The sequence below is a fragment of the Dermacentor variabilis genome, chromosome 8 (assembly GCF_050947875.1).
Source record: "Dermacentor variabilis isolate Ectoservices chromosome 8, ASM5094787v1, whole genome shotgun sequence".
Lineage (NCBI taxonomy): Eukaryota > Metazoa > Arthropoda > Arachnida > Ixodida > Ixodidae > Dermacentor > Dermacentor variabilis.
The window spans coordinates 96,181,037-96,297,163 of record NC_134575.1 but is presented as its reverse complement, the minus strand read 5'-3'; the positions used below and the strand labels follow the sequence as shown (position 1 = coordinate 96,297,163).

General features: G+C 48.7%; 1 protein-coding gene across 1 annotated transcript; it reads right to left on the bottom strand.

The window, feature by feature from the left end:
* Positions 1-3,872: 3,872 nt before the first annotated feature.
* Positions 3,873-77,156, bottom strand: LOC142591495 (uncharacterized). Its single transcript, XM_075703823.1, has 10 exons — positions 77,080-77,156; positions 70,586-70,666; positions 68,927-68,941; positions 68,150-68,179; positions 66,503-66,550; positions 63,317-63,346; positions 57,894-58,061; positions 31,210-31,420; positions 29,139-29,292; positions 3,873-4,043 (listed from the first exon to the last, which is right to left on the bottom strand). The coding sequence occupies exons 1-10, from the start codon at positions 77,081-77,083 to the stop codon at positions 3,873-3,875; spliced, it is 912 nt and encodes a 303-aa protein (XP_075559938.1). The 5' UTR covers positions 77,084-77,156.
* Positions 77,157-116,127: the final 38,971 nt, after the last annotated feature.

The window sequence follows — 116,127 nt, the reverse complement described above, 5'->3', positions numbered from 1 at the left end:
GCAACTTCAGTCCTACTTTCTCACAATGTCTCCTTCCCGTACAATATCGTTTCTGTTGGGGACAATCAGACATGTCTTCCCATCCTAAATTTCGGACAGTGCCCACAAGTACTTCCTCGACGCATGTCTCTGGCCACGTTGTCACCGACGTACGAGTGCCACAATTCCGCTCTATCTGTTGCGCCGTCTTCGACCAATGCTCATTCTGCGCCTTCCGCATCAGCCCCGACCGACGACTTTACAAAGATGATTGCACCAGACCTCTCAACCCAACAAGCCGCAGAGCTCCGTGGCCTCCTCGAGTCCTACTCCGACATTTTCGATCTGAAAGATCGCCCTTTGTGTCAAACTACGGTCGTGAAGCATCGTATAAATACCGGCAATGCAGCACCTGTTCGCCCGACACCCAACCGGGTGTCGCCTTCTGAGCGACAAGTTATCCGGAGCGAGGTTGACAAGATGCTTGCCAAAGGGATTATTGAACACACTTCCAGCCCGTGGGCGTTCCCTGTTGTTCTCGTCAAAAAGAAAGATAACAGCTGGCGATTCTGCGTTCACTATCGTCATCTAAACACGATCACTAAGAAAGATGTATATCCACTTCCCCGCATTGACGATGCTCTGGATTGTCTCCACGGTGCCACTTATTTTTCATCTATAGACCTTCGCTCTGGATATTGGCAGATTGCCGTGGATGAAATGGACCGTGAAACGACCGCATTCGCCACACCAGACGGCCTATATCAGTTCTGGGTAATGCCTTTTGGCTTGTGCAATGCCCCGGCGACCTTTGAACGGATGATGGATATGCTCTTACGTGGTTTGAAATGGTGCATCGGTTTGTGCTATTTGGATGACATCATCGTATTCTCTTCAACTTTTGCGACGCATCTTGAAAGACTTTCATCTATTCTTTCTGTTTTTCGCACCGCTGGCTTACAGCTCAACTCGTCCAAGTGCCACTTCGGTCACCGCCAAATGACCATGCTCGGACACCTCGTCGATTCGTCAGGCATTCACCCCGACACCGGTAAAGTTCATGCTGTGCAGAATTTCCCCGTACCAACTTGTGCCAAAGATGTTCGCAGCTTTATGGGCCTTTGCTCGTACTTCCGCAGGTTTGTGGAAAATTTCGCCCATGTTGCCCATCCCCTGACTGACCTCCTGAAGAAAGACGTTCCTTTCTGTTGGGGCTCTGAACAGGCGCCTGCTTTCTCGCAGCTCATCACGCTGCTCACCACACCTGTTCGCGCTCATTTTGACGCCTCCGCTCCGACAGAAATCCGCACTGATGCCAGTCGCTACGGCATCGGCGCGGTTTCAGCTCAACGCCAATGTGGTCACGACCGCGTTATCGCCTACGCCAGCCGCCTCCTCTCTCCCACAGGGCGCAATTACTCGATTACTGAGCGTGGGTGTCTCGCCCTCATTTGGGCGGTGGGCAAGTTCGGACCCTACATATATGGTCGACCATTTACAGTTACAACCGACCACCACGCCCTTTGTTGCCTTTCCTCCCTCAAGGATCCCACCGGACGCCTCGGTCGCTGGGCCCTACTGCTACAGCAATAGACATACACTGTGGTCTACAAGTCGGGTCGTCTAAATCAGGACGCCGACTGCCTGTCTCGTCATCCTGTCGATGTACCGGACGGTTTAGTGAATGTCGCACCGATCTGCCTTCTTTCGCTATCTGCCTTGCAAGACATTGGCGCTGAACAACAACGCAAAGAGTCGTTACGCCCCATTATCGAACGCCTGCTCTCTGATCCGTCTGACCCATCCCTTCACATGTTCGTACTGCAAACTGGCATCCTGTATCGCCGCAACAGGCACCCCGACGGGCCCGAGCTCCTAACCGTCATTCCGTCTCATCTGTGACAGATTGTACTGCAGCAACTGCACGACGTTCCCACCGCTAGACACCTTGGCGTCACGCGGACCTATGACCGAATTCGGCCACGGTTTTTCTGGCCCCGCCTCAATCGCTCCGTCCGGCGCTATGTTGCCTCGTGTGAGTCGTGTCAACGCCGGAAAAGGCCAGCTGTGCCTCCCGTCGGACTGCTGCAGCCTTTGGATATACCGGCCGACCCTTTTTTTCGCGTTGGCGTTGATTTTCTCGGACCATTCCCTATATCAAATGACGTAAATAGGTGTATTGCCGCCGCTACGGACTATACAACTCGCTATGTCATTACTAGAGCCCTACCGAGCAGCTGTGCCACAGACGTCGCTGATTTCTTGCTTCACGATGTTATCTTGCACCACGGTGCACCTCGTCAACTTCTCACCGATCGTGGCAGATACTTTCTTGCCAAAGTCATAGACGACCTACTTCGATCATGTGCTACTAAACACAAACTTACTACCGCTTACCATCCTCAAACTAACGGTCTTACCGAACGCCTGAACCGCACATTAACTGACATGTTAGCAATGTATGGTTCCTCCGATCATCGCGACTGGGACATTGCTCTACCATTTGTCACGTTCGCCTACAATTCCTCGCGCCACGACAGAGCTGGATATTCACCCTTCTATCTCCTCTTCGGCCGTGAGCCGAATTTGCCTTTCGAGACTCTCCTTTCGACCACACTCGGCTCGCCGACAGAGTACACTCGGGATGTCATAGCCACAGCGACCCAAGCACGCCAGATTGCCCGCATTCGTCTTTCTGCTTCACAGACACGCCAGAAGTGCCGTTACGACCAGCGCCATCACGAAGTGCACTACGAACCAGGTGCTCTTGTGCTAGTTTGGTATCCAACTCGGCGTGTTGGTCTTTCGGAGAAATTCCTCTCGCGGTACTATGGCCCTTACCGCATCCTTCGCCAGGTGACCCCTGTCACACATAAAGTGTCTCCGCTGGATGCCACGGTGCCTTCACCTCTCTCTGCCATCATCCAGGTCAGCCGCCTCAAACCCTGCCTTTCGCAGACCGATGAGCCGCACCAATAAGGTGGTCTTTCCGACGGGGGTGATGTCACAGTCGGTAATGTGGGAAGAGGAGGACGATGATGGTGGCCTTGGAGACGACGAAGAAGAGTTTACCACTATCGCTGCTCTACGATTGTTGGCTCAGCCACTAAAAGTCATCTGTAAATAGACGCACTCTTCTTCCTTCCCGTAACAATATTCTGACACTGGAACGAACAACTCTACCGAAAGTGTGCTTCATTTGCCCTTTACCACCTGAGAGGTGATGGTATGTGTCACTTTCTTGACTAAAACGCTATATCAGGGAGTGCTGCCGCACTTTGGTACTGTTTAGGCGAAGTTTTTTTAATGCATGTCCAGTGATATTCGATACAAGTTTTAGTCAAATCGGTGGTTCCTAGAATAAACCTAAAATAAAGTCAGTAGGGTTTCGCAACGGAACACTTCTTAATTTCATCAAAAACCGTAATGACACCTAGTAGAGCGCTGAAACAGACAAGGGACGATTAACAAGGACCTACGCAAGCGCTGTTGCTGCCCAAATTATTCGTCCCTTGCCTGGTTTCAGCGCTGTGGCCGCTCTGCCTATGGATGACTAACATCTTGTTGCAACATGTGTAATCAGGTGGAGCAAATAGTAGTTGAATTTTAATCCAGAATCTATCTTGTACACGGAGAGTAAGAAAGATCAAAGAAAGAACAACACACACTGAAATTGAGAAAAATAGGCAAATAAAAACGCGTTTGAACGTAATATTACAACAACCGCAAAATTCATTAACCCTGTACGCATGTGACAACAGGAACTGTTATAAGCTGTTTTTAAATATTTGAACTAAATTATTACGAAACATATTAACAAAAACTAGTTATAAGGACAAGAGTTCAACTATTAGACTAAAAGTTAGAAAATCTGTTATCCGTTCACTGAAACTTCAGTCTCGACATGTCGCAGATGGTTTAGAAATGTAACGGTAAACGACTTGCTTGGATCTGTCGAGGTTCTGATAAAGGAGCGGTTCATCGAAGAGTGCGCCGACGACAGTGTAGAACGCTGGAGTGGGCATGTTCGACGGTACTTGAGAGTTGACGTGCTCGCGGATATCCTGCAGAAAAAAATTTAAAAATTCGGAAAATAAAGGCGCGTACGTAGCAGCACTCATAATTTCAAATCCCAGTAGAAAGAGAAGCGAGAATAAGTTATATAAACCAAACAAAGCAAAAGACATTGTCTCGATCGTTTCTACCGGCTTTGTTCAAGGTGGTCCCTAACAATTCTGCGCCGACGTTTTACTAGTTCATGCGTAGGAGTTTGCTTCTAGGAGAAAATTTATCAGTTTTTAGGAATTCTTAGGGATACCCAGGAAAAAATTTCATAAAGTAAATTGCATAAAATTGTGACAAAGATAGATGCTTGTCGATGCAGATGTGACGTCAACGCAAGCATGCTTTATCCCTCATCGATTTTCGTTGAAGGCTTTCATATGTGTCGGCGGCGGTACGATTTAGGTCGGAGCGATACCGATCTAGAATATCGGCTATCTATACTAGAACATCTGCTATCGCCGTTTGCTATCTTTGGCACATCGCTCTCTTGCTGTCTCTTAACCATGCGCCTAACACTTTTCGTTCCATCGTCCTTAAGTTGTTGTCGAGGCTCTTTGTTAACCTCTATGTTTCTGCCCAATACGCATACCCAGGAATACTGGACATGCGTTTAGCTTCTCTTTTCGCCACCACGTGGCGTATAGACCTTAAAGATTTCAAATTCGCGCCGTGACGTATGCCATGACGCACAACTAAAGAAAACATAATAAAAAGAAGCACACCCTGACAGTGTTGCTTCAGCTCGGTACTTGGAAAGGAGCGCGCTTATGTATCAGCCTTATCGTGAAGACAACCTGCTACTTGCTCGACTTGCAATGAATCGACGATTTTGCTAGACACCTTGCCAGACAGCTCGTAGGCATTCCGGGTAAGATGTCTGGTCGAGGTAACGGCTCCCGCAAAGCTTCCGTTGGGTTTCCTTTCTTCATTGTTTTTCCTTATTATCTGTTTACCACTGCGGCCACGGGCTTCCGTATAGTCAGCGTTATTTTTCTTGTGTTTTCTAAGAACCGGTGTGATTCAATAACAGGAAGCTTTAACTCGGGCCCTTCTTCGATGCCGGCTGCTCAAATACATGTAAAACGCATAAATGATTTTATGAGGAAATCGCTCAACCGATCTGAATGAGAATTGTTGCATTCGAGAGAGAACGTTAGATCACAGTGATCGCTGCAATAATAATTTTCATTTAGGCCATTGCATTATTGACAAGAATTATCGAAAATCGACAAATCTGAAAAAGAATAGAAGTACGAAGTTTACAAATCCGTTAGTTCGGATAAAAACTGATATCGCATCCGTCTAAACTGCATTAAAAAATAAATTTGGGGTTTTACGTGACAAAACCACTTCATGATTATGAGGCACGCCCTAGTGGAGGACTCCGGAAATTTCGACCACCTGGCGTTCTTTAACGTGCACCTAAATTTAAGCACACGGGTGTTTTCGGATTTCACCCCTATCGAAATGCGGCCGCCATGGCCGGCATTCGATCCGCGACCTCGTGCTCAGCAGCCCAACACCATAGCCACTGAGCAGTTTAGAACCACGGCGGGCTCTAAACTGCATCCCTTGGAGCATCTCAGTCGGACAAATTCGATGTATGAATTCATAACTTATGTGAAGTTGTTACAATATGCCTGTAAAGATTTTGCGAATACCATATTCAGGAGTTAGTGGAGTATTTCAGGGTGGCATACGATATATCACTTTTGTCCGCATTAAATGAAATATTAGGTGCAGCTTACAGAATTCCGATATCATTTTTAGTTGCTGAGGTACAGAGTCGTATACTTCGAGTATTGTTTCTTGAAATTTCGCATTTTTTAGAACTAAAGAAAAGTGGCAGCTAAATAAAACTTTGCTTTCTGAAATCTCATTTTAACTGCTTCTTTCAAGTTCAACATAACTCATGAATTGTGGTGCAGCGGTTGTAAGAAGAAAGGATTGCTGATTTCCCATTGTTAGGGTTAGCGTCTGACACCACGTGGCGAGCGTTCATTCACCCTACCTTCTCTCCGGAATCGTCGATGAGAGGATCGACCTCTCCTGCCCGTGCTTGGTATTGCAGGAGGAGGGGCCTTCTCTCCGTGCCTGTCACGTGTCCTTCGACGGAAGCAAGATCCCGCCCACATTTGTAGAGAGCCTATTTAAGGGGATCCGATATGTACTTTTGATATACTTCTTACTTGAGACTTCATACTTGAAACTTCATACTTGATACTTCATACTTCATGCTTTTCTTATTTTCTTTCAACTACCTTTGAATAAACCGTGCAAGTTTCGCACTAGCACATCGTCTCGCCCCTGCTTGGTCGCCATGATCTACCGGATGCCTGCAGCCCGCCGACAACGCCACGCTACCCCATAAGTAATGTCGGTCGAGCTTCGATAGGCAGGCGTCGCTACTTCTCGGCAGCAGTACGGTACGCTACCCTGGAGTACGCAACACCATGTAGGAGCTAAAGCTTCCCGTTAAGTTAGGCTTAGAATAGTATTTTTGCTGAGAGAAGAAGCAAGACGGGTAGCGTATATACATTATGGCGGCCGCAGCCCAATGGGGGCGAAATGCGAAGACACACGTGTACTTGGATCTAGGTGTACGTTAACGAAACTCAGGTGGTCGAAATTTTCCGCATTCGCCCACTACGCCGTGCCTCATAATCAGATCTTGGTCTTGACACGCAAAACCTCGTAATTTATTTTTTTGACTTACAGAATGTACAGTAATTTAGAGTAATTGACAAAGCCAACCCTACAGCAGGCTAGTCATTAAAGCGTTCACTTCTTCAGACCTAAGCTCGTGCTCATCTTCCTCAGCTTTGTGCAGGGCTGCGCAACATATTTAGACTTGGCGCGGAAGCGCCGTCCCACTGCTTTTTAGACAGAAAAGGGCTGGTAGCATTTTAGGTGGCTGACCTGAACGACGTGATAGGAAGTGGATGGAGCAAGTAATAGGTGCGACCGGAGACAAATCGTAGCTTACGTTGATTACCTGACAGAGGACCCGGTAAGGGCCGGAGTAGCGGGATATCAGTTTTTCCGAGAGGCCGGAACAGCGGGTGGGAGATCGCAGCGGGACAAGATCCCCGGGAATATAATTGGCGTCCCGGTGACTACTGTCACATATGCTTTTACGCTTGCTCCGAGAAGCACAAAGGCGACGGTGCGCGACTTGGCGTGTTTCTTGGGCTCGAGCAATGACATCGCTTGTATACTGAGACACGGACTCTTGAGGGGTAAGCAGTATAGTATTAAAAAGCAATACTGGATCTCGGCCACACAACAAATAAAATGGTGAGTAACGTGCAGTGTCGTGGCGCGATGAATTGTGCGCAAATATGACAAACGGGAGAGCAGTATCCCAGTCACGATGGTCATCAGAAACATACATGACGAGCACGTCTGTTATTGTTCGATTAAGCCGCTCCGCAAGACTGTTTGTCTGCGGATGGCATACATTAGTAAAGTTGTGCTTGGTAGAATAAGAACGAAGGAAGTCACCCACAACTGTAAAGAGGAAGGAGCGATCCCTGTCGGTAAGAAGTAGACGAGGAGGGCCGTGGTGAATAATGATGTGCAACAGGAAGCACGCTACGCCTGTTGGAAGGGCTCTGGTGAACGCGAACCAAGTTGTATAATCTGTTTCGACGGCCATCCACTTGTTGCATCAGTCAAATGTGGGGAAAGGCGCCAAGAGATCTACACCAGCGCGATAGAAGGGTTCGGTAGGAACGCCAAGAGGTAGGAGTAAACAAGCAGTGAGCACAGATGGCTTCTTCTGGCGTTGTCATAACTCACGTTCGCTCAGATAATTCCGCTCAGCTGGAGAAAGCAGACGCTGGCGTAGGCAATGACGCGGTCGTGACGCCGTTGACGTTGACAAAAAAAGGCACCGATTCTATGACCACTGGCATCAGTGCGGACTTCTCTTGGAGCAGTCTGGTCGAAGTGCGCAAGAAGGAATTGAGATGTAAGCAGAGAGACAAGTTTCGAAAAGGCAGTTGCTTGTTCAGATCTCCAAGAAAATGAAGCGTCTGCCTTCAGCAAGAGTAGAAGGTGGGTGACCTCCGCAAAATTGTGCATGAAGCGGCTGGGGTACGAGAGCAGGCCCACGAAGCTCCGGACATCTTTCGCACATGTTGGCACGGGAAACTTCTGTACGGCAAAAGCTTTTCCACGGTCTGGGCGCACACCAGATGAATGAACAAGATGACCGCGGATAGTAATTTACCGGCGTCCGAAGTGACATTGAGGTGAATTGAGTTGAAGGCCAGCATTGGGAAAAGCAGAAAGAACGGGCGAGCGGCACTCCGGGTGCGTGGCAAATGTAGAAGCAAAAACGACGGCGTCATCTAAGTAATAAAAACATATGAACCTCTTGAGGTTATGAAGGAGTGTGTCCATCATGCATTCACAACTATATGGAGCATTACATAAGCCGAGTGGTATAAATTTGAACTTGTATAGGTCATCGGGTGTTATAAAGGCGGTTTTCTCTCCGTCCATGTCGTCGACGCAGTCCGCCAGTAACTGGAACCAAGGTCGATGGAAGTACTTCGCATCATGGAGGTAGTCGAGGGCATCATCAAGGCGTGGTAGAGGGCAAACGTCTTTATTGGCGATCTTGTTGAGGTGCCGGTAATCTACGCTGAAGCACCAGCTGGCGTCCTTTTTAACTAGAACGACAGGGGACGCCCAAGGACTGGATGATCGTTCAACGATTCATCGAGAGAGAATCTTCAAGACCTCTGTTTGAATGCCTTGTTCGTGCAAAGAACGACGGTATGGTCGTCTGTGAGTAGGGTGTGCGTCACCCATGTCAGTATGGTTTGTCGTGAGAGAGGTCTGGCCTAAAGGGCGACCCAGGTCAGAAATGTGGCTGAACGCGGATAGGAGCTGGCATAAGTAGTTGGCGTGGTGAGGCGGAATTCCGGAGCAATAATGTTTCTGAGCTGAGGAAGGACAGCCGGCAAAGAAGAGTCAACGGGAGTCGACGTAATGTAAGCGGGTGAGGCTGAAAACAGGCAAACTTGGGAAGAAGACAGCGTACCTAAGGCTATGCCTTGTGGTAGGACGTGGTCACTGATTGCGAAGTTGACTAGCTGAAGGCTGGTAGAGTTGTTGCTGATACTGAGGATGGTTTGCGGAAGAGCAACGTGATGAGAAAGGAGGACTTCCGCGAGATGAGACACAACACCATCAGGCACAGATGAATCTGTATAAAGCAGGACGCTGGTCAGGGCTTGTGGGGCCAGTCGAATGTGCTCAGCGAAGCAGAGCCTGCTGGGAACTTCCTCGGGAGGGTCAAGACAAAGTAAATAAAGGGGAACTCCAGCGGAGCAGTGGATAAGGGCGGAGTGAACGGATAGGAAGTCAAGGCCTAGAATAACATCATGGGGACACTCTTAAATAACAGTAAACAAAACTGATGTTTGGCGGCCAAAGACACCAACACGAGCGGCACACATTCCTATTGTGGCCAGTGTTCTTCCGCAAGCGACTCGCACAAGACAGGGCGCCGTACGTGTCAGGACGTAAGGGAGCTGTCTACGAAGCTGGTCGCTCATCACATAGATGTGCGCACCTATAACAAGCAGAGAAGCGAGAAGGACACCATCTACGTCACATCAAGTAAATTCCTTTCCGTCGGTAAGGTCAGTAGAGCAATCGCAATCCCGGTCGTTCTAGCAGCGTAACCTCTCAAGCTGCACCCGTCAGTTTCACGTAGCACTCTGCACGCAGCTCTCGAGAGGCAGCAGGGAGGGAGAGGGAGTGTATATGCGTGTGCACGTCTTGATCGTGCATGCGCGCGTATATGAGTTTGTGTGTTTGCCCGCGCTTGTGCCTCCGTGTTTGAATCTGCGTGCGCACGAGCGCATTCATGCGTCTGCGAGCCTACGCGCATTTGTGTATGCATGCATCTCCGTGTGCGTGCGTGCGTGCGCACAATTATCTTTGTGTGCACATGCGTGGGCGCGTGTAAATGTGCGTGGAGGCGAAGATTCCAGTAACCTGTGCGTCTCTATGCTTGAGAGAGAGAGTGTGGTGAATATTTGTTTGTGTGTAAAGGTGTATGTGTGAAGCTAGCATATCCTTACTTGCACCTACTCTCGGATGCAAATGAACTGTCGACGCTAAAATTCTGGGATTTTTACGTGTCAAAATCACAATCTGATTATGAGGCGCACCGTAATGGGAGACTCCGGAATAATTTCGACCATCTGGGGCTCTTGCACCTAAATCGAAGTCCACGGCTGTTTTCGCATTCCGCCCCTAACGGAATGCGGCCGCCGTGGCCAGGATTTGATCCCGCGACCTCCTGCTTAGCAGCCCACCACCACAGACACTAAGCAGGCGCGGAGCGGATATAGAGTTTACATGAATCTTATATATATATATATATGCACAGCGACAAGAACGAATCATCATCATCATCAGCCTGGTTACGTCCACTGCAGGGCAAAGGCCTCTCCCATACTTCTCCAACAACCCCGGTCATGTACTAATTGTGGCCATGCCGTCCCTGCAAACTTCTTAATCTCATCCGTCCACCTAACTTTCTGCCGCCCCCTGCTACCCTTCCCTTCCCTTGGGATCCAGTCCGTAACCCTTAATGACCATCGGTTATCTTCCCTCCTCATTACATGTCCTGCCCATGCCCATTTCTTTTTCTTGATTTCAACTAAGATGTCATTAACTCGCGTTTGTTCCCTCACCCAATCTGCTCTTTTCTTATCCCTTAACGTTACACCTATCATTCTTCTTTCCATAGCTCGTTGTGTCGTCCTCAATTTGAGTAGAACCCTTTTCGTAAGCCTCCAGGTTTCTGCCCCGTAGGTGAGTACTGGTAAGACACAGCTATTATATACTTTTCTCTTGAGGGATAACGGCAACCTGCTGTTCATGATTTGGGAATGCCTGCCAAACGCACTCCAGCCCATTCTTATTCTTCTGATTATTTCATTCTCATGATCCGGATCCGCCGTCACTACCTGCCCTAAGTAGATGTATTCCCTTACGACTTCCAGTGCCTCGCTGCCCATTGTAAATTGCTGTTCTCTCCCGAGACTGTTAAGCATTACTTTAGTTTTCTGCATATTAATTTTTAGACCGACTCTTCTGCTTTGCCTCTCCAGGTCAGTGAGCATGCATTGCAATTGGTCCCCTGAGTTACTAAGCAAGGCAATATCATCAGCGAATCGCAAGTTACTAAGGTATTCTCCATTAACTTTTATCCCCAATTCTTCCCAATCCAGGTCTCTGAATACCTCCTGTAAACACGCTGTGAATAGCATTGGAGATATCGTATCTCCCTGCCTGACGCCTTTCTTTATTGAGATTTTGTTGCTTGCTTTATGGAGGACTACGGTGGCTGTGGAGTCGCTATAGATATCTTCCAGTATTTTTACATATGGCTCATCTACACCCTGATTCCGTAATGCCTCCATGACTGCTGAGGTTTCGACTGAATCAAACGCTTTCTCGTAATCAATGAAAGCTATATATAAGGGTTGGTTATATTCTGCACATTTCTCTGTCACTTGATTGATAGTGTGAATATGGTCTATTGTTGAGTAGCCTTTACGGAATCCTGCCTGGTCCTTTGGTTGACAGAAGTCTAAGGTGTTCCTGATTCTATTTGCAATTACCTTAGTAAATACTTTGTAGGCAACGGACAGTAAGCTGATCGGTCTATAATTTTTTAAGTCTTTGGCGTCCCCTTTCTTATGGATTAGGATTATGTTAGCGTTCTTCCAAGATTCCGGTACGCTCGAGGTTATGAGGCATTGCGTATACAGGGTGGCCAGTTTCTCTAGAACAATCTGTCCACCATCCTTCAACAAATCTGCTGTTACCTGATCCTCCCCAGCTGCCTTCCCCCTTTGCATATCTCCTAAGGCTTTCTTTACTTCTTCCGGTGTTACCTTCGGGATTTCGAATTCCTCTAGACTATTGGCAGCACCATTCGTTCTAGACTATCTAGAACGAATGGTGCTGCCTTTATACCATTATCACTTTCTGAAAGCGAAACCGACGCAAACAGAAAAAAAAAATATGAGGAGCCATTCCACTCTGTGAAGATGGATGACCAGCTAAGCTCATCAGACAGGATTAGACAAGGGGTCATGTATTTATTTTCACCATTTGGTAATGGTAGTGACGATAGCCTAGTGATTACTGTGATATATACGGGTTGGCCCGGTTACAACCTTAGACAGAATCTTGGCCAAAGTAAAATCTATAGACGGCCGTTGTTACTTGATTGAGTTACTTCGATTGGTCTGGCACTTCAAACCAAATTCTTCTTGCACAAACTCAGTGAACCATTTCTTTTCTGGTTTTGAAATGCCCACATTGAAGTTTCCAATGGTGATCACAAGGGTAGTGTCATTGCGGCTAACCAATGCAAAGTGCGTGGTCATGAACCGCCGTCACACTCCGTGTGACTTCGGCGTGCGCCGAAGGATGTAGCACTGCCCCCGCGGCGCGCCACAGCGGTGTAGGATGGCCTAGACTAATTGATGGACAAGCGTTTGCGCGCCTCTTGGAAGGAAAGGTTCAGTTTTACTTTCATTTAGATGATTTGTTTTTCTTTTTTTCATGATGGGCAAGAACGAGAGTATGCGGGGTGATCCCCTTCACAATTAGCGCAACGTGTGGTAGAAGTGCAAGTGTCGGACGAGTGCTCGTTTGATGCACAATTTGCACAAGTAGTGCGCCCTCGGCAGCTTTGCGAACCGTGCCCGAACCGCTGACACTTGAAGCATCGGCGTGGGTTAGGAATGCCTTACACACAGTTTGAAGTATCCTGTTTCTATTGAGTCTGGTAAGTTGCTAGTTCCAAAAGTGATGATTATATGTCTGGTTGGTATTTCTTTGTCATCTCGCCTTATTTTTATCCTTTGTGCCTTGACGACGTTCTGTTCTTGCCATCCTTCTAGTAATTCACTTTCGTTCAGTTCGAGAAGGTCATCTTCCGAGATGACACCGCGCACTGTGTTCATCGACCTGTGTGGTCCTACAGAAACGGGAATGTCCCCAAATGCTACGAGTTTTGAGAGTTTCTCATATTGTGGCATGGTCGCGAACTTCGAGTAGAAGATCCTCACTTCCCATCTTCGTTACTTTATAACCTCGGCCTTTTGCTTCAGTGATAGATTTGGTTACAAGAAATGGTGATATCATTAGGACTGTCTTCGTCTCGTGCTGACTGTGGACAACGTGGTATTTAGGAAAGGACACTTTCGGTTGCATACAAAAGTTGAATTGTTCATCGGTGCGCCCCCTCTTCAGGGAGCGATCAGGTAATAGGGGAAAAGCTTCTGCCATAAAAAATAGCAAAATTCGGCGGCGATGGTGGCCACCCACCACCGAGCCAAACAAGGGGACGCTACAAGATTGGAAGCCTGCAGACGCCAGCCATGCATCGCCACTATAACCTAATATAAAATACCCAAGGTTGGATAACTACACCAGGTTAACCCTTGCCGCCCAGAATACGGAAGTGAGGAGAAGTGAAGACAGGAAACATGAAAAAGGCTAGAGAGAAAGAAGAAGATCGAAGAGGGGGACAGGAAAAGGCGACTGCCGATTTCCTCCAGGTGGGTCAGTCTGGAGGTGCCGTCTATGCGAAGCAGAGGCCGAAGAGGTGTGTTGCCTCCGCCGGGGAGCCTCAAAGGTCCAAACACCCAGCATCGGCTCAACCCCCAGGATCCCCCTTTCCCCAGACACGGCTAAGCCACGCACGGCTACACGCGGGAGGTGCCAACCCTCGTGTGCTCGGGTACGTGGTGTCGCAACACACCAAACGCCTGCTGACGCAGACGCCCCTGCGGGGTAACGTGGTTCACCAGCGAAGCTCTTTAGCACACGACTCGGAGGCGACACATAATTTTGAACAAAAGGTACAAACTCATTAATTCTCTTGATGGGTCATCATTATTTCACTCGCAACTGCAATCACATTCTTTGAGAAAGTCAAATCGATGCACGTACGCCGCTGGGTGGCCGGTTGGGCCGGATCAGTGAGGCATCATAAGGGATGGGTCTGCAACACGGAACGCGTAAACCGCTCCCTTTTCGGTAGGCACACATACACAGTGGTATCGCCGACAACGACAAGAGAGGTGGTGTCATAGCAGCAGATTCACGCAAAGTGAGTAGCCATGAAACTTACGGGACTATGAGTCATTGCATTTTCTGCTTGCTTACTGGGGTTTGAGCGATTGCTCACGCGGATATGAGCCGTTGATGATTACATTTTTCAACATGCTGTTTTGTATGTTGTATGCGTGATTAGAAAGAATTTAGGCACTGTTCGTTTCACTTTGCTGAGTGCTGTTGGCCTGTCTTACTGGGCTGAGGCATCGCATATTTTGCTTGATCGGGAGTTTTCATGCTGCTATACAATTTTCTCATTGACACTTTTCATCAAATTATAATATTTAAGAAGTTGAGAAATTCATGAAGGCTAATTATCTAATTCAGCCGCATAAAAATTATATGAGTATCTCCAAGCGATGGCAAACAACATTACCTTGAGTCTGTTCAGCTACGTTGTCACGATCATCATCATAAGTCTGGTTACGCCCACTGCAGGGCAAAGGCCTCTCCCATACTTCTCCAACTACCACGGTCATGTACTAATCGTGGCCATGTCATCCCTGCAAACTTCTTAATCTCATCCGCCCAACTAACTTTCTGCCGCCCTCTGCTACGCTTCCCTTTCCTTGGAATCCATTCCGTAACTCTTAATGACCATCGGTTATCTTCCCTCCTCATTACGTGTCCTGCCCATGCCCATTTCTTTTTCTTGATTTCAACTAAGATATCATTAACTCGCGTTTGTTCCCTCACCCAATCTGCTCTTTTCTTATCCCTTAACTTTACACCTATCATTCTTCTTTCCATAGCTCGTTGCGTCGTCCTCAATTTAAGTAGAACCCTTTTCGTAAGCCTCCAGGTTTCTGCCTCATACGTGAGTGCTGGTAAGACACAGCTGTTATAAACTTTTCTCTTGAGGGATAATGGCAACCTGCTGTTCATGATCTGAGAATGCCTGCCAAACGCACCCCAGCCCATTCTTATTCTTCTGATTATTTCAGTCTCATGATCCGGATCCGTAGTAACTACCTGTCCTAAGCACATGACTGTATTCCATTACCACTTCTAGTGCCTCGCTACCTATCGTAAACTGCTGTTTTCTTCCGAGACTGTTAAACATTAGTTTAGTTTTCTGCAGATTAATTTTTAGACCCACTCTTCGGCTTTGCCTCTCCAGGTCAGTGAGCATGCATTGCAGTTGGTCCCCTGAGTTCCTAAGCAAGGCAATATCATCAGCGAATCGCAAGTTACTAAGGTATTCTCCATTAACTCTTATCCCCAATTCTTCCCAATGCAGGTCTCTGAATACCTCCTGTAAACACGCGGTGAATAGCATTGGAGAGATCATATCTCCCTGCCTGACGCCTTTATTTATTGAGATTTTGTTGCTTTCTTTATGGAGGACTGTGGTGGCTGTGGAGCGCCGCTATAGATATCTTTCAGTATTTTTACATACGGCTTGTCTACACCCTGATTTCGCAATGCCTCCATGACTGCTGAGGTTTCGACTGAATCAAACGCTTTTTCGTAATCAATGAAAGCTACGTCGTATTTGCATATCTTTAATGTCGGGCTCAAGTTACGTGGCACACCCTGTATATACGCATAGGTATATACATTGTTTCACTATGCGTATGACTTGCTGTTGAATTGACACCATGTAATTATTCGTCCTTTCATTAAAGATCATATTTCCCGATTTCTCTGTGCTAAACTAAAGGCCTAGGTTTATCGCTGCGTTGCCACAAATATTACCAAGTGTGTATATCACATGCATTGTGTGCTAGTGGCAGAATGTCGCCATCATACATCAGTCCGGAGACCATCTATTGCGCATGCAAGATAAATCAGACCCTAATTCACTGTTATCCAGTCACCTCCCCCTCCCCCGACGACAGTGCCATTTTGAAGTGATCGCGCATCCCGACAAGCTTAGCGATCGAGGCCGGTTTTCTCGCCTCCCAGTTCTATCCACCCTCAAGCAGTGACTTGGGCGTCGCGCCGCTAAGCCCAAGGCTGTGGGGTGGAATGCCAGCCGAGGCGGCCACATTTCCAGGGCGACCAAATCCAACTAAGTGTAGCGTGCCGCGCATTGTGTGGAAGTTGAAAGAAGGTCGAGGTGGTCAAAATTAATCGGGAGCCCGCCACTACGGCGTGCCTCATAATTATATCGTCGTTTTTGCTGGTAAAACCGAAAAATTTATTATAATTCACCTTAGGCCATCAATCTATTTGCAGCAAAGCCCTCATCCTAAATGTTCGATATTTTCCGTCCCAACCCAGATCTAATCGGGTCCGCACTGCCCCATCTGTTACGAATTACGGAAAAAAATTAACCAATGCTTTCCGCCAGACAGTTGTCATTAAGGTAAATAGCACTATTTGCCTACACTTCAGCCATTAGAGCCTGCCTGCCTGCCTGCCTGCCTGCCTGCCTGCCTGCCTGCCTGCCTGCCTGCCTGCCTGCCTGCCTGCCTGCCTGCCTGCCTGCCTGCCTGCCTGCCTGCCTGCCTGCCTGCCTGCCTGCCTGCCTGCCTGCCTGCCTGCCTGCCTGCCTGCCTGCCTGCCTGCCTGCCTGCCTGCCTGCCTGCCTGCCTGCCTGCCTGCCTGCCTGCCTGCCTGCCTGCCTGCCTGCCTGCCTGCCTGCCTGCCTGCCTGCCTGCCTGCCTGCCTGCCTGCCTGCCTGCCTGCCTGCCTGCCTGCCTGCCTGCCTGCCTGCCTGCCTGCCTGCCTGCCTGCCTGCCTGCCTGCCTGCCTGCCTGCCTGCCTGCCTGCCTGCCTGCCTGCCTGCCTGCCTGCCTGCCTGCCTGCCTGCCTGCCTGCCTGCCTGCCTGCCTGCCTGCCTGCCTGCCTGCCTGCCTGCCTGCCTGCCTGCCTGCCTGCCTGCCTGCCTGCCTGCCTGCCTGCCTGCCTGCCTGCCTGCCTGCCTGCCTGCCTGCCTGCCTGCCTGCCTGCCTGCCTGCCTGCCTGCCTGCCTGCCTGCCTGCCTGCCTGCCTGCCTGCCTGCCTGCCTGCCTGCCTGCCTGCCTGCCTGCCTGCCTGCCTGCCTGCCTGCCTGCCTGCCTGCCTGCCTGCCTGCCTGCCTGCCTGCCTGCCTGCCTGCCTGCCTGCCTGCCTGCCTGCCTGCCTGCCTGCCTGCCTGCCTGCCTGCCTGCCTGCCTGCCTGCCTGCCTGCCTGCCTGCCTGCCTGCCTGCCTGCCTGCCTGCCTGCCTGCCTGCCTGCCTGCCTGCCTGCCTGCCTGCCTGCCTGCCTGCCTGCCTGCCTGCCTGCCTGCCTGCCTGCCTGCCTGCCTGCCTGCCTGCCTGCCTGCCTGCCTGCCTGCCTGCCTGCCTGCCTGCCTGCCTGCCTGCCTGCCTGCCTGCCTGCCTGCCTGCCTGCCTGCCTGCCTGCCTGCCTGCCTGCCTGCCTGCCTGCCTGCCTGCCTGCCTGCCTGCCTGCCTGCCTGCCTGCCTGCCTGCCTGCCTGCCTGCCTGCCTGCCTGCCTGCCTGCCTGCCTGCCTGCCTGCCTGCCTGCCTGCCTGCCTGCCTGCCTGCCTGCCTGCCTGCCTGCCTGCCTGCCTGCCTGCCTGCCTGCCTGCCTGCCTGCCTGCCTGCCTGCCTGCCTGCCTGCCTGCCTGCCTGCCTGCCTGCCTGCCTGCCTGCCTGCCTGCCTGCCTGCCTGCCTGCCTGCCTGCCTGCCTGCCTGCCTGCCTGCCTGCCTGCCTGCCTGCCTGCCTGCCTGCCTGCCTGCCTGCCTGCCTGCCTGCCTGCCTGCCTGCCTGCCTGCCTGCCTGCCTGCCTGCCTGCCTGCCTGCCTGCCTGCCTGCCTGCCTGCCTGCCTGCCTGCCTGCCTGCCTGCCTGCCTGCCTGCCTGCCTGCCTGCCTGCCTGCCTGCCTGCCTGCCTGCCTGCCTGCCTGCCTGCCTGCCTGCCTGCCTGCCTGCCTGCCTGCCTGCCTGCCTGCCTGCCTGCCTGCCTGCCTGCCTGCCTGCCTGCCTGCCTGCCTGCCTGCCTGCCTGCCTGCCTGCCTGCCTGCCTGCCTGCCTGCCTGCCTGCCTGCCTGCCTGCCTGCCTGCCTGCCTGCCTGCCTGCCTGCCTGCCTGCCTGCCTGCCTGCCTGCCTGCCTGCCTGCCTGCCTGCCTGCCTGCCTGCCTGCCTGCCTGCCTGCCTGCCTGCCTGCCTGCCTGCCTGCCTGCCTGCCTGCCTGCCTGCCTGCCTGCCTGCCTGCCTGCCTGCCTGCCTGCCTGCCTGCCTGCCTGCCTGCCTGCCTGCCTGCCTGCCTGCCTGCCTGCCTGCCTGCCTGCCTGCCTGCCTGCCTGCCTGCCTGCCTGCCTGCCTGCCTGCCTGCCTGCCTGCCTGCCTGCCTGCCTGCCTGCCTGCCTGCCTGCCTGCCTGCCTGCCTGCCTGCCTGCCTGCCTGCCTGCCTGCCTGCCTGCCTGCCTGCCTGCCTGCCTGCCTGCCTGCCTGCCTGCCTGCCTGCCTGCCTGCCTGCCTGCCTGCCTGCCTGCCTGCCTGCCTGCCTGCCTGCCTGCCTGCCTGCCTGCCTGCCTGCCTGCCTGCCTGCCTGCCTGCCTGCCTGCCTGCCTGCCTGCCTGCCTGCCTGCCTGCCTGCCTGCCTGCCTGCCTGCCTGCCTGCCTGCCTGCCTGCCTGCCTGCCTGCCTGCCTGCCTGCCTGCCTGCCTGCCTGCCTGCCTGCCTGCCTGCCTGCCTGCCTGCCTGCCTGCCTGCCTGCCTGCCTGCCTGCCTGCCTGCCTGCCTGCCTGCCTGCCTGCCTGCCTGCCTGCCTGCCTGCCTGCCTGCCTGCCTGCCTGCCTGCCTGCCTGCCTGCCTGCCTGCCTGCCTGCCTGCCTGCCTGCCTGCCTGCCTGCCTGCCTGCCTGCCTGCCTGCCTGCCTGCCTGCCTGCCTGCCTGCCTGCCTGCCTGCCTGCCTGCCTGCCTGCCTGCCTGCCTGCCTGCCTGCCTGCCTGCCTGCCTGCCTGCCTGCCTGCCTGCCTGCCTGCCTGCCTGCCTGCCTGCCTGCCTGCCTGCCTGCCTGCCTGCCTGCCTGCCTGCCTGCCTGCCTGCCTGCCTGCCTGCCTGCCTGCCTGCCTGCCTGCCTGCCTGCCTGCCTGCCTGCCTGCCTGCCTGCCTGCCTGCCTGCCTGCCTGCCTGCCTGCCTGCCTGCCTGCCTGCCTGCCTGCCTGCCTGCCTGCCTGCCTGCCTGCCTGCCTGCCTGCCTGCCTGCCTGCCTGCCTGCCTGCCTGCCTGCCTGCCTGCCTGCCTGCCTGCCTGCCTGCCTGCCTGCCTGCCTGCCTGCCTGCCTGCCTGCCTGCCTGCCTGCCTGCCTGCCTGCCTGCCTGCCTGCCTGCCTGCCTGCCTGCCTGCCTGCCTGCCTGCCTGCCTGCCTGCCTGCCTGCCTGCCTGCCTGCCTGCCTGCCTGCCTGCCTGCCTGCCTGCCTGCCTGCCTGCCTGCCTGCCTGCCTGCCTGCCTGCCTGCCTGCCTGCCTGCCTGCCTGCCTGCCTGCCTGCCTGCCTGCCTGCCTGCCTGCCTGCCTGCCTGCCTGCCTGCCTGCCTGCCTGCCTGCCTGCCTGCCTGCCTGCCTGCCTGCCTGCCTGCCTGCCTGCCTGCCTGCCTGCCTGCCTGCCTGCCTGCCTGCCTGCCTGCCTGCCTGCCTGCCTGCCTGCCTGCCTGCCTGCCTGCCTGCCTGCCTGCCTGCCTGCCTGCCTGCCTGCCTGCCTGCCTGCCTGCCTGCCTGCCTGCCTGCCTGCCTGCCTGCCTGCCTGCCTGCCTGCCTGCCTGCCTGCCTGCCTGCCTGCCTGCCTGCCTGCCTGCCTGCCTGCCTGCCTGCCTGCCTGCCTGCCTGCCTGCCTGCCTGCCTGCCTGCCTGCCTGCCTGCCTGCCTGCCTGCCTGCCTGCCTGCCTGCCTGCCTGCCTGCCTGCCTGCCTGCCTGCCTGCCTGCCTGCCTGCCTGCCTGCCTGCCTGCCTGCCTGCCTGCCTGCCTGCCTGCCTGCCTGCCTGCCTGCCTGCCTGCCTGCCTGCCTGCCTGCCTGCCTGCCTGCCTGCCTGCCTGCCTGCCTGCCTGCCTGCCTGCCTGCCTGCCTGCCTGCCTGCCTGCCTGCCTGCCTGCCTGCCTGCCTGCCTGCCTGCCTGCCTGCCTGCCTGCCTGCCTGCCTGCCTGCCTGCCTGCCTGCCTGCCTGCCTGCCTGCCTGCCTGCCTGCCTGCCTGCCTGCCTGCCTGCCTGCCTGCCTGCCTGCCTGCCTGCCTGCCTGCCTGCCTGCCTGCCTGCCTGCCTGCCTGCCTGCCTGCCTGCCTGCCTGCCTGCCTGCCTGCCTGCCTGCCTGCCTGCCTGCCTGCCTGCCTGCCTGCCTGCCTGCCTGCCTGCCTGCCTGCCTGCCTGCCTGCCTGCCTGCCTGCCTGCCTGCCTGCCTGCCTGCCTGCCTGCCTGCCTGCCTGCCTGCCTGCCTGCCTGCCTGCCTGCCTGCCTGCCTGCCTGCCTGCCTGCCTGCCTGCCTGCCTGCCTGCCTGCCTGCCTGCCTGCCTGCCTGCCTGCCTGCCTGCCTGCCTGCCTGCCTGCCTGCCTGCCTGCCTGCCTGCCTGCCTGCCTGCCTGCCTGCCTGCCTGCCTGCCTGCCTGCCTGCCTGCCTGCCTGCCTGCCTGCCTGCCTGCCTGCCTGCCTGCCTGCCTGCCTGCCTGCCTGCCTGCCTGCCTGCCTGCCTGCCTGCCTGCCTGCCTGCCTGCCTGCCTGCCTGCCTGCCTGCCTGCCTGCCTGCCTGCCTGCCTGCCTGCCTGCCTGCCTGCCTGCCTGCCTGCCTGCCTGCCTGCCTGCCTGCCTGCCTGCCTGCCTGCCTGCCTGCCTGCCTGCCTGCCTGCCTGCCTGCCTGCCTGCCTGCCTGCCTGCCTGCCTGCCTGCCTGCCTGCCTGCCTGCCTGCCTGCCTGCCTGCCTGCCTGCCTGCCTGCCTGCCTGCCTGCCTGCCTGCCTGCCTGCCTGCCTGCCTGCCTGCCTGCCTGCCTGCCTGCCTGCCTGCCTGCCTGCCTGCCTGCCTGCCTGCCTGCCTGCCTGCCTGCCTGCCTGCCTGCCTGCCTGCCTGCCTGCCTGCCTGCCTGCCTGCCTGCCTGCCTGCCTGCCTGCCTGCCTGCCTGCCTGCCTGCCTGCCTGCCTGCCTGCCTGCCTGCCTGCCTGCCTGCCTGCCTGCCTGCCTGCCTGCCTGCCTGCCTGCCTGCCTGCCTGCCTGCCTGCCTGCCTGCCTGCCTGCCTGCCTGCCTGCCTGCCTGCCTGCCTGCCTGCCTGCCTGCCTGCCTGCCTGCCTGCCTGCCTGCCTGCCTGCCTGCCTGCCTGCCTGCCTGCCTGCCTGCCTGCCTGCCTGCCTGCCTGCCTGCCTGCCTGCCTGCCTGCCTGCCTGCCTGCCTGCCTGCCTGCCTGCCTGCCTGCCTGCCTGCCTGCCTGCCTGCCTGCCTGCCTGCCTGCCTGCCTGCCTGCCTGCCTGCCTGCCTGCCTGCCTGCCTGCCTGCCTGCCTGCCTGCCTGCCTGCCTGCCTGCCTGCCTGCCTGCCTGCCTGCCTGCCTGCCTGCCTGCCTGCCTGCCTGCCTGCCTGCCTGCCTGCCTGCCTGCCTGCCTGCCTGCCTGCCTGCCTGCCTGCCTGCCTGCCTGCCTGCCTGCCTGCCTGCCTGCCTGCCTGCCTGCCTGCCTGCCTGCCTGCCTGCCTGCCTGCCTGCCTGCCTGCCTGCCTGCCTGCCTGCCTGCCTGCCTGCCTGCCTGCCTGCCTGCCTGCCTGCCTGCCTGCCTGCCTGCCTGCCTGCCTGCCTGCCTGCCTGCCTGCCTGCCTGCCTGCCTGCCTGCCTGCCTGCCTGCCTGCCTGCCTGCCTGCCTGCCTGCCTGCCTGCCTGCCTGCCTGCCTGCCTGCCTGCCTGCCTGCCTGCCTGCCTGCCTGCCTGCCTGCCTGCCTGCCTGCCTGCCTGCCTGCCTGCCTGCCTGCCTGCCTGCCTGCCTGCCTGCCTGCCTGCCTGCCTGCCTGCCTGCCTGCCTGCCTGCCTGCCTGCCTGCCTGCCTGCCTGCCTGCCTGCCTGCCTGCCTGCCTGCCTGCCTGCCTGCCTGCCTGCCTGCCTGCCTGCCTGCCTGCCTGCCTGCCTGCCTGCCTGCCTGCCTGCCTGCCAGTCAGTCAGTCAGTCAGTCAGTCAGTCAGTCAGTCAGTCAGTCAGTCAGTCAGTCAGTCAGTCAGTCAGTCAGTCAGTCAGTCAGTCAGTCATGTTACGCTCTGTCATGTTACGCCGACCCAGTGGCGGAAGCAGTCTACCTGTTTAGGCTGCTAGGTATGTGCTCCTTGCATTCCTGATGACGCCAGGAAACCAAGCCTGATGCCACGAATGCTCAGAAACCTATTAGGGACAGCAAATAATGCTCCCGCACACCTTCTGTGATGTGTACCGTGGAGCTGAGGCGTTTCTTGTACAACGTAGCAGAACACAACGTAAAGACAGAGATGGACGGTTGGGTGCATGTGTTCTAAGTTGATAAACTTGAATTGCGTTAAGAAAACCTCTCCGAGCATTCGCACCTGCTTTATTAGGTGCCTGCACTATTAGTATACAAGTGGTCTTTTTACCGGCTCGAAATTTTAAGAAATAGATCAATGTAAATCTTCCTGACATTATTGTTATCATTCGAGTGTTCAGATGGAAACCTCCAGATACGGAGCAAGTTGAGTAGTGTGCGTAATTCACGAAGGTATGTTAATTATCTTTTAAATAATTAATTTTGGGTGGCTAAAGCAAATGAGTAGTTTGGAGCCTGTCTTCGACATTGTGTAGTTGAGCGAATATATGCTTATTAAACATGCTCCTGTAAGAGCTAAGAACAAATATTTTACAATTAACCGCTCCCTGTAAGCTTAACTGACGCGGACAAAGATCGTGGGTAACATCGACCTGACCGCTTCCAGCCTTTCGAGACATTGTCATGAATGGCACGGTTCCGTGAGCATGTTCCTTGCGATCAGACGACTGTCGATATTTGTTCACTTTGTTTTTCCGAAGGCAAGCCGTTTAAAGTTGAAATGTCAATGTAGCAACGAACGTGCGCTGCCGAAAGCTTGCTTTGTCACAGGAATTATACACGATTGAATGATAGTCCAGATTTAGCGCGTCATTGCCAGTGGCGTAGCTAGGTTGTCTGGCACCCGGGGCCCATAGGTCTTCTGTCACCCCCCCCCCCCCCCCGCCCGGCTGTAGTCGAGGAAGGCGAGGATATCGACAATTTCCAGGTTTCAGCACCAGTACAGCCGTCTTCGATACCGCGCAAGTCCCCTGGATCCCCCTCTCCTTCGCTTTCTTTCCCAGAGATCGCGAATGCAGCAGGTATTGGCGGCGAGGAGTTAGGCAGTCGCCATCTATCGGAAGCGCCTCGCTGGCATAGTATGAAGGATCACGCGGCGCGCTTCTTATAGGTTTTGCTTTCAGCGCTCACTGAAAACACCACGCGCGAGCTCTCCCGGACATTTCTGTAAGTACTTTCGAAGCGAGAGAAGGTTTTTACTGTCTAAATTATAATCTTGGGCTAACTGAAAGCACCGAATGGTTTACAGACGCTATCTCTTTACCGAATACGTACAGTGAACGCCACTGTGCGCGGTCGCCGCGATGGAGTCTCCCGAACCGGCTTCTTGCGTGAAAGGTAGGCAAACGCTGAGAGCAAACTATGTGAAATATGTTCTTATAGTGTTTGTATAACTAAATTGAGCATAATAGAATGAAGCCTCAATGCAGCGATCGCACAGCTTCGCAGCGACCGACTGCGCGTCTGCATGCTTGTCCGCGCACTGTTTCGCTTTCTCCGCGCGCGCGTTTTCGCACCGTGCCATGAGCTTTAGGCCGCAGAATATGAGCATTTGACAGTATACAAGCAAGCATTGTTGCGTCGGCGCTATCAGAGCTGTTCAAAGATTATTTCATAGTAGAGACTTCGACGCCTACGGGGACTGTGATGTGCCGTCGCGACGATTCAATCTTTATTTTTTTCTAAATTCTTGGACGTTTCAATATTATTTCTCGAGTTGCATCGCACTATACGTTTATCGGCGTTCTCAGCGTGCGATTTTCCCGGTGCTGCTTTTTTTGTAATCCAGTGCATTATTTCACAACACAAACACGACCATATGCCATGCTTTATTTTATGTCGCTCCCTTTCCACTCCAGCAAACTTGCCAGTATCTATAGCATCCATAAGTTCGTAGACCAAACCTTCATGACGTTAGTCGGGCAGCGGACTCGGGAGAGCATCTCAGTGCGCGTTTTTCGAACATCGCAGACCCGGTGTGGTACCAGAAATCTTCCTCGCGTCTGTGCTTGCTGCACACCCGAGTTGTAGCCGATGACTGTTTGCCGGTTTTATGTTTCGCGAGCCAAGCTTCCGACAGCTTCTTGTCCTGCGGCTACGTGTGAATAAGGCTGACACCGTGCTCCGTCGCGTGCGTCCGGCACCGAGCAGTAGCCTACCATGTTGCACTTCTTCAAAGGCAACCACTACATATTGTTGTGCTTTCTATCGTTGTAAAGGAGACACTCGAAGCGGGAAAATCTCGCCACTAAATGAGGGCTGCGGCGTACGAGGGAACTTAAGCTCTCGTTTCCGGCTCGCTTCGGCGCTCCCGAAGCAGCCGACGCGGCCGCTATGTCCACGTGATCCCTAATAGCACGTCACGCCGACGGTGTCGCCAGCTTTTCCAGTGGTGCAGCTCGAGGCCAGTGCACGCTGTTTTTTCTATGTCAAATAACACAGGGTGCTGCACTGATAACTTGTGATAAGCACATGTGCACATATTCTGTCAGACTGTAAGGCTTGGCAACCAATACAAATGCGGCATCGTGGCAAATACGGCTCACGTCACAAATAAAAAAAATATTTTTATGAAGTTTTAATTACCAGTTTTAGCGGCAACATTGCATTTGCAAAATTGAAGGCCGACATTCATATCTTGCCCAGCAAAAACTTCACAAAAATCGTCGTAGGTACTATGGCCCGCAGTATTCTGGCTGTGGGAAGCCCTGAACGAAAACGAAAATTAAATTGTGTCTCAATGACGCTGATCTCCCCAGCATATTACAAAAACGGAAAACGCCATCTGCCTCCCTGTTGTGCGGGCGCCAATGCTATGACAATTACGAGTTCTCTTTATTCTGATCAATAAAGCCTTGTTTTTATTTGCTGCTATGCGGACAAACGTGATTATCCGAGCTGCGGTTCCACCAAAAGATTGGGAAACGAATAGAGCACGCTTCGCGTCGATTCTTGGCGTCACCATGAAGCCCGTGCCAGCGAAACATGTTCGTCTGCACTCGCAATGGAGAGGGTTGAGGGATCAACGCCACTGGTCCACTATTTCATATTTCTTTCGCTACTGCCACACTGGGCGCCACCCGCTGTGCCAAAGTACTGTAGGTCGTAGCACCCAAAACGATTTTGTTTAAGAAATTTTTGTTGAGGTAATAATATGACTTTGAGTCCTCAATTCTTGGAATTGAAGTGCTTCCTCTAAAACTACTAATTAAGGAATTATTAAGGATATGGTTATTACCTATCTGCCATATTTTTCGCGCTACTGAGTTCCTAGTAATCACAAAGACACATATAACTTGATAGAGTATCGGGAAATATCCTTACAAAATTCACGTTTTTATTTTTGTAAAATTCTGTGCACCTGACACAGACACTGTACTTGTGACATGAAGTCAAACAACAACAACAGTTTTCTGAAACTTTCGAGGGTAGGAAGGAAAGCGTGAAAGATAACGGCAGGTTTCGCAGCGGCTTCTCGGAGCGAGCGCGAGAGGGGAAGTAAAAGGCAAGTTGAACATCGCGGCGCCCGCGACTATATACGGCCTGTCGAGTCATACGCTGCCAAACTCTTCGGCCGCACCGAGTTTGAAGACGATCCAGAGAATACCATGCGCGACGTTTGACGGCCGCACTTATGCAACGTCGCTCTCAACGAACGCTTCGTCGTAAACGCGAGCGCCGGGCGCGCTGGTTGAACGCCCTCTTTCTACTGCCCTTCTTCGTCTTCGCTGCGCGTTCTGAACGGAAGAGGGACCCAAGAGCCTCAACGCCTTATAACGCCTCACTGTATGTTTAGCGACGCCTGCTCCCAGCATCAACGCACGGCACGAGCGCACCCCACATGAAACGTTCCGCTAGGGCGAGTAGTTTAGCGACCATTTTGCGAATTAAATTTTTTAGCTCGCACATTCGTGCAATTATTTCGTGGAGTGTTGATAGAGCTGCAGCCGACAATTCTGCGGCTCAACGCGTCGGGTACATGAGCTCGGGCTACTGGATACTGGAGCATTTTTTGCCATTTGTGCCCAGTCCAGCCGGCAGAAAGAGGGGTGTCTTCAGGCGTATGACACCCCCCCCCCCCGACTGGCCCCTTGCACCCGGGGCCCACGGGCCCCCGGCCCCCCCTGTTGCTACGCCACTGGTCATTGCCCTCAAGTCATTGCGCTGCCACCGACGGAAGCAAGATAACGAAGTTGAACTGCTTGGCACCTTCTTACGCGGCCGTGCCAGCCAAGGGCGGCAATACTGACGTCACAGGCGCTTTTCTTTCCCTCGGTTTGGCTTTAAGAAATAAATAATACTGCAAATGCAGTGTCATTCGTTCTTCTCTCGAGGATTTAAACACGAGTTTTAAGTCTCCACATCGCGTGTGTTTCCAACAGTAGGTGTAAGCAGGAAAATGTTCGCTCACACCCGAAAACACGCAAACACCCTCGCACGCACACACACGCACCCTCTCTCCCTCGCACGAGCACACACTCTCTTCCTCACAAGCACTCACACGCTCTCTCCATCGCACGCACAGACGTCCATGCGCACACAAACACGCACACTTTTGTCCGCAGGCATGCATCCTGAAACACGAACACGCACGGTCACACACGTGCACATTCACACGCCGCCATGCATGTGCCGCAAGCACGCAAGCACAATGCACTAACACGCAGATGCAGGCATGCACACACGCCGCGAACGCTCACACACGCATACACACACTCGCTTGCAAGCATATGCAAATACGGAGGCACTAGCACGCGCACACACCGTACCCTCGCAAGCCTCTCCCTCGCCCATCCACACTCTCTCCCTCGCGCACGCCCACACACACCCACACACACACACACACACACACACACACACACACACACACACACACACACACACACACACACACACACATTCTGTCTCCCCCGCACACGCACGTACTCTCTCTCCATCCGTCATACGTCATACACACGCACGCACACTATACGCACGTACAGGCATCCATGCGCACGCAAACACGCACACATTTGTTCGCAATCGTGCATGCTGAAATTCGAGAACACACGTTGGCACGCGTACACGTTCACACGCGCCCACGCATGCACCGCAAGCGCGCGCACACGCGCACGCACACGCAGGCACGCACACACGCCACGAACGCTCACACACGCATACACGCACTCCCGCGCATGCAAACGCAAATACGGAGGCACACGCCCGCACACTCATACACAGAGCGCACACGCGCATACACCCACACCCAGGCACGCTCCAAACATGCGCACGCATAACCACTCTGTACCATCTCGCCTGCTTCTCAAAAACCTGCGCGTGCGAACAGGCTGCATAACACACCCTCTACCATTAGCTTCCCAATGCCAACTGTAATAAATCGCTTTACGGTACAAATTTGGCGCTTCTTCAAGTCAATGTGCCATCTGGCGGGAGGGGGCAAAACTATTCCCTCCTGTCGTGGGACTTCACCGCCTCTGTCTGACCTGCTTTGACAGCTTTAACGCACCACCAATGTTCCGACTAAGTGCCAAACTGCATATGTTGTTAGAGGGGGCTACCCTCTTGTTGCCGTCAGCTGAAACTTTTTGACCCTCGGCCGATATTCTGAAATATAATTAAAAAAAAAAAACATTTCCCATTGAGTTACACTTGTGCGGTGCTGTGAAGTTCCGAAGGAGAATGTCCAGAATTCGTGGGCATGTTAGCACTAGTAGAATGCAATGATTGCACACTTTTCTTTTAAACGAGAGTAGTAAGCTCCAAGTAAGGATTTGGTAATGCCTGCTCCAACCTATTGTTGTTCTTCTGTAAATCTGCAAAAGGACCGCTTTTACGGCAACAAGTGTTAAAGAAGCGCACAAACGACATATTACGTTAAACTTCAGTATTAAATTGCGCTTCCGAAATACCAGAAACAGGTCCCTCTCACGGTGAGAGGACGCTTGATCGAGCCAGAAAAGAAGCCAAACAGCAATGCGGGTGGCAGCGGCATATCGACGTTCGTCTGCCAGTTCGACCCGACGTCACGGATTTTCAAGACATCCGCTTATATGATGGCAGTGAACTGTCTGTAGACAAGGATTGTTCACGTAGCATGTTAAAGAAGCCAGGTGGCCAAATGAGCATGTCTTTAAACATCTTCCTTTTTTTCCAAATTTGTGTGCCATATTCAAGAGAAATACTATTGGTTCTTATAGCCCCCTGTTACCAATCCTTTGCCATGAAAAAAATGCTGTATAGCTTTTTTATCGAGCTAAACACAGTTATTGTTATTTAGTACACCTAGCTAGCCTCTTCAATCGCACGCACTGACAGCAAACCGCTATGTGATATTGCGTTCTTGGCCTGACGCAAACATTGCAGCCTCGAGTATTGTAAGGCAACTCTTGCCTTTCTACTAGCCAGTGGACTCGACAAACGGCTGTAGATATACCGCAACTTATTGGACTTGTAGTTACGCACCTCTTTTTTGTTTCTTTCTTTTTATTTGGTCGCGACCACTCATCGCTTTTGCTTTCCGTCACTCTTCCACAGTGCAGTGGAGAACGCCAGTGAAAGCAAGCTATAGCTGAGGCCGACATCTCCGCCTTTCTCTAAGTAAATCGCTCCCTCTATTTCTGTACTAACACAGAGGGTCTTCGTAGATTCTGTTGCTGTCTTCGTCGCTACGGTTGCTGATAGTTTTGCATGGCGCACCTGTAGAATCCTGAGGCATTCGAAGAACTTGGGCGATGAGATGTACCGGCGGTACAGGCTGAGCATGCCGAAATGGGACACCCCTCGCCTACGCAGGTTGTCTACAGCGGCGTTTAGGTTACCGCTGAGGGCATCGGAGAACAGCGTGTCCTTACTGTAAGAACAAGGGTAGGGAGTGACGATGCAAGCGTGGTGCAAATTGTGCGTGAAAGATACTCTCGCAGCCGTTGAATTAAACGGAGACTAAAGCCAAATATTAAGTCAAGACGAAGTGATGGGTTAATGCTCGAGGACGTCTAAGGACGTCTAATTATCGCGAACAAAGTTTTGGTAATTGCGAAATCGAGGTAAATGCAGGGCACGGTTTGCGACTAACCCGTGACATTCATTGACGTGTCCGATGGCGTAGACACGCCTTACTATAATTCTGTGACTAGCACTCAGCCTCTCGTAATAAACAAATCCTTCCATTGCATTATAAGACGGAAGAAAATGCTACTTGATCAGCTCTATTCGATGTTTAAAAGAAAGAACTCACTGACAATACCATTGACAACGGCGCGGCCGGTGGTAAGGTTTGCTTTTTCGCTCAAGTAAAACTCTTGCTTGGGCTAGTTGGTTCATGCTTGAAATAGTAATGGCAAGGCGCACAAGACCAGGACAAAAGAACACAAACGACAGGACCGGCGCCGGTCCTGTGGTTTGTGTTCTTCTTGAGTCCTGGTCTTCTGCGCCTTGCATTCTTTACTAATTCAAGTTTTTCGCTCGCCCCTCTGCGCCACTCGGGCTTTCGCATTTCAGTAGTTAAGTTATCGCGTAGTGATGCGTTGGATCTACTGGCTCGCGAAACTGACACAAACTGCAAGCAGCAGGAATTCCACGCGCATGTGATGTCGCAGGATATCCGAACAGTTCAGGCCACTTGACCGAAAGCAGCTGCAGGGGCGAATACAACGTTCTGATTTGGCTCGGTTTTTCCAAGGCCACGCAGTTGCATTTCGCGAAGAAAACTAGCGCCGTCTGTCGGGCGCCGTTCCACTCAACGACGGCAGCAAGTAGAGGGCGGTGATGGCGCGTGCGACGTAACCATTTCTCCGCTCGTAGGCAGGCGACTTGAACTGCACTAAAGGTATGTGGACTCTTTAAACGTGATTTTATCTAAAACATAGGCATTTCATGGCACGAAACAAGCGCTGTGAGGTTTCTGCAATAGTAATTTAACATTCCCCGTTGACATATTTGCCTTTAGTGTCCCTTTACATGCGCAACCGCAATGAAATTTCGCTCTAGCAAAATTGGTTATACTGCATGAGTAATACATAATATCGAATCAGTATTAACAATGCTACTTCTAATCTTCTGATTATCTTAATAGCAGCATTTAAAAAGCACTTTAGCAGTAGACGCGTGAACTTGGTCGTTGGTCGTTCTAGCGCAAGTTCCAACGCACAGCCGCCCAGATAATCCGCGCACCGCGAGCGCTGTATCTTGAAACCGACCTGCGACTGGTACAGAGTCTGAGTTCGCGTTGATGCGAGACGCAGCACGAAAGCGAATTCGCTCACTGCTGCTGCCGCGCTTCCTCGCTCCAGCGTTGTGACAGCGAGTTTCCGCGGTCGTCGAGTGAGATGTGTTCATGCTTGCTCGTGCGCGCGTCACACCATGCTTGTCAATTTAGTTAGTGTGTCTATGCTTACAAGTTTAAACGGCCGATAAAACCACCATCATTACTTCGTAGATCTGTCCACTAATTTTCTATAGCAATCCATGCTTCACCTTTCGAGCGAAACTGCGACTTTCTTGCACTATTAAAAACGGCTGTTTTTGCGAGCTTATCGCAACGCATGTCCTCGTATTTCAAGCTTGATACATTAACGATACTTATTAAACCTTCTTTCGTGAACTCTGACATATATTCAGTTCGAAAGCGCCGTAAACAGCAAGGATTAGAATTTCAGAGGAAGCAGAATTGGAAATCTCGGCACTCAGTCAGATATGGAGTCGCTTGCTCTTCACGGTATGCTGAACAAGTAACACACATCGATTGCTTGGTGCGTCTGCTGACACTCACACTGGAGAGAAGGAGGCGCCTACGCCCGTCATGCGCATGCTCTTGCTGAGCCTCAGGAAGTGGTCCAGGCCTGAGTCGCTCCAGCCGGTCGGGTTGTTCTTCAGATAGAACGACTCGTAGAAGATGAAGTCGCACAGCCCATCGCCCGGAATGCTGCTGACATTCGTGAACTTTACGCTGACGGTGCAGATCAGCGGGCTCCGGAGCCAACCTGCACAAGTGTCGAGGTGTATAAAACAATGTTCTATCGTATCTGGCAGCCTCGTTGCCATTAGCTAGCATGCTAGGGTTTATTAGCTGCATGCCTGCTCTCTCAAGTTCACATGTCACATGACGCCATCGGGCAAATACCGATGTTCACTATCCACACGCTATGGCCCAGAGTGGTGCTCGCTAACACTCCCAGGGCTAGATCTGGTACACATAGATGCCCAAGATAGAGGACGGTGTATCCGACAAGGTAACTGGAGCATGCCTGCGCACCCTAAATGCGCAGATACTCTCGTCGCACGGTCCCACGCCTACATAATCAAATGCTTGAATAAAGCAATCTTTCGTCTTGTTCTGAGCATCATGCTGTTGCGTCGTCCTTGCTAGTTACATGGTGTCAGAAGTGGCCGCCGCGGACCGAAGCGCAGAAGTAACTGCACGGAATTGACCTACTTCAGATGCCGGAGCCTTTGCATCTGTCGGGCAACCTATCGGGAAATTGGTAGCCCTTCAAGCAAAGGTTCGAGCTGTATCTGCAAGCAACGGCAGTAGAGAAGGTCCCGACAAGTGATGCTTCAAAAGCTGCACTCTTGCTGAGCTTCGCAGGAGACGAAGCGCTCGACATCTTCCACAATTTCCAGTACGAACCCGGTGAAAACAAGGAAAGCTACGGAACTGTGGTGCAGAAGTTCGACGCTTACTTCTCCGAGGTGAGCAACGCAATTCATGAAAGATATCTATTTGGTACAAGGAGCCAGGTGGAGAAGGAACCTTTTGAGAAATTTGTGCGCGACTTAAAGAAACAGCCAACCCAGTGCAATTTTGGGGATCAGCACGATTCACTGTTTAGATACCAAATTGTGTTTGGTACGAGCAACCCAAAGCTTCGTGAAAGAATGCTCGCAGAGAGAGACTTAACCCTACTAAACGGTGAAGAATTGTGCAAGGCAGCAGAATCGGCGGCACTAAGGAGCCAGCTTTGGAATACGTCGGAAGACTGCGTTGACTACATTTCAAGTCGCACAGTGTCAACGAAAACACAGCAGCAACGCGATCAAAAGCAGTGTCGCGATAATCATGAGTACTGCTGCAGGAAATGCAAGAGTAAACATAGGCCTAAAGAGTGGCCAGCGTTCGGTAAGATATGTCATTGTTGCCGCAAGTTCCACCACTTTTGCAAATTGTTGCCGGAAGTCGAACGCCGTCAGTGAACTCGGTAAAGTCGACGAGAATGACTTTGAGATTCTTGAAATAAGCTCCGAAAATGGTCACAGGAAGGACTGGACAGTTAAAGCACATGTAAGTTGCCGTGAAGTTACGTTCAAGGTGGACATAGGTTCGCAGGCAAGCTTGCTACCATTTTCAACATACCGTAAGCTTCGAGCCAAAGAAGCATTACAACCTACCTGCTCAGTGCTGCGAGCATATAATGAGGGTGTAATTTCAAGCTACGCGGCAACGTCGCAGAAAGTGTCAGTTGGATCCACCGAGATTAGCATGAAATTTTTCGTCGTAAAGAATGGGCGTCAAGGCATCCTAGGAATCGATGCCAGTGAGGCGCTCGGATTGCTTCAACGCTCGGTGGATACTGTGAATGCCTCCCCTGAGTATGAACTTTTGAAAGATTTGAGGCACGTCTTCCAAGGGTTGGGCTGCTTGAAGAGACTCCGTACAACATGGTCCTGGAACCAGGCGCTGTTCCGGTCGTTCAGGCGGCCCGTAGCTTTCCATTTACAGCAACCTCTGGAAAAAGAGCTCTAGCGAATGACACGTGCGGCAATCATCGTCAGAAAATGGGAGCCCACAGACTGGGTAAGCCCTCTGGTCTTAGTACAGAAAGAAGACGGTGCTCTAAGGGATATGGACCTCAGAAGAGTAAACATGAATGTCAACAAGCAACACTTCCCATCACGGAGGCGCGAGGACATGGTAGCACGACTAACAGGAGCTACCTGTTTTAGCTGTCCGGATTCAAACGCCAGATTCCATCAGGTGCCCCTGGACGAGAAAACGTACAAGATCTGTACTTTCGCATCACCTTTCGGCAGATACCGCTTCTTAACGCTACCCTTTTGTATGTCGTCCGCACCTGAGGTGTTTCAGCAGACGCTTAGCTAGATATTTGACGTTTTAACTGGCGTGCTTACTTTTTTTACCTGGCGCAGCTATCTTTTCAGGGTCTGGTAGTATGCCGTCTTTGTCGACCAGAAAGCCTACCCCCGCAGGGGCGTCTGCGTAAGCAGGCGTTTGGTGTGTTGCGACACCACGTACCCGAGCACACGAGGGTTGGACCCTCCCGCGTCTAACCGTGCGCGGCCTAGCCGTGTCCGGGGAAAGGGGGATCCTGGAGGCTGAGTCGATGCCGGGTGTTCGGACCTTTAAGGCCCCCCGGCGGAGGCAACACACCTCTTTGGCCTCTGCTTCACGTAGACGGCACCCCCGGACTGACCCACCCGGGGGAAATCGGTAGTTGCCTTTTCCTGTCTCTCTCTCCCTATTATCTTCGTCTTTCCCTCACTTTCCACCTTTCCTGTCTTCTTCTGGTTTCCTCTTACTTCCAATTTTTCCAGGCAGCAAGGGTTAACCTTGTGTGGATAGCCAACCTTGGTTATTTCATATTTGGTTATAGTGGTAATGTACAGCTGGCGTTTGCAGGCCGTGTTTCACAGGTCCTGCAGCGTCCCCTTGTAGGACTCCACGGTGGGTGGCTGGCGTTACTGCCGAAATCTTACATATCTTATGGCTAACTCCTTCCCCCCACTCCCTGATCGCCCTCAGAAAAGAGGGCGCACCGATGAAATATTCAAATTTTTTGGTCGGGAAAAAGAATCTTTCCCTCGTTTCCACGTCATCCATTCTGAAAAACCAGCTAAACCAGTGCGAATAATTTCCCCATTCCTTGTATCCAAGTCCCTTACCGAAGTTTTTGGCCCAGGCTATAAGGCGTCGAGGATGGCTAGGGGTGACCTCCTCTTGGAGCTCCGCGATCACAAACAATTTGAAAAACTGCCTAAACTAGTATCATTTGGGGAGACCCAAATCGTAGTAACCCCGCACCGTACGATGAATACCACCCGCGGCGTTGTCTCGGACGATGATTTGCTGGAGCTCTCTGAGGCTGAACTCTTGGAGGGCTTCCCCCGCAGGGGCGTCTGCGCAAGCAGGCGTTTGGTGTGTTGCGACACCACGTACCCGAGCACACGAGGGTTGGACCCTCCCGCGTCTAACCGTGCGCGGCTTAGCCGTGTCCGGGGAAAAGGGGATCCTGGGGGCTGAGCCAATGCCGGGTGTTTGGACCTTTACGGCCCCCCGGTGGCGGCAACACACCTCTTTGGCCTCCGCTTCACGTAGACGGCACCTCCGGACTGACCCTCCCGGGGGAAATCGGCAGTCACCTTTTCCTGTCCTCTTCCTCCACACACTTTTTCTTTACCCTCTTCTTTCACACCTGTCCTGTCTTCTTGTATCTTCTATTCACTTCAATTTTTCGTAGGTGGCAAGGGTTAACCTTGTGGGGCTAACCTACCTTGGTTACGTCGTATTAGGTTATAGCCTCGATGTACAGCTGGCGTGTGCAGGACTTGTTCGCATGTTCCTGTCGCGTCCCCTCGTTGGGCTCCATGGTGGGCGGCTGGCACCGTGGCTGAACAATACAATTTTTTCCTATGGCTCCTCCTTTCCCCCAAAATGATCGCCCCTCTTCTAAAAGAGGGCGGACCGAAGCAAGTGAATTTTTCCAGAAAAGAAAAGTTACCTTCCCAAAATACCATGTTATACACAGTGAAGTAAAAGAAAAGCCAGCAAGAATTTTGTCCCCATTCACAGTATCAGAGTCCTTGACAGAAGCCCTCGGCTCTGGCTACAAGCTGTCAAAAATGTCTAGTGGCGATTTGCTGCTCGAACTTCGAGACAATGTGCAATACACCAAACTTTCAAACCTTGCGTGCATTGGGGACATCCCTGTCTCCGTTACATCCCACCGATCCCTCAACACTGTCCGCGGTGTAATATCAGAAATCGACTTCGTACACTTAACAGAAAAAGAAATGCTTGAAGGGCTCACCGACCAAGATGTTATAGACGTTCACCGGATAAAAATCCGGAAGGACAACAAGGAAATCGACACGAAACACCTAATCCTCACCTTCAACAGCAACACACTCCCTGAACAAATAGAAGTCGGCTACTTAAAGATAAGTGTAAGGCCCTACATTCCCAACCCCCGCCGATGTTTCAATTGTCAGAGGTTCGGCCACGGCTCACAGAGTTGCCGGGGCCGCAAAACTTGCGCAAAATGTGCTTCGAAAGAACATGCTACAGAAAACTGTAACGCTGCAGCGTGCTGCGTAAACTGCGAAGGAGAACATGCCGCGTACTCCAGGGCGTGTCCGTCCTGGAAAAAAGAAAAAGAAATCATCACGCTGAAAACAAAAGAAAACATTTCATTCAAAGAAGCCAGAAGGCGCATCGCACTAACAAACACATTCTCCTTCAATGGAAGAAATAACTTTGCCGATGTGGTGCGACGGGGCGTAGCGCCACACCAACCTTCGGCGGCTGCTGAGGCAACGGTTACCGGGCCTTCAGCGGAGCCACCCACGCCCCAGGCAGAGACAGTGCAAGCTGCCCTGCCACCTACTAATCAGGGCCCGCCGGCCCTCAAGTCGGCCGCCCAAGAGGTTTCTTCCCAACGGGAGAGGCCTAAAACACACACACCCGCGGTGTCGCGGAGCTCCAGCGCCTCAGGAGAGGCCATGGAGACAACTTCCAATCCGCCCCCGCAACCGCGGAGGCAGAACTCATTCGACAGAAAGAAAAAAGAAAGAACCCCAATAACAGGTCCTCAAACACGAGGAACCTAATCATTTATAGCCACACCCCTACAAAATAATTAAACATGGCGTTCCTGGTACATTGGAATTGTCGTGGACTTATAAAAAACTATAGCGACATAAAAGATATCCTAAACACTTTTTCTCCCGTGGCTTTATGTTTACAAGAAACGAACTTAGGACCACAACATAAGAACATTTTCAAAAACTACAAAGTATTTCGTTGTGACAGAGAGCAAGCGAGTAGGCTCTCTGGAGGTGTCGCGATTATAGTCCAAAATGGTGCTGCTACTCACGAAATCAGACTTCAGACGAAATATGAAGCTGCAGCAGTGACCGTCCTTGATTTTAAAACAATTACCATATGTACTGTGTATCTGGAACCACATCTAAATGTTACACTTCATGATTTAGAAGCACTTTTTAAACAACTACCAGAGCCATATTTAGTAGTAGGGGATTTTAATGCACACTCGTCTTTTTGGGGGAGTGACCAAACAGACACTAGAGGCCGTATGCTAGAAGATTTTATTTTATCAAATAACGTCTGCCTGCTCAATACAGGAAAACACACATATTGCTCTCCGAGCTCAGGAAAAATGAGCTGCTTAGATTTATCTTTTAGTTCTCCATCACTTTTTACAGATTTTAAATGGGATGTTGTTGACAACCCCTACGGAAGTGATCACCTTCCTGTAACAATTAACCTATCATCCCCACCAGAAATCATCCCAAGCAAACCACGTCGTTGGAAGCTGCACTTAGCAAACTGGGCACTGTTCCAAGAACAGGCGAGCCTGGAAAAAGTTTTCTCAACTAATCTAAATGTCGACGATCAAAACAAATTGTTCACAACCTGTATTATTAACGCCGCGCGGCTAGCTATTCCTCAGTCCTCAGGAATGGTTCGACATAATCATAAAATCTGGTATACGCAAGAATGTAGGGAAGCAAAAAAGAAACAAAACAAAGCCTGGGGCATCTTCCGTAGATACCCAACCCATGATAATCTTGTAAATTTTAAAAAGGCGAAAGCCAACGCACGCCGCATCCGTCGAGATGCTGAGAAAACTTCCTGGAAGAACTACATATCATCTATTAACAGCTCAACCACATCCAAAAAAATGTGGGAACAAGTACATAAATTAAATGGCAGTTTCTCCCCTTTCACAATCCCGTTTCTAACAGCTCCTGGCACACAAACAAGTATAGAGGAACAGGCAGACGTACTAGGGGAACATTTTTCTAATGTTTCAAGTTCCTCACACTACACTCGATCGTTCCTGAAGCACAAACATACAACTGAAAAACAAAAACTTCCTACAAGTGGCTGTACAAATGAGCCCTATAATGCATTAATAACATTTCACGAAATCCAAAAAGTACTGTCCGCAGGTAAACAGACGGCACCCGGCCCTGATGAAATACATTATGAAATGCTGGCTCACCTCTCAGACGCTGCTGTGAATGCACTTTTACAATTCTTCAACAAAATATGGGTATCGGGGAAAATACCGGAGGCTTGGAAAAAAGCCGTGATTGTACCATTCCTGAAACCTGCAAAACCACCAACCACCCCTAGTAGTTATAGGCCTATAGCCCTCACAAGTTGCCTGGCAAAATCATTCGAAAGTATCCTGAACGTTAGGCTGACGTTCACTCTTCAGTCACGTGAACTCCTTGACATCCACCAGTGCGGATTTAAAAAAACGTGTTCAACGACTGATCATCTCGTTCGCCTAGAAAATACAGTGCGAGAAGCATTCGTACACAAGCAACACTGTTTAGCAGTCTTTTTCGATATTGATAAGGCTTACGATACCGCCTGGAGGTTTGGCATTCTTCGCGACCTAGCAGAACTTGGTATTCGTGGTAGGATGCTGAACTGCTTGAAAGATTTCATCTCCGACCGTTCATTTCATGTACGCCTTGGTGCAACTCTGTCGAAGAAATTCGTCCAGGAGAATGGAGTGCCGCAGGGCTGTATTTTAAGTACGACACTTTTCATAGTGAAAATGAACTCCATAGCAAAAATCATTCCTAGATCCGTTATGTATTCTGTATATGTCGATGACCTTCAAATAGCATGCACATCCTGCAGCTTACCAACCTGCGAAAGACAGATACAACTTACATTGAATAAACTCGCTATTTGGGCAGACAAAAATGGGTTTAAATTTTCACCCCAAAAAACAGTTGCTGTCCTCTTCTCGCTCAAAAGAGGCGTACAGGTTGACCCCACCCTACATCTAAATGAAACCGTACTCCCAGTAAAGAATGAACAAAAATTTCTAGGTGTAACTTTCGATAAAAAGCTCACATTCTTACCACACATAACCACTCTCAAAAAGAAAGCTTCCCAGTCACTAAATATACTCAAAGTACTGTCATATAAACATTGGGGATCTGATAGAACATGCCTTCTACACATTTACCGTTACTTAGTACGTTCCTCCTTAGATTATGGCAGCATAGTGTATGGTTCAGCAAGACCGACATACCTTAAAAAATTAGACCCAGTACATAACTCAGGCTTGCGTATTTCATGCGGTGCATACCGAACGTCCCCTATAACTAGCCTTTACGTAGAAACAAACGAACCTCCACTAGAAACTAGAAGAGCCGCTCTAACCTGTGCATATATCCTTAAGGTACAATCTCTACCAAAACACATTTGCTATCCCCTTGTAACAAAATGCCTTTCACGAGTAATTTTCAACAACAAACCACAAACTACAAGACCACTGCTCCTGCGATATGAAGAGATATGTCGGAATCTTGGCATAGTAGACACATTACCTGGCATTACCCACAGACAAAATCCACTACCCCCATGGTTCATCTTTCCCACGGTTTCCGATCTCACTTTAACACAGTTCCGGAAAGCACAAACTCCGCCACAACACATAATTCAGGAATTCCTTGCACTAGAAGAAAAATACAGCAGCTTCACAGACTTTTATACTGATGGTTCGAAAACGAATGAACATGTTGGAAGCGCAGTTATACAAGGGAACTGGGAAGAAACGGTAAGACTTCCGCAGTGCACATCCATTTTCACTGCTGAATGTTACGCCATTTCTATAGCCATAGACAAAATAATAAAGGAGAACCTCGCAAATAGCATCATATACACAGACTCCCTAAGTGCACTCACAGCTCTTCATGCAAGAAATGCAGTCACACCATTATTAGGAGACATTATACACAATTTAATAAAAGCCACCACACAAGGAGTGAACATTAAATTATGCTGGGTTCCGAGCCACGTCGGAATTAGTGGCAATGAGAGAGCAGATGCATGCGCGGCACAAGCCCGGCACAAAGAAATCACAAAAGTAAAGATACCTCCTAACGACTGCATGAAGTTAATACATTATAAACTAAGAAAGAAATGGCAGTCTGCTTGGAACAATGAAGTAAACAACAAATTACACCTGTTAAAACCCGTGTTAGGGGAATGGAAATCTTGCACACACCAGGAACGTTTCAAAGAAGTGATTCTGTGCCGTCTTCGCATAGGACACACACACCTAACACACAACTTCATTCTAACAAAGCAAGACAAACCCCAATGTGAACTATGTGGAGATGAACTAACAGTAAACCATATCCTATTTTCATGCAGAAAACTTGAACCACTGAGGAAGGCGTTTTTTACCATATTTTACAAAGAACACATCCCTTTTCACCCAGCTTTGATTTTAGGAGAAGAAGCGCTTATTGATATATCATGTGTTTTTAGATTTTTAAAAGAAGCAGGAGTTCTCGTAAAACTTTAAAACTTCGCAGAGTGCTTAACTACATATTACAGAACACCTCATCCACCTTCTCATCCCTGAGAAGAAGGCCGAGGTCTTTAGTTAAATTGTTGGGACTCTCCGGGCTCTTGCCAAGACAAGGACTCATTGAGGTGTCCCAATTTTTAAAAAAGAATCTATACCTAGTGTTTGGCGCATGATAGCCTAAGCTGCTTATGTGCCACTAACCCCAACTCAACTCAACTCAACTCTTGGAGGGCTTCAGTGAACAGAATCTTATAAATGTCAAAAGAATCAAGATGAGGCGAGATGGTAAAGAAATCGCGACCAAACAGTTAATACTCACCTTCAATTCAAGTGTCCTGCCCGAGTCAATCGAGGCCGGGTACATCAAGCTCCGAGTAAGACCCTATGTGCCAAATCCCCTGAGATGTTTCAAATGCCAACGTTTTGGCCACAGCTCGCAGAGCTGCCGAGGCCGCCAAACATGTGCAAAATGCAGTGCCCATGAACACACGTCTGAAGCTTGCGCGAACTCTTTGCATTGTGTAAACTGTGATGGAGAGCACGCCGCGTACTCGCGGTCGTGCCCATCTTGGAAAAAAGAAAAAGAAATTGTCACGATCAAAGTGAAAGAAAATATATCATTCAAGGAGGCACGTAGGCGGGTGGCATACCTGCCTAAGAACACATTTGCCGAAGTGGCGCGTCAGGGGGCAGCGCCACAACGGCCTCCGGCGGATGTCCGACCCACACCCAGTGAGGCGGCAGTGACGCCATCCGCCCCCTCGGCGACTGCAGCTAACGCTGCTACGCCAACACAGCAGTCGGGGCCAACGACCCCGAAGGTGGGCGCAGCCGAGGCTACCCCAACCTCCCCGGCCCCATCCAGCGCTGGCAACAGCCGGCGCAGCCAGATCCCTCAGGGAGCCCCATCGACCACCGGGCTGGTGGGCGCAGGGGTCTTGCCTTCTGAGGCAGGACCCTCACAGAAAACTTCTCGCTCGCAAGGGCATGTGTCCGGCGCCTCGCAAGAGGCAATGGACACTTCACCTGTCCTCACGGCGCGCCAAGCGCCTAAGGAGCGGCGAGGCTCCCTCTAACGCTCCAGAAAGGGCAAAACCCCGATTACAGGGCCTCGAAAGAGCTCTGTAATCTAAGGCATAATTTCCATTTCCGTACACACAGCACTTATTACATTAAATATGAATACACAAATTATTCAATGGAACATCAGAGGACTCCTTAGAAACCTTGATGACTTGCAAGAACTCATCCACAAACATAATCCAAAGGTGCTGTGTTTACAGGAAACACACCTAAAATCGAAACGCACAAACTTCCTCCGAACGTGTGTTACGTTTCGCAAAGATCGCGATGATGTCGTCTCATCATCCGGTGGTGTTGCGATTCTCACTCATAAAAGCATAGCCTGTCAGCGTGTACAGCTACGAACGGCCCTTGAAGCAGTGGCGGTTCGAATTGTTTTGCTAAACAAACTTATCACTATTTGCTCGATTTATATACCCCCACACTACAAACTAAGCAAACATGAATTTCAGTCCTTCATAGATGAATTGACAGAACCTTACGTTGTACTTGGGGATTTCAATGCGCACAACAGCCTGTGGGGCGACTCTCGAATAGATGCGCGAGGTCGTCTTGTTGAACAGCTCCTCTTCTCTTCTGGTGCATGCCTGCTGAATAAGAAGGCACCCACATATTATTCTCTCGCCAACAGAACATTTTCATCAATTGACCTCAGCCTAGTTTCCCCGTCTATACTGCCTGAACTCGAATGGGAAGTTATGAACAATCCTTACGGGAGCGACCACTTCCCCATACTGATAAAAACATCTAAAGAAAACGAATATCCTCCACAAGCTCCTAGGTGGAAGATAGACACAGCCGACTGGCAGAAATTTCGAACTCTCTCTTGCATCTCATGGGCTGACCTGTCTTCCTTTAGAAATTGATGCTGCTGTGGATTATCTTACAGCATTCATAATAGATGCCGCATCAAAATGCATATCCGAAGTAAGTGGTTTGGAATGCAAACCACGTGTACCGTGGTGGAACAGCGAATGTCGGACCGCCCGTAAGAATGAGAACAAGGCGTGGGGGTTGCTGCGAGCTTCTCCCACCGCTGAGAATCTTGTCAACTTTAAAAAAATAAAATCCCAAGGTAGGAGAACCCGCCGGCAGGCCAGAAGAGAAAGCTGGCACATGTTTTTAGCGAGTATTAACTCGTTCAGAGATGAGGCCAAAGCCTGGAACAGGGTTAATAGGATTAGAGGGCGGCAAACATATTCACTCCCTCTAGTAAATACACAGGGCGATACATTGAAAGATCAGGCCGACTCACTTGGGGAGCACTTTGAGAGTATATCAAGCTCAAATCATTATTCGCAATCCTTCCTAAAATAGAAACAAATAGACGAATGCAAGCCACTCATCAATAAATGCCGACAGAATGAACCGCACAATTGCCCTTTTAGTGCTGCCGAGTTGAAAGCTGCCTTGAGCGCATGCAAGAGCTCTCCACCGGAATCCGATAGAATCATGTATGAAATGCTCAAAAACTTACATAATGACACGCAAGTAACACTACTTAAACTTTTCAACACTATCTGGGGCGCAGGGTACCTTCCAACGGCCCGGAAAGAAGCCATTGTGGTCCCTGTTTTGAAACAAGGGAAAGACCCGGCCTTCTTCAGTGGCATGTTACCGCCCGATAGCCCTCACAAGCTGCATGTGTAAGGTATTTGAAAAATGATAAATCGGCGACTCATCCATTTCCTTGAACAAAACAAAATGCTTGATCCCTCTCAGTGTGGCTTCCGAGAAGGGCGCTGCACAACCGACCATCTTGTACGTATTGAAGGACATATTCGTGACGCGTTTGTACACAAACAGTTCTTCTTATCGATATTCCTCGTTATGGAGAAGGCGTACAATACGATCTGGCGCTACGGAATCTTGAGAGATTTGTCAGAAATGGGCATTTATGGTAATATGCTAAACGTAATAAAAAGCTACTTGTCCAATCGTACCTTCCGGGTGAAAGTAGGCAATGTGCTGTCACGTCCTTTTGCACAAGAAATCGGTGTACCCCAGGGTGGCGTGCTCAGTTGCACACTCTTTATTGTTAAGATGACAACACTTCGTGCTTCCTTACCACCGGCCATTTTGTATTCCGTCTATGTGGACGACATTCAAATGGGTTTCAAATCCTGTAACCTCGCAGTGTGCGAGAGACAGGTACAGCATGGTTTGAACAAGGTGTCAGGGTGGGCAGAGAAAAATGGATTCAAAATCAATCTTCATAAGAGTTCTTGTGTTTTGTTTACAAGGAAGAGAGGCCTGGTTCCGGATCCCTGCTTAGAAGTGTGTGGACAACAGATACCTGTAAACAAAGAACACAAATTTCTAGGTGTCATACTTGACTACAGACTCACTTTCGTCCCCCACATTAAACATCTTAAAGAAAAATGTCTGAAAACAATGAACATAATGAAACTTCTGTCCCAGACTACGTGGGGTAGTGACAGGAAGTGTTTAATGTTTATATAAAAGCCTCATTCGATCGCGACTAGACTATGGTGCCGTGATTTATCACTCTGCCGCCCCGAGCGCACTAAAGATGCTAGACCCAGTGCACCATCTAGGAATCCGACTGGCCACTGGCGCTTTCAGAACAAGTCCCATACAAAGTTTAGATGTAGAATCAAATGAGTGGTCACTTCATCTGCAGAGAACATACATCAGCCACACATATTTTCTGAAAGTCCACTCAAATCCTCAACATCCCTGTTTTAATACCATTAATGACATGACATATGCTACACTCTTTCGCAATCGTCCCTCCGTAAGACAGCCTTTCTCGCTGCGTGTGAGGGAGCTTAGTGAAGAAATGCACGTTCCACTCCTCGAGCTTCGCCTAATGCATCCAGCCAAGCTGCTACCTCCTTGGGAGTGGCAGCTCATACAATGTGATATATCTTTCGTGGAAGTCACAAAGCATGCTCCAGAGATTGAAATCCTAATGCATTTCCGGGAACTTCAGCACAAATACCCCTGCACGGAGTTCTACACAGACGCATCAAAGTCACACGACGGGGTGTCCTATGCAGCCGTCGGTCCATCCTTCTCGGAATCCGACGTACAGCACCCGGAAACTAGTATCTTTACGGCTGAGGCCTACGCACTGCTGTCGGCCGTAAAACATATAAATAAATCACAACTCCCGAAATGAGGTATATATACGGACTCCCTCAGTGTTGTGAAGGCCTTGATGTCTTTCCGTAATCAGAAAAATCCAGTATTTAATGAACTCTACTCCGCACTGTGCAAATCATATATATCTAACCAACATGTGATCATATGCTGGGTGCCTGGACATAGGGGCATCGAGGGAAACGTTCTAGCCGACCAGATGGCCACATCAATCTCATTGCATGCAGTTAACTCTACTGCTTCGGTCCCTGTCACAGACCTGAAGCCTTTCTTAAGAAGGAAACTACGAAAGCACTGGCAACGCATGTGGGACGAAGAAATAAATAATAAACTGCATGTAATAAAGCCACAATTAGGTTTCTGGCCTCCTGTAACAAAATCCCGCCGGACAGATGTCCTATTCTGCCGTCTAAGAATAGGACACACTTTTGGCACACATAACTTTTTACTCACAGGAAACGAGCCTCCAACCTGTGGTAGATGCGGGGAAAGGCTGACCGTCCTACTGGAGTGTCGGGAAGCCGAATCCGAAAGAAAAAAACATTTTCTCTTAGCATACCGCCACCACATCCCCGTTCATCCTGTTATGTTACTTGGTCCAGAACCACTCTTTGACACCAGCGCCGTCCAAGGTTTTTTGAAAGATGTTGTGTTGCATGTTATTAGCCCCACACGTTCGTAGCGCTTCCTCTCTCCAGAGGATGCCGCTGCGGTAATTATTTTGAATAGCACATGCCTCTAGGCCCTTGTGGTTCAAGGGCTCGGGTGAGGCAGTAGTGCTGTAAGCAATTTAACATCTCGCATATTTTAAACAATGCATCATTCTTTTACGATGGATTTTAATGTTCATAGTCATCGCCATAATTTTATAGCACGTAGATTTTACGCACTTTACAGCGACTATTTTTAGGCCACTTTACAGCCAAGTCACATCTTCCATAATACATCGTTAACACTACCACTTGTCATGGCGCTCTTTGGCCAAACTTGGCCCTTGCGCCACAAAATACCACACATCATCAGAAAGCCTAGTACGAGAGCTTGACGCTCACCGAAATGACATTTCATCGAGCTTAAAATAAGGCCAGCTTGCTGGATACAGTCAAGAACGATCGACAGGCGCTGATTGTGCTCGTGAAATGTCCGGCCGTAGATAATGACGTCGTCTAAAAAGCACATGCAAATTTCCCATTTGAGTCCGCCGAGCACGGTATCCATAAATCGCTCGAATGTCGCTGGAGCGTTGCATAAGCCAAAGGGCATAACGTTGAACTCAAAGAGACCGTCAGGTGTCACGAAGGCTGTCTTCTCCTTGTCTGAGGGGTGCATGGGAATTTGCCAATATCCTGACCGTAAATCAACAGAAGAGAAATACGACGCAGAGTGGAGACAGTCGACGGCGTCATCTATTCGTGGTAGAGGGTAAACGTCTTTCTTTGGGACGGTGTTTAGGCGGCGGTAGTCCACACAGAATCTCCATGAGTTGTCTTTTTTCTTCACTGGGATCACAGGAGCAGCCCAAGGGCTACATGATTCTTGGATCACTCCTTTCTGTAACATTTCTTCGACCTGCTCGGCGATGACTTTTCTCTTTGAAGGTGAAACGCGGTAGGGCTTCTGACGAATTGGCGTTGCTTGCCCTGTGTGGATGTGGTGTTGCATACGAGACGCCGGTAGTGTATGGGACGCTCGTTGGCCTTGAGCAAAATCAAACACTCTGGCGTAGCGAGCGAGCACAGCTTCCAGCAGACACTGCTCACTAGAAGACAGCGACTTGTTAATGATGCGCTTAAAGTCAGCAGAATTATCATCGTTGGAATCGGGGTGGATTTTTTTTCGGCAGTTGACATTTCGACCGTTCCGCCGCTGACAATGGCTTGTTCATCAAAACTTGTTGTTTAAGTCCTAGCGGCAATGTTATGGATTGGGTTGAAACGTTCACTGTCCACAAACGAGTATAACCATCAGTGGTGACAACAAGGGAGCGAGGGACTATCGCATTTTTCTTGAGCGCATTGTTATAATCGGGCTCGGCTAAACCACAACAAGAACCTGTACGAGGGCGAGAAGTAGTGACAGGTGCAAACATTGCAGTCTTAGGGGGCAAACACACATCTTGTGACACGGTGAGAACATCGGCGGCATCAGTGGTGCTATCTGTCATTGAAGTTCGCGCGTCGCGGCGAAGAGAAATCGAGCCACTTCCACAATCCAAAGTTGCCCCCCACTCACGCAAGAAATCAATTCCTAAAATAATGTCATGCGTTGTACGTTCAAGCACAGTAAATTCACTTCGAAATGTATGGTCCCCTATCGTAACTGGAACAGAACAGACCCCGAGTGGGCGTAACATTTCCCCGCCAACTCCACGAAAGTTAGCGTTCCGATCCGAAGAAAATATGAACTTTTTGTCTAAGACGATTTTTGAAGGACAGGCTCATAACAGAAACTGCCGCCCCGGTGTCAACTAAAGCAAAAGCACTCACATTGTCAACTAAAACGCACACTTTGTTTTTAAACTATTTCAAACAAGGGGTCTTGATGAAGATAAACATATTGCGGCCTCACCGCCGTCGGTCGCACCGGCTAGTTTCCCAGCGGCGGCGGTGATAACGAGCGACGACGAGGTGATGGAGAGCGTCGTTGTCGTGCCAGTGGTGGTGTGAGGCTGCGATCGGAAACGGGGGAGTCACTGCGTTTCGCGCGTCCCTGCTGCAGCCGCTGGAAGGAACTGGGATATGGCCAGGGCTCGTCAGCGGGCACGCGGGGTGTGTAGGAATTGAACCGTGGAGCACGCTGCTGGCGGCGGTGGCAATACATAGCAATGTGTCCAGGCACACCGCAGCTGTAGCAAATGCGAGAGTCGCGGCTTGTCGCGGGTGACACAGGTGACATGGGTGTCATGGGTGGAAACGTACTCTCAGGCTGGTTGTAGGAGGGAAGAGCCCGCGGAACAAATAGTTTTGCTGCATCTTGTCGGCGTCCCAGACTTGTCGGTTACGGTGGCAAGTTGCTGCTCTCCGTACGATCAGCATAGGTCCTGCGAGGTTCTCGCTAACTTTGAGGTGCCCAGGTGACCGATGGCACAGGACAGCGATGATCATATGCACACTGATGGCACACATGAGCGTCGTCAACAACTTTAAGGCGTTCAAGCTCTTCTTTAACCACTTGCCGAGTCACCGAGGAGATGTCGTCGTGGGTTGGGACGGTCACACTTGCAATAGTAGTAACATCGTCCAAGCGTCTAAACTTTGGCCCAATCCTTCTCATTTTCAGCGCTTCAAACGCCCGGCAGTGTTTCTTCAGATGAGACGGAGTACTAAGATCTTCCTTCATTATAAGAAAATTATAAACATCATTAGCGATTCCTTTAAGCAGATGTCCTACTTTGTCTTCGTCTGTCATGGTGGCGCTGACGATTCCGCATAACTTCAGAACAGCCTCTATGTACGTTGTACACGTTTCGCCACGTAACTGAGCTCGTCGGGAAAGCGTCTGCTCAGCCTTCTTTTTCTTAGAAATCGGGTCCCCGAAGCACTTGGTGAATTCTTCTACAATATCATCCCAGATTGTCAGAACGCTCTCGTGGTTTTCAAACCAGAGGAGCGAGGTTCCAGCGAGAAAAAGAAACCATGTTATCGAGCTGCTTCGTAGTGCTCCAGTGGTTTTGGCGACTCACTCTGTTGTAATGTTTAAGCCAGTCGTCGACGTCTTCGTTCGCCTTCCCCGAAAAGGTGGGTGGCTCTCTCAGCGGTGTCCAGTAGCCAGCCTGACCTCCGTGATTGCTGTCTGGTCCGCCGCAGGTGGGGTCGTCATTACCTTCTCCGGAATGGGCCATGTCCGCTGCTTGTGGTCGTAAACCGGCCAAGCGTCTACTCAGTCGGACAGCTGGTAGAGCTGGGTCGACCTGGATCGTCCAAGATTAACCCCGCACCTCCACCGAAGATGTTACGAATGATGTTTATTTACAGGGTGAAACGAGGTCCGAGATGGAAGCTACAGGCCAGGCCCAGCCGGTGCAGAGTACCCCGAGATCACGCGCGCACACTCTGCTTCTCTCTCTGCTTCAGTCGCGCAGTGCTGCGACAACGTAGATGATATCCTGATCTGGGGCTCAAAGAAGGAAAAGCACGATAAGCGCCAGGTAGCTGTCTTGAAAGCCGCTGAAACAGCTGGGTTAAAGTTTTTTCCTCGGAAGTGCAAGTTCGGCGTAAGAGAGCTACGCTTTCTGGGCGATATCATAGGCGAAAAAGGCATATCGCCAAACGCACGGCTGGTTAAAAGTTTGGTTTCAAATGCCCGGTGACAACATGCAAGGCCGATGTTCGCCGTATGCTTGGTGTGTTGAACTACTTTGGCAAAGTTCGTGCCGCAGCTATTTGAAAGAACGGCGCTATTAAGAACTCTTATCAAAGCTGGCACGGAGTTTGAATGGACCGAAAGTAAAACCACGCCAAAGAGTGGGAAAGCGTTACGTAAATTTTGACCACCGCGCCCGTGTTGGCAATCTTCGACCCGCGACGGGAAACAGTTATCTCGCGACGCATCGCAGAACTGCGTCGGCGCCGCTCTTTTGCAGCGCCACAATGAGTGGTGGCCCGTGGCTTACGCATCCCGAGTCCTGACTGAAGCAGAAAATCGTCGCGCTAAGAAAGAAAACGAGGCCCTGGCAATTTGCTTCGGATGCGAAAAATGTCATCAGTTCGTCTATGGGCGGAAAGTGACGATCGAAACGGACCACAAGCCACTTTTGTCAATTGCTTAAAAGGAAGTCGCTGACATGCCGCCTCGTCTTCAACGATCCTTTGAGATTGTTCGAGTATGATTTCACCTTGCAGTATATTCCTGGGAAGCACCTTGTGCTCGCTGACATGCTGTCCCGGTCGACTGCTGACAACCAAGACAAGGCTGGTGCCACGGACGACGTCGAAGTTCACGCATTCCATCTACTAGGCAACAGAGTCACGGCAGCAACGCAGAAAGAACTGCAGGCGGCAACTGCTCGTCGCTGCTACCTGCAGTCTGTAATCACTAGTTTGTCGCTGGGGCTACCGGTACAAGGTGACCTCCGTTCGTTTGAGCAAGAACTCGTATTTGTCAACGAAAAGCATATAAAGGCATCGAAAGTGGTTATTCCAAAAAGCATGCGTCAAATAATGCTGCGAAGAATTCACGCAAGTCATCTCGGCATGCAAAAATGCAAGGATAGAGCGAGACGTCTCGTATTTTGGCCAGGGCTCAACGCTGCGATCACTTCTATGCTGCAAATGTGTCCTACATGCCGCAAGTACGCTTACAAACAGCCGCAGGAACCGATTTAAATGCGGCCCGTGCCATGTTGTGCATGATAGAGTTGGGGCTCACATTTTTTTCGTTCGCGGGAGACTCGTACATAGTTGTTTTCGATGCCTTATCAAACTTTCCAGAAACTGCCAGACACATCGGGTCAATCAACCATTGCCGTCCTAAGTGCTATCTTTGCAAGATATGGCGTGCCAGTTGAAGTATGTACTGATAATTGTCCGTAATTTCGTAGCTATGAATTTGCTGTATTTTCAAGAAAATTTGACTTCACACACGTCACATCCAGCCCTCAGTATCCGCAGTCTAACGGGCTTGCGGAACAAGGTGTGTAGATTGTGAACCGAATCTTGAAGAAAACTGCAGACTCGGGGGATGATTTCTGGTTGGGCTTGCTGGCTTACCGCACTACCCCAATGGAGGACGGGCGATTCTCTGGTGAACTCCTTCAAGGAAGGCGCTTTCGTGCCAACCTACCGGATTTCAGTGCTGTGACTGTGACCAACGTCAATAAGCAGTCAAGAACAAGCTGGAAGGCCTTCGCGTCCTCTCCAAAAGGGTACCATCGTGAGGCTCAGAGATACACTATGGTCCCGAAAAGCTCAAGTGATGGGTATGTCCTACCCAAGGTCTTACCTGGTAAAAAGGGAGGACCAGAAGCTCCCCAGGCGCAACTGTCGTCACCTACTGCAAACCGGCGAACGGCTTTTAGAGGCAAGCGATGACTACATCGATACCAACCCAGCGAACAACGACGTTGGTTACCGTTCAGTAGCGGCAGCTCCAACCTCGCAGGCAATCACGCGTCAACCACCGACAATGGGCAACCCTTCGACCCCGGTTGTACCACCGCCAGCCTTCGGAAGGTCGTCCCGAACCGTGAAGCCACCGCAACGTCTTCATTATGACGAACTATTTAATCAAGTGTCTATATAATCCTTACTTGTGGTGAGATGCACTTTAAACAACTTTCTAGGAAGGTTAGCAATTTGTTTGTTGCCGGAAAGGGATGTATCCGACAAGGCAACTGTAGCATGACTGCGAACCCTAAATGCGCAGATACTCTCGGCGCACGGTCCCACGCCTATATAATCAAATGCTTGAATAAAGCAATCGTTCTTCTTGTTCTGGCCATCATGCTGCTGCGTCGTCCTCGCTAGTTACAGACGGATTGATGGCCGTCGCCGTAGGACAATTTGTAGTGCAACGCACCACTGATGCGGAGGTTACGAGTTCTGCTACAGGCGACAAGTTAACTTTTCGTCCGCTTTCATTGCCCGTTTTACTCACTAGTTTCTACCTTTGAATTCCAACCACAGCTAAATGCCCTTATGTATTCCTTGGCTTCATTGCCTGTAGGCTTTTTATGGTAACGTTCTGTCGTGTAAGTGAAGCGTCCCGGATTTTTTGGGCGTGGTCCAAGAGCCGAGGCTGTCTGTGATGCGAAGTAATGCACAATGGTGGCGCTGTTCGTCAATGAAGTAAAGCAAGTCAAGAGATCGGCGGAGCGCATCTCGATATTCTCGCATATTTCCAGTGTTTTAAGAAGCGCTGGGAACAAAATGCAATGATGTCAAGGTTTCAACTAGCTAAACTTTCACTACTAACGACATGCATAAGTGCCGGGGCTGCTGATGTCGGCTGGAACGACGCGATATTTGTGGCAATAAATCGTGACTACAAAGCTTGGCGCCGAAGCTATGCGACGTGCAGCTTAGCGTTAATCTTGAGAATCAAAGCTTTGCACTAGGCCAATACTATCAAACGTACTGGACCGGAAAGATGAAGATAAAAAAAGTTTCAAAAGAAAACAAGGAACCTCGCTACGAGCGATTGAATAAAAAATTGGAGGACGCTTAAGCTTCGCCTTCAAGAGTGGAACGCGACAGCGTTCCCGTCGACCCGCCAAGGGGTATTGGGCTACGGCGCAGCGACAACGCGCCCCGCATCGGACGCGGTGAGCGTCAAGCAACGCAGCGTTCGGCGCGACAACGAAATGCGCGCCTCAGCAAGCGACGCACGCCTGAGCCTTCTAAGGTAACACCGCGTTCACTAGAGGCGCTTTTGTACCGCTTTGAAGCATCGAACTCGTGGCTCAGTGGTAACGTCTCCGTCTCACACTCCGGAGACCCTGGTTCGATTCCCACCCAGCCCATCTTGGAAGTTGCTTTTTATTTATGAAGTGCCTGCCGTGATTTATCGCTCACGGCCAACGCCGCGGACGCCGACGACACCGGCTTTTCTGCGACACGAGCTCCTTAACGCTATCGCGTTAAAAGAGTTATAGCTCAGCGGGCAAGGGGAGACGCCACTGCGCGCGTGCGATACGCCGGGGCGGTGTTAGGGATGGCCGGACGCCAAGGGCGATACGTCATCCACTTACCCTCTACATGGTCGTGGCACCGTGGGTGCTACGTCATCCCCTTCCCCTCTCATGGTCGTGGCACCGTGGGTGATACGTCATCCCCTTACCCTCTCTTGGCCGGACCCCACGGCGCCGGAGAGGTCATTCACCCGACCTTCTCCCCGGATTCGTCGAAAAGAGGATCGACTTCTCCTTCCGTGTTCGGTATTGCAGGAGGAGGGGTCCTCTCTCGGTGCCTGTCACGTGTCATCGACAGAAGCAACACAATTGTAGAGAGCCTATTTAAGGGGCTCCGAAATGTACTTTTGAGATACTTCATACTTTATGCTCTTCTTATTTTCTTTCAACTACCTTTGAATAAACAGTGCAAGTTTCGCACTAGCAAATCGTCTCGCCCCTGCTTGGTCGCCATGATCTACCGGATGCCTGCAGCCCGCCGACAACGCCACGCTACCCAATAAGTAATGTCGGTCGAGCTTCGATAGGCAGGCGCCGCTACTTCTCGGCAGCAGTACGGTACGCTACCCTGGAGTACGCAACAGCGGCCAGCGTACTTACGCAGCAGGCCGCTCGCTGGCTGGTATCCTGGTAGCCACCGTTTTTGCGAAAAAAAACATGGCGACCACCCGCACGAACAGCGGCATGTCGTCGGCGTCGACTTCAAACGCGGCGCTGGCTCGCCTGCAGGCTAAAAAGCACCGGAGGTGTTTCACTGTTGAAGAGGGCCGCTGTACAGCCAAACTCGGTTATAACGAAAAGCGTGATTCAACGCTATTTGCTCGATGTGTAGCCTGCGAGAGGTTTTAGCAACGAGGCCGTTTGGCGACCATTTGAAGTGGATGACCGCGATGGAGAACCTGAAGCGAGCGTACTGATCTTTTAACAGTACATCCAACCTTGTTCGACAGGTGGCAGAGAAAAGCGCTCCACTACGCTCTAAAGTATAGAACTCTCCTTAAAGCTCCTTTTAAATCAGTACGCCCCATTCATACGGCTTTAAGGAGAGACCAACCTCGTCCTAAACATTACATTCAGCATTCTCGATGCTCTTATCACCATTTTTATGACGTTACTACACCACTGGGACGCGCAAGTGGCACAAAGTCATGCGCCTCCATAGAATACTGCGGCCGGTGTCCGGGAGCCAAGAAGAAAGAGTGTGCCGTGCGCAGGGCGCGCAGTTGGCGCGCGAGGAGAATGGAGGAGGAAAGCGTGGCGGGGAGGAGAGAGTCGCTACTCTCAAATTATCAAGGGGTTTCGCTCCGTCGACCGAGCGAAGGATCGCCGAGCTAAATCTTCCTTTCGTGTGGCGCTCCGCTTCCGTCCCCGCTCGCTCGCTGGGCGCGCTGGCCCATAAACCCGCTCAGCTACAAATCTAAAGAACTACACGCGGAATCCCAGGAGGCAGGAAGACAGCAGTGTGTATTTGAGAGCAAACGCGGGTAGCCGATAGTTTAGCTTACATTAAGTGAAAGAAGCCGACTTGGAAAGGCTGTGTAATACGAGGCGATCGGTTGTGTAACAGAATGGATGCCAATGGAAGAAAAAGACGGTAGGGTACAGCAGATGATTACGTACTGCAACGAGATGGTAAAATAGGCAGGCACGGTACGGAGGTCACATGGGGAGACCTTCGTCTTGCAGCGCAGATTAAACGCGCTACTGCTGCAACTGCCGCTGATGATGATGACTCGCAGTGGAGTGTATGGTTATTTTAAGCGGCAACCGTACGTGCGGGCAAGTTGCTGAAAGTTAGACAGGATTTGGACGAGGTGGCTTACTTTCACTGTGTGTTTGAGTTGCGTTTCCGTTTTCTTCCTTTCTGCTACGTGTGAGCAACCGATATTGCGATAAGCATTACACGGAGACATTTTATTTAAGAGAATCAATTCTAAGGCAGCTTTATTTGCACTGTTCTGAGTGCATTTTAGAACAGGACACGTTTTATAAAAGGCCACCATCCTTACCCCGGCATTCCCGTGGTTGGCAGTGCAATGCCGCCCTCCAAGAAACACGCTAGGCAGTGACAGCTTTTCTTTTTCTGTACTCGCGGACAACTTTCTGTAGCTATGAAGAGAAAGCTACAGGCGCGTGGCTGCTAAACACGCGTTACCGCGCCAGGTAGTAGGGCAGCGTGTGACAGTAGCTTTGGTTGCCCGCAACAGACGCTGCTCCGGCGCAGCTTCCACGTGCGAAGGTTTCGCGTTTTCTCAGACGCGGAAGGGAAAAGCCACGAAATAAGTAAACCTTTACACGCAGTGGTGCCCTCTGTTTTATTTTACTCGTGCTCATAAGGTGTTTCTGTTTTCTCTTTCCTAGTCTAAACTACCGTGTATTAAAACGGGGGACTCCTTTCAGAAGCGCTCTCACTTGTGCGCGCTTTGCCTCCGTAGCTTTCCCTTCATGGCAACAGAAAGTGTGTGTGTGTATATATATATATATATATATATATATATATATATATAATGGTGGCGTTTGACGTGATGCACGCCGTTGATGTGGACTCAGAATTTTGACCAACTGGGGCTTGCAGCTTTATCAGGGTGTGTACTATTAGAGACACCTGGAAGACGTGGAGTGTTCAGGGAATTCGTCTGTTATGCGTAATTCATGGAGAAGAGATGAATTTTCCCTACCGATTTCTTTGGATAAGGGAAATATATAGGTACCTTCGGCAATGGAGAAGCCAATGGTACGGCAAACGGAACCGAAACTTTCGACTGAACTACACAATCAGCATATAATGGTGCGTTTTGCTAGTTTTGTGAGTGTGAGCCTGGCTTGGTGGTTGGAATATCACGAAGGACATGATTCAGTCAATTTTATATAGCGTCCAGACTGACCAACAGCTTAGCGGTCTTTGTTGTTTAAAATTGAAAAAGAAAATATGACAACTTATAAACCACCACTTCCTCGCATCTGAACCACCAACGTCATAATATGTCAGGAACGTTCTATGAAATCAATCACGAAAAACAAAAAAAAAACAAATTTGTTGAACTTGAATATGTCAAAGTTGCACACGCATCATGCCTACGGTAGACGTCGCTGACAACAATTCCTTATTCTCTATCGTTAGTCTAGGGTAGCAAACACAATATTATACTCGGGTTACCCTCTTTGCTTATGTAATTTTTTTTCAGCTCTCTTAATATTAGACGGTGCCGGAGAAAGAGCCAGGACAGCGGTCAACGAGCACGGCTTTGTTTGGGTGGACCTCATTTACTTTTTCATGAAACATTGACCTGAGGAAGCGGTAATGCAAAACTTTCAGCAAATTGACTCCGCAATATTGGCAGTTTGTGTTTAGGCATTCTAGAATATCGATAGTATTGATGATAGTATTGCGGTAGCTTCAGGAAGGAAGTGTCTGAAATGTTTTCGATATTACTGATTACTATTGGTATCACTGTCGTTTACATTAAAACAGTTTAGTAACATTTGCTATTGCCAGTGCTATCGACAGCTTCGTAGTTGTTAGCTAGCGATATTGCCAAAAGCTTTGCGATAACTAACCATCAGTGACATTCAGTTATTGCTTTTTTACAAGTTTTTTTTTTTCAGATTAGAACGGACATTTCCCATTGCTGTGAAAATAGTAAATAAGCCTGTCGCTTACAGGCACTCAAAACTAAATATGTTACACGAGACCAACAAAGTTAGTTTTATTTCTCTATTTTCGAATCTAAAACTGGAATTAGGATTTGGTGCAGCGCGAACGTACCCATTTATAGCGGCTCTTTTCCCTTGTAAGTAAACAGTTATACGTCCAACTTAATGTCACCTGGCTTGCTCTGCACTCTTCACTGTTAGAAATTACACACATGCAGAGGCTGGGAGCATGAGTTCTGCTTATACCGAAGTTCCAAGAGCGCAGAAGTATACCTCATAGCCACATCAGCGACTAAAAAAAATTAAATTATGGGGTTTTACGTGCTAAAACCACTATCTGGTTGTGAGGCACGGCGTAGTGGGGGACTCCGGAAATTTTTACCACCTGGGGTTCTGTAACATGCACCTAAATTTAAGTGCACGGGTGTTTTGGCACTTCGCGCCCATAGAAATGTGCCGCCGTGGCCGGGATCGGCGACTGAGGCTGTGTAGTTTTAGCTCGCTCTCCAGCATTCTATACATTTGCTGTTGCTTGCGTATGGTTCTTGGTTGTTTGCATGCGGTGTTCCCAAAACTCCACTTTACGCGTACCACGAAGCAACTCCTTAGGTGTTTAACTCCAGGCACTGATGAAACATGTCGCGTGACCTTACACTAACGGCGCGGAAAACTATTTACCATGTGAAAACTCCATGGCCATGACACGCACAGATATCCATCGGGAGCCATCAGTAGAGACTTTTAGCGTGTCCGGTATTCGGGCAAGCGCGGGCGGTTTTCCGGTTTAGGGGGGGCGTCAACGTGAGCGGCCAGATTGGTGGCGCCAGCTGGTGGCGCAAAGTTCAACCACACAAACACAGAGCTAATTACTATATTCTGTTTAGCTGCTGGCGTAAATTTTCGACAGTGGCGTAATCGTCTTCACAATTACGCAGCTGCCAAAACTTAGCACGAGTGGCGAAGCAGGATATGGTGAGTTACAGCAGTTTTAGCTATGCGTTTGTCTGGTTGCGCTCTACAAAACCAGGCGGCTTCACCGCTCCGGCCGCTCACGTTTACGCCCCGACCATCCGGCAATCCGCCCAAACCGCTCCCGTTTACCGGAATAGCGTACAAGCTAAAAGTCTCTAGTGACGCGTGCGCTGCGAGAACGCAGGCCTCTTGTCTTGCACGCCACGTCGGGGATGGTTCAGAGCGTGTATATTCATGGGAGGAACGTGGCAGAGAAGAAAGGAGACGCGAGAAACTCATTTGACCTTTGCACCGCGTCGATTGTGCACAATACCTATTGGAGAAAAGGTGACGTGAGAAAGGAAGGAAACGCTACTACTAGGCACGATAGCGGTTAAGGGAAAACGGGACAAAGTTAAGCTTCAAGGTACGGTACGGTTCCTGAAAAATAAATACCGTGCAAATATGTCAAGCGGACAACTTACGCGGAGACTGCAGAAGCAGAGCCGCTATAGTTAAAGTGGACCGCAGGGTCTAGGCGACATACGGAAGCGGTCGCACGTCGAATCAACGCTCCTGTGCCCCCGCGGTAGCTTTGCGGCTATGTCATTGCTCGAGGTGGCGGATTTGATCCCGACCGCGGCAGCCTCATTTCGACAGGGACGAAATAAAAAAAACGCTCATGTACTTAGATTTAGGGACACGTGAAGGTGGTGTCAAAATGGTGTCAAAATTAAACCGGAGTCCACCACTACGGCGTGCCTCATAATCCGATTGTGGTTTTGCCACGTAGAGCCGCATAATTCAATTAAAGTTTACTACTTCGCCTACTATGCGATCTGCCATGCGAGGCAATGAGAATGCTCAACCCTATCATAGGTTATCAAATATGGCGCACAACAATGCCTCAAGCAAACGAAACACCTCTCCCTGCGTGTTCTGTGTACTAGCAGACAAACGGCAGTGGTGCATGCAAGGTATCCTTTGAGATCAATTCAGCACTGTCGTGTTCGACTGAGCGTTGAGCAAATTAAACATTCACCGTTAACATCACTGCTAATTTTCGTCAATCAAAGCAAACAGCACAGAAAGGTTTGCATACATCGATTCCCACAGTGCGTGGCATCTGCGTAAATTTTTGTATTCTCGCCGTCTATAGGTAGAGATTCAACTACCAATAGTTTTGCATTACTTTGAGCAAGACGAAGACGCAAGCACGATCTGCAAAGAACAAGCGTTGGTCCTGTTTAGTTCCGTGTTAATGCGCTGTGCCTTTCTAAACAGTGTAACAATGTCTGATAATAGCGGTGAGTAAGTAAAGAAGCTTTTGCTAATACTAACAATACTCGTTGAGGTTGCCCTTGTAAGGCCGTACGCGGAGCTAAACACGCGCGGTAAAAAGCGAACGCTCACGATTCCTCGTCGGTGTCATTTGCGAGGGCTGCGTTGCGATACCGCGCGCAGTCATTGCGGATGGCAAGGCCATTACTATCGAGGCTGGCTGGCCAGCTGCACCACTCGGTGCCTGGTCTGCTGCATCGCTGCCTTCAACAGGCGTCGGCTCTTCGTCGTACGATTCACCTGGGAGAAGGGAAAAAATTTCCCTGTTTGAACGCGGTTAAACCAAGTTTGTCGAGCGATAGCACGGTCTTGCTTTCTTTGGGAAAGGACAGAAACCCTGCTCAGCGCCGTCAAACACTACCGCCCCTGCAATTGCACCACGAGACAACACACAGACGCTGCCCGGCATGGCAGCAGCAGCGAGCGAATTGACCTTCATTCTACGTCTCGCTTTAACGCGAACTAAGCGGCGAAAGCACAGCGCATCCGAAGCTATCAGCACTCGTGCACGTTGTCCAAATCGCAGATTTTATTGACGATATGGGGGTGCACGTGGCGCACGCAGCACCCACCGGTAGTGGCAGGCTAAATCCCAGTTTGGCCATGGTTGAGCTTGAACATCAGATTTATAGAACCGGGCATTTTCTGGGTTTCTACCTGGAGTAGTAGACCTATCGCTCTAGAAAGGCAGTTTCGTCAGAAGGCGAAGCATTGAAAGCAATGAGAAGCTATAGCGTCGCGCTCGAGCTCCTTGCATGGCGTTTAAGCAATACGCGGAGGCTACGGGGAGAACGCTGAACGCGACGCAACTGCTACTGTGGAGCAGAAACAGCCCCCTGGCCTCCAGGCGTCTCACAACACGGGCGCGATCTGCGGCAGCGTTAGAGATGTCGTAACTTGGTGGTGAACGAGATGAGATTGAGGGAAATTGTGGGAATATGTCAGGGTTAAAAGTGATTAAGGGTGTAAATCTGTCTATAACACACCCTTGCAGCCTTTCTACGTGTAAGCGTGTGGGTTATAGATTGACTTACACCCTTGTTCACTATGAATAGTTACGTAGGGCTTCATCGCGCAAAACTATTTGAGGCTATGATGCGCCAACTACAAGGTTAGATATTGCAGTCAGCTGCAGAGCAACCAAATGATTGTCACAGTTCAAGAAACCCGTTGCCTCTAAATAATTAAAAACTTCGCTAAGCAATACAAGTGCGTTTTCGTGAAAGTACTTGTCTTTATCTCTCCAGCGCTGGATATATATTACCAGAATGTTATTCACAGTTAGCGGTTGGTGGCACGCATTACACACCGGTCTTTCTTCGGAGTAAAGTGTGTGTCCACAATGCACCGCCATTAATGCACAGAGTTATCTGCTCTTCTCATTTCCTGGAATACCGATGTGACTTTGGAACCAGCAGAAACGAATTACTTTGCTTTTAATGGTGTAAATTATCCTACGGTTATCCAATAAAAGGATACACTTAAAAATAATGTTAGTGGGTATGTGGTAAATGAACGCGTTTACTTAGATTGCTATGTATTTTACTACTGTCTTCCTACTTCAGTGCTAGCCAGCGGCTAGTAAAGTACTAAGTGTTGCCTTTACTAGCCAGACAGGCTTCTTATCAGCCATTACTGAGGAACTTCTAAGCTGCGACACCCTCGTCTGGCCGTGGTATATTACGCTGTGACTGGGACATTCTTATGGAAAACTTCGACAAACTGTAGTGTTGGTCATTAGGTTGTTCTAACACTTATGTGAGACATCTTAGCGCACATATACGCAGACAGTAGGATTGACAAGTTTAGGTAGAAAGCGTTGATTATTTATCCAAAAACATATGTGCAACATTTGCTTCCCCAAACCAGGGCTATAGATACGCTTCAAGTTTGTCGTAGACTACTTGTCGCGTGGCACCTTTGTCGTTCTGTGTATGTGTTCTTGCGTTTATGTGTCGTGTTCGTTCTGTGTCGCGTTCGTTGTCGTTCTGTGTATGTGTTCTTGCTTTGAAATTCAGTTCTGTGAATTAGATGGCAGGGAGGGATGTAGATGGAAGTGATTGTGACCAGCTTATTGAACAGCAACGTTCGGTCAGAGATTGCCTGAAAGGGCGTTCACAGTTGCAATGCTGGCAAGCAACACCTTTATTAATTATTATGGCCACACTGCCCAACGAAGCGAGAACGTCGTCGCGGTCTTTCCAAAAAATGGCATGTAGTCTAAGAAAGTTTGTGTAGATTTTCGGTGTGTTTCCTGAACACACAGCACCTTTGGACTGAGTTTAAATGCAGAGTTCCTTAACATAATCTAGGTTACGAGGGAGTCTTCACTGGGAGTTCCACTGCAACATTTGTTTGTCCGTACTGCAGAAGGTGTTTGCGCTCTCCATCTATTGTGAGAAGATAACGTACAAAGATCTTTTCGGGCCCTCTGATGCGGGGGCTCTCTCTCTTGGAGCGATAGAGAGCTTCTGCCGCTGCTTAGGTGTTGACGGTGACATTTGACTGAGAGTCACGCCCATCGCCTCTGTCGCAGCGCTGGGCAGGGGCTCTTGCAAGAGGGGCGCTTGGCGCGCAGGCCTCGTCTCGATAGACGAGACGCTTCTGTCTTCATCGATGGCATTCGACACCACATTGGCGTCGTTGTGCTTCAGTGGTGCATTATTCTTGGCTCGGATTTTCTTTCCTCTTTCGCTCATTTCCTGTCATGACCACACCATTAACCTTACGGACACAAAGCCATTGCTCGCTTTGGAGCGCTTGTGGCTCAGTGTGGTGGTAGTTGGCTGTGTTATCACCCCTGGCCAAAAAGAAGTTCTCACCGTCTTATCTCTTTCGATAATCGAAGGTGATTTCGTCATTACGCCTTAAGCCCAATGCGTTTTTCGGGACATTGCCCTCGCCTCCTGCCTCGTCCGCTTTCCGCGTGTTCGTGTCCTTCTTGCAGTCTCCAACACAGCCAGCGAACACTTGCTGCTGCCAATAGGTTTCACCACTGCCTGTGTTGCCGACGCTATGCCAACATCGGTCGCGGCAGTTTCTCCTGCGTCTTCCCCCGCCGCTTCCACTGTTTCAGAGTCCTCTGCCGTTCTACGCGCTGCCATCAGCTAGGATATTGCTTTATGCCCAATCCGACACACTTCTTGCAATACTGATGACACACAACGGCTCCTTCGATCTTCATCCACGAGCTTTTGGGCAAACTTCTCTCGTCGCACACCGACGGACGGACTGATGCCGTGTTATTCGTCGTGGCCCCTACCGTGTTCCATCGTCCGAATAGGAGGTCATTGAGGATAACGTTTCCAAGCTCGCACGCAACATTGCACGACCTTCCGTGAGTCCTTCATCTTCTCCCATTGTCCTCTTTAAAAAAAAGACAATTCTGTATGTTTTTGCGTAGATTATAGGTCAATCAAGAAGATCTCTCGCAAAGATAACGTTCTCGACACGTTGCAAGCCACTGAATACTGTTACTCTACGCTGTTACGCTGTTACGCTGAATACACGAGCCACTCAGCATGCAGAGCGAAGCTCGTGCGCTCTCACCCAAGCTGACCACGGCGAGGACGGCGACAACGCAGCCCAGGAAGACAAAAACCGCGCATACGACGGCGATGAAGGAAGAAATCTCGGCTGTTCGCTGCCCCCTGCGTGTTGTAAGTGTAAGTGGAGGGTGTGAAACGCCATCTTTTCAAGAGGACGTTGCTTAAAAAGTCCACGTGACCAGTAACTTCGTATCTAATAACGCCCTACTGATTATTGGGAACACGAACTTTATATGCAGTCCCTTATCATTGTGTCAATTCTTGGTACAAGGGCGTTGTTGGACATGCGATATATTTTTTTTTCGATCGAGCAGGTGCTGAAGCGAGAACTGTGAATTGGTGTAGGGGAGACTAAGCATTTATAAGCTCGTATGAAATTGAGTTGTTTGAACGCTGTAAACACAGTGCCTGTTGTATGCGCTTTCGAAGTATTTGGAAGATCTGGACTTTGCCATAACTACAGAACCGGCGTTTATGCGATGCTCACAAATTTGGCGTGAGAAGTTAGAAGTTTGCTTATGTTGTAGCGCATAAACATGCAAACTTGATATCAACGCTCTTGGAGCGGTTTATATTTAGAGGTGTAGTAAAAAGCTGTAGACAAGTAAACTAGCAATTCAACTTCGAATTATGTGCCCATTAGCCTCCTGCATTAAATTTCCTGCAAACAAAAGGAATTTCACTGAATGCACGAACAGTTCCCGAAAAGAAGAAAAAAAAACATTCCCCGCGTATTTTAACGGAAAAGTGAATTGCGCCTTTACATCGATAATGTCGCGAACGCTTCAATGCACAACAAATTTGCATTCGGTTAAAATTGGATTCAATCGTTTACGGGATTAATACACCGATCGCCTGGCAGCCTGTGGCTCCTAACCAGGTAGATAGATCTATAAAAGTTGATGGCGTACTTACTCCGTTGCGCCTTCGTATGAAAGAAGAAAGTGTACTTGTAAATATGATGTCATAATACTAACTATAGCGCTCATCAAAGCTGAATAAGAGGAATCGCTGAGCATGTACTTACTGTCTTCGGAGTCAGAGGGATCTGCGAAAAAAAGGAATACTATCTTCGCCACAACAATCACGTGCCATCATGCACACCGAATAACAGGTCTAGTCAATGGCGTGATTGAGCCTGGTGTTGATATCGCGGCCTAGACTCCTTATCGCAGTCATATAGCGATCCGTCCAATGACACTGCCAGGCAGGCTTGAGCAGAGCCGTGAAGAAAAAAAAATGAGTGGCGATATTTGCGGTAAATGCGAGAGAAATGCGATAACATTACGTCACACATCTTTCAGGTTCCGGATCCCTATTTTAAAGCGCGTTCACCACATTGAAAAGTGCTGTTCAGTAGCTCAAGGACTCGGGTTCTGCCTTTTCAAGGAGCGAAGTGTAACTGGGCGAGCTACCGCCAGTTGCACTTCGTCCTTGAGGAGGCAGCACCTATGCCCTTGAGCTACTGAACAGCACTTTTCAATGTGGTGAACGCGTTGTGTATATATATATATATATATATATATATATATATATATAATATAATATGTGTGTGTGTGTGTGTGTGTGTGTGTGTGTGTGTGTGTGTGTGTGTGTGTGTGTGTGTGTGTGTGTGTGTAAGACAGAGACTACGAACCTTTTGGAAGACGTATTTGCTTAACGTTTTCGTCTGGTGGACCAGCCTCTGACGAAGGCTGGCCGACCAGCCAAAAACGTTAATACGCCTTTCAGAAGCTTCGTCGTCTCCTCCCTACATATGTTATGTGTCGGGTCCTGCGTGCTGAACTTCCGAGAAGTAATATATATATATATATATATATATATATATATATATATATATATATATATATATATATATATATATACGCATTAGAAATACGTCAGTCAATGAGCCTAAAATCTTGGTGAATAGATGACGAGTCGCAAAGTGTAGGGAAGGGAACTCACGGCCCCGGAATGGCAGCACCTGGTAAGGGCCTGCAAAAGCAAAATTAAAAAAAAAAAGTTTTTTTTCTTTCCGGAAATATCTTTTCGTCGTTCACATGATGGTAGAAAGGCCAATGTTGCAAAGTTCCCAAAAGACGAGGAACACGTAGGAATATCGTCATTTAGGCACAAGCAAGGGCAGCGCACTGTACACACGACAACATATTTAGAGCGCACACAGTATGGGTAAATAACATTTTTTTTTAGAAAAGAAAAAGCGTGGGGGGGAGAGAAATAGAGGGGAATGAAATCGAACGCTGCCGGATACGGCCCAAGAAAAAGCAAATACGCGAACATGCACAGCGTGCACCGTACTGAAGGAATAACACGCGTCTATTTAGGGTTACAGAATGCACGTGGGTGTAATCATGCTTTCAAAATGCTGGCAACCTTGCCGAAATCACATTTTCGTTTAGTGGTGAGAGCGCTGCGTCCTCGCCCTCTCTGCACATTGGTTATCACGAATTCATTCCAACTCGCCCATCTTGCGCATTTTGGCTAGCACATTTTGGCTAGCACAGTTAGATCATCGTTCACATCACATTTACTGACCGGATTCGTAGCGGGCACGATATGAGCCTCTCAATTAACTGAACGTATGGGGTGTTGTCTTCAAAGCTTTCCTGTAGATTTTGACTATGCGAGTAACTACACCCTTGGAGCCTCTTTAACGCCACAGCGTTAACAGTCCCGTGACGCAGAAAATCCGGCCACGCATTTAGAACCACGGATACCCAACCACATAGGCCCTCCATGTGGCGCAAGGAAGTTACTGAACTAATTGAATTTCTCAAGGCAAGATAAGTATAAAAATCGTGAAGTACGACTTAAACACAACCCACAGACGTGATAGCGTCCGATTATAACTTCAGCGGAACAATTATATACTGACCTCTATAGCACCCAATGCACCCACGATACCTCCATTGGAACTAGTAATGAACAGGTTACAGAGGCTCCTTCTATAACTAGCGCTGAAGTTAAAAGGGCCTTAGAAGACATGAAATGGGGGAAAGCAGCTGGAGAAGATGGACTACCAGTCGATGTAATCAAAGATGGTAGAGACATAATGCTTGAAAAGCTGCCGGCTCTATATACGAAGTGCCAATCGAGTGGAAGTGTCGCAGAGAACTGGAAGAATGCAAACATTATATACCAACCCATGAAAAGGGAGTCGTTAAGGAATTGAAAAATGATAGGCCCACCAGATACTCACAGTATTATATAAAATATTCACCAAAATAATATCCAATAGAATAAGGGCAACACTGGACTTTAGTCAACCAATGGAACATGCTATCTTAAGGAAGGGATACTCTACAATGGATCACATCCATGTCATTAATCAGGTAGTCAAGAAATACGCAGAATACAATAAGCCTCTCTATATGGCTTTCCTAGATTACGAAAAGGCACTTTATTTACTAGAGATACCAGCAGTCATAGAGGCATCGCGTAATCAAGGAGTACAGACCGCTTACGTAATTACCTTGGAGAATATCGATGGAGAGTCCACAGCTATCTTAATTCTACACACAATAAAAGTAGAAAGATACCTATAAAGAAACGGGTCAGACAGGAAGACAATCTCTCTAGTGCTATTCACTGCGTGCTTGGAAGAAGTATTCAAGCTATTAAACTCGAAAGGCTTAGGAGCAAGGACAGACGGCGAAAACCTCAACAACTTTCGGTTTGCCGATGGCATTGTTCTATTCAGCAACAATGCAGACGAGTTACAACAAATGATTGACGACCTTAACAGGGAGGGTGTAAGAGTGGGGCTGAAGATTAATATGCAGAAGACAAAGATAATGATGAATACATTGGCAAGGGAACAAGAGTTCAAGATCGCCAGTCAGCCTCTAGTGTCTGTGAAGGAGTACGTTTACCTAAGTCAAGTAATCACAAGGAACCCTGATCATGACAAGGAAATTCATAGAATAATAAAAATTGGTTGGATCACATTCGGCAGGCACTATCAGCTCCTGACTGGAAGCTTAGCATTATCATTGAAAATGAAGGTATAGAATTAGTGCATATTACCGGTGCTAACATATGGGGCAGAGACTTCGAGATTGACGAGGAAGCTTAAGACCCAGTTAAGGACCGCGCAAAGACCGATGGAACGAAGAATGCTACGCATACCGTTAAGAGACAGAAAGAGAGCGGTTTGGATCAGAGAGCAAACGGCTGTAGCCGATAATCTAATTGACAGTGGGAGAAAAAAATGGAGCTGGGTAGGTCATGTAATGCACAGGTTAGATAACCGTTCGACCATTAGGGTTACAGAATGGGTACCAAGGGAAAGCAGTCCAGGACGGCAGGAGACTAGGTGGATAGATGAAATTAAGAAATTTGCAGGCGCTAGTTGGAATTCTTTCGGCGCAGGACAGGGATAATTGGAAAACGCAGGGTTAGACCTTCGACCTGCAGTGGACACAAAATGGGATGATGATGAGCGCGCTGCAAATGTATTTTTTTTGTCCCACAGCTATCATAATCATTCATCTCGAGCGCCTTTCGTGTCTAAGGCTGTTATTCTGGTATCTTCAGTTGTAGAATGGCATGGGTGCGTCAGCGTAGCGTGCCGGACAAGCTGAGTGTTAATTCAAGAAAGCAACTGTAGTCAAGGTATATGACTATTAGACTTTCGGGAAACATAAAACCAATAGGGTTTATTTGTCTTTCCGGGGCATACCAAAACTGACAGTCACTTAAGTGTCATTACGTGATTTCAAAGCGAAAGCGTTACTTTTCGAATTAATTGGTTACGTCCGTAATACGTTCCTTCAAACATGTGACGTATCCTTCACAACTCTAGCTTAATCTACCTTACTGTAGTTTGCACCAGCTTTAATCCACTTTGATTCACCTGCATTCATTTTACTTCACCTTAATTCACTTTTCTACACTCTAATTCGACTTAATTTGCATGAAGTACCCGAAATTGTTACGAATTAACGTTGTTATACTGCTTAATGTTATTAGTATTACTATTGACGTCATGCAAGACTCTGATAACGTCCCTGATGATGAGGATTTTTGGTACCATCGCTCGATCATGCTGGATTTTGTGCGTCGTGGGACATATAATGCTCTCGCATTATTACCAGCCTTGAAAAGTTGGTTCGATTATTGCATACTTACTTCTTAGTGACATGGTGGAGTGAAATAAATCCGGCAATAGCTTGTCCACTGGAAAACATTGAATAAAACAGTGCACAAATGCTAGTATCACTAACAGGAAACTAAAGTTAATGTTACGTTCATTTTACGCTTAATATGTATACCTGATGCTTCATTAATTCGCTCACACGAATAGCGTTGCCGGTCTGACTGCCAGGTTGACCACTCGAACCCGGGTCCGCTGGTTGTCCCGGGTTCGAGTCCCGTACCAGGACGAATTTTTGGTCGATTGCGAGGTTTTTCTTTCTAGGAACCCGTATGGGTTTCCGTTGTAGCAATTGCTACCAACGAGTGGGTGTCTGATTTGCCCCTTTATTAATGCGCCGACCTTGCTCACAATCCTACCATCGGCTGTTTAAAAAGCTGGCTGTGAGCGAAGTCATCTCTGCGTCACGTGAGATTTACTACCTCTACGTGGCGCATCGCTAGCCTCATCGTCCTGTGCCTGGATCAGTGCCTTTCCTTATATGTCCGGAAGTGTGACGTTACTCGTGTGACTAGAACCGTGGCCTGTTCGTCATGCCATTTGTCTATTTTGTTTTTACCTTTGTGTGTCCCTGCGACTATTTGTTCCTTGCAACTGTTTGTATGTTGTGTCTTCGACTCTATTGTGCTCTCGTGAAACATTAGAAATAAAAACTCTTTCTTACCAACTTAATATCTGATACAGGTTCTGTTTCGACTCAAGATATTAAACTTATTTTTGGATCTTGGCAGAACAACGAGTTCTAGCGTGTAATTAGGTACTTAAACATAACCCTGTCACCAACCCTTTCCTGGAATGCGCATGCGAGTAACGTAATTTCCTCAGCGAACAAGACCCTATGGTTGATAATGCGTCACCTTCGTCATGCTCCACAGCACGTCGAACTGCTCGCGTACAAATCCTTTGTGCGACCACAACTAGAATATGCTGCCGCCACCTGAAACCCTCATCACAGATGTATAATTAATGCACACGAATCATTTCAGGTCCGTGCGACTACATTAATCCATTCTTCGAATTCATGTAACATCAGCCTTTAACTCTTAAGGCAGAACGTAGCTTGACAGGTCTAGCTTTTCGTGAACGCATGGTCACATTTCCTAGTTACCACAAATTCTTTTACTGCTCGCTAAGCCGACTACCTTACATCACGTCATCATCTTCACGCATGTCACAGCACACTAGCCATCAACTGCGAGTTCCTCGTCCTCGCACACGAACTGTCACATTCAAAGCCTAAATTTTCCCCACGGCTGCCTGAGACTGGAACGACCTACCCCGCAATGCTGCTAGCATCACATCTCATTAAAATTTTCTGGAAACTGTTCAAACTTGTATTTCACTGCAACAACTGCCTTTTCTTGTGCATACATGTTAACCAGCCGTTATGTAATAGACAGAACGGGGTCCTTAAGGTAAGAAAATGAAATGAAATAAGTCGCTGCATATTGATGGCCGTTGTTTCGACCATGCCTATACATGACTGATGCCTTTGCCATGGCTTGGTAAGTCACTGTGCAATGATATAGTGGAGTGCGTCGGATAAAAAACTAAAGAAACGCTTGGCTGCCTCAACACAAAAAGAAAATGGTCGCGAAACGACACTATGAAACGGGACTTACCTGGAGGGGAAATTTCGTCGTCATCTGTAACTGAAAGTCACAAAACACAAACGTTAACTAGAAACAGGAACATGCGGAATCCAAGACGCACGGCAAGAAGGAGGCACAGACACAGTTGCCGGACTTACAAGTGCGGTTACTGTGTCCGGCGACAGTGCGTGTCCGGCGACAGTGTGTGTGTGCCTCCTTCGGGTTTTGCGTCTTGGATTTGGCTGGTTCCTTTTCGGCTTAAAACACTAACCAACTAGCCCAGCAATTGATGCTTCTAAAGAAACACGTTCTAGCTAAAATAAATTAAAGAAAAAAAGAACTCGAAATCAAAACATAAGAAAGGAGACGAGCCTTGTTCTGCAGCCTTGTTCTCGTGCTCGACTTTTGGCTGTGAACTCGGAACAACTAGCCCACAGTCCAATTTACTGACATAAACGGTAGACGGTTGCTTTGTTTAATGTAGTATATATGTCGTTTTCATTTTTCTGGAAGTGTACCTTCGTGTTATCTGCTGTTTATTCCCTATTGATGAACACATGGCCAACAATACGATACGCCTTCAAATCTCGAGTATTTCTCCTCGCAGAACGGCAAGAACCTGGCTTGCAGGAACATTCAATAGCGCAGAGAGATAACTAATTTTCTTTGGCTGGCTGCGGCAGTCCGCAGCTCACAGACGAAACCCCGCATAGGTGCTTCTAAGAGTGAACTTTGCGCATGACAGCTCGGTGATAGGCAACGCGCGGGTAATGGGCAGGTAGTAGAACATTTTTTTTTTATACTTACCGTATTCCTTCCAGGCTGCAAGAACAACGATATAAATTTTCGAAACATGTTTTTTCAGTCAATTGAAGAATCTATGTTCGGGAGCGTAACGGAGCCAGAAATATAACGAGGACTTTCGCCGCCCGCTTTCAAGAAGGGCGGCACCGCGCAAGCCCAAAAGTATTCGAAGCTTACGCTTATACATCGTTAAAATTACTACGTAAAGAAGTGCAAGTCACTTTCTCGGGATCTGTGACAGCACGCGAGCATCTCATGGACAGCACGAGCAGGCGAGTTCCACGAGGCGACCACAACTACGAGTACGGCCGATCGATGCCTCATTCAATTGTCGCCGCACCACAACGCAAGCGCAACGAAGGACCCAGATTGCAGAGCCGGTAGTAGTACGCTGGGATGCTGGCGGGCAGGCACGGTGAATCCGTGTGATCCAGTCATGTGGCGCGCCGAGGGGATGGCTGCTTGCCTATACGTTTGAACCCTTGCCGGAACGTTGTGCTGAGTTGGTGCGATTTCAAGGGTTATTTTACATACACCGGGTGTTTCAGCGAACACATTCCAAAAATTTTTAAAGACTGCCTTTGGCAGACAGCACAATTCCCGTTCATCGGCTGCTCTGCTTGAAGAGGCGGAGATTACTTGCACACGCAAAAAAAAAATGGAAATGCACAATTGACTAATGAACCAAAATTCAGTAATTCTCTTTTTGACTAATTACCTTGTGGCAGGTATTGTAACTTACAAATTCTAGCCGGGGAGTTCGCAAGGCGTATACACTTGGGACGAACTCTCAGGATGACACCTGCTTCAAGGTAAGAATTCTTGCGGAAACTTTGCGGAACAATGCATCGGCGTTCCAGTTACTTTTGCGCTTCAATGCATAAAACGACGTTTTGTTAAGTAAGTGGGGACAACAGTGCATTTTTTTATTCAAGTTTGACGGCGCATCCCTCGTAAATGTTGTCATCGACAAATTCTTTTGAAGTGGATATGCCTTGCTGTCTCATCCACTAGAATTTGTAAATTGCGGCATCTGCGACAATGCAATTAGTTTAAAAGGTTAATAAGTGGATTTTTGGTAATTAGTGAATTATGCGTTTCAATTTTTTCGTGTAAGTAATGCCCTCCTCTTCGAGTAGACGAGCTCAGGGACTGGAGTCGTGCTACCTGCCAAAGGCAAATAAAAAAAAAATTAGGTGTTGACTGAAAGACCCTGTATATTTTTTTGTTGTTGTTGCGACGAGGTCTTTAGCTCGTGATGAGTAATAGAAATGAGGTGCTCAGCCTCTTCGACATTTTACACGCACTGAACCTGAGTAGGCGGCGAAAGTCATGTGCCCTGCCGGCGTTACCTTGACACGCTATTGTTAGCAATTCGAGGGGTGTGAACAAATATTACCACGGTCAAGAGTGCAGGTTCCCTTTGAGCACAGTGAACTTAAGCGTAATATATTTTTCGATTTCGGACAATGCGAGGGAGCTGGGACGTGACACTGTGGCCAGCGGCAACGGCTGCAGCTTCGCTTCCTACTGTGGAAGCTCACCAGCAGCATCGAGTCGGATCAAAACACAGCCCTTAGCCCTGAATTGGAGGCTAGCGCTCAATTTCTTTAGCCACGCACGCCAAGCGGAATAAATAATTCTGGCTCCAGTAAAACTCACCGTGGCTGCGCCCCGACTGTGAGCTCCTGGCCGCCCCTGCACCAGCGGAGGAGCCTCGCCGTGAAGTCGCCGGTGTCGATGCTGAAGGAAAGATCATAGCGCCATATCGAGTTCAGAGTTCATTTTCGCACAGCAGGTTGAGCACTTATACTACACGCTCGGTAAGGAAGACGGAATAAAGTATGCTTCGAAGCAGTTTGCCGAGTTCTTATCTACCGCACACATACCGACACCGCATGTATAGACAACTCGAATTGGCGCTTATGAGCCACACAATAACTGAGCCCCGCCTGGACCGTGGTCAAAAGACGATCTCCTAGTAAAAGATGAAAAACTAAAATAACCTACGGTCATCCAACAACGACCAAGGTACGGCTTGTGAGTGGTACTTACTATAGTCTAAGAAATTGATTTACATGGAAGTGTTAATATTGTTTCTTGTTTAACATTACCTTTTTCTTACTTGTAGGTGTCTCCTAACTGCGTTCCTTTCGACAAAGTGGTAGGGAAAAATCATGTTAATTATAAAGACAGCGCATGGACAGCCTGCGTGATGAGCACAGTATAAGCAGAAGCACTGCAGATATGTGTCAACTCAAGCGCAGCAGACCGCTCATAAAAAAAATTTCCGGCATATCCCACGCCTTGTTGGAACCGATGTTATGCGAGGCAGTGTGGGGGAGGAGCCTAACAAGTTAACGAAACGACAGTGAGAGCATCAAGACCTAGGCGGCTGTTTCATGATCTACATGACGCCTATGTCATGACCTATCATTTGTGTTCGTGACACACTCTTGTCCTACTATGCCAATTTTGGTACATACCAAGCTAACGAAACGCCCATGAGAGCACCAAGACGTAGGCGGCTAATAGACAGACAGACAGACAGACAGACAGACAGACAGACAGACAGACAGACAGACAGACAGACAGACAGACAGACAGACAGACAGACAGACAGACAGACAGACAGACAGACAGATAGATAGATAGATAGATAGATAGATAGATAGATAGATGCTGTCAATGTGCCAAATGTTCGCCAAGAAATGCTTTGCATTTAATGTAGCAATCCAATGACACAATAAGCAGTCCCAGTTCTATGCAAACACAGAATATTTAGCTATACAGCAAGTCTTAAATACAGCATTCACTACACTATCCCCGTCGTGTTCTTTTATTGCGATCGCAATCATACGTACGCTCAAGGCGCATTCCCGCCGCCGCTATCGTACTGCCGCGCCATCTGCAGCGCATGCGCAGCTCGCACAAACATAGTCACAGGATTTTCAGAGACGCCGAGTGCGTTTGTGTAGGGCTTGTAGGGTGCGTTGGGCCCACGAACCCTACAGGCACAGTGGCGTTCCTGCTGAGCTGCCGCCTGTATGCACCGGTTCGAGCGGAAGATGTCAGGGTAACGTTACCTAACGTTTCGCTAACCCCGACGGTTGCCCGTCAGTGTCATCTCGTGCACCGTGCACCACCGACGACGCCTCCAACGCATCCGGCGGCGCTGCATTTCTGCCAGCGTTCTGAGACGCCCGGTAGCCGCCGGGGTGTTGTTCCTTCTGTCCGGCAGCAGTCACCTTGCGTGCGTCGTCACGCCGACATGCCACGTAGAACAACACCTTCTGGGAAGTTCAAGCCCAGCGCTAAAACTCGCTATCGCTGTCAGTGCTTCGTCCTTAAGGCGAAACTGCCAATTTCTTTTACCGGGCATAACTTCCTTTAGTTTTTTTTTTTCACGCATTTTCCTGGCGGTCGTACGCTGTACCGCCAATGATCAACCGCCAACGCGTGATCTCGCGAGAGCTAGTTGCGAGCCGCGTTCGTCGCCGTACGCCAACTATTACGCGCGTGCTGGCACGCGCCCGTGATTTTGGGGCGTCTGAAGGCTCGGATGCTTTGCTGGAGCGCTTGCCAAGAACAGCCCTCTTCTTCCTATGCCCTCTCCCCCTGCTCAGCTGCGGGAGAGGAGGATGGCAGTCGCCTTCGGCGCCAGCGCTCGTATCGCTGGAAAGAAGTGACGTGTCAGCTCATATCGATGGCCGCCCATACAGAAGCTACAGATCTGCTGGCTAACGGTTCTCTGTTCAACGGAATTACGCCATTAAAGAAGAAAATCTACCGAAACATCCTCGCTTTTACAAATACGTACTCCTGCACGCGCACTTTAATAAAGACAAGAACTCTGTGTGTGTCTTCGACTATTCGCTTACATTGACAAATTTCGGCGGTGTTCTCTGCACAATGATTTTTTTTTTTTTTTGCTGTCTGGGTTATAGTGCGCATGTCATTCCTCTTATCCCAGAAATACTTTGCCCTCAGTAAGTGCTTGACCCATCATTTTCTCTTTTTCCTGTCTGTACATTGCTTAGAACGCGCTGCTGCTGCTATCGCTGTCTCAGATTAGAATATGCGGTTTAGCGTGCCAAAACCGCGAGTGAGGGACCCCGGAATGATTTGTACCAACTGCGGTTCTTTAACGTGCACCTCCTAAACGTAAGTAAACGGGTGTTTTCTCATTTCGCCCCGATCAAAATGCGACCGCCGTGACGGGGATTCGATTCCGCGACCTCGCACTCAGCAGCCCAACACCTTAGCCACTAAGAAACCACGGCGTGTCATGGCTGTTTTCGAACACACACATGCACACGCATAGAGAGAAAAGGGCAAAACCGACGTAGACAATGTTACAAAGTCGATCACACATTCTCTTCCAGTCACAACTTCGTCCCAGAAATGTTATGATGACTGCCGTATACATGCTTGTGAATGCCGTCATAAGCCCATTACATGAGCAGGAAAAACGCACCTTCCTCACAGCGGCAGAAAATGAGGCTCTAGTGTTTTGATCGGGTGTGCTACAAGCGCTTTCAGGTGTATGTTTCGTCCGGAAATTGAACTCGCCTCGGAAGACGCTTGACGCAAAAAACAACTTGATTCGTCTGGCCAACTGTTCCGAGGTTAGCAGTGATATTTTTGTTATAGGGTGCAAAATATATATAAAAAACGTAAAATGTCTGTGTGTGTAAGGGGGATATAGTGCGAAGCGATCTCACAAAACTAAGCAATATCTATCCCTCTCCGGCTTATCTACAAACAATACTCGTCATATATCTTGCGTGCTTTCCTTTCTGTCAAGGAGCGCAGACCAAAAACATTTGCTCTCGGGCATAGAGTTTCTACATAAGAACCCTAGAGGGAAATGTGGCGCTAGTATCTACGAGGGCTCTCCTGAGCGTTGGCTCAACCTGCATGGGAATGATGGGAAGTGCAGGCTTCAGATTAACTTTGATCTTTAGACTAGCGGCGTTTGCTTGCGGCGCCGTAAACGAAGCTATACTCAAATATTATCGCATAAAATCTAATTTTATCTCTGCAGTATCTTATATAATGCATAACAAATTACATAACAAATTACATAAGCTTTGTATGACTGAGATTGAAGCACGGTTTGCCACCAGGGCACACAAGGGTATGCATTCTTCTGCAATTATGTTGCCGGTTTAGCGCCAGAGAAGAATTATTACTTTATTTTCACAACAGCAATAACAACCATCAATGTACTTATGTAAAAATACTCATCAATATTTATGGAAATAAACATTTTATACTGTGAGAAAGTGTTGTGCGTTTGAGAGGAATGCCACAAGTACCGTCTGCTACAACACCTGCTCGTTGGGAATGCGACATTTTTCTCGCTGACCACAGGCACTTGCGAACTCTCTCGCTCGTTCGAAAGGCTGCGTCGGCTGTCACAATTGCTGAACGTCTTCAAGTCCTTTTAAGCACACCCGCTAGGGCGCTTGTGGCCTCCTACGAGTATGAAGCAGCCGCCAGCAGCTGTTATGGCGTGGCTTTTCACTTGCCCATTTTGCGACAGCAGACTACAGCCAGGAAGCAGCAACCTTTCCTACCACAAGTAAGTTTGTGTTTCGAAGTTCTAAAACATACTTTTCAATGCGCACATAAACGAGCAATGCGTAATGAGGCCCTCAATAAAGTTTGATTGTAAAGCCACTGGAAGTACAACTCTCTGTGTCTTGCAACAGTAGTGCCTTCCTTTTGCTCTTCTGGAGTTTCGTAAAGTACGTAACGCTGCAGCGCCAACCTAAGACACTTAAAAAACCAAGGTCAAAACGGTCAAAACACGTTCTTTCAACGTTTACGATGCCGTCGGTTTCTCGTCAGAGCTTCGATACCACACCACGACACAAAGATCGGCCCAGCCGCTGACCCAGCCGCGGATCCCCCACGCTATCGTCACTTCGACCAACAGAACAAAGGCAGATAGCTTTGCGTCGCACCGTCCCACTGCGGGTTATAGCAATGGCGCTTGAAGCGAAATCAAAACTGAAAAAAAAAAATACCTGTAGACTAGTTCGCCAGCCAACAAAATACCAATCCGTAGCCTGTACTTCCCATCATTCCCATGATGGTTGAACGATCGCAGCGCCCGGTTTCCCTCTAGTTAGTACTACGAAACTCTATGCTCTAGAGTAATGCGCAGCACCTAGGGGACCATAATCGCGCCGATCATATTCACGATCGTTTCCCCAGTAATTTATTAGAAAACGATTCCAATCGCACAATTCCAGATGTCTACATTCATGCCAGCAGAGGCGGATAAACCATGAGCGACCTAAATTCTGAGTATACGGGTCGTTAGGGAGTTCACCTAAACCACCTTAGAGCTGACTAGTACGAGCTTGCACGTCGTCTGCTCAATTTCACACGTGCGCCCGCGTTCGTTGTCGACGTCGGAGCTAGGTCGGGAGACGCGCACTTGCGTCTCCCGGCCGTGTTTCGGCGAGCGCACGTGCAGCCGCTGTGAAAACGCGTCGCCACCAGCGCCTTTGGGTGTGTTCGAACTCTGGCCCGCATCGGAGACAGTCTGCGTAGACAGCCAAGCAGACAGCTTCGAGGCCAAGTAATGAACGGAACACGTTTCGAGCCGTCTGGAAGAAGCTTCTGCGACTTGAGGCCGCCTCGCGGCGACAAAAAAAGACTGTTTAGAGAAGCACACATTCTTTCTGTATTTGAAGTATTTGCGCCTACGAAAGCATGAAAAACAAGGTTTGACTTACAATAAGGGCACGGGAAAGCATGACTACGTTTATATATATATATATATATATATTTATATATATATATATATATATATATATATATATATATATATTTATTTATTTATTAGTCACATCATCTGAAGTTAACAAAGGCTGACGCCATGGACAACCAGGGAAAATTACTTGTGTTCCCGGAACTGAAAGTGGAAGAAAAGAACTTGCCGCAGGTGGGGAATCATCTGTTGGCTTCTTATGATATGACTAATAAAAATCGGGCCCCTCGGTTCACCCCATTTCTTTTCGATTGTGTGTGTGTGTATATATATATGTATAGATATATATATATATATATATATATATATATATATATATATATATATATATATATATATATATATATATATATATATAACCGCGAGCTAAATGAAAATACGGCGTAATGCTGGGCTCTTGACTAATTTTGACCGCGTGGATTTTTTTCAACATGCTTCGAATAGAGGGCACACCTGCACTTCGCTTCCGGTGTAGTGCGGCAGGGATCGAATGCGCGACCTCTAGGTCAGCAGCGCTACGCTATAGTCATTCTGCTACCACGTCGGGTGATTATTGTTTGAGGAGAAGATATGACCCCAAGTGAGTGAAACTTAGTGAGCGGAGAAGGAAATTATTTTGCCTAATATTGCTAATAAACTATAGTGTGTTGCGAGAAAAAAAAAAGCAATGCTCTGATTATGAGTCGTGCCGTATTGGAAGAATCGAGGACCATTTCGACCACTTGGTGTTCTTCAACGCGCACACAATTCTATGTACACGGGCATTTTCCTTTTTTTTCTCTCTAGGTCCGTATCAAAATGCAGCCCCCGTGGCCAGACGAAGAGGGTATATTTACTTGCACCGAATTTTTTTTCCTTCAGTTTCGGAGCTGAACTGGCTGGAAAGCTTATAATCGCAAATATGTTCAATGTGTTCAATGTGTTCAATGCGTTCAAATATGTTCAATGTTCAATATGTGCAAATATGAATCGCAAATCGCAAACGGTTCCGAACAGATCGCACTTCAGATTTTTATTACTAACTTGAGTGCCTAATATAAGAAGGACACATAGTCAGGAAGTTAAACTTTGCGCCCTTTTCACTCTCCTTTTTTACAGGGGAACAAGGGGCCACAGAGCAGTTGCTGAATCCGCGTCATATACCAGCTTACATGTTCGTGCGTCCCGTCTTTTTCGTTTTGTTTCGGGAAAAACAGAGTCCAATGTCCTGCTATTCCTTCCACCCTGGTGCCAAATGTAGTCCTGTGCTCGAGGCAGATCGTTGGCGTGTCGTAAAGAATAAGTCGCTAATAATAGTAGCGATATTAGTAGCCGACAGAGAAAACAGACGACGTTCCTGAGAGCGACTAAAGTAATGAAACTGACTTACACATAGTGTGATGACGAAGGTTGGCGGTTGCAACAAAACACCAGGGACTTCAAGAATCAGCCGGCGTCGTAGGGAACGCTTCTTCTTTCAAAGAGGCTCGTAGCCGCGTGCTCGAGTGCGTGCGCCCGTAGTGCCGCAATGATGATTGCGAGGAAGTTCGAAACTGTGACCTATACCCACTAATGGTGATCGGCGTATAACAACATGCGATATTTGAACAGGCATTTAGAGCCTAATACATGAAACGAAGGAGACTGACTGAACAAACTTTATTGAAACCAGCAAGAGCTGGTGTCTGGGCCTAGGCCTCCCACGCGGGGACGTCGCGGTGTTGCCTCTTCGTCACCTCGAAGGCTTGCTGGGTCGCCCAGAGTTGGTCGTCAAGGTTGGAGCTACGCAGGGCAGCGTGCCATCTGGACGAGAGGGTCGTGGGGTTAGTCTCAGGGTATTGTTGTGCACAGTCCCAAAGCATGTGTGGAAGTGTGTGGCTGGCTGTGTCTTGCCGATGTGGCACGTGGGATTGGGGTAAATGTCTGGGCAGATCCAGTCTGACGACAACAGACCTCCCCCTAGGAGGCCTCAAGAGCTAGTGAATGAAAGCTGACGCAAGAAGAAAAAAGCATATGCAATGTGTCAACGACTCTATAAGAAAGACCGCGCGCAGTGCATTAGAAATATCCTTGATGAAACCGGCGGATCCAACATTGAGAATCCGGCTGCTTTCGTAGAATAATAGAAGGGTATCATGGAAGCTCCTGTTGAAGGGGACACGCTGGCAGATCCGGTGGTTCCACGCCGGGGGCGGATAGATCCAACAAGGACTATAACGGCTCAAGCCATCAGGAGCGCCCTGCCCCCTTGTGGCTCTGCTGCAGGTCCGGACGGCTTCTCAGCCAAGAAACTCCGAACGGTGCCCATGGTTCTCCTTCGGTGTCTCTTGAAACTCATCATGCTACAGAAGCGCTTGCCGCTTGTAATCTGCAATGCGAGAACGATCTTCATCCCCGAAGAGCTCGGGGCCGCCACTGCAGGAAAACATCGTCCTACAACTGTGGCGCCTGTGCTCACTCGTGTCCTGCACAAGATTTACGTGAAAAGACTGATAGCTGAAATTGAACTCGATATCCGGAAGCGACCATTCATTCCAGCCGATGGGTGTGCAGAAAACGTACTCCTGCTGAAGACAGTGATAGGCGAAGCCAGACGCAGTTTACTGCCTCTTGCCATTGCTTCGGCTGATGTCGCGAAGGCCTTCGATAGAGTGGCCCACAGTGCCCTAATAAATGACCTCACGCGGAAAGGAGTGGCAGATGATTTCTGCCAATATATAACGGATTTATACTGTCTGGCCACTACAGTGCTTGGCCAGGTGGAGCAACATTGCTGGTTCATCCAACAAGAGGAGTCCGTCAGGCTGATCCGCTGTCCCCACTATTGTTCAACTTGGTCTTCGATGAGTTCTTCGGGGCACAACAGCCTGCAGTATCATTTAGTAGTGGGGGGCTCTCTGTCACTACGATGGTATTTGCTGATGACATTATCCTGACCGCAAGTACCAAGATTGGTTAGCAACGTCAATTGGATTACCTCCATAGGTATCTAAAAGAGCGAGGATTAGAAACAAACGCTGCAAAGTCCCGAACATTGACAATTTTGCGAAGTGGCAAACACAAGAAGACAAAACTTTTAACCGACTGCACTTGCACCATTGGTGGAAATCCTATCGAGTCCGTTTCCTGCACAACCCAGTGGAAATTGGCGGCGAGGAGTTACGGAGTCGCCATCTATCGGAAGCGCCTCGCTGGCGTAGTATGAGGGATCACGTGGCGCGCTCCTCACAGGTTTTGCTGTCAGCGCTCACTGAAAACACCACGCGCGAGCTCTCCCGGACATTTCTGTAAGTACGTTCGAAACGAGAGAAGTTTCTTATTGTCTAAATAATAATCTTGGGCAAACTGAAAGCACACAATCGTTTACAGACGCTGTCGCTTTACCGAATACGTACAGTGAACGCCACTGCGCGCGGTCGCCGCGATGGAGTCTCCCAAACCGGCTTCTTGCGTGAAAGGTAGGTAAACGCTGAGAGCAAGCTATCTGAAATAAGTTCTTATAGTGTTTGTATAACTAAATGGAGCGTAATAGAATGAAGCCTCAATGCAGCGACCGACTGCGCGTCTGCATGCTTGTCCGCGCACTGTTTCGCTTTCTCCGCGCGCACTTTTTCGCACCGTGCCATGAGCTTTAGGCCGCAGAATATAAGCATTTGACAGTATACAAGCAACCATTGTTGCGTGGGCGCTATCAGAGCTGTTCAAAAATAATTTCATTGTAGAGACTTCGACGCCTACGGGGACTGTGATGTGCCGTCGCGACGATTCAATCTTTTTTTTCTTCTAAATTCTTTGACCTTTCGATACTATTTCTCGAGTTGCGTCGCACTGTATGTTTATCGGCGTTCTCAGAGTGCAATTCCCCGCTGCTCCTTTTTTGTAATCCAGTGCATTAATTCATAACACAAACATGACCATATGCCATGCTTTTTTTAAATGTGCTTCTTACCGCTGCCTTTCCTCCACTGAACTTGCCATTTGCTATATAGCATCGACAAGTTCAGAGACCAAACCGTCATGACATTAGTCGGGCAGCGGACTCGGGCGAGCGTCTCAGTGCGCGTTTTCAGAACATCGCAGACCGGGCGCCGTAGCAGAAATCTTCCTCGCGTCTGTGCTTGCTGCATATCCGAGTTGTAGCCGATGACTGTTTGCCGGTTTTATGTTTCGCGAGCCAAGCTTCACACAGCTTCTTGTCCTGTGGCTACGTATGAATAAGGCTGACACCGTGCTCCGTTGCGTGCGTCCGGCATTGCGGCACCGAGCAGTAGCCTACCATGTTGTGCGCCTTCAAAGGCAGCCTCTACCTATTGTAGTGCTTTCAAGCGTTGTAAAGGAGACACTCGAAGCGGGAAAATCTCGCCACTAAATGAGGACCGCAGCGTATGAGGGAATTTAAACTCTCGTTTTCAGCTCGCTTCGGCGCGGCCGAAGCAGCCGACGCGGCCGCTATGTCCACGTGATCCCTCCTAGCACGTCACGCCGACGGTGGCGCCAGCTTTTCCAGTGGTGGAGCTCGAGGCCAATACCGGGGCATCCAATTCACGGCTACTCGAACGAAATACGCCGGGTCCGACGGCACCCTAAACTGTTTCTACATCGCCTGCGAAAGGCACCGCTAAATCCTCAACAAAGATTGGTCGCTTTGCGTAAACATGTCATTCCCCGCCTACCAGGGGCGTAGCCAGGGGGGGGGGGGGGTTATGGGTCTTCAGCCCCCCCCCCGAAATTTTTTCGCGCTGTCCATGCACCGCCGACCAAAGCAACCCCCGGCGCCAGAAATCATTCTGTATTTTGTCTAGAATGGTATTTTTCATGCTCTAAAATACATTTGAGCGCGAACATTGAGAACTCGGGCTGGATTTCGCGGCAACGCCCATGTACCGGGAGTCACATAACACCAATTAGCCCCATACGAGCACAAAGTTTCAAGGACGTTTCGATGACAAACGGGCTCGCCGCAGCATCTCACGGAGGCCGCGGAATCTCACAGAGCGCATGGATATCAATTCCGACATTTTATGGGTATAAATCTCATAAACTTTTGATGTGAAAGGTGCATTGACATTTCCAAAGTTTTGCTTTAGATTTTTAATTTCGGAACTTTGTGGGTTTAATGCAGTTATAAACATTTGACGCCAAAGGTGCGTTGACTATTCTAGAGTCTTACATCGGAACATACAACGAGACAAGCCAAATCAGCACACTATTAGACAAGTTGACAAAGCACGCAGTGAGGTCCGATGAGACGAAGCATCGTCAAACGAAGCCGTCATGTCACACAAAAAAAATATCAAATTTTGTTTCACCTGCGCCAAAGCGTCCATGTCAAGGCACTAAAGCCAGCCAAGGTAACTACGTTCTTATATATTTTTTATACTTTGACTTTTATTCGTGAGGACACATTGAGCGTCTTCAATATTTTTTTTTTTTTTTTTGTTCTCGCTACCCTACCCGCGGGCTGCCAGAGGCAACCAGAGCGCATACGTTTTCTTCGTGTTGCCTCGACCACCGCGCGGCGCACTTCGGTGCGCGTTCGGTTTGCCCTGGCCGAGTGGATTTTTGCCTGGCAGAGTTTTGGACGCTTTATGGCTAGAACACGAGAAAAAGAAACAATGGTCACTCGCCGCCATCACTGTGGGGACTCAACAGATTGCACCGCGTTCGCTTGAGCGGAAACTCTCCAGAAAATCTTGTCTCGCCGGTGTAGAATAACGAACAGTATGCGTTTCGTTCTTGGTGGACCAAGCGTCTGACGTTTTTTTCGATATTTCTTCGATAGCCACGTTATGTGCGCAATATAGGCATTCGATTGTGGTCAACACATTTTCCTTTGCGTATTTTCATTTCGGTGCCCCTGCCCCACAAAAGGAAAAAAAAAATACATTGTTGCGGTGCAGCGAATCGTCGCATGGTGAAAGTTCGATTTTGTTACTTCTTCCTTTGCGGAAAGTAATGGGTCATGGGACGCTCCAGTTGCCGGATACTCTTATCATATTATTGCGATAGCAAGTATATGGATACTCTAGGCACTTTCCTGCCGTCATCGTCGTCCTCATGTTTCGTATAAAGACCAAGAGCGATAACAATGTTACCGAGGGCCGCGTGCTGTATGTGCGAGCGAAAGCGCAAGGGGAGGGGGTGGGGAGCTGGAATGGGTGAGCCGACGATGGTGACTGTCTTGTGTGCGCAAAGGAAAAAAGTGCAGAGCAAGATAGCCGTCTTCCGTCGCTCGCGATACATCGGCGGCAGTGGATGGAATCGGGGTGGTATCTAGGATTCTGTGAATCTGTGATTGCGCAACATATTTATTTGCCTTGTTTGACACATTATATACCATGACTTTTTCTTAGATACGTAGATTTATTGGAGACTTATACGTATATTTAAATATCTTGTTGCGAAGTTTCGTGTATACGTGCAGTGAACTTTTTTTTTTCCAGTGACACTTTCTTGCCCTTTATCAAGCTTTATCTTCGCATTTGTGTATCCCATTGTATCTTCGCATTTGTAATGTACCAGGGCGAGTCAAATGAAAGTGAGCCTACCCACCCCGCGCAATAATAGTTCGGTTCATTATCTGCAAGGCATGTGCGTTGAAGAGAGGGATGTCCCATTTACAAAAGTGACACGCAGGTGTGAGGATAAAGGTTCTGTAATGCTCTCATACACATGGGTTGAACATGGTTGCGTGTCATAATGGAAACTCCAAAAGTTGAACAGCGTGGTGCCGTGAAGTTTTTGACTGCAGAAGGTATTTCCCCAAAAGAAATTAGACGCCGTATGGCTGCCGTGTACGTTGAACATCGCATTTCATTGGCCACTGTGAAGCTCTGGAGCACACAGTTCAAAGAATGACGTGAAATTTGCAAAGACGATCCCAGACCGGGCCAAAGCCATCGTGCAATCACCCATAACAAAATTGCAAAAGTTGATGAGCTGACGAGACATGAACGGAGGATAAGCATCGGTGAACTGGCAGCGCGTGTGAACATCAGTCAAGGTTCGGTTCACGCCATAATTCATGAACGTCTCTGTCATCGGCTTTTGTGTGCGCAATGGATGCCCAAGATTTTGAACCACCACCAGAAGACGGAGAGGTTCGGCGCTGCCTTGACTTATCTGATCCGGTATCACAATGATGGTGGCGACTTCTTGTCTGCAATTGTGATCGGGGACGAACCATGGTGCCACTATCACGAGCCTGAAACACGACGGCAAAGCTTACAGTGGAAACATTCGATTTCACCACGCCCAAAGAAAGCAAAGGCCATCATTTCTTCCGGAAAAGTGTTGTTGACTGTTTTTTTTTCGATCGTCAGGGACTATTGCAGATAGAATTTGCTAAATCTTAAGAGACAATCAATTGCTTCCAATACTGTGAAACGCCGGAACAGCTGCGTGTTGCAATCAAGAACAAACGAGGTGGAAAATTGACGAATGGGGTCATCTTGTTCCACGAGAATGCCCGTCCCCACATCGGTGATCTGTTTAATACAAAACTGGCAAAGTTCAAGTGGGAAACGCTGCAACGTTCGCCATACAGCTCAGACCTGTCGCCTTGCGACTTCCACATTTCGGGGCAGTCGAAAAAAACAGCTCAAGTGAACCAGATTCGTGTCGGACGATGAGTCAGTTGCAGACTTTTTAAAGCAGCAACCCAAGGAATTTTATGGGACCGGAATCACGCGACTCCTTAGTCAATAGGACAAATGTGTAAATTGTCATGGAGGCTACATTTAAATAACGTACCCCGTTTGTCATATATTCGCATTGTCTCACTTTCATTTGACTCGCTCTCGTATATTCTGCAGAACTCCTGCTTTTTATACGTGCTCGCTGTTGCGACTATAATTTCGGTGAAATAACTCACAATACACACCGGTGACAGCTGCTGGCACAATTTTTGGCACATACGAGTATATACTTTTATGAAAAATGACATATTCTCCTTATTTTGACAGTGCGTAGCGTTCTAGAATTCGTTTGCAGCACCATTGGCAATGACAATGCAATTATTATTCATGTATTTGTTCCCTCGAAAAATTATTTAAAAAGAATGTTGAGCTCGAACCCAACTCCTACGCGGCCTATTCAAATACATGTAAAACACAGAAACGCTTTTCTGAGATAACCTCTAGATCGCTTTTAATGAAATTTGTTGCATTTGAGAGAGAAAGTTAAATTCTAGTGTCTGTTGGAAGTGGAATTTCGATTTAGGGCCTGAATTTTGTTTGAAATATTTCGAAAAATTCGAAAGTTCGAAAAGAATAGAAGCGCGACGTCTACGATCTGATAGCTCTGCATCAAGAACAGATATCGTGGTTCTGTCAACGGCATCTATTATAACAGTCAAAGCGGACAAATTTGGTATGTCAATTTGTATCTTACGTGAATTGGTTACGATGTATACAAGGGTTCTGCAAAAGCCGTATTTCCATAATACTGTTTTTTCAGATTCATGTGTAACATATCAATTTTGTCCGTTTTAGATGCACTACCAGAAACAATTCACAGAATTCTGATATCATTTTTCTTTGCTGAGTTACAGAGTTGTAATCACGATAGTTTCGTTTTCTGAAAATTAGCAATTATGGCGAATTTTTAATAAAAAATTGACAACCTAAATGAAAAATTCGAAACCAGCTGTCACTAGAATTCGTTTTTCTTAGATGTAACAAAGATCGTCAAATTTGGTGCAGTGGTTGCCGAGAAAAACGAATTCCCCTTCTACATGTATTTAGATAAGAGCACCCGAGCTAAAGCTGCCTCTTAAGGAGGATGCAGAGCTACAACGTGAGCCCCCCTCCCCCCCCCCCCCTTTGCCGACCGAAATTTCTGGCTACGCCACTGCCGCCTACTGCACCGTTTGGTGCTTGGGCCGGTAACGGCCAAGCTACTTGTTCCGCTGTTCGGTGAGGAAGTGGTTGACACTCCCCTTGGTGTCACATTGGACTTCTTCTAAGCCCCACTCTCCGAAGATGGCTTGGGAATAATTTGTCTGAGGACAATATTTCCTGAGATGAGAGTTAGGCGGTTCGACAAACTCCTACACTGTCCATACTTCCATACTATCTACGTGCGGTGGCGGCTACCACGGACACTATGTTGGATGCTATAAGGCAAGCAAAAGAACTCTGCTTCTATAAGAACAACATTATCAAGAATTCACAAGAATCTTTTAAGTATTGGAAAAATACGCTTCACAGAAGTTTTAACGGTATGCCACTGAAAACTGGTTTAAACGCCAAAGGTTCGACAGCCTGGCTAGGCGAAAGTACTTTCTTCCTTAAAGGAAGGGAATACATTAAGTTGGCTAAATTCCATATAGCTGCCATTGCGAGCCTAACGCGGTTAAAGAGGCCGAAATGATTCGCTCGAATGCAGAGCCGGCGGCGATGCGGCCGAGTCCTTGAGGCATATCCTACAGCTATGTCACAGGACGCATCTCCCTAGAATCCAACGACACGACTGTATCGTGAGATACTTAGCAAAAGGGTCAAGGAGAAAGGCTGGCAAGTCCAACTAGAGCCCCACTACCGCACGACAATGGCTGTGAAGATTCCGCATCTGGTCATCAAAAGGGATGGCCAGACGATGGTTCTTGATGCCTAGGTGGTTGGGACTCGCATACCGCTTTCAGAAGCCTATGAGAATAAAAGAAAGAAATATCTCATTCCAGAACTTCTCGCACTTGTGGACTCCTTCTACAGCGCAGTTGTCTCCTCGGTAACTTTGTCATACCGAGGTACTTGTGCCCGAGAGTCAGTAAATATTTTGGTCAATATTGGCGTGGGTCGCGAAGACATTACAATAATAACAATTAGATCTCTCCAGGGTGGTTCATGAGCTTTTTTCGTTCACAAGCGGATGACTTGGACGCGAGTTGGCTGAAGGCTGGTACGAGCGTCATCTCCTCGCTATGCCGCGAATACGGCACTCTGGGAGCTCAAGTTTTTAGCTTCTAGAAGAAAGGTCCCTCTTCCTTCAGAGTGATAAGTTTTTGAACTCTTGACCTCAATTGGCATCACTTCAAGAAGTGATAACTGAATAAACGTAAAAAAACGGCGTAACGAGGGGTGATTATCGTTTTGTAGCAGGCGGAATGTTGTAGCCTGCGCTCGGGATAGCTCGCTGTGTGGGTCGGGGAAGGTTCTATGGCCTAAGTAGAATTTCATAAGCTAATTGCAGCGTGTCAGGCGATCCCTACCGGTGGGCTAAGCCTCCCAGTCTCCCAAGCGGTTAACGAGCCCTCGCAGTAGGGAGTGGGTAACCTCGTTGAGGTTGGGGAGGTGGGGGTGGAAGGCGCCTACATGAGCTCGGAACCAGAGGAGTGTAACCTGATGGTCGGTTGAGCGGGTTGCTTGTTGCAAAATGCGCGAGGCTTGGTGTGAGATACCGCCGTTGATATAGTTGATAACTGCGAGGCGGGAGTCAGGAGACGATGGTATCGCATGTTACATCTTGTTTGGCTAGCGCAATGACCCCTTCTTCAGGTTCCTCAGCGTGTGGGGTTACTGGGCTGATAGCATTGTGGAGAGAGCCTTCACGCGTGGTGACGGCTACAAAGCGGGTACCATGGGGATATTCGGCGGCGTCGACGAAACTCACACCGTCGTGGCGAGCAAGGGCTTGGGTGAGAGCCGTGGCATGTGCTGTGCGGCGTGCGCGGTTGTATTCGGGGTGACTCTTTCTAGGGATAGGGTCGGCGCTAATCCAGGCTCGTACGGCGGAGGGGATCTGGTGGTTAAGGCCGAGCTGATGGTGGTAGGTGATACCGAGCGAGGTGAGGATGTGGCGGCCCGTCGCTGTGAGAGTGAGTCTCTCCAGCTGTTTTTCGATAATTGTGCCGGATTATCACCTTGTGCTAAAAACATTATTGCACCAAGTGTTCCGTGTAGTTATCAGGACCACGAGGATACCTGCGTTTGAGGTAGGGGACCATTTTTTAACACTTTAAGGACAATTGTGTGCCCCAAGCCGAGTCGTCGCAAAGCCTAGGCTTGTTCCGCCAACCGCTTCGCCTAGCCGCCGCGGCCGCCGCCTCCGCCGCAGGGCGGACGCTGCTGGAACGCCCATTATTCCGAATTCTACCTGCATCGAGGCAGCTCCCATGAGTGTTGAAATAGAGGGGGAGGATATTCACCCCGAAGTTGTCACCAGCAGCCTGGGCTGGCGCATCGCCGGTGAACGCAAGTCCCGGCCGCATCAGCGAGACCTAGGTCTACCCAACGCACTTCAATCAAAATCCTCCGGTTCCGGTAATGGACCCGGGAACGCCAAAGAAAAGGTAATCAAGGGAGCGCGCATGCCTGCATTGCCCCGAAACGATAGCAAGATCGTGGTGAGACCCCCGAATATCAGCAAGGTGGGCCATACGGAAGTTGACCGGGCCATTTATGCTGCGGCAGGAGTCACCAAAGAAGAATGGATCCGGGACGCGATATGCCCAAATCACCAGCAAAACATCGTTGTCATCAGTACTTCGAAGAGAGAAAACGCTAACCGGTACGTGGGAGTCGCCAAGATTGTCGTCCAAGGCAATGAGCACGAGGTCAGCGTCTACGAATCGGCCCTCCCATGGCATGACCAAGGGAGTCATACGAAGCGTCCCCCTCGGAGACACGGTTCAAGAAATCAACGCGATCATCATCAACAAATATAATTCCACTGCTGTAGAGGCCAACCGCATCGCCAACACGAAGCCTGCGGTGATCGCATTCAATGGACCCAAAATGGCAAAGTACGTTCGTTACGGTAGCCTGCTCGCCAAATGCTCGTTATACAGAAAACAGATATATTTCTGCTATCAGTGTGGTCGCCTGGGTCACTGCATGGATGTTTGCCCGAACCCGGCAGACCGGATCTGCCGACGATGCGGTAATACATAGCAATGTAACAATTACAGCAATACATAGATAATGCGGAACACAAACCGGATATCCTTGCAATACAAGAAACGAACTCGCGACCCAAACTGTGAGATTCCAGTGAGGAAAGCACAGCAATATTTGCCCCAAGTAACAGAGCTGCGACGCAGCACATGACCAGCCAGAGAAGGTGTGAACACGTTCTCTTGGAAATTCACAACAGAGGCATAGGAAGCAAAGACAATATCTTTATAATAAATGCATACTGTCGGCCCTCCAAGAAGAACCTGGACATAGAGGGCACGCTACTCGACAGCAAGGGAGAGGCGGGCAGCCAACACCTATTGATATTAGGAGTTTTCAATGCGCCTTACTCAATATGGGGCTACAAATTTTGCTCCAAGAGAGGCAGGATGCTGGCGAACCTCATGGATCAGCACAACCTAGCCCTACTCAACGAACCAGACATTCCCACCCGCATGGGCACAAATACGACCCGGGACACCACTCCAGACCTTACTCTGCTGAGTGGAACCCTGGACGTGTCGTGGCAGAACACGGGCGTGAACCTGGGGTCGGACCACGATCTACTCAATATTACGATCAGGGGGCGCGCGTTCAAGGCCCGAATGGGAACAAAAAAGATAACTGACTGGGACAAACTTCGAAAAGGCAAGCAGCCGGTGAAGACGACGATACGAACGCCACCAAACAGTATGGGGAATGGGCTAAGGAACAACTCCAGCTGGTAGAGAAATACACCCCGAAAATGGCGACCACACTGCAGACACCCTGTGTGGACGCAAAGCTTGCCCACCTTTGGGAAGCACGACACAGCCTCACCAGACGCTGGAAGGAACGACACAAGAAGAAACTTCGCAAACGCATCCATGACCTCAACCAGCAAGCCGTTGAATACGCGTCCAAATTGTGCAGAGAATTGGCTGAGTGTGTGTGTGATTGACTGCAGGGCACCCTGTCTACCAGGAAGATGTGGTGCCTCCTTCCTCACTTGATCGATCCTCTCGGCAGCAAGAGCGCCACAAATCGAAGCTTCGCGCGCACCCTCAACAACTATGCTGGGGGTGCCGACAAACTCATCAACGACCTGAAGGCCAAGTACCTGAAAACGGAGAAGGGTGATATCGCACCTCCCGATTACGCAGGATCTAACAATGAAGCGTTAGAAAAGCCATTCACCGACACCGAGTTGGTCTCGACAATCTACGAGAGCAAGAGGGGCAGCGCGCCGGGACCCGATACCATTACCTACAAGTTATTTAACAACCTCGAGCGCAATGCCCGCAGAGAGCTGCTCGAGTATATCAACCGGTTCTGGGAGTCTGGCATACTTCGACAGGAATGGAAAGAGCCAGAAGCCCGCTTCATACCCAAGCCTGGGAAGACACCTCACATCGACAACATGCGACCGATATCTCTCACGTCTTGCGTGGGGAAGGTCAAGGAACGTATGGTACTTAAGAGGTTGCAGCGACATCTGTATGCCACCGATTAGATGCCAGAGACAATGTTGGTTTTAGGCAACACCTGGGCACCCAGGATGTTCTCGTACAACTCAACGAGCTGGTAATTAAGCGGGCAACGAAGCAGGCGCCACGAGCGATACTAGAGCTAGACCTCGCAGGTAGGTGCCTTTGATAACGTCAGGTGTGGAAGTGTTCTCCACAACCTACACAACACGGCTTGTGGAGTGAAAACGTACAGCTACATCGGAGACTTTCTTCGTAACCGAACGGCCATGATCAGAATAGGAGAGGAGACATCCCAACCAATCTGCTTGGTGGATAGAGGAACGCTGCAAGGTTCGGTGCTTTCCACCGTCCTATTTAACATGGCTCTCATGCCGTCGCCCAAGCTTCTCGAATCAATAGATTGGCCTGGGCCATGGATTATATGCCGACGACATCACCCTCTGGACTGCGAGGGCACGTCCGGATGGAAAACACGCTCCAAAAAGTGGCTGACATGGTCAACAGCTATGCGAAGACCTGTGGCCTTCGCTGTTCGTCTCAAAAGTCGGAGCTAACCATTGTCAGACCGCGTGCATCAGGGAAACAAGCAGATAACATAGAAATCACTTTGGAAGGGATGCCGATCCTCCCGGGACTACAACTCAGGATCCTGGGCCTCCTGATCCAGGCGGACGCCAAGGCAACAGCCATGATTAGAAAAATCAAGCTCACGTCAGACCAGATCTTGAACATGATCAGACGAGTGGCCAACAGGCGGAGGGGTCTGAAGGAATCGGACACCTTGCGCCTCGTTCAGGCCTTTGTTATCTCACGAATCATCTACGCAGCGCCATACCTGCAACTCGTCAAGAAGGACGTCTTACAACTTGAAGCAACAACCAGGAAAGCCACGAAGCAGGCCCTGTGTATTCCCATAAATTCATCCACGACAAGAGTACTTCAAATGGCAGTCCACAAAACAGTAGCCGAGCTCTTAGAAGCCCACCTATCCAATCAAAGGGTACGCCTTAGCCAGACCAAGGCGGACAGAAGCGTCCTCCGCAAGATCGGAAGACAAGAATCGCACTACACCCGCCACGTGGAGTGAGAAGCTAGAATGCAAACCCTACCGCGCAACATGAAGCCCACAAGGCATGCCGGACGACGCGACGCCCGGGCAAGAGCCATCTCCAGGACCCTGGAGGAAGACGACACTGTCCTATATACAGACACCTCTCTAACAAAACGCTGCACGAGGGCAACAGTCGTGGTCACCGGGCTAGAAAAGCTGGTCACCTGCGCATCAATCAACAGTCCGTCTTCGGAGAAAGGAGAAGAAGCAGCGATAGCTCTCGCACTCCTGCAACCTAACATCACCAAGATTGTTACGGACTCACAAGCTGCATACAAATACTACAGATCTGGCTGGGTGTCCCTTGTGGCACTAAACATCCTCGGAAAAGCTATGCCTCCTAAACAAACAGTCGAATTAGTTTCGGTCCCCGCTCAATCCTCAGTTGACGGCAACGAGTATGCTCATCAACAGGCCCGAGCGCTCAGCTCCTGGGCCAACGAGGTGGAGGGAAAGGGATGCCTACTCATCACAACTTACACATGTATAGTCAAATATTACAGGCACGGTAGGAAGACGTTGCGTTAAAGTTCGAAGATGTCTTCGCACCGAGACGTCGTCCTCGGGCCACACGTCTCTGACCGACAAAGGGAGCTGCTCGTCCCCTTCATGGACAAGCACCCCTACTTGGTGAAGGCGTCGTGCGTGCTGGGGCCTACGCTTACCGTGGCGCGGAGAAGCGAGCTGTGGACTGAGCTGGCGTCCTTGCTCAACATGGAAGGCCCGGCCGTTAAGACAGAGGCCCAGTGGCGGCAGTACTGGAAGAAAGAAACCTACAGTTCCCGTCACGACGCCGCTGTCTTATCAGCCGAGCAACAGTAAGTACTGGAGTTCCGTTCATTAAGATGAAACACTGATATGCACTTCATGTACGCGCTCATTGCAGGGGAACTGGTGGAGGGCGCCTGCAAGGGCTTCGCGGCCGCATTCTAGCATTGGTGGGCCGCAGTAGCGCGACCGGCGTGTGTGCGCCATTTTTCGTTCCACCAGAGCAGGTGAGAATCAAAATCACAGCCTACGTATTGCCATCGAGCAGGCAGGTTCCTCTTAAGCTAGGCGTTCATTGTTTTCGCGCGATTTGTAGCTATAACTTCCGCCTGCACCTATTCAACAAAATGAGCCACCGCGCCCGTTCGTGCGACATAACAGTCGCTATTTTGGGGACAGCATGTATTTTGAAACGTCTTTAACGCATGCGCCGCATTCTACTATCGGTGTGCCCCGCGTAGCTCGCATCACCGTCGGCACCAGACCTGGAACGAGTGGTGTCGCACGTAAGCAACATTTGCTCATTCTGGCAGCCCCCTTTGTTCATTCGCATTGCGCACTATATGTATGTTATCCCTTCCCTGTAGGATGTACCTTTATGTTAAATGAAGCTGCGTTGTACATATAGTAATCATTTATACAAACACATCTCAGATGGTGAGCCGCAACAGCAGCAGCAGCATCGGGAGCCGCAGCAGCGCCAGGAGCCGCAGCAGCTTCAGCCACCTCAGGAGCTAGCACAACCTGCAGCCAGCCTGCTGGACCATGAATATTGTGCGGAGCCACCGACTAGGCCAGGTAACACTGAAGAGGGTTTTGTCGAGTATACTTACTGAATTGGAGCACCGAGTGACTTTCAGTGGTAAAATGCAGTACTCTGTTATTATCACAGTTATTACTAGTCATTGCTCACGAAATATAATTATTATTTTGCTCATGAATTTTGCACCTTTGCACGTGAAGGTGAACTGCACAGTATGATGTTGCATAGTGGTAGTTCTGTGGAATGCGCCTTGTGTGACCGTTAGTATCGTGTCACTTTTATTTTTCTTAGCTTGTAGGTACTGCCACTGTGCAGAAAAAGTGGCTGTGAAAGAAAACGACAGCAAACCTTTCTGCCTGTCGGGTTATCCCTTTATTAGTACTAAAAATGCGGTTAATAACTTTTCCTTCAACATACATAACTGTTAAAATACAAGGCAGTCGTACAACGTTTCGTGAAGTACACATCGCTATGCAAAGTAAGGATGGAAGAAGCATACTTGAACAAAATATTGCACACAAACCTTGAATGTGTGCTATTACTATGTATCAGCAGTTGTTTAGTGTTGCTTAACAGTTGCTATTTTGTTCTAATGTGTGCTCATGCATTTATATAGGAGTCCAGGATGCATGTCATACATGGAGTTACCTTCCATGCTGTTTTGACCAAAAAGCTTGTTTTACAAAAATGTGCAGTAAAGCAGTGTCCCTTCTCCCTTTTTAGTGCCTTCTGTCTACATTGCACACACCTAAGATATCTTACATATTGATGTAAAGCCGTACATGGAGTCTTGATCAGTAGAACAGTGAAGCATCATGAATGGCAGCATAAGTCACTGGGCCACAATGGTTGAGGCTGCTCCATTTTTACCTGGCATTAGCAAGCTCATAAGAAATCTGTTCAGCTTAAGCCAGACTAGTCACAGGTGTGTAGGTGAGGTATGTGTTCAGGTGCAGGAATTATGACAAATGAAAAATGACAAAATGGTGGTAGTTGTCTGCTTCTACACTGCGTTGTTACCTACATTGCTAAATACATAAAATGTTCCTCTTTTACGATGATTTGTCTTGAGACGTTTTCTGAATAGCTCATTGTTTGGTTTATAGTAGTGCAATGAATATCCATCCACAATCTCCTATGCTGCCAGGTTTTTCCTAAGTGTGCTTGCTGTAAGTCAGTGTATTTACTTAAAGGTTTGTAGAGTGTTCTAAAAGTACCATTTCCATATTCCCAGCACCTACACGCCAGGCGCGCCGTGCTAATCGCGGACCTCGTGTAATTTTCGAGGAGGTGATGGGTGAGGTCGTGGACAACTACGTGCAGTCGGTGAGGCTGCATGAGGAGAATAACCAGGTATGTCTATTGTGCACTGTCACATAGATACCTGGAAGTAATGAAATGTTGGAATCGATGTACAGTTCTAAAATTTTGAGCGCACTATGCCATCTTACATTGTGCGCTGCTAAACAATACATGGAAACTAAAAGTGCACAACTTCTCGTGGTTGATTACCACCACATGTGTCAAGTATCACTGCAGTTGTTGTGTTAACTGTTTGCTACCAAACAAAATTATGCATTTCTACGTCAACACTGTGCCTGTCGCAGTTATAGCTGTAGGACCAATTAAGAAATCTTGGAAAGGCTGCAAGAAGCTGGTCTCAACGGCAAGCTATCTCTGAATGAATGAATGTGTCTGGTTTAGTGGCGCAAGGGCCAGATATGGCCAAAGAGCGCCAATACAGTGTTAGTGATTTCGCGGTGGAATTATTAGTTCTGTGAAGAAGATGTGACTTGGCTGTAAAGGGGCGTAAAAATAGTCGCTGTAAAGTGCGTAAATACTACGTGCTATAAAATTATGGCGATGACTAATGACGGATACTATGAACATTAAAATCCATCGTAGAAGAATGATGCAAAATAGAAAATACATGAGATGGTAAAATTACTTGGAGCACTGCTGCCTCGCCAGAGCCCTTCAAACACAAGTGCCTAGAGGCATGTGCTATACAAAAGAGCTATCACAGCGGCATCCTCTGAAGAGAGGACCCGCTACGAACATGTGGGGCTAACAACATCTTTCAGGAAACTTAGGACTGCGTTGATGTGAAATAAAGGTTCTGGGCCGAGTAGCATTACGGGATGTAGGGGGATGTGCTGCCGGTATGCTAGGGAAAAATGTTTCCTTCTCTCAGATTCGGCTGCCCGACATTCCAGGAGGACGTGGAGGACGGTCAGCCTCTCCCCGCATCTACCGCAGGTTGCAGGATCATTTTCAGTGAGTAAAAAGTCATGCGTGCCAAATGTGTGTCCTATTCTGAGGCGAGAGAATAGGACATCTGTTCGCCGTGATTTTGTTACGGAGGGCCAAGAACCTAACTGGCTTTATCACGTGCAGTTTGTTATTTACTTCTGCGTCCGACATACGTTGCCAGTGGTTTCGCAGTTTCTTTCTTAGGAAAGGCTTCAGGTCTGTGACAGGGACAGAAGCAGTAGGATTAACTGCATGCAATGAAATTGATGTGGCCATCTGGTCCGCTAGAACGTTTCCCTCGATGCCCCTCTATGCCCAGGCACCCAGCATATAATCACATGTTGGTTAGATATATACGCTTTACACAGCACAGAGTAGAGTTCATTAATTACTGGATTTTTGTGGTTACAGAAAGACATCAAGGCCTTCACAACACTGAGGGAGTCCGTATATATAACTGATTTCTGGAGTTCTGATTTATTTATATGCTTTACGGCCGACAGCAGTGCGTAGGCCTCAGCCGTAAAGATACGAGTTTCCGGATGCAGTATGTCGGATTCCGAGAAGGATGGACCGACGGCTGCATAGGACACACCGTGGTGTGTCTTCGATGCGTCTGCGTAGAACTCCGTGCAGGAGTGTTTGTGCTGGAGTTCCAGGAAATGCATTTGGATTTCAATCTTTGAAGCGTGTTTTGTAACTTGCATGAAAGATATATCGCATTGTATCAGCTGCCACTCTCAAGGAGGGAGCAGCTTGGCTGGAGGCATTGGGCGAAGCTCGAGGATTGGGACACGCCTTTCATGACTAAGCTCCCTCACACGTAGCGAGAAAGGCTGTCTTACGGAGGGACGATTACGAAAGAGTGTAGCATATCTCATCTCGTTAACAGTCTTAAAACACGGATGTTGAGGATTAGAGTGGACTTTTAGAAAATATGTTTGGCTGATGTATGTTCTCTGCAGATGAAGTGACCACTCATTTATTCTACATATAAACTTTGTATGGGACTCGTTCCGAAAGCGCCAGTGGCCAGTCGGATTCCTAGATGGTGGACTGGGTCTAGCATCTTTATTGCGCTCGGGGCGGCAGAGTGATAAATCACGGCACCATAGTCTAGTCGTGATCAAATGAGGCTTTTATAGAGATTAGTTAAACACTTCCTGTCACTACCCCATGTAGTCTGGGATAGAAGTTTCATTATGTTCATTGTTTTTAGACGTTTTTCTTTAAGTTGTTTATGTGGGGGACGAAAGTGAGTCTGTAGTCAAGTAGAACACCTAGAAATTTGTGTTCTTTGCTTACAGGTATCTGTTGTCCACGCAGTTCTATGCAAGGATATGGGATAAGTCCTCTCTTTCTTGTAAAAAGAACACAATAACTTTTCTTAGGATTGATCTTAAATCCATTCTTGTCTGCCCACATTGACACTTTGTTCAGGCCATGCTGTAGCTGTCTCTCGCACACTGCGAGGTTACAAGATTTGAAAGCTTTATGAATGTCGTCCACGTAGACAGAGTAAAAGATGGCCGGTGGTAATGAAGCACGAAGCGTGTTCATCTTCACGATAAAGAGCGTGCAACTGAGCACGCCTCCTTGTGGTACACCCGTTTCTTGCGTAAAAGGACGTGAAAGTACATTGCCGACTTTTACCCGGAAGGTACGATTGGACAGATAGCTTTCCATTAGGTTTAGCATATTCCCATGGATGCCCATTTCTGACAAGTCTCTTAAGATTCCGTAACGCCATGTCGTATCGTACGCCTTCTCCATGTCGAGGAATATGGATAACAAAAACTGTTTATGTATAAATGCGTCCCGGATATTTGCTTCTACACGTGCAAGGTGGTCAGATGTGGAGCGCCCTTCTCGGAAGCCGCACTGATAAGGATCAAGCATCTTGCTCTGTTCAAGGAAATGAATGAGTCGCCGATTTATCATTTTTTCAAACACCTTACAAATGCAACTTGTGAGGGCTATCGGGCGGTAACATGCCACTGAAGAAGGGTCTTTGCCTTGTTTCAAAACAGGGACCACAATGGTTTCCTTCCATGCCTTTGGAAGGTACCCTGCATCCCAGATGGTGTTGAAAAGTGTGAGTAGTGTAACTTGCGTGTCATTGTGTAAGTTTTTGAGCATTTCATACACGATTCTATCAGATCCCGGTGCAGAGCTCCTGCATGCGCTCAAGGCAGCTCTCAACTCGGCAGCACTAAAAGGACGGTTGTACGGTTCATTCTGTCGACATTTTCTTATGAGTGGCTTGCATTCTTCTATTTGTTTATATTTCAGGAAGGATTGCGAATAATGATTTGAACTTGATACGCTCTCAAAGTGCTCCCCAAGTGAGTCTGCCTCATCTTGCAGTGTATCGCCCTGTGTCTTTACTAGAGGGAGTGAATATGTTTGCCGCCCTCTAATCCTATTAACCCTGTTCCAGGCTTTGGCCTCATCTGTAAACGAGTTAATACTCGATAAAAACTTCTGCCAACTTTCTCTTCTGGCCTGTCGGCGGGTTCTCCTACCTTGGGACTTTACTTATTTAAAGTTGACAAGATTCTCTGCAGTGGGCGAAGCGCGTAGCAACCCCCACGCTTTGTTTTGAATCCTACGTGCGATTCTACATTCATCGTTCCACCACGGGACATGCCGTTTGCATGCCGAGCCACTTACTTCACGTATGCATTTGGATGCGGCATCTATTATTATGAAGGCTGTAAAATACTCCAGAGCAGCATCAATTTCTAACGATGCCCATGATATACTAGTTAAGGTTCGGAATTTCTCCCAGTCTGCTGTGTCAATCTTCCACCTAGGAGCCTGTGGTGGATATACGTTTTAAGTGTTCTTAATAGTATGGGAAAGTGGTCGCTTCCGTAAGGATTGTTCATAACTTCCCATTCGAGTTCAGGCAGTATGGACGGGGAAACTATGCTCAGATCATTGAAGAAAAGGTATTGTTTGCAAGACAGTAATATGTGGGTTTCTTCTTACTCGGAAGGCACGCACCAGAAGAAAAACGGAACTGTTCAACAAGACGACCTCGCGCATCTTTAAGAGAGTCGCCCCACAGGAAGCTGTGCGCATTGAAATCGCCAAGAACAACATAAGGTTTTGGCAATTGATCTATAAAGGATTGGAATTCATGTTTCGTTAATTTGTAATGTGGGGGTATGTAAAGAGAGCTAATGGTGATGAGTTTGTTTAGGAGAACAGCTCGAACCGCCACTGCTTCGAGAGGCATTTGTAGCTGTAAAAGTTGACATGCAATGCTCCCATGGATAGCAATGGCGACACCGCCCCATGATGCGACAGCATCATCGCGATCTTTGCGATAAGTTATATACTGTCGGAGAAAGTTTGTTTGTTTGGATTTTAAGTGTGTTTCTTGTAAATTTGGATTGTGTTTTTGGATGAGTTCCTGCACATCATCAAGGTTTCTAAGAAGACCTCTGACGTTCCATTGAATTATTTGTGTACCCATATTGGAAGTCAATAGGTGCTGTGTGTACACAAACAGAAGTGTTAATTGGAGGTCTAAGAGATTAGATTCCAGAGCTCTTTCGAGGCCCTGTAATCGAGGTTTTGCCCTTTCTGGAGCGTTCGAGAGAGCCTCGCCGCTCCTTAGGCGCTTGGCGCGCCGTGGGGTTACGTGTAGTGTCTATTGCATCTTGTGAGGCGCCGGACACGTGCTCTTGTGAGCGAGAAGTTACCAGGGAGGGTCCCGCCTTGGAGGGCAAGACCCCTGCGCCCACCAGCCCGGAGGTCGATGGGGCTCCCTGGGGCATTTGGCTGCACCGGCCGTTGCCAGCACTAGAAGGGACCTAGGAGGTTGAGGCAGCCTCGGCTGCGCCCACCTTCGGGGTCGATGGTCCCTTCTCCTCGGTTGACGGAGCAGCGCTAGCTGCAACCGCCGCGGGGGCAGATGGCGTAACTGCCGACTCACTGCTTGTGGGTCGGACAGCCGCCGGAGGCTGTTGTGACGCTGCCCCCTGACGCGCCACATCGGCAAAGGTTTTCTGTGTCAGGTAGTATACCAGCCTGCGTGCCTCCTTGAAACTTATATTTTCCTTTACTTTTACCGTTACGATTTCCTTTTCTTTTTTCCAAGATGGGCACGACCGCGAGTACGCGGCGTGCTCCCCATCGCAGTTTACACAGTGGAGAGCGTTCTTACAAGCTTCAGTGGCGTGTTCGTGGGCACTGCATTTCGCACATGTTTGGCGGCCCCGGCAGCTCTGCGAGCTGTGGCCGAAGCGCTGGCATTTGAAACAACGGAGTTGGTTTAGCACGTACGGCCTGACACGGAGCTTGATATACCCGGCTTCGATTGACTCGGGCAAGACACTTGAACCAAAGGTGATTATGAAGTGCTTCGTCTGAATCTTTTTACCATCTCGCCTCATCCTAATTCTTCTGACATTGATCACATTTTGTTCGCTGAAGCCCTCCAGGAGTTCCGCTTCAGTCAGCTCAAGCAATTCATCATCCGACACAACACCGAGGGTGGTGTTCATTGTACGGTGCGGGTTTACTATTATGTGGGTCTCCCCAAATGACACTAGCTTCGGTAGTTTGTCATATTGCTTCTGGTCGCGGAGCTCCAAGAGGAGGTCGCCGCTTGCGATCCTCGACGCCTTGTAACCTGGACCAAAAACATCAGTCAAGGTCTTTGACACAAGGAACGGTGAAATGGTTCGCACTGGTTTTTCTGACTTTTCAGAGTGAATAACGTGAAAGCGGGGGAAGTTTTGGATTTGGCGTCCGAAAAACTGGAATAAATCTTCGGTGCGCCCTCGTTTCTGAGGGCGATCAGGAAGTGGGGGGAAAGAAGTTTCCATGAAAATACGAAAATTCGGCAACAGCGCTGACCGCCCACCACGGAGCCCAACGAGGGGCCGCGGCAGAGCTTGCATACAAGTCTGCACGACGCCAGTCGTACGCCGTCACTATAACCGAATATGGTGTACCCAAGATTGAATAGCCACACAGGGTTAACCCTTGCCGCCAGGAGAAAGGAAGTAAATAGAAGAGAGAAGGAGACAGGAAAGGTAAAAAAGTCAGAGATAAAGACGAAGATTCTAGGAGTGAGAGACAGGAAAAGGCGACTACCGATGTCCTCCATGTGGGTCAGTCTGGAGGTGCCGTCTATGTGAAGCCGAGGCCGAAGAGGTGTGTTGCCTCCGCCGGGGGGCCTTAACGTTCCAAACACCCAGCATCGGCTCAACCTTCAGGATCCCCTTTTGCCCAGACACGGCTAAGCCGCACACGGCTACACGCGGAAGGGTCCAACCCTCGTGTGCTCTGGTACATGGTGTCGCAACACACCAAACGCCTGCTTCCTGCGGGGAAGCTGTCTCTGGAAATGTCAGATTCAAGAGTGTAAAATACTTTCAATGTTGTATAATATGTTTTCAAGTTGCATTCCATGAATTATGTTTCACAAAAATGGATTCTAGGAGCAAGAACACATTTTATGTTTCAGCTCGTCGCCATCAAGTGCAGCTATGCCTTAGACAGTGCCTTTTAAGTACTCTTAAAATAGGAGGGGAAGCGATTCTCTCTTGCCCATGGAATTGCGACACTACTTTGGCAGTGTGTTCACTGCCGTTACGAAATGAGTGTAATATTTTCGTCAAAGTGAAAACAATTAAAACCGTGTTGGTGGCAAGGTCCAGGAAACAGCGTTGCTCATAGGAATGCTTACGCCTCATTTCTGTGCAGCGCTTACCAGGTGTAGGTTTCAAATTAGTTTAAAAATAGAGCGATCGATTCATCACAAGAGGATACCTAAATGTGACAACACAGAATAGCAAATTGTGATCTGGCAAGTTACGTATGTATCTGCAGATGTTACGTCAGCTAGTCCCAGCAGTGCAGCAGATGGCCGCTGTTACGGAAAGAAATGCTGCAGCTGCCGAGTGGACTGCTGCAGCTGCCGAGCGGGCTGCTGCTGCTGCTGAACGGACTGCTGCAGCTGCCGAGCAGCAAAGACGACAAAATTCAGATTAACTAATTTATTTTCCACTTATGTTTCAGTTTGCCATCAAGTGTAGTGCAATGTTTTTTCTTTTAATATTTCTGGTCGGCGTCCATTTTGCCCTTGACTGTTGTGCAAAGTCCCTTTCGCAAAGAACTGCTAAAGCGTGGAGTTGTTTTTTATATTTTGTAAAGTCGAGCAACTCTATCATAGAATGACCTTTGTAATGAAAGAATTAATCTGTCCCACTTTTATTGTGAGCTGTGTGGTGTGTGACTTTTACAACGAAGTGATCTGTATAATCAATTATTTTGGAGGCCCCAAACATTTTATTATAAACATGTTCGAGTGTAGTAAGTTCACCTAACAAAACTGCTTTGTCTGAATATATGAAAAACTAGATGCACCTGGAGTATCCATATAGTTGCTATCGCAGTAAAATGAACAGGCCATCGATGTTTTGCCAAAGTTTTTTCTCCATAGGGCGTCTACTCGTGTGCATGCTGCCAATGTAATCCAGAGGAGATGTTCAGTGGTTCTACAACAGAAAAGCTGTCCTGATGGATGAGCGTGACGCAAAATGTTGCAATGCACATTTTTATTTCATGCCATGGAAAGCCATAACAATACCTCTCACTACTATGACAGCTCAATTATTTTGTGTACTTTGTTGCCATCTGACCACCTGGCGGTCATTACTAGTCAGATGATGAAAAATTTTATATTTTTAGAATCTCAGAGTGTGTTCATTTTGATAGGTGAATATACCTTGAAATGCTGCATCAAACAGTCATATTTCATGTGATAGGAATTGTGATGTGATATGTTGATATATGAATGTGGAATGATACGTAGCTTTATGAACAGTGCATTATTTATGTTATAGGTACTTTGAATGTTTACTTATTCGTTGTAATTTGGATTGATCTTAGCACCTGTTGGTTGCTCTAGTCATTTGATGAATGTTTATTTTGAAAGTTTGTTTTTAACTTCTTGTGTGAGCCTGATATTTGTGGCTTAATGTAATGTATATTGTCACACGCACCAATGTTATGCAAATTCGTAACAGTCATCATGATGTGTAGTTCTTTTATGAATGCGTATGTTCACGTTATGGCAGCTCTCAAAGTTCATTCATTTTTTTGTTATCTAAGCAACTAGTGGTTGCTCCTAGTCAGTTGATAAGTACATGTTTTCTTTACATTTCTTCCTCGTTTATGCGTTCACGAGGGTATAATAGGCGAGGATATTTTCTTTGTCAACTACGACCAGTGTGCCTATGCAATTACCATGACCACTCATTTACAAGACACTTCCATGTCTTATAGTGGTGTAATGTGATCATTTGTGCCTCTAATGTATCACTGAAAATGAGTGCTATAGTTTGGTTTTCGGTACCTAGCTAGCAATAGCTAATGAGCCACCACTTCATTCTGCCCATAGAAAATGTTTCATAAGAACTTTTACATCTTCAGAACCATGAAAATCATACTACTTTTTAAAGAACTTCCAACATTTCAGGGAGTTTTCTCAAGTTTACATAACACTCCACACAGGAACTGCCTGCTGGAAAGACAGGTACTAGAGCATCAACTGCATCATGTCTTCAATGTTTCCAAAGCGCCCATCCAGTCACATGGAATGTTTGTACCAAGGGCAAGCACTGCTACCTACTGTCAAAATGCTCTGTTACAACGCTGTGCTGCGCAACTGTTTTCATTGTTCAGCAACACGTCTGCACTTTTCGCAGCTCTTCCCCCTGGCCTGCATTATTTGCCTTGCAGTGTTTTGTATGTACTATTCCGGCTGTCTGCATCTTATTTGTTCGCTTTGTAATAATTACCACATTTCATTGCTTTCTCCAGTTTTGTTTTGTTTCTGACCCACTACTGTATGAGCCTGTAAAGGCTTACAGTATTGCTAAAAAATCGCATTACTAAAGCGAATGGCACATTTTATTCAAACCTGTAGCGCACGTATAATCACAATTGTTTCAAAGCGTTTGTGATGTTCTAAATACAGTTATAGCCTTTGGTATTGTCTTGGCATGCACAAATGAGCACACAGTGTCAAAAGGGATGTAAATTACATACTACTGAAGCAATTTCAAGCTGAAAGATATAGAGCCATTACGTTCGATATACAAAAAAAAAAAGAAACGACAAGGTGTTGCGACATACTCATAAATGCTAACACATTCCTTGAAAGTTGCAATATCAGACTGCAGATTGCTTCACTTAAACCATTAATGTCACATACACTTACGCAGTTGTACTTCGGTACGATACCTACTCAAGCCAGCCACTGCGAAGTTATTTATGCAAATGTCCACGTATACATTTAAAAAAATTTAATTATGGGGTTTTACGTGCAAAAACCACTTTCTGATTATGAGGCATGCCGCCGTGGAGCGCTCCGGAAATTTCGGCCACCTGGGGTTCTTTAACGTGCACCCAAATGTAATTACACAGGTGCTTTTGCATTTCGCCCCCATCTAAATGCGGCCGCTGTGGCAAGGATTCGATCCCTCAACCTCATGCTCAGCAGCGCAACACGATAACCACTGAGCAACCGTGGCGGGCATATATACACTTTAAGAGTGCTCTCTGTTACACCTCTTTACATTTACATTTTGTTGTTCACAGAAAGCCGAACATAAAAGCTCAAAAGAAAGAAGTTTTGAAATGCTATGTAACATGAAATTACTTTGCAATCAAAACAAAACACACATTCAAATGAATGTACTTATCTAATTATACATATCTTTACACCACCTGTACAGCCATCTTACATTTGTTTGTTGCACCACATTGTTGCCACATTCGTACGACAGAGCAAAATATCTGATGGGCACCTGCACACATCTCGCATTCTCATCTACACTCCTATTCACAGGATGCATTTGTCAGTTGTTTACGATATGGATATTATTGCGAACATGTGAAGAATATAGTCATGAAGGACAAACGCTGTTTTTCAACATTGAACATGCAAACGCAGCTGGAAGGTGCGTGAATCAGGTGTTGGGTGTGGAGCCTGTAAAATGTTGACAATGCAGATACAAAGTCCTTTTCCGTGGAGCATAGACACTTGTGGTTTCTGTCACTGTATGCGCGTTGGTGAGTCAGTGCAAACGTCATAACTTTTTTTGGCCTTTGCCATTACTGTAGTGTACGTTCGGTCGCAAAGTTTTCGCTGTATTGTGGCTTTATGCAAGGCAATGCATTTACCCCAGCCAAATGTTCAACATTAAGTGCTTGCTTGGAGCACAGTATTACATAGCAAAGCAAATGCACCTACAATAGTTGCTTTCTCCTGCACGCACAGTACTACATCTATCCTGGCGTTTACCATCTTAGTGTCCAAAATGCTTCATTGGACAAGACAGGCTAAAGTTGTTTCTATAGATGCCACTGCATTGCTATATCACTGACATATGAAATGTCTGACATGACCTTTGAAAAGAAGCACAATATTTTTGCCTGTATTCACTGCAAAAACAAACACGAACTTCTGTATACGTCATGAAGCACATATCTCTGAAAACTTTAAGGATTTCTATTCACATTGTGCAAAATCCTTTTACCGCACCATGATTGCCTGACAACAAAACAAACAAAATTTGTGGAAGAGCACAATTGGAGCCTTTGCAAATTGAGCCCATACGCAATAGGGATGAATATTCACAAGAGGTATTTGCAGGCGAAATACATAGAACACAAGACTGCAACAAGGATGATATCAGACCAAGTAACGTGTTTGCATCCTGGCACAAACCACTGTTGAATAATACAAATGTTTCTGCGCAAATTACAGATCAACCACACATTAACGGTAACGCCTCAGTGCTTCACAATTGCTCGCTACTTGCAAGCACAAAAAGATATAAAATAGGCAACTGTGCACGCGCCTTACGCAGCACTGCACGTGAAGTTTGATTGCAACTATGTACAGGTGTCACACATCCACTGAGTGCTAGGCCGGGCTGTTGAGGTGCTGTGGGAGCTCTGCAGCACGAGTGCACTTGCTGGCTTCGCTTGTGCAGGAAGGAATAACTGCATGATGGCAAAGGAAGCACCAGCTGTCACTAAGTGCAGCTTTGGAATGCGCCATGTTTCATTTTTCTAACGACTCATTTCAATACCTTCTGTTTGGGAAAGAAAGACTACTTGCTGCTTTACATATTGTTAAAACATGAGCCTCATTGGCTTTGGTTTTGTCATACTCCACTAGTGAGGTTACCTCAGCTAGCTTGCTGTTGCCACTAAGTTGTTGTGATGCACCAGCGAGCATACCTAGCACTTCACTAGACAGCAGTTGCTAAGAGTCAAACTGAAATGGTGTAAATGGCATAGAGGTAGAGTGCATAACAATTTCAAAGGATACACAACACTCCTATCGCACTCCACTATCACATAAAGGTTGATTTCCTGTTTGAGCTTCCAAAGCCGTGTAGATAGGATGTAACTTTGCCACAAGTTACTCATGGCTGCGCTGCAAACTTATATGAAACAAGCACTTAGCATTCATCATGCCCTTCTCTGTTTTTCTTTCAATTCTAGCGTTTAAAACTATAGTGAGTGTCTGTATTGCACATTGTCCGCTTCATAAATGATAGTCTACTTGCTAAACATTATGCACTTGGGACCATTATGATTTTAACAGTATCAGTAAAATTATTACTTAAATATACTTTTGGCTGCATTGGTCCTGCCAAATTTGCTTTTCATTGTCTGCTTACTGTGCAAGAATGCTAAATGTTACAAAGGCCGCCAAAATATCAATACACTTTTTCAGGGTATAAATGATTCTGTAGTGTAGATCAGCCGTTATGACCACATGAAATCTACTAATGGACATGTTCACCGCAATGTGGGCCTTATGCATATTTAGCGTAGTCTTGTCACCAATCAGGCAAAACTTTAGGGAGGGACTGTATTCACACTTGTTACAATGAATAAATTGAGCAAGACAGTTCACCTGGCAAGCACATGGGAGGTGTGCCTTATGGAAGAGTATGTGTCTCCACCTCCTAGTGGTGGCCACTGGATTGGCGCAGGCGACGCCGTACCATTTGCAGGTACAGTGTGTGGTGCCTGTCGCCCTCTGAAAAGGTTGAGCACAAGGTTACGTTGCTGTCTTCCTCTCAAGAGCAAGTCGTGTGGTGGTGGTGGGCACCTTGATTCCGGTGGCAACTCTCCACTCGTGCTCTGGTGGGGCTGCAGTACGACTTGTGCAACATCGTCATCGTTGTCGTCATCATCATCATCAACAACACATGGCTCGCCTGCCTCCAACGCAATGTTGTGCAGAGCTGCACAGGTTGCCACTATCACAGCTGCTTTCTCAAGGCTGTAGAGTAGGGTCCGGTACCGTTGAAGGCATCGAAACCTGCTCTTGAGAAGCCCAATACACCTTTCTACAACAATCCGCATGGAGGCATGCGCCCTGTTGTACCGCGCCTCTGGTGTGTCTGTAGCTGGGTGCCCTGGGACAGGCGTTAGAATCCAGGGCTCCAGGGGATAGCCCGAGTCTCCTGCAAGATGAAAATGGGACAGGTGCTAATGTCCTTTAGTACCAGAAACTAATGCCTTAGAAGCATACTGTGTGTGGGACAAATAGAGTCGTCGGGCACAAATGTTTGGACATCATACCGTGGTCATACCAAGAATATTTCATGTAGACTTTGTAGTGCTGACACATCACTGGTCCTCCAAGAGAGTTCATTTTCCAGTTTCTTTTTGAGAGAAGTAACTGTCCCAGTATGTTTAAATTATATTGTGAACCTATCATGTGCACAGCTATGTACAGCATGCATTGTATACATACTGACACAACCTCCCTCAAAACTTCAACTTACTTCAATGTGTCACTTGTGCCTGGCAGAGGGCATAGGGAAAGGAGGAACACACTGCACTCCCACGTGACACTAAGTGTGCACACAATGTATATGATCTATGTGAGACATTGCATCTACCATGCAATGTCTACTGGAAACATAATATTCGTTTTTGGAAACTGCAAAAGGCACCGATACGTTCATATGAGGAATGCATCCAACATGTGCCCTTAATGTCCTCACACACATGAAAGATGTCCGTTTTGTCTCCTACCTGACACCATGTACATAGACTACACTTTCTAAGGCAAAATCAGCGCTGCAAGCCATACATTCTCTCTCAAGACGCCGGTATTACATTTACATGCTAGCATTAGACATCCTACAAATATTTGATCTTGTTCAAAGGAAACGTCACTCAATTAGCTTCAAATGAGTACCTTGTCACTGTGGCTTGGCCGGCAATGAGCTGTATGATGTGCAAGCAAGAACTCTATAGCTGTCGACATAGAGATTCCATACTTTCAAAACAATGCAAGTCATCGTTGGCTGTGCTCACGTGAGATTGTACAGCACATTAATGCTTGTCATCATCATCATCGTCAGCCTGGTTACGCCCACTGCAGGGCAAAGGCCTCTCCCATACTTCTCCAACAACCTCGGTAATGTACTAATTGTGGCCATGCCATGCCTGCAAACTTCTTAATCTCATCCGCCCACCTAACTTTCTGCCGCCCCCTGCTACGCTTCCCTTCCCTTGGGATCCAGTCCGTAACCCTTAATGACCATCGGTTATCTTCCCTCCTCATTACATGTCCTGCCCATGCCCATTTCTTTTTCTTGATTTCAACTAAGATGTCATTAACTCGCGTTTGTTCCCTCACCCAATCTGCTCTTTTCTTATCCCTTAACGTTACACCTATCATGATAGGTGATGACAGGTGCAACGTTAATGCTTGTAAATGGGCCCAAATAAAAATGAAATGAAATTAAATGAAATAGGCTCGACCAGATTATCGGCCGGTACAGGCACCTGCGGGAAATAGACTCTGGCAGGACTTTTCGTCTGGGCGTCGCCTTCACTCAATGCTGCACACAGTTGATCGGCGGTGTGGAAAGCCCAACTGTGAACGCAGCCAAGCGTCTCAGACGACATCTTTCTTGCGACTATGTGCTCTATGCATCACAGCAGAAGACACTGGCAGGCAAACATTGTCTGAAATACTACGTTGTCCGCAATGTGTGATCATACAGAAGCATCAACAGCTGCAAGGGCTGCTCTGGACTGTTTGAAGATCACTGGACTATACGTAAGGCATTAAGAAAGCCACTGTGTTAGTGCATGTATGCACTCCTTCTTCTTGCACTCATCATCTTTCATCACTGTTTTCTGTCCCCTTTCCTTTTTCCACTATGCACAGCAGCAGGCTAGAGCATGCTAGCTCAGGCCCTCTATGCCTTTCTAATAAATTACATATCTCTCTCATACACATGCAAGACAAGCCTGCAGGATCGACGACAGTTGCATGTTGCGTTGTTGTTGATGTCCAAATATCTGAGTCTCTGGATTGGCAGTACTCACCAAGCACAATTTCCCCATGTCTCAGGACAGTTTCAAGGCAGCTGCGCCGCGGGGTGTGCCGCCAGACAAAGGAGTCGTGGCATGACCCCGGAAAACGGGGGTCGATGTCCAAGATCTTCATGTCGCCATCACACACCTTCAGTCCCATATGTGAAGCAAAGTGGTGAAAAAGAAAGAACTCTGAGTAAGTATAGTAAATCACGCAGTGAATCAACCTGCGCCGCGATACTAATTGAAAAACCTAAGTGAAATAAATTGTTGCGGCAGTTCGTTACAATATAACTTGCCCATCTAGGGTATGCAATCAGCAGCCTCAATCAAAGCTGCTGACAACGGAAGGAAAACTTGAACTTAGCCTTACCAAAAAACAAACAGAAAACATGCATTTTGAAACGTAGCGCTCATCACGTGACGCGTTCAATAAAAATTGCACTGAGAACACAAATGGACACTGGCAAAAAACAGCACATTTTGCTAGACTACACACTGACATGTTCGTAGCTGTCTGCATACATAAATAGCCGTGCTAGATGCCAACGCTGGCCGGTTGGAGAAATTAAACGAGTAAGAAATGGTAAACACAATGAGTACTTACGACCATGGTGTTGAGCGCATAGTACCCTTTCCGGGTCATGAAGCTCTGGGTCTCCCCTAAGTTGAGCCCTTTCGGTTGTTGGATGGCGATCAGCGTGCCATCCACGCAGGCGACAACACCCGGAATTCGCTCTCTGCTAGCGAACGTCGCCTTTGCGCTGGCTTTCGCAGCCGAGGTCATAGGAAAGCTGACCCATCCTTTCTGCTGGCCAACGACAGTGATAGCACGAGCAACTTCGTGTCGCTTACAGAGGACTGGGCCATCCCGATGAACACTTCGGCACCCACACACTCCTGGAAGCTGCCGGTGGCAAGAAAACGGAGCGCACAGAGGACTTTCCTCTCTGTGGAGAAGCCACTAGATCGGTGGCACCCTACAGTCTCCTCCAGTTCGCCGCACAACCATCGGACGGTTCGCTTCGAAAGACGATAGTGACGCCGAAACTCCTCCTCTGTGAGCTCTGAAAACGCGTCTCGCACCTCCAGTCGTTGGCGGGACCGGGAGAGCAACCCGAGGCAAAGGACGAGAGGCGCCGCCATGTTTGACGTACGTTAGAGATAACCAACGCGCGCGCGCGCACCGCCCGCGAGTCCCCGAGGCGGCATGTCCGGCGCGCGCGGCGAGAGTCGCAAGCCAACAGCCAAGCCACACTAACGGAACCCAAAGCGGACTACCCCTTCGCCTGTTCCTACGACCGGTTCGATTTGAAGATGATTGACAGATGCGTGACGTAATCATAAATTTCGGTACCGCCCCGCTGCCTCGGACGACCTGCGACGTAACCAAAATTTTGACCAATCAGGTGAGGCCAAAGGAGCGGTTCCCCAACCGAACGGTTATAAGATTCGGCCCCAGTAAAGTTGTTTCGCTCCCTCTCTCTCTCCAGCTGAGAGCGGCGTTGGGCCTCGATGAGCTCGTCCAGTGTGTTACGGACGCCTAGTGAAGGAGGAGGACAGTGCTGGTGTAACCAGGGAGGCCGAGGGCTTGTTTATAGACACCGCGTAGGAGGATGTTGAGTTTGGTTTTTTTCAGCATTGTGCCAATTTAGAAACGCAGCAACGTAAGTACGTGAAGTGGGAAATTACGAATGACTGGATTAATGGGAGAAGATTCTCCTGTTTCATACTCCCACGGTGGTTGGAGACCCGCTTCAAAAGCCTCACGGCGTTGGATGTATTGATCTTGATTTTCGCGAGGGCCATGCCATTCGCTCCGTTCGCGTCGATGAGCATACCGAGCACACAGATATTGGTGGCGAGGGGTATAGGGCTGCCATCCGTGGCTATAGAGGAGTTCGGACTTCGCAGGGGGAGCAGCGAAGCCCTGTGCCTTGGAGATAAGTCTCGACTGTTTCGATGGTGTGACTTTCCGGCTGGCCTCCCAAGGGAGCGACAGCGGGGTAAGCGCTCTTCACTCTTTCACTCATAAGTTTGGTTTTTTTTTCGCTTGCCATTGCCAAACTTGGTATCGAATTATTCCTACACATTTCGTGATCAAGAAAAGAGCAAGTTTCATTACTTTTGTTAATTTTTGGCCTTGTTTTTAGCAATAAAAGAAATGTAAACAAACCGACAGACCTCGAGGCAAAAACAATTAATTCCTCATTTTTTTTATATAGAACCCTCGGAGCAGTGATGCTGAGATGTTGCAGTTCTCCTTTGGAATGACGAGAAGAATATTCAGTAAAAATTTCGTGAACCTATAATTAGAACATAAGTTATTCGCTAATGAATACAACTGTATTTCCTGTGTTCGCCCTTATTATCGATCACATGTGGACCGGTTACTAAACCACTTAATACCCGCCGTGGTTGCTCAGTGGCTATGGTGTTGGGCTGCTGAGCACGAGGTCGCGGGATCGAATCCCGGCCACGGCGGCCGCATTTCGATGGGGGCGAAATGCGAAAACACCCGTGTGCTTAGATTTAGGTGCACGTTAAAGAACCCCAGGTGGTCAAAATTTCCGGAGTCCTCCACTACGGCGTGCCTCATAATCAGAAAGTGGTTTTGGCACGTAAAACCCCAAATATTATTATTATTAAACCACTTAATCTCACATAACGAGGCATCATCCGTAATTAAAAAGTTGAAATTTAGAAGCTACGACCTCGACTTAGCATAAAAGAACCATTATTTCAATTTATTTTATTGCTACAGTCGTATTATAAATGAGGAAGAAAGCACGGTAAAAATGTAAACAAAGGTGGCCATTTTGTAGGCCATTGATCCCATATTTCGTCCACAACAATCAGCTCCAAAACAACGTAGAAAGTTATTTCTTTCTTAATTGTCAGTAAGATACACACTAAAGGATGTTCTAGCAATATTTTTTAATCTATTACCTCTTTTTCATTAGGAAAAATTCATTAATTGTCCAGCCTTTTCCACACACTGCACAGTACTATCAGCTTAGCCTGTTGCAGTGTAGGCGCATACAGCACACAACTAGTGGGAACACAGTTTTTTGATGGATAAAGATTTTGACTGGTGGGAACGAGACTTGGAGATGCCAAAGAAAGGTCACATGAAGGCTCAAAGCAAGAGTCAACCTTGTGAATCAGATGCAAAGAGCCATGAAGAACCTGTTTTCTACAGGGGAACTTTCGAGTGAGACTAATCACAGAGGACGCACATTTGCGTCCACCCAACGCAACATGGAAACTAGAGAAGGAGAAAAACAAATGAAATATGTCATGGACATTGATGAACGCTTCATAGTGCTAGATGTCCGACAAGATTCACCAACGACAAGAGAAGCATTAAATGCCCTTTTGCGCGAATTTCAGAACATGAAGGCAGTAGCGCTAAAGACAATAGAGCATAACGCACATTTAACTCGTTAGGTTGAAACCAGCAAGCATGACACCCACTCACAAGCAGTTTTCAGTAGGTGGCGAGCAATCAAAAAACAGCATGTAGGAAAAGAAACTAGCACTTTTAATAAAATACACCACAGGGAATGAGAATCCACAACGTGAAATAAGAGACAAAATAGAGAAGAACTTTGAACCAGCTGAGTTCTGGCTCACATATGTTGAAGTTAAAGACATCAAAGATGGAGTCGCAGTAGTTGCGGCTAGGTCCGCAGATCTCAAGAGCTTTGAGTTAGGCCTTAAGACTAACCAAGAGACTTGCCACTTTGGAGACGAAGACGAAGTGATTCTCGTAGAGACCACTATTCCTTCGCGCTGCAGTATTTTCGGCTTTTTCCCGTGTTTTACTGGGAGACAACGCTCCCATTACCACGGCAATGGAAGTGGACTCGGCAGAATGCCGACGCGACGTGACTGCTTCGGCAGGTACCGGCCCGAGGAAGAGAAATTGCCCACCGAGTCAAGCTGACAGCGAGGACACTGTGCTGTACTCCTGCTCAAGCGATGACGCATCAGATGACGAAGGCTTCGAAAGAGTAGTACACCCGAAGGCCAAGAGAAGAAACACTAGCGGACAGTCTTCGTCAATTAAGTCTATCGTCGTTCCACAGCGAAGGCCATCGGTGCACACAATTCTTTTTGTGCCGGACGCACCTGCCGACAACCTCAACCTCCTTAATCGACAAGCGATTTCCGTTTCTCTGGAGGCTCTTGTCAAAGGAGAAATCAAAGATATCAGAATTAATACTCGAAAGAACGTCCTGGCTATTTATGCCCACAACCGAAGCGCAATCATTGCTTTGATGGCAGTAAAGCTCCTGGGCAACTCAATGTCCACTACCTCATTCCGGAGGAGAACGAAACCACGGCTGGTGTTGTTTATGACATTGACACATCCATTAACGACAGCGACCTGCCAATTTTAATCAAACCTGCGACAGATGGTGTTGCCTTACTACAAGCTCGGCGCCTTGGCAAGTCGACCTGTGTAAGGCTCGTGTTTAAAGGTGACTGCCTACCATCACATGTAAAGGTAGGCCACTTTCGGCATGTGGTACGACCTTTCGTACCCAAACCACTTCAGTGCAGAAGGTGTCGAAGAATTGGACATGCGAGTGCTGTCTGCCGAAATACAACGATATGCCCACGATGTTCCGAACACGACACTGACACTTCCCGTGCAATAGAGCTCAAGTGCCCAAATTGTCAAGGATCGCACGCTGCATCCTCAAAAGTCTGTCCACGCGTAAAGAAAGAGCAGAAAATCTTGAGAAATGTGGCCAGAGACGGATCGTCACACAGAGATGCTTCTGAAGCGATAAGGCGACATCGCTCCCGGAAGCGAAAATCTATGAAATCCTCTTCCGGTTCAAGGGAAATGTCTCGTTCGGCAACGCCGCCTCCTGTTCCATCTGTCTCCAGTAAGAATGTCAACGAAAGAAGTGGCCATGATTCATCAAGTCAGGCGTGGCCGGAACTGCCGAGGACATGCAACGCGCCAGAGCCACAGCAAATGACTCGCCACTTAAAGTCAAATGTCACTACAGTTGACCAAATGCAAGACAAGGACTCACAAGTGATTGCTATGCTCAAATCGCTCACGAATGTCATGCGTCTACTACTGACGAACATGGACACTCCGGCTGCTCGTAGCGCACTGCAAGTGCTGGACGCGCTGACTCCATTACTTGAAAGCATCGCAGAGCACCATGGCCCGCCCCTCGCTGCCCTTCCACAAGGAAGTCAAGAAAGCATCTTTACTGCAGTGGAACGCCCGTGGTCTCAAATCGAGAATTTCAGATTTTAGGCATTTTGTCTTCGAAAACCGTTTTCCCATCCTCGTAATTTGCGAACCGAACGTGCAGAATGTTATACGCATTTCTGGCTATGAGGCATTCATGTCCTGTACCTGTGGTGATGTGAGCAAGGTAATTGTATATATTAGATGTGATATGACTTACGTGTTGCACCCAGTCCCGCCTCACGACGACAACCAGTACATTTGTTTAATCGTGAAAACGAATAAGCTTACGTTCACACTCGTCGCTGTTTACATTGCTCCTTCAAGTGGCTTCGACTCTAAACGACTGCACGACGTGCTATCAGCGACACCCGGCCCTACGATTCTCACAGGAGATTTTAATGCTCACCATCCGCTTTGGGGGAGTTTGAAGATGGACTCCAGGGGAAGGCGACTAGCATCCTTTGCCACACAGCACGACCTTTACTGCCTCAACGATGGCAGTCCTACATACTTACGCGGGCCTACGTACAGCAGCTGCCTAGACTTGACCCTGGTTTCTCGGCGTCTTGAAAGAAACGTGCAATGGTTTACAGACATCGAATCACATAGACGTGACCATATTCCGACGTACCTCAAGATCAAGGGACTATCGAAATGTTCCTCCATGACCCTCCGGGGAATTGACTGGTCGGCGTTACGGCCGCACCCGAAGGGAGTATGTCAGCAAGGCAACCATTCAAGTCTGGAACACGAAATTCAAAAAGCCATGCAAGAGGCTACGCGTAGTTTCCAGCCTTTCCCGAAATATGAAGAATTTGAAGCAGAACTGCAGCGACCACGAGCAATTAGCCGGCGGGCTGAAAGAAGATACAGGAGAACTAAATCCATCCATGATCTCCGAGAGGCAAGGCGGATGCGAAAGAAGATTCAACGGCGCACCGATGCACTACAATCTCAAAGATGGAAACGTTTCTGTGAGTCATTGGATCCACGTCAGCGATTATCTCAGATATGGAGAAGCGTGCGTAGGCTTCGCATATCATCGCAACAGCGTGTTCCTTTCAAATCCCTCGCTTTGCACCAAGGTCGCAACGAATTTGACATTGCTGAAGAATTTTGCTCAAGACTTGCCAGCTTACAGTTCCAACGCGCAATTACATCATGTGCCACTCCTGTGCCACTGGATCCCCACATGGATGTAATTTTTTCGCTGGAGGAGCTCGAAGCGGCACTGGCGACTTGCAGGCGCTCTTCGTCACCTGGCCCGGACGGGGTTACCTATGCGGCGCTCGCCAATCTTGGGCAGAAAGCACGACTCATGCTGCTAAACCATTACAACGAGTCTTGGCGCAACGGTTTGGTCCCACGTATGGAAATGCAGCCGCTTGGTTACACTTCTCAAACCTGGTAGATCACCGTTAAACTTGTCATCGTGCCTCCTCATCGCTCTGGCCAGCTGCATAGGTAAAATAATGGAAAGAATGATTTTGGCGCGCCTTGAATGGTACCTGGAAAATTACAACGTGTACCCAGATGCTATGTCTGGCTTCCGGCGTTGGCGCTCATCCATAGATAATGTCATCGATTTGGTTACGTTTGTTCAGCATCAAAAGCGTCTGAAACGACTCAGTGCTGCATTATTATTAGACATAAAAGGCGCCTATGATAATATACCACATTATGCCATTATAGATGCTCTGATTGAAGGCGGAATCGGTGGCCGCACTTTTCAGTGGCTGTGCAGTTATTTGACCGTCAGGCATTTCTTCGTGATGACCGAGGATGGCGCCACGACTCAACACCAAACGTGCCGTTAAGTACCGCAAGGCGGAGTGTTGGGGGGGCGGGGGGGGGGTGAGTCCGACGCTATTCAACCTAGTGCTCGTTGGCCTAGTCCGATACTTGCCCAACACAATTCAGGTATCAATATATGCCGACGATATCTGCATTTGGGCGTCTGCTGTAACACGACTGCAGGTACGAGCACGGCTACAAAAGTCAGCTACGCTAACATCACTGTACTTGCGAAAACAGAACTTAGAGCTGTCTTCAGAGAAATGCTGCCTTGTTACATTCACTCGCAAGGAAATGAAGCGTTACACTGTAAAGGTCAATGGGCAAGAAGTAGCAAATGCACGGAAACACCGCTTTTTAGGGGTAATTATTGACCGCGACCTATCATGGAGCCCGCACGTTTCATACCTAAAGAGATTAATGACAATAATACATCTCCTGAAATTTCTCGGCGGAAAGTCATGGGGCACATCGGTGCGGTCAATGCTGCAGCTTTATAACGCCTTGTTCCTAGGTTACGCAAGATACAGCCTTCCTGTGCCTGGTAACACCTGCAAAACAAACCTGCGTGTACTCCAGGGACTACAAGCTCAAGCCCTAAGGAGGTGTTTTGGTCTTCCGAGGTGTGCATCTATAGCGGCAACGATTATCGTAGCTCGAGATCATCCAATATCAACGTACTTGGCAACCGACGCTCTCAGGGCGCATATTCGGCACGTTGCCCGACTACCTTCTCACCATATTGCCGCTCTACCCGCAGAAAGGCCACACGCAACTTTCAGTTGTATAATTGTTGCCAAGCGTACCTCATTGCCATCGAACTACATGCCTGCAGCAAGACCATCCTCACCTTTATGGTGCCTGCACAGACCTTAAATACGTCTCACCATCCCAGGAATCACGAAGAAGGCTAACATGCCGTAGTTTGCCCTGAAGCAGGCCACATTAGAACTTTTACATGAGGTGCACAGTGGCCGCGTACACGTTTACATCGATGGTTCAGTCACACCTGCAAGCGCAGCTGCCGCTGTGGTGCTACCAAGAAGATCCGCCAAAATATAGCTAAAGACGCCACATGTATCATCAACGACAGCTGCTGAACTGGTAGCCCTGCGTGCAGCTCTTCATTACATTAAGGAGGAACCATCCCACGCATGCTCAGTCTTCTGTGATTCGAAGGCAGCCCTACAGAGCGTACTCTCAGCACTGCGCCATGTATCACATGAGCAGCTCGTCGCAGAGATCAGAGAAGTCCACCATCGACTAGTTGACGAAGGACATGATATGATATATCAGTGGTTGGCTAGTCACTGTGGCATACATGGCAATGATCTGCCCATGACGGCGTCAACTGCGTTGCCATTCTTCTTTCGAGAGCCAACGCAGCGAAAAAACTTTCCACACTTGCGCGTGACCTGAAATCAACCCAATGGAATTCATCCGATTTCACAAGTGCACGCCTCAATACCCTGGACCCTAATTTACAGCTCCATATTCCTGCCGAACTTCCACGACGTGACTGCACCCTTCTTGTCCGTCTATGGCTTGGAGTAGAATTTTCAAATGCCTACTCTTTCCTTATCGGAATGGCCAACAGCCCACTGTGTGGCTTCTGCGGGTGCAATGAAACGATCGAGCATCTTCTTTGTCAGTGCTCTCGTTTTAACCCACAAAGAGCAGTCCTCTCAGCCACCTTAGACAAACTGGACAAGCGCCCAATGACAGAAAACAAGATCTTTAGAACCTGGCCTACGCGAACATCAGCGCGACCCG

Bases quoted from the DNA above. Each gene is read 5' to 3' on its own strand.
- LOC142591495 (XM_075703823.1), bottom strand. The intron at 63,347-66,502 runs GTAAGTATGCAA...TTGCTTTTGCAG, and splicing joins CTCCACCATGTCACTAAGAA to GCCCTTACCAGGTGCTGCCA. The intron at 4,044-29,138 runs GTGCGCCATGCA...TTTTTTCTGCAG, and splicing joins AATGCCTCAGGATTCTACAG to GATATCCGCGAGCACGTCAA.